Source organism: Battus philenor, unplaced genomic scaffold (assembly GCF_028537555.1).
Source record: "Battus philenor isolate CCGP_79_NKW_IND1 unplaced genomic scaffold, ilBatPhil1.0.hap1 SCAF_26, whole genome shotgun sequence".
NCBI lineage: Eukaryota > Metazoa > Arthropoda > Insecta > Lepidoptera > Papilionidae > Battus > Battus philenor.
Genome location: NW_027181689.1, coordinates 1,781,574 through 1,903,469, shown reverse-complemented (window position 1 = coordinate 1,903,469; position 121,896 = coordinate 1,781,574). Strand labels below are relative to the sequence as shown.

At 33.6% G+C, this 121,896-nt stretch overlaps 1 protein-coding gene and 2 non-coding genes across 3 annotated transcripts; 2 read left to right on the top strand and 1 right to left on the bottom strand.

The window, feature by feature from the left end:
* Window positions 1-428: 428 nt before the first annotated feature.
* Window positions 429-95,401, bottom strand: sv (shaven). The gene is made up of 10 exons (XM_068768506.1): window positions 95,239-95,401; window positions 94,013-94,069; window positions 46,034-46,199; window positions 31,725-31,922; window positions 18,944-19,052; window positions 17,053-17,230; window positions 14,812-14,897; window positions 13,816-13,960; window positions 3,633-3,764; window positions 429-541 (listed from the first exon to the last, which is right to left on the bottom strand). Exons 1-10 carry the CDS (start codon window positions 95,399-95,401, stop codon window positions 429-431), a joined length of 1,347 nt encoding a protein of 448 aa, XP_068624607.1.
* Window positions 95,402-96,388: 987 nt separating this feature from the next.
* TRNAK-UUU (transfer RNA lysine (anticodon UUU)) lies at window positions 96,389-96,461 on the top strand. The gene has a single exon. It is a non-coding gene; the product is annotated as a tRNA-Lys (tRNA).
* A 7,826-nt stretch (window positions 96,462-104,287) lies between these two features.
* TRNAK-UUU (transfer RNA lysine (anticodon UUU)) lies at window positions 104,288-104,360 on the top strand. Its single transcript has one exon. It is a non-coding gene; the product is annotated as a tRNA-Lys (tRNA).
* Window positions 104,361-121,896: the final 17,536 nt, after the last annotated feature.

Here is a 121,896-nt window from a genome sequence, read left to right as displayed (position 1 = left end):
TGCCCTCCATGCTTTCACTCTACATAAATACACGAACAGCAACACTGACTCCACTAGGAAAGCCTCACTTCTACTGCCTCATTCTCCATCTGAGTGTCTAATTCAGAAACCCGAATGCTTTAGTTTTATATAGTTTAAGAACACTTCCACTCCGTGAACTCATTACCGATGAAGCTAGAAATGCCTAAGAGATAACAGCAAATACTTTACAGATACAATACGAAATACAATCACTCACTCGTAAAGCCTTTCTTTAAACACGCAACGCTAAATCAATGACCAAGACAGCTGTCAATGCTAAAAGTCAGTTGCTTCCACTTGACAATCCATTGGAAATTTATTAGTTTGATTCGTGTACAGTGTTCCTCGTTCCTGGTCTGATTTCATGATGATAAGTAAATGAAAAAAAAAACTGGAACATTTCTTACTCACCACTTGGACAGCAGGCCGGTGGCTGCTGAATGAGAGTAGGGTCCCCCGTACGGCGAGTACTGTGAATAAGGTGCCGCGTACGCATATTCGCTTGCCAATGTCGTCGTGCCTATAACATACAATTATATATTACATAAATGATGAAAAGATGAAAACCTTTTTTTAATATCAAATAGATGTACTGTAAAAAATGAAGTCCACTATAAATCTGTTGGCAATATTAGATTCCTTAGTATTCACGACAGCCGGGAATTAAACCAACAACCCTGGATCGTAATAACGATCATTAACCACCGAGCGATCACGGTTATGAGTGTCAACTTCCGTGATGGTTTAATTGCGGGTATGATGTTACTTCTTCTCAAGAAATATCCTCGCGTGAAGAAAATCGTGAAAAATTAGATCGTACTACTTAATTATAAAGACGCGTTCACACTTCACAAATGGATTACTTTAACTCGTGAATGTGAACACAGATTTCTATTTTACCGTAATTTAATATGTCTGTGTTTAAATACGCTAAGAAACAACTATAGTAAAGTCAAAAAATTTTAATAAGAGATTTCATCACCCATAATTTGTCTTTTTGATATATGTATATATGTTATATTTTAACTGCTTAATTGATGTTTGTATCGTATTTAGTTATTCATGTGATATAAGTATTGTAAGTAATCTTTATTAATATTTTAGTACAGATTTCCAATACGTTATGGCTTGCTTTATATATATTTATATATGTCTGAGTGTACGAAAAATAAATTTAAATTAATTTAATACGAAAAAGATCTGCGTTTGGATAGTTATCGTATATCCTACCTATTTTTAATAAAAAAGATAAAAAAAAAGAAATGACAGCCATTTTTAAATTTAGAATCATTAATGACATTGTCAACATGAATATGTCATTAAAACACTTGGTCTATATATACATTATATAGATATATTGAAAAGGATTAAATTTTAATTATTTTAGTACGAAAAAGATCTGTGTCTGTACAGCTATTCTATATCTCATCTTAAAAATGACGCCACCTACTTATAACAAATTAGTTAAAAAAAAAAATAGAAACGACTGCGATTTTTAAATTTAGAATCATTAATGATATTATCTACATGAATATATCATCAGAATGTAATAAAAACAACGCATTAAAATTTCCACATTTAAAACAACGAACGTCGAAACACACGTCGAATGAAATCGACACGCCTTCATACGGCCATTCAAAATTGTCGCGGGACACGCCCCTTGCCTGCCACGCAGAGCGCAACCACTCTCAGCCACCCCGCAGATGACACTTTAATATTTATGGCCGAAATAAGCCTCGGGAACCCGTTTGAAGATGACTCGTTCCCGGGATCACGCCACGGTTCGTTACGTGTCTTAGACAAAGCCCGTATGGCTCCCCCCCACTCGCTAAAATTATTTGCATAGCCCCGAATGACCTATTAAAGATGTCTGCTTCCCCCCATCGCCACCCCGGTAACAATATTGCGGTAGATTAAAGACCGCCGGCTTGAAGCTGTTTCAGAGAGAGGGTACGGGAGACTAATTTATCCCTGGATTATGATGTTTCGTTTAAAAATTCAAGTATGTTTTTTCATAAAGGATATCGCTTTTAATTTGTTATTACTTAGTGATATAAAAAAAATAACCTCTGTATAAAATGATCAATCTATGATATTTCACATTAACCAATATTTTGTTTAGGGTGGGTGATGATAAAATGATGAAGTACTTGGTGTTGAGCTTCTAGGAAAGTAATGAAATATTTCAAATAAAGATAGAATCAAAAGGTTACTATCCTGAATGGTTCGACATATTTTGTTGTAGTTTTAGAACTAGAAGTCTGTACGACTACACTAGTCATGAAAATACAGCCGTGCATACTCAGCAGGCATTTTTAGGCATCTAAAAATCTTATCGATAACTTCAATAATGAATCTCAATTTAAGTTAATATTATAAAAAACATAATTAAAGAATCTTCAAAGTTTTAAAAACAAAATCAAAGAGGGTCCCGCCTGTAACTTAAGCACTATGCCAGACCACTCTAACCAAGATCCAATTTACTCACGATGAGTCTGAACTTAAAATGCCGTAAGGAAAATACTATCCGTGCAAAAATCAATCGTATTGTTAGCTATCAAGTGCTAGAATAGCAAAGTAATATATTAATGGATATGCCGATGTTGAAACAAGATTAGCAAAACATAAGAAAACGAAATTCATCTCAACTTTACCTATGAACTATATGAAATAAAAATAAGTAAATATGAAATTGATTTCATGTTAAATTTATTCGAAATGCTTTATGAACGCTTCTTAATATTTCTTGTCATCGATCTAGCCCAGGGCTTCTTAAACTTTTGTCATTCACGACCCCATTTTTGATTGGAATTTCTTAACGACCCCATACAATTATAAAAGAAAAATAAATTAATATTTTTTATGACTTATTTATTAGGTAACAAATTACATATACATATGAAAATATACAGTTTTATAATTCGTTTTGAAACTTAAAAAAATCTAAAATTAAAAAATTGCACAAAAAATTATAAAATTGTATTTATATTAGGTTTAAAACCTTCAACAAATGCGTGTGTCTATACACTGCAAGTCAATGGTATATATAAATATTTGACATTAAAATCTCTCGACCCCAGAATTTTGCAACGCGACCCCATTTGAGGTCGCGACCCATAGTTTAAGAAGCCCTGATCTAGCCCAATGACGCCCCTGGCTTCCCCAAGAGATATCTATTCGCCACACTTGGCAGGTGGATTGGCGATTGCAGTGTGGTATTATGGTACGCAGAGGATTATATTTCGGTCCAACTAGTAGGAACCTACCAACCGCATTTACTGCCTTTATAACTATGTAAGTTTTGATAAGAAAGCTTTCGTGATAATAATTTAACTTTTTTTTTTTTTGATTTTGTGTAACTTATTCTGCTCCACATGTAGTAGGCAGAAGGTACACAGTGGGTTTCCATCTAGTGGGGAGATAACCCACGTCGCGTCTGCCGGCTTTTTTTCGAATTTCAAGAACCTTTCGGCTTTTAAAACCGTCGGTAACACCAGCTATGCTATGTGCTCTGCCAACTATAACTTTGAACAAGGACTTCTTCGAGCAATATCGATGACTTTTTAAATATAGTAGTGTTTACATAAAAATATGTTCAATAGACTTACCATCGTAGTGCGCGTAAGGAGGGTATGGTGGGGCCGGAGGCTGTAGTACCACCAGCGCTGCAGCATCGGGGCTTGCAGCTGCCGAAGGCGGTTCACCAGCACCACCATTGGAACCCGTTGAATCGTTGGTCGCTGTAGGAAACACACAATGATACTACACTGTGAATAGCGAAAGCAGTACATTCAAATTACTAATTCTATATTTAAATATTTTAGGAGCGTACAGATAATAATATAACGAAATAAAAGCTTCGTAATGTCATCATTAAATCCGAAGGTTGTTTTTTGCAGGACGAAGGCCTCCCCATAGATTTTTTGGACTAATTAAAGCCTCTTCTGATGTACCTTTCTGATAATGATTGTTCTTGGTCATGTTTATGATCAAATCAGTTCAAGATACTATTCTACTATATAATACGATACTATATATATATATATACAGGAATGGGGCTCAATTTGAGGCACAACACAATCTTTAACAACGGAAAATGCTTTATTTTCTTCTTACAAATAATATGACATCTGTCCTTCGCGCACACCTCACCTGACGTACATCCTTTTCCTTCCTTGACAGTCGTAGAGATACCACTCTCGTAAAAATAAATAAGCTATAATGAAATAATGAAGTATAAACTTATATATAAATGATGTAAAATCTTGAAAGAAGTGAATGTACATGTCATTAAAGCAATTATATCCAATCACCTATATAAAATGATGAACCCTGTTTAAAATATGTTACATTAATTAATCTTTCGTTTGGAATACGAAAGGCCAATAACTTCTGGCAGTAAATCAGCAGGTTCAGATAGCAAACAATAAATGTTTTTAACATGTAGTAATTAGAATTTTGAAAACGGTTTTTATACTATACTATCTATATATTGTTTGCCGCATACGCATTTATCAGCAGGCCGGCGGGCGGTGCACTTTGTTGCACGACTACTACTGCATGTGCGGAAGTGGCTAAATATTGGTCCTTTCCTTACTTAGGATGCACTTCCGGAAGGTAACGCCTGATTCCGCGAAATTCTATATTATCATCACGGTATTTATATTCTTAAACAAATGATTTTTGGATAGGGAATCCCCTGCAATAATTGTAAATTTAAAACAAATGCACCTATATCCAATCATTCTGTATGTTCGAAACGATCGATTTAGTATCATAAAATGATTATAATTTATAAGTTCATAAATAAATATTTAAATTTATTACATTGTTCAAAAAAAATTAGTTATTTTTGTTTCAAAAAAGGAACGGAATACGAAACGTGTACAAAATTTTAAAAAAGGAACTATCCGAAAGCGCCATTTTTCCCGCGTACCGCGTATAAATAAATCAATGTGTTCGTGGTAGTTTTTTTTTTCGTGGAGCACTGATCGATAGCACCCATTGCGCGGCGGTCGGTCCGCGCCGCTGTCTCTGCGAGATTTACGCCGGGCATGGATGCGTTGCGACTGCACTTTGTCGTACGATTTAATTGCAACAATACAGACGTACGAAGGCTATGGAAAAATTACTTCTATTCTACAACTACACTTATACAAGATTTATTATTACTAAATCTATTAATGCAATTTGTGTTGTATTAGTACAGTATTTATGACAATACAAATTTTGCCTTGAATTTAAATTTTTATTCTTTAGTATATTTGAATGTGTCATTTAAACGTTTCTATATTTAAAAAAAATTATATCGTGATTACAAATAAATAAATGTATTGACAAATCAATTAAAATATGATATAGATTAAATCATAATTTATTTAACGAAAAATTTCGAAATGTATATATTATTTATTGGAACAATTATGTCGAACATATCATTCTAGCCGTAGTTACTTTTCAGTATGCATCAGTAAACGACTCTATGATGACCTATCTTGTAATTTTTCAGAATTGCAAGTAAAAAGTCTATCAAACTAAACCTAATAAAATACATACTAGAATATTTAAATGAATTTATTTTTCAGAACGAATCAAAAGTAAGAATAAAACGGACTGATAAACGGGTCATCTTCAGGAGCTATATCACACCGATTAATGCCAAACTCAGAGTCCTGAGATCCTGAAGATGCCCTGTGGAGGGGTAAAACACGTGTTGAGTGGTTTGACGGTGGCAGTTGTGTAATTCACATTGTTTGCCGCATACGCATTTATCAGCAGGCTGGCGGGCGGTAAATATTGGTCCTTTTCATACTTAGGATGGACTTCCGCAACGTAACGCCTGATACCATTAAAAATTTCGAATCAAAAATGTCGATGGATCCTGTTTTGGCCTCTACATATCCGGACGTGTTTGGACATTATACGAAAATTTATTTCACGTCCATGGATGTCATCAAAGTGGAATCAACTTTGATGTACAAACCTAATCGTCATCGTAGTTTTGGATTATTTATCTACAGGAGGAGGGGTGTTGGAGATCGCAGTGTAATATTATGGTACTCAGAGAACACAACTGCCTATCCTCTGGAAACTTGTTTGTGGGCAGTGGCAATCAATTCATACGTGTGAATTTTATGAGATGGTATTTTGGGAATTGAACCCGGGATCTACTATCGTAAGCCTCTATATTCTACTATAAGTGACTCAGAGAAATTACGAGATAAATTATTTTTATTACATTGAATATTACTATTATTTTAATCAAATAATTCAATTACAAATGGATATGTAGATTTAAATTTAAATATTTTTTGTTAATAATCACGTCTTAGACATAATGTTAGTAAGTCTAAAATGATATGATATTTCATTAATAAGTCTCCATAGATTTCCTGTTCCGAAACTCATTTCCCACGCGACCCTACGAAGATGTAGAGACGTAACGGATATCACAGCGAATGCAAGGAAGCGACCGCAGCGCTGCGGTCGTGTGGCATGGGAAACGTTGGCGCTCGATCTCTTTGGGAACGTTCCATTGATAAAATAGATCTTTGCTTTCTTCGAATCGAATCGATAATCAAAAGCGGTCATGTACTTTTTATTACAAATATACAAAACGTGCAAGAAGTTGCTATATCATACAATACTCACACATATGGAGAGACATATAGTATTTACGATGACTAAAGCAAAAAGGATCGTATTTCAATCAATTTAGAATCTATTACATGCAATTTTAAAAGCCATGGAGAAATATTTGGTATAAAAAATTTGGTTTTGAAGTGTTTCGGAATCATAAATGTACCAATTCTTGATTGTCGATATAATGACACAGCATGTATCTCAAAGATGTTGCCATTCGATATTGAAAAAACATATGAGTTCTTTCAAAGATAATTTCAAACGGATATTTTAATTATACTGATATAAAAAGGATATTATTAATTCATAAATTGACACATTCGACGAAAAAAATGCAATATTATACCAAACAACCCACGTGATAATTTTCTTGGAAGGAGATCGAAAAGACCCCCTAAGTCCCAGTTTTATGCCGCGACCTAATAGTTATTTACTCTGTGCTAGAAGATTTAATATCTGTAGTTCTTTGTTTATGACATTGTAAATATTTGCTTAGCACTCAAAGTTTAATTCAAGGGTATTATAAAAAAGACCTGATCAGTCTCCTATGACTGATCAGGTCTCATACGCATTATAGGTTTATGTTGAAGGTCAACAACAACAGGATACAATTTCTATGGAAATATTAATGCAGCGAGCGTGTTAGCAAACTCCAACGATTTCTCCTCTAAGTTTTTTTTACTCTTAAAAGAAATTACATGAAAAATATTTTGATGCTTAAATATAATAACACTGTGTGCCAATCCAGATCATTCAATCTAAACCATTGGTGATGTTATTGGTTGAGGAAGATTTGAGATACATGTATATACAAATATTTATTTACCTGCACGTCATTTTGTATATTGAATTATTTCAATAATCATAGCCATAAATAGATGTGTGAGCAGTGGTAGCTCATTGGTACAAATTGAGATTGGCTTTAATTATTGTTTACTATCAATCTCTACAGACTCTGTACCGTTAAAAGTTATTACCCTATCATATTTCAATAGAGTTTCAGAGTGATCACTTTAAACACGGTGATTGGAAATAGTACCGAGCAGTGGTAGCACAGCGGTAGAGAAGTGAAACTTGCGATCATAGGTCGGTTCGATTCCAGGGCTACAATCTTATGTAATTCACACTGATTTTCGTGCATTGATTATATAGGATTACCACTGCTTATAAACAAGATTCCATAGTATTATCCATAGTATTACATAGCAGTATCTTCTGCGTACCATATTACTACGTACGATTATGATATATCCCCCTGTAGAACTTGAAATGACGATGACAATTAAGTTTGTTGAAACCTGAATTCCACTTTGGTAACATCCGCAGACGTGAAATAAATTTTCGTATTATGTTCCAAATACGTCCAAGTCTGTGAAGAGGCTAGAACACATTCTATAGATATTGAGAGATACCTAGGTTGAAACGAGGAAATAGATTATGGTATATCCTCCTGTAGATAACTTAGCTGAAATGACGATGACAATTAAGTTTGTTGAAACCTGAATTCCACTTTGGTAACATCCACAGACGTGAAATAAATTTTCGTATATTGTTCCAAACACGTCCAAGTCTGTGAAGAGGCTAGAACACATTCCATAGATATTGATAGATACCTGGGTTGAAACGAGGAAGTAGATTATGGTATATCCCCCTGTACATAACTTAGCTGAAATGACGATGATAATTAGGATTGTTGAAACCTGAATACTACTTTCATAACATCCACAGACGTGAAATAAATTTTCGTATAATGTCCCAAACACGTCCAAGTCTGTGAAGAGGCTAGAACATATTCCATAGATATTGAGAGATACCTAGGTTGAAACGAGGAAATAGATTATGGTATATCCCCCTGTACATAACTTAGCTGAAATGACGATGATAATTAGGATTGTTGAAACCTGAATACTACTTTCATAACATCCACAGACGTGAAATAAATTTTCGTATAATGTCCCAAACACGTCCAAGTCTGTGAAGAGGCTAGAACATATTCCATAGATATTGAGAGATACCTAGGTTGAAACGAGGAAATAGATTATGGTATATCCCCCTGTAGATAACTTAGATGAAATGACGATGACAATTAGGTTTTGTTGAAACCTGAATTCCACTTTGGTAACATCAACAGACATGAAATAAATTTTCGTATAATGTTCTAACCACGTCCAAGTTTGTGAAGAGGCTAGAACACATTTTATAGATATTGAGAGATACTTGGGTTGAAACGAGGAAGTAGATTATGGTATATCCCCCTGTAGATAACTTAGCTGAAGTGACAATGACAATTAGGTTTGTTGTGACTTGAATACCAGGTTCGATTCCAGGGCTACAATCTTATATAATTCAAACTTCGTGCATTGATTATATAGGATTACCACTGCTTATAATATATATTATAATATCCCTGTAGATAACTTAGCTGCAATGACGAAGACAATTAGGTTTGTTGAGACTTGAATTCCACTTTGGTAACAACAACAGACATGAAATAAATTTTCGTATAATGTTCTAACCACGTCCAAGTTTGTGAAGAGGCTAGAACACATTTTATAGATATTGAGAGATACTTGGGTTGAAACGAGGAAGTAGATTATGGTATATCCCCCTGTAGATAACTTAGCTGAAGTGACAATGACAATTAGGTTTGTTGTGACTTGAATACCAGGTTCGATTCCAGGGCTACAATCTTATATAATTCAAACTTCGTGCATTGATTATATAGGATTACCACTGCTTATAATATATATTATAATATCCCTGTAGATAACTTAGCTGCAATGACGAAGACAATTAGGTTTGTTGAGACTTGAATTCCACTTTGGTAACAACAACAGACATGAAATAAATTTTCGTATAATGTTCTAAACACGTCCAAGTCTGTGAAAAGCCTAGAACACATTCTATAGATATTGATAGAGAAATAAGTTGAAACGAGGAAGTAGATAAAATAGAAAAAAAAATGTATTACGTTGTAACAAGTTGTTCAGAATTGTCACATTGAAAACAAAAGGACGTTCTCAAATCTCAGGAGCGAACACAATCTGTCGGCAAGTGTCGACCGCATCCTGGTCTCACAGTAAGATGAGCGGCGTGTAACTCGATAACCCACCTGACACGAACGCATTCTCTTTACTGGGCCAACGACTTATAGTAACACGCACGTTACTAGTTTCACATATACTTAAATACGATAAACAATAATGACGATAATCAAATTTTACTTAGATTTCTCGACTGATATATATTATTTATTTATTTATTTAAGACAGGCTTTCACACAATGCTTTGATATACATCTTTACTAAATTGACATACCCAAAAGTCGAACTAAACAGCTTTTTGGTGACAGTCGCCAACATTTGGAACGACCTGCCTGGGTCTATTTTTCCTGATGAGTTGAACTCTGGAGCCTTTAAGAGTAGAATGAACAGGTTTCTTTTCGATGGGAGAGTAGCACCTTCGTCTTTGTCTAAACTTTCCATCAGGAATATGCATTATTCCATTACAACTATTTATAAAAATACTCATCGCTAACCTAACCAAAATTTTAATCATCCAACCAATGCTGCTTAGGCCCCTGTTTCAGATATAGCTTAACATTCCCTTTTGACAAGCCTAAATACTTCTAAAGGTTTGAGGCATTGTGTTCCAATAGAACGTATCAAATTTTTTGAAATAAAAAAGAGATCATTTTTTTTAAATTGTAGACTATTTAATTTCATTAAATAGTGCGAAATATAAATATTAAAGCCAAAGAAATTTCTTTACAAATTTTTATATATTTTATATACGAGGGTCAAACTGAAAGTTCTTAGAAAATCAAAAACTAAGCATTCTAGCAAGTTATTAGTTTTATTATAACTTTTCAAAATAGCGTCCATTTACATCAATACATCGCTGCATTCGATGGAACCATTGAGAAAAGCACCTTTCCCACTCGGCCTTAGGGGTCTGTTCGACGGCGTTTTGAAACGCAGCCACTGCTTCTTCGGCGTCCATAAAATGTTTTCCTCAAAGTTTTTCTTTTATTTTCGGGAATAAATAAAAATCGCAGGGTGCGAGGTCGGGGCTATACGGCAGGTGACCCAGTAATTCCACGTCTGAGGTCGCCAAATAGTCGATCGTTTGCCTGGCGGTGTGCGACGAGGCATTGTCGTGATGAAGGAGGATCCTGCTGCGAGGTCGTTTCTCTCGAACTTTTTCCAAGACAAGTAACAAACAGTTGTTAGTGTACCACTCTGCATTAACCGTTTTCTGATCCTCTAAGACAACTGTCGCGTAATGACCTGTCTTTCCGAAGAACGAGGCCACCATCTTTTTTCCAACACTTCGACCTCTCTTCACTTTAGTTGGCAACTCTTCGGAAGGAAACACCCACTGAGCAGACTGTCTTTTGGTTTCCGGATCATAACAGTAAATCCAGCTTTCGTCACCCGTTAGTATGTCGAACACAGCATTTGAGTCACCTCCGTTAAATTTTTGGATCATTTCTCGGCACCAATCAACACGGCGGAGTTTTTGGGCCTCGGTCAAATTATGCGGTATCCAGCGGGCACAAAGCTTCCTGACCGCTAAATGTTCATGGAGGATTTTGTGCACTTGACTCATACCTATGCCTAGACTTGTCCGAATCTGCTGATAGGTCACTCTTTTGTCAGTCTCTATCATACGCCGCACAACACTGATATTGTCTTCAGTCGTCGCTGTAGAAGGCCGTCCCTCACGCAAATCATCGGTGAGATTAGTTCGACCACGTTTGAATTCATTAAACCAGTTGTAAACTGTGGCACGAGATGGGGCTTCATCGTGAAAAGCCAATCGAAGTCTATCATAACTTTCTTGTTGACTTATATGACATCGAAAGTCATAAAAAATCATTGCACGAAAATTTTCTCGGCTTAAATTCATTCTGACGTGCACAGACAATTTTCAATTTGCCGCCAAATCGTAAAATAAATGACAAATGAATGAAATGTATACTCAATATTATTGGTAAAGAGTTCTATTTTCAAAATTTAAACTTATTTTTTTAATATAATGCTTTTAAGTTGCCAGTTCTAAAAACTTTCAGTTTGGCCCTCGTACGCGAGCTACCGCCCGAGCACACATCTGATTCTACCTCAATGTGTATTTTAAGTTCCTCGAATTTTAAAATAAGAAAATCTTTAGTTTTTATGTCTTTCTAAGGTTCTATATAGGATTTTGACCTTCTTGTATCTTCACACTATATAAGTCTTGCTAAAGGCTTGCGGTAACCTTTTGTTTTGTATGTCATTTAGTATCATTTAGCTAGTTTTTTTGAGTTTCCTCAGTGAGTATTTATAACAATAATCACTTTGGAAAGGAAGATTATAGCCAAAAGTGATAAATAGTGTATACGTACTTACATAAAGTGTATATACAATTTAAATGATCCTTACACAACGGCAGCGAAATCACTAATGGCGTCCAAATTCAAAACACTGTTCGAAATTTGAATTCGAAAGTGCAAGAATTGTGAAACAAAAGTACTGTCGCTGTAGTGGCCAGTAATATGAAATCTGAACTTTTCCTACCTATTATTAATGAAATCTACAAACGTGCAACAGAAATACACGTACATAGGCAATAAAAAGAGAAATATATTTCAATAATAAGAGAATACGATTAAATGTAAATTGTTAATGAATTATTAATGTATGTTGAAGAAGCTGAATCAACGGATATAAAGAAAGACAAGTCTTTATATCTAATGGTACAGTTTAGCGTGTGCCACGCAGAACAGCTTAAAGCGCATGACGTGTTTAAAGAGGTTAAACATCTAACCAAAAAATAAAGTCGTTAAACAAAGATTTGTTACGCACTGAAAAACCTTTAACGTTTGGTGTACGTCAAATGTTTTCACAGAATCCCCGGAGGCAGCGGTTGACCTGCTATCTAGTTATACTGTACTACAGGCATATCTTTATTTTGATTTAGAAATATCTTCATTTGTAAATGCTCATTAGAATGTTTTGATGTTTTTAATTATTTTTTGTTATATATAAACTGCCCTCTCCTTCGTGTCTCTCATCTCCATTCAAAGGTTGTCTGGTAGAGATCGCCTCGAGTATAAGACCGCCTCTTGTACTTCTGTATAAATTGTATTTTCATAGTTATTTTGTTACGTTACCTTTTTATAGTGTGCAATAAAGTGTTAATAAACAAATCAAAAATATTCAAATTTTCACATCTATTTCCAATCATACTCTGTAAAGTGATTAATCTGTAATATTTTGTCGGGTGGCCTGGTAGATAATGCCTATAATGTACAACACAACTTATAAAAGAGTAAAAAACATTTAATTAGAATACTCGGAACTAAATGATACTTTATTGTGGCGAAAAAGTTTAGTGATTTGAGTGATTATTGGTATAAAAACCATACAAAAGAACACAGTGTTGCCACAAAACAAAACAAAATCAGAAAATAAAACTTCACAAGCAAAATACTAATCTGCTACATTTACCTCCAGCTACTTTCAATAATGACGATGGTGTTTTTTCGAGACAGTTTTTGAGCTTGTTCCTCTAGAGCAGAAGAGTATACTCTATACTTTCTCTGCATATACATATATTGATTTTTATGCTATACGAGGTAGATAATCAGCTTTTTAAAGATCGCCCGGACACGCTGTGTGCAAGTCTTTGAAGAGATCCTATTTGTAACTTATGGGGGAAGCCTATTTCTAGCAGAAGACGGTGGTGGTCCATCAGATGGTTAACACGTTCACTGCGGGCCCAATTTTGAAGAACTTTCAGCTGGTGCTGAGGTCGAATCAGCCTCAAGCTGAACTTCCTAGTAGTGCGGTTGAGGCCTTTTCTGCCTCATGTTTCAATCATTTTTTTTTTCAATATTGAGTCAATGCTTCGCAGACATAAAGAAAGCTATATTTGTTTTTGTCATATCTCATACGGTTGAGTGTAAACAACCACCGCACTAGAGAGAAAACTCGAGTTTTACGCGCCGCACCAGTGCAAAGTCTACCATGAGGCTGAATCGGCCTCAAGCCGCAGTGAACGTGTTAAAATGATCAAAATCATCATCACGTTTAGCACATTATAGTTCTAGCTTTTTCTTGGTGGGCTTATGTCCAATAGTGGACACACCTTGATGGTGGTACATACCTGAGTGTGGTGTGTAGTGTGGGTGTGCGGCGTGCTCGTAGGGCGCGTCGAACAGCTCGCCGTAGTAGCCGCCCGCGCCGCCTGCGCCGCCCAGCTCAGACAGCAGCTTGTACTCGTCTTTCAGGCTCCATTTAGACGACCACAGCTGAAACCAAAACTGTATTACTGCCCAAATAACGGTCATCTTCTTCAGATTGCTATAACGCTTTTGCGTCCAGTTACTTCTCTAGAACCTGACTATTATTTTGTAAGTCCACCTAGTGGGGTGCTTTCCCACGTGTCTACTATCGCATGGTCACCACTTTGCCACTTAGCCTATTAACTAACTAACTACTTTCTCCTATATAAGGAAATTTGAGCTTGTAACTTTTACTTTTTAATTTTAAGTAGGTTTCATTGTTTAATGGAATCAGGCGTTACCTCCTGGAAGTCCATCCTAAGCAAGAAAAGGACCAATATTTAGCCACTTCCGCACATGCAGTGGTAGTCGTACAATGAAATGCACCGCCCGCCAGCCCGCTGATAAATGCGTATGCGGCAAACAATGCGAATTACACAACTGCCACCGTCAAATCACTCAACACGTTTTTCACACCGATTAGTGCCGTAGTTTATTATTTTGTCTGTATTGTCTTAGCGATCCGCCCTAATAAATTGTCTATCCAATGTGAATGGACGTGTTGCGATACACTTGGCAGTATTTTATTCAATCCAGAAATATAAGGCACCGGCGGTCATCATATTTTAACTTGACAGTCCCTTGGTTGCTTTCGTTCATCTTTGGAACTCTTCACTCTTGATTCGAGGTCGTATATATCTAGAATAGTCTCCTTCATAGCTCTTTGAGGGACTTAAAGACTGTGGACTGAATCGAGAATCCGTGTCTTCAAATTGTCAATCATTTAAACTATGTCGGCCGGTTTTGTTTCTTTTACTATTACAGTTACAATAAAAAAAATATTTAAATTTAGAACTTTAAAAAAGTAAAATACTTACATTGGAATATATTTGATCACCATTGTAATGACTTCGCTGTCTTTTGACATCATCTTCTGAGTGGCTGTTGAAGTCTCGATTTTCATCTGTTGGTAATTTAAATATTTATTTTTAGAACAATACTAAGATCACTTAATTTTATAGGAACTCGAAACAAATTGAACTATCCTAAAACAAATTTGAATATTTGAATATTTAGATTAGAATAGTTCCTAACATAGTATAGCCTTTAACAATTTGAAACGAGATAAAATAAAAAGAGTGTGTCGTAAAAAAGATCACGTTGGCTTTATAAACAACCTCTTGAAACTAGAACTAGTGTGGAATTCTGTTTTCTGTAATTTATGTAAATTATTTTTTAATTAATTCATTAATAATAAAATATTTAATTAATTTTTAATTACTTCTGTAACTCTTCGACAATAATTTTTGATTTGAAGCCAAAATTTTTAAAAAAAAGGCGGCGGCTTTTTTAACTTAAACTTGAATGCATATTTTTGAAAACCTTCAATGTCGTTTTGACGAATGTTTGCGATAATCTGGAGGGCACAATGGCGATGCGATTTTTAAAAAATAAATGAATTTATTTAAAAATTAAAATAATATTACAATTTTACGAAACTGTACTTTGTTTGATAAACGATTTTTATATTGTAGCTAACACTTGTATCCAAATCATTGAAATACTTTAATTTCGTTTGGAAAAATGACTATATAAATTTCGTAAAAAGAATACTATGCTTTTTAATAAAAATATATTTTATCAACAGTTATTATCAAAAGTGAACTTTGTTATTTACAGTAATATATCTTAAACGGTTTATATTTCTTAAATTAGTCTTTAAATAAATATGTATCGATATTATAATTATATAAATTAAAAAAAATATATATATATTTTATCGACACTGAAGTTTGGCAACACTGGCCGGAGCGTAGACTAAGTCATAAACTTTGGCGAGTTAACAAGAGCAAAATTTTACTTGAAATTATAACTTAATATAACATGGCCAGAATTTGCGTCGGGGATTTAATAGCTCTGTAAATCTTACCGGTCACGCTGTGCGAACACAGCCATGCCAAAAGGATAATAGTGTTGTACCAACTGTGTTTCAAATTATATCGATAATATTTTTTTTATTATTGACCTACACAAATTGATTGATAGACGTAAAAACTTTAAAAAGATGATTCAATAGCACATTTTTTCATTTATTTACACTTTATAACACCAAAACTCTACACAAAATCAAAAAGGAAATGTAACAAAATAACATAGATAGTAACTAAAAAGAAAAGATTCACGTAGTGATAGAAAAGGCGGTCTTATCGCTCGTGGCGATCTCTACCAGACAACCTTTGGACGATGATGAGAGACATGAAAGAGAGGGTAGTTTAGGGTGTATATAATAAAAAAACATTGAAATCTACTAGACATTTCAGAGTAATACACACATATATATATATACACATATTTATATTATTTATTGTTTACTATCTGTCCTTGCGGACTATATATTGCCGGAAGTTATCGATCTATCGCATTTTAAACGAAAAAATAAATTAATATAACATATTTCAGAATGATCACTTTACATAGGGCGATTGGTTGAATAAAAATCAACCAGATTAAAATTTTTCATCTGTGATCAATCATCCTATATAATATATGGAGGTTTACAATACCCGGCGATTAATATTGCAAATCGACCTTTGGAAAGAGACAATCGGCTAATTTCGGCTTCGTAGAGCGTTATCTCACATAGGTAGTGTGTGACAAAGATAATACTCTACGAAGATAAAATTAGTCGATTGTCTCTTTCCAAAGGTCGATGCAAAATATTTATCGCCGGATAATGTACTAATTAGACATTTATTTGTTTTGTATTGTAATGTGCTATATCATATTATTTTCTCTATTGATATTGTATAATATTAATTATAATCTGATACGAATTTATTATCTATTAATGCATAATAATTCTGAGTGATCAGATTATACAGGTGATTGAAAAAATCTATTCGATAAGTATCTACGGCATTCTCTTTTCACTGCACAATGATTTTCTTGAATCTCCTAGAGGGTTATAGAATTCAACGTATCATTTAGTATATACATGTCTAGTAAGAAATGCACTGAGAATATAAAGTATCCAGTTTATTACATTTGACTGAAGAATATATAAGTTTCTTTAAATAAACTGAAGCAGTTTTTAATTTAAGAAAAGAATTTCCTCTCACCTTGGTCTTCGTGCCTCTTTCTCTTCAATCCCGTTGTCGCTCCATTATGTAGACCTTCAACCTGTTCAATTCCCAGGATTCCGTTTATGCTGTAGCTACCAGTGTTGGTGACATGCTGCTCCGTGGTGGGAGATAGCACTGCCGTGGTACCCGGTGCATTACCAGCATGCGTTATGACCTGTTAGTAGTGGTTTAATTTAAATTAGTTCCAAAATTGAAATATAACTTCGTTCTTGTCGTAGTCTCAACTACAAGGCAAATCAATGTAAGAGAGAGGCTATACGATGTCTAATATACCCTCAATAAAACAGATCAGTTTTTTATTTGTAAACGTTTCAATTACATATACAATCAAAGGTCTTATACTGCCCGCATTCAGCGATTTCTTGTGACTTTGACTTTGACTTTGACTATACCTCCAGTGCACCAAGTGGGGGGCGTAACTGAACCATGTCTACAGGTTCACGATAACAACTAGATAATTTATGACTACCAACCGCAAAATCAATGTGTCCCACTAACGAAAAATGTAATCAATTTTATGCATTATTGACAAAAAAATTAACTATATTTAAAACGAATACAGAATAGTAATATGCAGCAGTCGCATTAGCAATAAGACATTCCTCAGACCAGTGATTCCCAAAGTGGTCTATATCGAACCCTAGGGGTCTATGACAACCTGCAAGGGGTCTACGTCAGCGAAAAAAAAATTTGGGGGTCCATGAAATGAAAATGGGGGTCCACGATAGTGGATCTCAACATACACTGATAGTACCTATTTACTTACATCATACTATCTTATAATATCAAAATATTTACATTATTTATAAAAGTACCTATGAAGTAAAAAAAATATTATATATGTTTATAAAATTGTGTAAGTTGTAGGATGTTGGTATTCGCTTTGTGGTCGCAATACATTTTGAACTTTTAAAAACCTGAGAGTCGCAGTCTCAGAGCTTCGCTACCTTGCACTGACTTGTTCAATTCGTCACTCTATAAATACGAATGTGGGACAAATACGTTTCGTTCGTAAATTTACAGGAAATTAGTATCAGGTAAGTAGGGGGTCTACCCAACACAGAAAAACATGGCAAGGGGTTTGCGACACAAAAAAGTTTGGGGAACTCTGTCTTAGACGGTTCAATGTTCGTAAAGAAATCGCAAAATTCATTTCTCTTTCTTAAACCTTCACTAAGATTTCTCAAATTAAATCTTACGTTTTCAGTGCTTGTTGAAGCCTCTTCTTCAATTGGCTGTGAATTTAACATTATCTCCTAGATGGTTTCAGACAAATCATTTAGAAATTCAAGCAATTCCTGAATGTCACTTGATTCTATTTATTCCAACCCATCACGTCCTATTCCATTCGCGATTTCTGTTATGTTTGCAGTCAAAGTTTGTACTTGTACAAATTCTACGTTATTTTCCGCAATAATAACAGACCATATTATTATACTTTTTTCATTAGTCCATTTGACGGCATTTACAAAAGCCATTGGGTTGAATACATTATGGAAGCCTTTTATTATTATGTATGTAATTATTGCATTTGCGAATTATGATTTTTTTAGCTTATTACTGTATCTTCTATAAAATCATTTACGTTCTTAGTATTACGTATTACGTCATTTTTAAAATCTAGCAATGGAAGGTTTCTGAACGTTACCTGGGACTCTATTGTAAAAGGCGTATGCACATTGTAAAAACGTATATACATTGTTCATAGAAATCGACTCTTAGTCAGATTTTAATGCAAGCTTATTTTATCGGAATGGCAGGCCTTCAAGTTCTTTTTTGGACGCTCCATAAATAACTCAGTCACACATTTGCTTCTAAGAGTGTTGATCACTAAGAGAGAATATGAGGTAGAGTTAAATTTACTCACAGACACAACACTACCCTGGGCCGAGCTGATCTCTTGCTCCTGCTGTTGTTGTTGTTGCTGTTGATTGTGTGCGTGCTTCGCCTTCTCCGCTGCCTTGTTTCGAACGATCCTGTCAACAAATATTTAGAATCAAAAAACTATTAATCATTTCGTTCAAGTACATTACCGGTTTATTGAAATTGCAAGAAGGTCTCTCTACCCTCGGCGTTTAAACATGGCAGTGCTGTCAATTTATGGCATGGCAGAAATATAGTTGGTGATGGAACCAGTTTACTTTGTGCAATGATAGATCAGCAGCAGATGATTTAGACTTGCGATCGTAGGTCGCGGATTCGATTAATCTTCGGGGTGCGGGTTTATAATTCACATTTTTTGTATTAATTATGCTTAGAAAAAAGTTTCCAGAGGATGAGCAGCAACATCCCCTGCGTACCATAATATCATACTGCGATCGCAAATACGCTTGCCAAGCGTGGCGATTATGGTAGATATCTTTGAAGAAGGTATAAAAGGTTTGCTGTTGCCCATCCTTTGGAAACTTCTTTGTATGCAGTGACAATCTTATATGAATAATACACAAACTGTGAATTATAAAAGATTGTATCACAGTAACCGAAGCTAGTATCAAATCCTCTACCACTAAACTATTACTACCCATTATTTATTACATAATTATTTATTGATATAACTTCATTATATTAGATAAAAAATATATTTATTTAAAGGTCTTTCTTCTACTCATTAAAAGAGAAATACACAGATTTATAATATCTCAAAAATATCGACGATCTTATCACTTAACACAATTTATTATAGACAATTATCACATGGAAATAGAAGAATGATAAGATTTAGGTAGACGAAGTATGCATACAAACCATATATACATTTACTTATATAGTTGATCAGTGATACTTAAAAAAATTCTGATGAGCAAAGTATATGTTCTTTAGTAAACGCAATTAACAATCAAACCAGCGATCGCAAATCTTGGTCCTCACAGCTATGCTACCTCTGTTCAGTGCTAGAGTACTTATTGCGTATGAAATAACCATAATGATAATCGCTCACAGCTTCCGGCCATAGAAACTGGAACGAGGGAGGCATTCATTACTCCGCTACCCTCAAAAAACCTCTCCGAAGGCCATCAATTAGAATCCTGCGGCCGGGTAGATCCCCGAATGAATCAACCGCCACGTGCGGCGACATCTAACGCCAATATACCGGCGGCCGTCGCGATTTGTAACGCTTCCTCTGCGCTTTGTGTTGCGGTGCGGTTAAAAAACCGTCGCGTGTGCGATCCGCCTTAGGGGGAACTTTCCTAATTTGAAAATTAAACAATAAATTCGAATTTCAAAAATATAATTCGATAGCACTTTTTTTTCTTCAACTTTCAACACTATCTAACGCTGTATGACAGTATAAGTCTTCAGACTTTTAGACTGTTTTGTTAAGTATTGGATTTTAATGTAATTTCGAATAATAAGGACATAAAAATTGTTAAAAAATGTTTCTAATCAAAATTCGGTGGATTCACGTCACTTTCAAACAGATATTCGATATATATATGGGTGGCCATGTTCAGAAACGGATGTCTTAGGACTGTTGTTAAAACTGTTACAGTTAATTCGACTAAAACTTTACACAAAACATTGTTGGTGTATTGAAGAAATTGATTTTGTCCAAAAAAGAACGCGGGATCCGAATTTACCAGTGAGAGGAACTAACTACTTGGTTTATAGTACATATATACATATTTATATATGTACAAATAAAAATAATACTTGTCGTCTCTTGTTAATCCTTATTGCCAAAATCACAGACCATTAACAAGCTACGAAGATGGCATCGCTGAATACTTCTTTAAGAAATCGTATGAAGAATGAGTAGATCACACTAATCAAACAAACTGAAATAGCATAGCGGATTGGAAAGTTGAAATGGCAGTGTGTAAGCCACATAGCGCACATAACATATGGACCCACACGTGGGACGTTCATCCAAAAGTTGGACGGAACTTGTTAAACTACTTCCAATCAATCAGCAGGAGGTTTAGCGTAGGTTTTACATTCACATGTCTAGAACAACATGTCGCAACAATCCTGTTCTATATGAAAAAGACTAAAGGAGATCCTATATCTAACAGTGATCATCATACATTTAAATTATGATGATATCTCTAATATAACATATAAAATTCTCGTGTCACGGTGTTCGAACTTGAACTCCTCCGAAACGGCTTGACCGATTTTTACCAAATTTTACAGGCGTATTCAGTATATCTGAGAATCGGCTACTATCTATTTTCCATACCCCTAAGTGATAAGGGTGGTCCCACCCCTAAATTTTATTTTTAATTTTTTAGACAATTTTTTTTTGGTTTTTATTTTATTATGATACAGCATACAAAAATACATATAAACCTAAATTTTCACCCCTCTACGATCAACCCATATCTTACATTTGTTAATTAAAAACTTTAATTTTTTTTGCAAAACAACGTTTGCGGGATCAGCTAGTAATAATATAAGTTTTTCTACACGATAAGAACAAAACATGGTGCAAAAAATATTTACATGTTTAAATACCTATGCTATATTATGACAATGCTATAATTTAAACAAGATACCGTATGATTGCGTAATTTTCGACATAAGGCAAATTAGGTACATCGCCGCTCCGATGATGTCATTATTTTGTTTCGCGGCCATTTTGCCGACGTCGCGGGATGACAGTTCATTTCCCGCCATGATGGATAATGGCGGGCGCCCCGTGAGTTATTGCCAGTATCTCGCGGGTTGACATATGCAAAAATTGTTTTACGAACTTATCAAAAAGGTCAGATTAGAGTCGGGGATCGTAATAGAGTAATAAGTTTTTACGTTGTGAAGGATTTCGGTGATTGATGACTTGTGTGAATACTACATGTTATTATTTAATACAGTGTATGACAAATGAGTATTTACTCTATTATAATTGAAGACTACTGTATTGATATGATATTAATTTTCGATTTACTTTCTGTTGAAATTGTCCGTATACCATTTTTAAATTACAGTTTTGAATAGATAAAGCAACATTTATATATACACGCTTCAGAAATAGAATTCTTAATTCAAATTATTTTCAGACAGCCTGACTAGTGAGGACCACGATTAACCATGTCAAAAGACTACATTTTTTTCTTAAATTATAATACAGTAGTCTCTCAAAATTTCATCAATTATTGTGCGATATATTTTATTCAAAAATCAATTGTTTTATTTAAAATAAACAACAAAAACGATTTCAAAATTGGAACCACATTATAAAATTAAATTGTTTACTATATATCCCTGTATAGTTTGTACTGCCAAAGGTGCCTGTCACATTCAGATAGGAAAAAAAAATAATGTAACATATTTCATTGTTCGTACAGTTCGATTGTAAATAGGTGTAATATTTTTAAAGATATTCAACCGTTCAAGCTTAAACAATATAAACATTAAAAAATATATATATCTCTGCCAATAAATAAATTGGAATAATATTTACCTTTTTTATAACCAGAAGCAACACGTAAATATTTATATAAATTTATTATTCTCTTTTAAATAAAAGCACAACACTGCAACTACATTACAACACACTACGTAATTGAAACTGAACTATGAATGAAGAAAAGAAAATCCCCGAGTTTTGATGACATGGTGCAATTAGAAACAAAAGTGTTGCCATCTTTAAAAAAAAAGTTTTTTTTAACTTTTTAGTCTTTAAAGACTTGAACCCAAAACAATGCAACCTCGAAAATCTAACGACACACAGTAAAAATTTGTGCTTATTAAGCAGCGACGCAACTTCGAAAAAAAAACTGAAAACGAAACGACGCAAAGCGAGGTATTGGTATATATATAATTTATATATAATTTATTCCCATAACTTATATATATTGGACAACGGATAATTCTTAATATAACTAATGCATTTTCTAGGAAGTCTTTTTGCAAATATTAATAGACTTCCGTTTCCCGGCGAAAGGGTACCTAACCCTTATTTGCGACCCTTGTTTATAACGATGTTTCCGACAACAAAAGATTTAGCATTGACCGCTGTTTGGATTAAAGTTATTTTTTATTAAAATCTATGTTCCACAGACATTACCTTTGTTTTTACAATTACCTTTAATATTTCCAATTTATTTGCTTAAATTTTTGCATGTTACAGTATTTAAATACCTCTCTTAATCTATTTTAACGACGCCCTGACAATGTCATATAAAATTAAGTAAATATAAACATTTTCATATTTTTCACCTACATAATACGACCAAGATATGCAGATGATTTTAATTATTATTACTGTAATGTTGCTATCTAAAAAAAATATAATTATATTAAATAATCTATTAAGATCAATTACGTAACTCCGAAAATACACGTTTGAAATGAGCGGGCAAACCACTCGTGCGACCGACGGACTGGTGGAGGCTCGGGTCCCCCCCCCTAGGTAAACCGGCAACATAGCGGAAGGTAGCGGATGCAGGCAGAGAAAGACCGATCTTTGACAGGAGGTGTATACCTTGAACTAAGTGTCTAATAAAAAAAATGACAATTTATAGTCGATATATACACTTATGGAGCGAGTGATGATAGCTCAGCGGCAGAGAAGTTCGTATTGTAGATCGCAGGTTTGATTTCCAAGGTAATTTAATATAATTCACACTTTGCATTAATTATGTGGAATTGCCACTACTCGCAAATAAGTTTCCGGAGGATATGCAGCAGCTTCTTCTACGCACCACAACACCACACAGATCTTCAACCCACGTGCATAGCGTGGCGATGATTATATCTTTAGAGTCTATGGGCTAAAACTATGAATCTTGTCAATATTGATAAGAATGTTAATAAATATCAATAAATGGCGACGTATGTAATGTTGTCACTGAAAATAAAGATTGGCTGAAGGCTTGTTTTAATTTTTTCTGCGCTTAAAAAATAGCAACTTTTTTATAGCTATGTACGATTTTATTTTAAACCTCCATCTATCTGATCGTGTCTCTGAACTACGTAATAAATTTAAAGATATGCATTAAAAAAATATTTTGTTTTTTTTTTTTTTTTTAATTAATATAAAATTTATTTGAATTTCTTTGATTACAATACCAAGGTAATTCTGAGTGTTCAAAAAAGGTTTCGTTTGATTTTTTATAAAGCTACTTGAAATCCTTTACCATCACTCGGAAGGGTCCTTTAAAATTTTTACAATTATAGTTTGTGTACCTCTTAAATATATATAATACTATAAATTAAGCAAGAATTGTACTGAAAAAAAAAACTAAAATTACAATGATTTTAATTCATGATTACGTATCTAGACCTGGTGAAAATAGTGCGCCTGTATGCTAATGAATGTAATATTGAATTTTGTTTGTAACAGGATTCTACAACATAACATAAACACAGGCTTCATCCACACAATTCCAGAAGGAGCAATTGATTGAGGCTTGAATCTAATTGTCCGTCGATTTTAACAATATTTTTCGTCCACATTGTTTGTAGGTTAATGCGCTCCGTTTGCTATGAATATCCGTATCCATATCAGAACCCTAACTGTGGTAATATTTATTTTATATCACTTACTTAATTTTTACTCGTAAAAAACATTATAGTATTTAGAATTAAATTCGCAATTCCTTTTTCAAATTTCAAAATAAAAAACAGATTATAAAACACAAATAAAACATTCAAGACGTATATTTAGTCTGTGCGAACGAATTGAACGAATGACAACAGGAAAAGGAGTCCGTTGACATCTCTCGAGCCCGCGAATGAACCGAAATCTAAATTACCCAATCGGAAGAATTACGGAGTTCTAAGCGGGAGGAAAAAAAAATCAAATGTCAAAACGGGGCTGCCAGAGTTATTGCTCCAATTACCTCTCCCTCGATTAAAAATGTCTTGGCGTTTTGCAACTTGGCGATTTTTTATTCGGAGGGTTTTTTTTTTATTTCATTGCTGCCATTATGGTGTTTTTATGATTATGACACCGTTATGGTGAGTTGGTTCTCTCGAGTCGTTTTACCTTTTTTTTTTTAATGGGTGTTGCTCGCTCGAGTGTTGCTTTTAAACTTTTGTTGCCGGCCTTATATGTATATATTTTAAATTTATAACAATTTGCCTTCGCTTTTTAGAGAGCATTTATAAGTGCGTATAAAAAATATTTGCTTTACAAACAGATATATGAAGCAGTTCACATGTGTGTGTGTATATATAATTTTCGTAACACTGCATTATAATTAAATACCTATGTTTATAACCAAACATTTGAGTTCATATATTAATACGTATTATCTATCGTTTCAGCCCATAGACTCATCCAAAGATATCTATGAGGATATATACCATAATCGCCACGCTTGGTAGGCGGGTTGGCGATTGCAGTGTGGTATTGTGGTAGGGAAAGAACGGTACTACCCATCCTCTGAAAATTTGTTAGTACGCAGTGGAAATCTTAACAAACAAAATCAACAAAATAACAGTTTTCAATGAGAGATTCGTGAGTATCATGTTAAGTATCAAATAGTTTCTTAATATATAACGTCTATGACATTTCGTATTTGTATGTTTGGTATTCTATAGTTACCAAATTCATTTAAATTTGGAAAAATATTATTTTATTTAACTATATTATTTGGGTACCATACTTACGTCTTTCTATATATATATATATATATATATATATATATATATATATATATATATATATATATATGTATATATATATATATGTGTGTATATATATATACATAGCCTGTAAAGTTATAGATTTAGTTTTTATTAATTTTATGTCCCCACAGAGGTTTCATTTCAATAGACTTCTGTATCAACAACTCTAACAATCTTTCGAGTGAAAACTATGGATACAGGCCGCTTTGAATCAGTCCTTTTGAAAAAGAAAAAAGTTAAAGATGATAACTTTAAGAGATGTTACATTAATTTACTTTTTTTCCTATTGGAACGCGACAGGATATCTTCTATATGTGCAAAGTCAATGACTTATGGTATACGTAAATTAAAAAAAAAAACAGTAATTCGAATTTTAAAAATTGCTATATCTGAAACCATATATAGGGTGTACCATACGTTAATTGACAGCAAATATACACCTATAAACAATCGCCATGTATACAATTAAAGACTGAGAAATGCGCTGATGGAGCAGAAACGCAAGAGTCAATTTTAAAGCAATCGTGTGCTCCATTCGAGGGTGATTTCGACCCCTCGGCACGCGGCTGGCACGTGCACTTAATGTACGCTATACTTCCTCCGCGGTCACATGACGACTAAATATAAACCATTTGGAAGATGCAACTTCGTATCAACCGTGCGAACTTGAAAACTAACTTCATATACTTATTAGATTTGTGAGTGAGACTAAACAGAAGGTTCTATCTCTTGTAATTTTATTTAAAATGTCCTTTAAAACAGACTTTACGAGTGGCAGGTCGCAATAAAAATAAACAGAAAGTAACTTTGAATAAGTTTGAAAAAACATTTCGTTCCCTGTTTTTTTGTCTTTAAAATGTGTTGAACTACTTCATTGGATTCACTCGTTTTCGTCATAATAAAAATGAACAATATCTTGTTATATAGTTTTACTAATTTTTTTTAAATGTCGTCAAAACCAGCCAGACTCAAATAGTAATTTCAAATACTTTTTCTCCGACCTATATGACTAAAATTTTACATTTGTGTTATCGTTTTAATTTTAATTTTATATGCTTTATTCTACACCCTAGAAAACATGTTAATAAGTACATAAAAGTTTTAAAAAAATTACAATGGGCGGTCTTATCACACGAGGCAATTTCTTCCAAACAACCATACGGGTAGTATCGTATATATATAAACAACACATACATATATATGTATATAGCATATATACTTATAATAAATAATTATAATACATATAACAGTGTAACATATTTTATAAATATAATAAATATTGTCTCAAGTTTAGCAAAAATAATAAAAAAACGAAAAAATACCACGATCATTGAAATGTGCTACAAAATAATACGAAAACCAGTTTGATACGCAAAATCTTAACTAATTTAAAATTCCCCAAGAGCAACAATTCTGGTATTTGAGACCAATAATTCTGGTTTGTTGTCCTGTACTGGACCTGCTGCATTCCCGAGATGAGTTAGAACGGAATGAGGGTACGAAAGCCTATTGTCTAGAGTTTCACGAACATTTATTTTTGTATATACAAACTCTATAATAATAGTTATACACAGGATGTTCGATTATTGGTGTAAAAGTGTGTGATAATATTCGCTTGCATGTTTAGTTCTACAAGGATATCAATATTTATCAAATATCTATGCGTTTAATTTTATATTACACTTTATCGAAAAAAAAAAACAATCTGTCATATCCTTATCAGAGGATATCGAAGGCTAAATTACTAAACGGTAGCGTATGAGGAAGATAAAAAGGCACACGTTCACAAATTAATAACAGGAGTGCCAACAAGTGGGGAGTTTTATCTTATCTGGCAACACTACGCGTAATTAGACACGCGGACTTTCCGCCGACTTTCGGGGAAGTCCTTTTAATAGTTTATAGATATTGTGGTAAATGATCTGTAAATTATTACCATCATTAGAACATATATATATATATAATTTGTATCACTAGTGTTTTTTTACAATATTTATTTTTTGCTTTAACTAAACGCAGACAGTTGGGAGAGGGTTGCCGCTATTTGATACGGAAAACATACGAGTATATATTAGTGATGATAGTTTTTGTATATGTTATTGAATGTTGAATTCTCTTGTTGAAGCCTTATAGAGTTAATTAAGCTGCTAGTTCCGTGTCGTTTGCCTCGACGTCACATGAGCCATCCTGGGTGGGTCTCATTTTTGGACCACCACTGGGCTGCATTCTATTATCCCACGAATGTGCAGTTCTTATAACAGAATACATTAACAATTGCCTGCCATGGATATCTTTTGCAGCTCTTATAAAGTTTTTAATAATAATTTACTTTATCCATAACAGATTCTCAATTTAAATTTAGTATATTAAAGCACACAGCAGGATCACGCTCTGGATGATCATTTTCAAATTAAGAACTCTTTTGATATCTAAAGCATAGTTTTCATCTTACGTGCAATCACTTTTCTCTTCAACGTATATTAAATCGATTATTTTCATTCTATGCGGTCTGATCTTTTTGTAATGTTGAACACATAGTAGAACCAAACGGTAACTTTTATTGTAATTATATGTACTGATAGTGCATCTAAATAAATAAATAAATAGTTATTAAAAAGTATATTAAGTTTGTAAAAATAAAGACAAAAGATAATTTAGAAACATTCTAAAATCCTTGAGGATATGACAAGGATATCTTCTAGACTGTAATTATTCCTATTTTTATTACTAATAGAATTCACTGCTCCCTGGTAAACGACAAAACTTCATCTATAAGGAATATATTTTTTAAAAACAGGAAGCAAAATAGAACCTACAAGATAGACAAAACGTCGTTAAGAGTTTCAGAAAAGGCTGGATGGCGCTTTCAGTCCTATTAGAAATAGAAGGCCCAATGTCTATTAGTGGACGTTTTACGACTGAAATTATTGTGAAGTGGTCAGATTAGGCAAAAACCGAAAATAATTAAATAAATATGAATTGATTTGAAATTCTTTTAGTACGTGATAAATTGTATGGTTCGTAGCTGCGTAGAACTAACCTCTACGAAGCTTCGTAGATGCTGCTACGAGGCAATATATCAATTGATTGTTTATATATCAATCATATTATCGAGCATGGAATATTAAAAGCAAAACGTTGTATTATCGTCTAGTGTATTATTATATTTCACGGACACTGGCAATAACTCAATGGACGCAAGGCGCGGGATGTCCGGTGCGCGCGTAGCACGTGTCCCGGCTTCCGGTGCCGCCATCTTTGTTCCCCCGCTCACTTCCCGGTTTCCGGGATTCGCTCTCGGCGCAGTCACGCAACCCCTTGACTGTGGGGCCATGAAATATGCAATAATTTAATTGTTATATTTAATATGTTTTATTTTGTTATTGCTTTTTTATGATCAACCGTATTGTCGCATGTGCATTACAACTTCGTCGCACTCAAGTTATATTAGATTTTTTTTATTAAAAACTTTAATAAAAATCAACAGTTACTTATTTCAAGTTTTGTAAACGCATGACTCGGATGTACTTTGAAACTCAAGTATGACCCGAAGAATTATCCAGTGTCAGAGTAAATAGGTACGTACTGACTCTACATGCTTCATTTAAGACCACATCATCGCTTTCCATTGGGCGAGTTGGTGATCAAATGGGGACAAGAAATCTTGAAAAAAAAGACATCTTTTTCATAACTTCCTTAAGGCACGGTGATTATGGAGAAAAAAGCCGAGCTTGTAATGTGGAATGTTTGCGTTTTATTTTTAAAGGATCCCGTTTTAGGGGCTCTCTTACTTCCCCTGTCTTACACACAAAGAAATTATAAAAGTAATATTTTCTTCAAAGAACCAGTCCTGCATTGCATCAAGCGACTTGTCGCTACCCTATTTCTTAGTCCTCCTAGTGGGGAACTTACACACTTCGTATCTGCCTGCTCATATTATTATATATATACATGTACCAAAAAAGTTAATATAAATTTGGTTATATATTTACTATATTTTCAACGGTCACGAATATTGGAAGAATCCAATTTAAAAGTAAGTAATAGCAGTACCAAATAGCAGTAGTAATTCTAAATGACATTCCACAACTTATAAAAAATATCGATATATAAAAATAGTGTTTAATACTATACTATCAGGTCTTTCCAAATAATGTTAAATAGTTAGTTTGTTAACTTTCTATAGTATAACTATATGTATATTTATCTAGGTTGCTTTGTAAAGGGTTAAAAACGATTACAAATATATGATAACCTTATTTACTGTCAACATTATATCAACATCATATATTTAAACAAAATGGGATCTTGGAATCTTCTTATTCGTTGTCCACTGTACGGAACCGTTAAATCTAACTGATAAACTATTTACTTAAATTTATACATGTAGTAACTGTACTTTTTTCTATAGATTATTTCTAGGATAGAAAATAATGACTAACTTATTGTAAGCAGTTAGAAGAAAATTATTGAAGTTACTATTAATGAAAGTGGTTGATTGTAGAACGCTGAAAATTAAAGGTTGTATGTATTTTAAAATCAAATCTAAAAAAATATCCTTCCCTTATAACTAAAGGGTTTGAAGAATAGTTGTAAGACAGATTTTCAGACCTACTTAATGTACATATTAAATTTCACACAAATCGATCAAGCAGTTTCGGGAGAGTATTACAACTAACAGTGTAATACGATATTTTAGGATTAAAAAAAAATAAATAAAAAATTTAGTTAATTTCATTGCGTTATATAGCGGTTTTCATGGCCGCACCCAACTCTTTCCTATACAACCGGATTAATTACGTAAATGTGCACTTTAAGCTATAGAAATAAGGTACGTTTTACAATAACACCTGAGACTTTAACTTAAAGGGCAATAACTGCGCAGATTCTCGGCAGAAACATTTGCCGGTACATCCTCTGCGTATTCATTTTATATAAAGTTGCTTTTTCAAAGTCACTTTAGTTTTTCTCCCTAAATAACCACAAAAATAAGAGTGCAAATATAATAATTGACTTAATACGCAGCGAATATTAATGAACAATATTATATTTAAAAAAACTAGCTGTTACCGTGACTTCGTCCGACTCGAATTTAATAAAAAATACTTAGTTTCTTTTTTTTCAACTCATTTTTCTTTAAATAGCGGAGGTTACTCCTAATTACATCACCTACCTGCCAGTATAAAACTCGTGAAAATCGGTCCAGCCATTTCAGAGATTTAGCTGAACAAACAGACAGACACACGCACATAAATTTTTAAAGTAGATCATTGTAGTATATATAAAATCTATATATTCATAAGCATGTAGTAAAAAGCGTTTATTATAATATTACAAACATACATTTCGATTTTATTTATTTATATACATAAATAAGGAACCTATAAGCCATATATATCAAAGCAGATAGTTCAAACAAAAAAAGAGACACCGTCTGTAAGATATTTTTAAAGCTAAAATAACTTGAAAATATCGGACTACAATTAACAAACAACTTAAGCGATAAAAGCTAAGTGTCACTTTATGTATACAACATATTACTGTGAATAATCCCCTATATATCAGTAAAAGCTATTATCTATAACATGTATAAAACTGCACGATTCAAGATAGTTTAATATATCAATACGTCTTAATGTTTTAACTATCTTATTTTCAATCAAAAGACGCCGACTAGGCATAGATCTTCTTCAAAGATAGCCAAGGTGACCGGTGTTGTGTTGTCCACTTCCAAATCTTAACTATGTCGTTGATCCACCTAGTGGACATACTACCACGTCTACTAGCTCGCAGATACTAGTCGTATTGAAAATGAAATCATGAAACATGGTATACGACTAAAACTTGCGATCATAATGTAGATTGGGTTGCCGCTGCTAATTTTCCAGAAGATAACGACCTGCGAATTGCAGAGAATATGGTATATCCCCCATATATCTTTAATAAAGGTTTATGCCTTGCAGTGGGTTTATATGTGTTGAAAAGATATACTTATAACATATAAGACACAGCCTAGTGTTGTATATAGTATTGTCAATGAATGTGTGTTATATAATGAAAATCGAAATACTTACCTATTGATACTAGATACCGAAGGCACGTTATCCTGGCTGCAGATACCCTCACTCAGGAGCCGGTCTCTGATCTCCCAGGCAAACATCGTGGGGTTCTCCCTCTTGTAGGCTGCGATGGCGTCGACCACAGGCGGTGTGGCTACCTTCGGCTTTGACCCTCCTATGACACCGGCCTTAAAGCTTCCAGTTTCATAATACCTGAAAAGGAACAACTCTTGTTACTTTTTAAATAACAAGTCGACACATATGTATAGTGAAAGTTTAGTTAACAGGATGAAATCCCAAATTCAAAATATCAAAAGTTTTACATGTTATCTTTGTTACATTTATTAATACATTTAAATACATACATTTATCTTAGGTAGACCGATCATTTAGTTCAGGTAGTCGGAAGATGCTAAATTCAGTCAGCTTCAAATGGGTTCAGCTGGAAATCTTTGAAGGCTATTTAAGTAATCATAGTATTTTTATTACGGTTTACACATACTTATTATATTTATATCTATATGTTGGTTACAATGAGAGTGGTAAGAAACGTCCAATTTGAAAATATTAGAGAAACCGTAAAGTAATGTCGCTTTCTTAACTTAAATTCACACGACTACATTTTCACCAAGTTTTTATTTCTAATCAACAATATATTCACCTTCGTTATCAACAACCTTTTGCCGTCTAGTATACAAATCAATGCCGGAGTGGTAAAAATCAATCGGTTTTCTAATGTAGTATAATAAAAATATTTCACATTTCAAAAATTGAGGCTATAGCTATACAGTTTATACGATCTGCATTAAAACCTAAGCAAAATAAATTTGTAAATATTAAACGTAAATGTATGAACGAAGGCACGGAGGCTAATGTCTGTGAAACCATAGACACCTTTAATAAAAAAAAAATATTTTTTGTGAAGGCCTTTGGCCTTGCAACGGGCATTTATGAATTGAAAAAATAAATGAAATATTTGTTACTGTATAAAACGTATGCGAGTTTGTTTTAAAAGAGAAATAAAACAACAATCAAAGACAAAAGGGAGTTGTATGAATTGTTTTTCATTCCCAAAAGTGAAATCAAATCAAGGGGCGACGTATCCGACGATATATCCGAATTTAAATGAAAGGGGTGTCCAGTACTAATCAAATTGTCATAATACTGTACTATTATTTTATTGTACTGGCTGAATTTAATTTTCGACGGCCCTAATGCCGTGTCCCGTGGGACGGCGTGGCCCCGTAGCAAGGGTCGCATTCGATCTGGGAATACTATTTCGATGCAACACCATATGTTTACAATTCCTTGCGAAACTTTGATTTTATTTCAGTGTTTTTGTTCTTAATTTAAAGTCTTTAAAGAGAATATTTGTAGTCAATTGCGAAATGATTTTATCGCAGAGATATAACATAATGGCCGTACCTGGCAGACAGGTTGGCTATCACAGTGTGGTATGGTACCCAGGTGATTGTTTTGTAAGCGGAGACATTCCTGTATAATTAATGCACAAAGTGTGAATTATATATAAGAATTGAATCCGCGACATATAATCTCAAGTCTCACTCCTATGCCGCTAGATTATCACTGCTCTCCTATCCATATATGTTCAACAATTATGTACTATACATAAGGTGATAAAATAAGTTTTTGTTAGACCAAAAATTTAACTTCTTTTTTTGAACTTTGGTCAAAATATAATTAATTCATCTATAACAAGCATTCTTATCTTTTTATTGATCCAACACTAGTTTTTTTACATTATATCCTGTAAGGCTTTGTAATAAAATGTAAAAATATCTTTGAAGAGTATATTCGCTGTCAACTGTGACGAAATCATCTCGCAAGTAAACAGGTGTGAAAAAAGGGTGAATTTAGAGGTTGTTTATTATGCTTTTACATCTTTTCAATCTCCTTCTGTGAAGTGATCAAAGTGAAATATTTATATTTTTTTTCTCAAAAACAAAGAGCAAACAATAATTATTTTTAATATGTAGTAATGCAAATTTTGAAAAGGAGTTTTTACCTATTACATTATGCATTATTTCTAAAACCATTGGCTTTGGTATACCACTTTAAATCTTTAACAACTATTAACAATCAACCTGTATATTATGGGGCGTGTTGAACTGGCAGATGGTTGCCCAAATAGTTCAATACAGATGGCCGCTGGAACCTTAAGGTTTTAGATTCAACATAGTCTGGCAAGAGAAGCGCAGGACATCTATCCACACGTTCAAAAGATCTTGTTAAGATCAGAAGGCAATGGATACAAGCTTTTAGAAATCAATGTGGAGATCTAACTGTACTTCCTACGTGTGTACATCGTACGGTTGAAATACATCACCATTTTAATCATCATAATATTTTATATACGTATACGAAGCTGTACTTCACCAGTTATAGTGACAATATTAAAAATAGCAATAAATATCAAAACTTTATCTATTTATATAAGAATAGCGTTAAATATAAGAATATACATTTAACAATATATTCCTTTTTAATTATTACGTAAAACAAATTTAAAAAAGAACACTAAATAAATGTCTATACAGTGTACAAAACAGTTTTGGAATGAATAGTCAAATTTGCAAATAAATCAGTTTCTTATGAGCATTTATCTGATCATGTTCCGTATGGAATACGCGTCAAAATGTCAGCGAATAGACGCCCAAATAGGCTTCCTCTAAACATTACCACATTGACCTTTCGCTGATCGTATACGACTACTCGTGACCATGACTTAGTCGATCCACTCAGTTCTACTTACGCCTACCAGAACTGGTGTTTCTTTTAGCTTACAGACCTCTATTTTTGTGACCTAAATTTAGATGCAGAAAGCCTTGTATTTGATATGCTAGCCGGCTTAGGCTTTATGCAAAAATTGTAGCTGACAGATCATATCCTAGTAACAACGAAGACGTATGCACGAAGAGGAACTATACCCCCTTAGGTGTAGCGCTTAGGTTAGCGAAGCGAGGACTACTTGAAGGTCAGGAGCTACGGGGGCAGACCCTGAATCTTTTTTTTTTAATGACCCCCGCTATTGGCCTCTCGTACCCCTATTTATGGTGGGACAGGGACTTTATTTGCAATTTAATTTTTCACATGATTTTTTATTTTCTCTCTCTTCTTTCATATTTTACTTTCTCTTTCGGTCTATTATCTATCTTTCATGCTACATTTCTACTTTCTTAAGCTAGCTTGTCTAGCAGTGGACCCTGAATCTTGCTTGCACGCGGCCGCCTATGTCTTGAAGCCAGTGTAATGCGTGTGCGGTGCACCGCGCATTACATGGGCCCGATGTGAGGGAAACAAAGCCTAAATCGAATAGCATCATAACTATAGCACTTCAGATTAAATATAACCAGATCGTGGTCGCGACTCAACAACCCTGAAATCCTAGTTTAAAGTTGAATCACGCCATTATAATTTATCTGATTCGTCTAACTTGGTTTCTTTTAACATCTTGTACATAGATAAAGAACAAGTAAAAGGTTGTCTTTTATTAGTATCTTTTTACATTACGTATGAATACAGTTTTCTGAATAACGTGTGATATTCAAAGTGTAGAGAACAATGTTTTGTCGGTGTCGCGAAGTACCCTCTTAGCGCCATTGACTGAGTGTTTTGGGGCAGGCGGGGATCCCCCGGGAACGGCCCGGACCGAGGCTCGGGATTGCACCGTCTCCCTGATAATAGATTGTACGCACTGCCACTTGTGAGTGCGTAATGTGAAATTTATTAAAGACCCTCTCAGATGTTCGCTTTACAAGTTTTACAACGTATTAATTATGTTTTTTTTTTTTCTGGGGCTTTGTAACATAGGTGTCTTCTTCGATGCCTGCTGTATTTATTATGTTAATATTAAATTAAGTAAACAAAAGGTACATTAAAATCAAATTGAATAAAAAGCCATGTTATTAATTACACGAATATTAAAATGACAAGAATCTTTGGCAATGATATGGCTTGTTTGTTTTGTTTTCATTTAGACCATATCTCGTAAAATGTGTATAAATCTGTATTATTTAACTTTGTTTATAAGATATATTGTTGTGGAGTTTCATTCTGTTTCTTCTCCACAAGCATAACACCTTACGAAGCAGAGTAGAGTCAAAATTAAAATAGATTTAAAAAAAATACAATCAATTTAAGTCCTGTGAAAAGTTCCAATGTTGTTGTTGAATAAATGAATTTTATCTTTATCTTTATATATATTAACACTTATTAGTAAAGTTACTTGGGTAGTGATATGTATATTTACATTCATTATTAGGTGGGCCGGAAAGTAATGTCGTTTCTGTCGACATATTTTGTAGAAAAACCGATTGATTTTTACCACTCCGATATTGATTTGTATAATAGATGGCAAAAGGTTGTTGATAACTAAAGTGTATATTGTTGATTAGAAATAAAAACTTGTTAAAAATGTAGTCTTGTGAATTTAACTTAAGATAGCGACGTTACTTTCCGGTACCCCTAATATAATAAGTATAGACGCAAAGAGAAATACGTGTTATTGGTCATGAACTTCAACACCGGAACGTGATCTATCTCTTCGGATCTTGACGGGCTTATATAAATCAAAAAACTATGGAGAAGGCTTCGCTATGTTTTTCTCTACGAGATGGAAGGAGGAGTAAGGAAATCGGTAGATAAAGTAATGTGGTCGGGTAATAGTAATAGTCCAGCGGGTTACCAATTTGTAGTGGTGGTGAGGAAGCTACATAGTATGCAGAAGAGATGGCTCCTGGAGACTTAGTATTCTGAAGGTTACAGACTGGCAAACTAACCATAGGAGGTCCAGGGTAAACAGATGGTTTGCTAAGGTCTTTGAAAAACTTAAATACAGGTTGTTCCAAACAGTTCTTTTTGGACATCTACGAAAAAGGTTTATGTTTAGTAGTCAATTAAGACTGTAACGTGATGAAGATGACAATACAGTATTAAATTGAAGAAAGAAAGAGTCTACATGTATATAAATATATATATATATGTACATATATATATATATATATATGTATGAGTATTGTAAGCTTAATAAATAAGTACATTCATTTTTTTATTTGCTCTATAACTACAAATTTTCTTTCGATACATTCGATACATTGAAATTCGTTGTTTGAGCGTATATCTATGTCTGGATATACTGTTATCGCCACGCTTGGCAGGCAGGTTGGCGATCACAGTGTGGTATTATGGTACGCAGAGTTGTGCTGTCCAACTTCTGAAATCTTCTTTGTGAATAGTACGCAGTGTGAATTATTTAAGACTATCCCGGGAATCGAGCCTGTGATCAACGATCACAATTCTCACCCTCTGCCGTTGGGATACCATTGCGCAATTATTCTTATTAATGTTTAAAATAGTTAATAAAAATATGAGTATATAAAAACTATTGAAATGTAAAATAGAATTTATTATTTCAGTAAATAAATCTTTTTTATCGGAGAGTAACAATCAAACAATCAAAGAAAAAAGGTCGTATCATAGACACCGCCAACGATCGCTAAGTGCGCAAACCGAAACGCAAACGAGATTACGCAGATACAGACAGTAATTGCACCGGACCGCACTTAAGTTATTTGGCGTGTTAGGGCGGGAGCACACTGTTTGCCGAATTTATTCACAAATGCCATCGAGATAAGTCAATTAAGTAAGTAAGTGTGATCGCACCCTGAATCAGTGGGTGAAAGGGGCAGTCGCTTACACAAGTGTTATCAATTAAATTTAAAATATTTTTTTGTTAAGGAGACACGTTTTATATTATTCACTCTTTATCGCTTCTACGTAGAGTTATGAATTGGAATGACAAGATGACACAGGGAGGTAAACGAGGCCTAATACAATTTAAAAACTAGTACTAATGAATGTAGTTTGGTATATATGTATGGTAACTCATAATAAATATTAAAAATAAACGTAGCGAATAACATTTGTACGCGACGATACTTGTATCGCGAACAAGGGCGCTCATGTTTAGGGGTCCGTGGGGAGAGCCTGACATTATCGTAATGTCGGCCCGCGGAGGGGCCCGTATATGTTTTTTAGGGTTGCCTTAATGCGAATTTTCGAGTCCTTTAAAACATTGATTTACTAGATTAAAATGTTTTTTCATTTATATTTCACAGTACTTTTCAATCTTTAAATATTTGTGGTACGGAACGATGTCCTTAAAGTATATGTTCTAACTCTTTCTAACCTTTATGATGTGGTGTCATCTTATATAATCAAATTAAATATATATTTTAAGAAAAGATGCCGCCTTTTATTTAATTTCGTCTTCTCTCAGTGAAATACACGTAATTAGCGAAACAAAGAGAGTTACCTCTGAGGAGGTGAGGAAGATTATATCCAAGAGTAATCAAAAAAAGTGTATTAACATATACAAAGAGTATTTACAATTTACACGACCATACGCGACGGTAGCGACCTCAACACTGATGACGTTCGAATTCAAATCAACGTTCGATATTTGAATTAGAACGCGCGAAAATGATTGTGTGCCTGCAAGTCTGTGGTCTCCACTTTATCTGGTTTCCATGTCCACCTTAAAACTCTAGCAGCCTATGTGGCCTAATCTTAAAATTTCAACTTTCCTATAGAAAGGTCTATGTCGGTTTCTTCCTTATATATATAAATCTCCTCGTTTTTAATTTTATGTCTTAAAAAACTTGAACATTGCATGTTTATATAAAATTTATATTAAATGTTATATAATACGGATTCACTACTTCGATTTTTTTGATCTGATTTGAGTCCCTTGATTCTCTTTACAAAAGCCACTCTATTGAACTGACTACTCATAAATTGAATTGTTTGTACAAGTGAAATATTACTCACACAACACTATTATTCTAAGATCTATTTCATAACTGCGAATATTTGATATGACATAAAATTAATTGTATACAAAATTATTTTTATAAATTCGTAAAACGTCAAGAGAACAACTAACAACAAACTCTGTGTTGTTATTTTTTTTTTTCAAAAATAGAACAGTTTATTTTAAAATGCATTTATAGTGAACAAACTCAATAAAAATTTGGCGTAAAGTTGAGGGGTTAAACTTAATGAAATATTAGGCGATTTTTTACACTAAACATACTATAATGGGTCAAATGACCCGTTTTTTACTCAGTTATTTTTTTGCGTTTAGAATAGAAATGGTCAATATACTATTTTGTTTAACTATAATAAATTTAATTTGTATGTCGTTCTAATAACTATATTTCATACATTCAAGTAGAAAATGTAAAGTCGAGTCATACGACCCGCTGTGGTAGAAATAAGTGCCTAGTAAGTGTTGATATGATTAGTGTTAAATAATAAATATATTATTATTGTTATTTATATCGACAATAATTTACTTAACGCATTAAAAATAAACTTTTATATTGTATTGTATAACCTATTATGTAAAAGTACATTTCAAATCAATTACGTTCAATTCGTGCGATGAAACGGTAGGGGGAATAACAAGGTTACATCATAAAGCCACTCTAAGCAACCGTAAGCCGCAATAAGCCTCCGTAAGCCGTGTTAACTTGATCAAACAACCGCCTCCCCCGGCACGGGTTATCTAGATCTCCAATATGTCTGATATTCAATACACGGACAAATTGCCGTATGGATTGATGCGATTGATAAATAGATATATATATAGATGTAGTTTTTATACGTATAAATAATTTATATGTTATTTATTTAATTATAAATTTATTGTACTTTTTATAGACGTTAAATGTAAATATTATAACATTACTAGCTGATCCCGCAAACGTTGTTTTGCAAAAAAAAATTAAAGTTTTTAATTAAAAAATGTAAGATAAGGGTTGATCGTAGAGGGGTGAAAATTTAGGTTTGTATGTATTTTTGTATGCTGTATCATAATAAAATAAAAACCAAAAAAATTGTCTAAAAAATTAAAAATAAAACTTAGGGGTGGACCACCCTTATCACTTAGGGGTATGGAAAATAGATAGTAGCTGATTCTCAGACATACTGAATACGCATGTAAAATTTGGTAAAAATCAGTCAAGCCGTTTTGGAGGAGTTCAAGTTCGAACACCGTGACACGAGAATTTTATATACTCGTATTAGATAAAAATACATTTGGCAGGTCTTACATATAACCTTTTGAATGGATTGAAAAAGATTTGTTTTTAAATGAATTATACCGAATGAATAGTTTTAGATGTAAAACCTTTAAACAAGTGAATGAATAGCCTATTTGCTTTCAAATAATATGTGTACATCCTACCAAAAATTCAGTGATTTAAAATTTTTATATTACTACATACCTAAGTTCAATTGTGGAATGATTTACCGCTGAATATAAGACGTGCTAAAATTCGGAAGTTTTAGAATTCTTTTAAAAGTACAAAGACATTTGTATCTTCTTATTGAAAAATGTATATCATTTTTTTATTTCATATGTTTGACAGCTATAGACAAATGTTTTATTTACTCTCTCTCCAGGGCAAAACCGCCAAGATTTGGAACTGCCTGGGTCTATTTTTCCTGACGAGTTGAACTCTGGAGCCTTCAAGAGTAGAGTGAACAGGTTTCTTTTGGACGGGCGTGTACCACCTTCGTCTTCATTTACACTTTCCATCAGGTGAGATGACAAACGCCTATTCCATTACAACTATATAAAAAATTGTATTATTTTTATTATTATTATGTGCGTTAAACTTTGTAATATCTTTTCGCTTTATGCATCTACATTGTGCCTTATTGAAAATATTTAGCCTAAATAATCCAGCCTTTAAAATAAAGTTATAAATATAAAACGAAAATCTCATAGCGTCGAACTGCTAAGAATTCAGTACTTCTTTTTTTGATGAAGATTTTGAGAAGAGAAGAAGATGGACGTCGACTTCAAAGGGCACATCTACCCACGCCAGTTACTTTTACATATACTGTTATAAATATAAATAAAATAAGAATATATGAACGTAAATGAAAGTAGTACAATCCTGTGTCCGTATATAATAATTAGTCCGGTTTTTTTTTTCTGTAAGTGGGCGGGCAGAAAGCGTAACGTCTGGCACTTCCGTTCCGACTGGGAAGTACGTGCGAATTTACACTTTATTACAACATGTATAAGGATTATTTTAGAGTACCGATTTTTATAACAGAGATCTATGTTACCGCCAACTGATACAGAATGTGTTTTAGTGTTAAACATTTGATTAAAATTATATTAATTAAAGATAAAACAACTGTATGTATACGCGGAAAAGTTTTAATTGAGTAGACAAGTAATCATTTTAATTTGTGAATATCTATTTCAACATGTACCTATTAAGTACAAGCGTACTCGATAGATGTTGTCCTGTTTTAACTATGAATAATCAATCCATTATTATCAATATTTCAGCAATAATATTCACTGATTTATATGAGCCTTCCCCATAGATTTAAAATAAGACCTTGTGGTCTCCATCCATTGTATTTATATGACCTTAACAAGGTAAATATAATAATAAATGTTTACAAGTGACCACAATAAACCCGTTTGATTTCATTATAGGCTATTCTGAGATGATTACGCATTTGATGCCCTGTTAGTTCATTTTGATTTCAATTTCTTTCAAATTAGACCCTTTTAGTATTTATCTCATGATGTTTACAGGTGATCATTGCAAATATTTCTAAGTCGATAAATAAATAAAATGAATAAGACGAACTAATAAATAAATAATTAACAAATATTTTCGTACGTAACAGTTGTTTATTGTTGTTATAATTTGTAAATAATGTGATCATTCCATAACATGTTTTTTAATGACTTTTAATATATATTTTTATTGTATTAGGCCAGTAATTTATTACGAACTCTATCGCGATCGCTAAGTTTAATAAGTATAGGCAGACATATATGAAACCGTTGATCGAAGGCTCAAATAAATATAAACTCGATGCAATGTATTTCAACTTGGAGCGTCCATTACCTGCTATCTGTTGAACTAGTGATGGGATAATTTGGGTATTGGCGAATTTGTACAGATATATCTATAAGATTTTGACAAAAAAAGAATATGTTTTTGGATTAAGAAGGTAATGTTTAAATTAAGGATACGTATGTAAAAATTATATAAAAGTAACTCAAAATCATCATAAAAGTCTCTACTATCTGTAGCATATCATCGTCCACTGTTGGGCATAAACCTCCTGCATAGATTTACAAAAGAACTAATCGGAATAGGCCTACATGTAGCGTCTTTAGAAAACTTTAAGAAAGCCGCCTATCCACCTTTAGTATAGACATCTTACACCGTCCGTAGTAAAATATATAAGTATATCTTCAGTATATTCACTCGAGTATTTTTCAATATTTATTTTTATTTATTAGGGCGACCGGAAAGTAACGTCTTTTCTGTTGACATATTTTACAGAAAAAGCGATTGATTTTTACAGCTACGGCATTTATTTGTATATTAAATGGCAAAAGGTTGTTGATAACGAAGGTGAATATATGTTATTAAAATGTAGTTGTGTAAATTAATGTAAATAAGTAAGCGACATTACTATCCGGTCCCTATTTATGTGTGTATATATATATATATATATATATATATATATGTGTGTGTGTGTGTGTGTGTGTGTGTGTGTGTGTGTGTGTGTGTGTGTGTGTGTGTGTGTGTGTGTGTGTATGTGTGTGTGTGTATATCCTAGCCTAATTTCATTGCATATTTTTTCTAAGTCAAAGTTTTTTTTGATGTACGTAGTATGGTATAGTACGCAGAAATTACTGCTGTTCATCCTCTGGAAACTTATATGTAAGCAGTGGCAATCCCATATTAATATAAAAGCGTGAATTATATATAATATTGTATCTCGAGAATCGAACACGGGACCTACGATCGCAAGTTTTAGTCTTCTAGCACTGGGCTACAACAGATCATGATAGCAATAGAAACTGTAAATACGTAATGAGTGTCCCACAGCTCGCGTCCCATCACTAGAGGGTCCAGTTTCAATTTAAACCGGACAAAGGGCAGCACACGTCTGTCGTTATTTCATTCAAATGTATTCGTTTCGTGTTATTTTCTTTTGTTAATAACCGATGTGTTTGTGTCACTCGCTTTATATAAACTTTAGAGATTTGTTATGTTATATACAGTATGATTGTTTATTAGTGTAAAAGTTCTTGAAATCAAAACTAGTTTTTTTTTAATGGGATCCATATTCGTCAGACATTATAGCATCCGTGCCTTTGCTCACGTTTTGCAATCTATTTCCACGACGGCCTTACAATGTCTAGTTTTTAAAAATTACATTTCAAGCGACCACTTCCTCATCCCTACTCCATATTGGCATCCTCAGGTTGTGCGCCAATATCTGTGCGGCGGTTGCCGTATTCACATCGATAAACCTTGTGATCGAATACCGGTCTACCTTTCGGCCCATTTGTAACTTCAAAGTTATTTTATATTTATATATATACATATACATATACATAAACATATATATATATATACTCTGCGTACCATAATACCACACTGCGATCATCAATTCCAAGCGTGGCGATTTTGGTATATCGCTCCATAGATACCTTTGGCGGAGGCATATGCCTTGCAGGAGGCATGTGTCTATGGATTGAAACTACAACGAGAAACCAACATTTACGCTGAATTCTCCTGACGTTGATTTATGGAAAATTACACGTGTCCCATAAATCAACGTCAATATTATTATTTAATATAGGTGTGATTATTTGTAACTTGTTTTTTTTAGATCCGTTTCATTTTTTACGGTAGCTTAATGTATGGTTTGGCCTATTGTAGCCAAATTTTTAAAACTTGGCAATGTTATATAAAACTAAATATATATTAGACCGGAAAGTAATGTCGTTTCTGTCGAAATATTTCACAGAAAAACCGATTGATTTGTTACCGCTCCGGCATTGATTTGTATACTAGTTGGCAAAAGGTTGTTGATAACGAAGGTGAATATATTATTGATTAGAAATAAGCTTGTTAAAAATGTAGCCGTGTGAATTTAACGTAATGCGACATTACTTTCTGGTCCCCCTAATATTATTTTGTACTGTTGGCGTGCCGAAATAAAATTAATAAATATATACATTCATGTTTGTCTAATAAAAATTTCTGTTACAAGTGAAATTCTAAACTGATTATTTATTAAATTCCTTCTTCTATACAGTTTTACGAAAATAATAAATAAATAAATAAATAAACCGGCCCTTAGTTTTTTCTGAAATGACTTAGTGCAATTTTGAAACCAATTACAAGAGCGTTTTAACGAAAAAAGAAACGTTGTTATAGCAATTTGTAGAACATTGATGTGAATTATGTTTGCGCAAAGAAAAATCCGTAGGGTTGTCGAAATCGTTAAAAATAAATTTATTTAACATTTTTTTATTTAAATAAAACTTGACGTATTTTAAAGTTTTGTGTTATTTTATAAAAGATTTTATTAAGAATCGAATTGTGTCATCTTGCGTAATACACTGTATTGGGAGGTTGTAATAGTATCAATGTTTTTTTAAAATATAATATAGTACACACTCTAGCTGTGTTTCCCACAGTGGGGCCCACGCACCACAGGGGGGATTCAAAAATGAACTTGACATGCTTTTAACCATTTCGCTTTAATATAAAAACTATGTACAGTACCCGGCAATAAATATTGCACATCGACTTTTAGAAAGAGACAATCGGCTAGTTTCGGCTTCGTAGAGCACTATCTCTGTTCCATATTGCGAATGTGACGTTTTGTCAGTTAAATTAGCCAATTGTCTCTTTCCAAAGGTCGATGTGCAATATTTATCGCCGGGTATTGTATGTTACACAGGGAGGCGTAAGGATATTAGAAAGGCTTAGGTAGCTTATTGCACAATAAGTTTGGGTAAGACTAATATATAGTGATAGTAAATGTGTGTGGAAATTTTAAAAGTATGAATGTATAGATCATTGGCTGTCAACTAATGGTACACAAAAATCAATGGATTCGAAAATAATAAACAACGTAATGATTATAAAATAAGAAGAAGCATTAAGTAAATTCATATTACCAAAGATTTTGTACGTTCAAAGTTATTGGGATGTTGCCTTTCAATAGAAATAATAATTTAATGCATAAAAATACGATCCGCTTTTAGCAATTTTTCATTTATCTGCGAAAATATTAAAAGCTTATGTGAAGGAAAGATTGATCAAGAAAACATATATAATATAGAAGACATATATTCCTTTTAAATAATCGTATAGATTTTCATATTATAAATAGATGATTTAAAATTTGAAAAAATTGTAAAATTGACACAATTAGAGAAACTATTCAGTTTGTTTTCATGTTATTCTATAGAATTGATATTTCGAACCTAAGGGTATATGGAGAGAATTGGGAGCAGTTACTCTATGTACAAATACATATTTAAATGTTCATTATATCAATGATTATATTTCCAAGGTATGTAGTCTATTCGGAAGAATGAATATTTATTTCATAAAAGTGACAACCCTAGCGCATAGACGAGAACAATAGCAAATGACATAAGTGTGATCGCGAGATCGCAGTGCGGGCACGCGCCCTGCTCGCAGCGCGGAACCGGCGCGCGCGCACTCCTTGTGTGCGTGCGTATAACTGTGCTCTTACTATGAACATTTCAAAATTGGAACACATTTGCTTTTACATAGAGATTTCTTACATGTACGATACTGGCCTCTTCTAGTTACCGTCGACAAGATGCACACGGGATATAAAAGCAAATAAATCTTCGGATAAATATTTTAGAAACATTCTTAATTACTATCTTGGTTTAATTATTACGTTTTATTTTATATTTTTAGTAGTTAGTATTCCTAATACATTAGAGGAATTTATTCTCAACTTTCATTGTCACTTTTAAAAACCTTTGCTCTATAATAATATAGGTTGTTTAACATTTGTTTAATAATCTATACAAATGAATTACGTATGGCAATACCAAGACGTAACGTATTGCCATAGTTCCTATTTTTCTCGTCTAATACTCCTCAGTGCATTAAGAAAAATATCTTCGATGAATGCGTGCTATAAGTTGTGGCAATAAAACGGGAGACTGTTTATCTAAATGGCACGCTCATATTTGCTCAAGAATCCATGAAGAATATACTTAGGATTTCTCTATAACTCAGGAGAGACGTGATCCTTAGATGAACAAAAGTCACCAATAAATTCGTAAAGTAAAAAATATATACATAGTGGGAGCCCATATAGTGGGCATACGTTAGTTAAAGATGTCCAGCAGTGAACATCTTATAGCTGAAACAATGATGATATAACTAGTGAAGTAACATTCTTACCTGGAGAGGATCTTGGACACGCAACCATGTGACACTCGAAGCTGTCGGCTGATATCGCAGGGTCTGACTCCGCTATGAGCAAGTTCCACTATTCTTTGCCGCACCACGTCTGGTAAAGGCCTCCCGTTCACGAATACACCGCCCAGCTGGTTCACACCACCATGACCTGCGAATGAAGCTGTTTTAAGTCCAGCTGTTCTAAGATAGTATCCTTTAAGGTTCGCGAGGACTCCATGGCCTCGTTAATCAACGACAAGGAAGCAAAACCAACCGTTCCTAAAACTATGCAGAATGATTGCGGAAAACGTGATAAAAAGAAACAAAAGTTGAGATTAAATTAATAATTGTAAATAAAAGTGGAAAAATAGGCAATAAAATAAATAAGTAAATAAAATAATACATATAAAAATATATACCTGGAATAGATAAAAAATGTGATAAAGAATAAAAACAAATAAATTGAAATAGTTAAGGAACAATGGATATGAAAGGAAAAGAAAGACGAAATGAAGAAAGAAAGAGCATAAATGAATGAAAGATAATAGAAGGAACGATAAAAGGGCGCGAAAATAAAAATATTACATTAAAAATTATTAAATAGCCTCAAAGTCCCTGTCCCACAATAGATAGAAGTACAACAGGTCAAACATAAAAAGATAGTATCCTGTCAGTTTGAACGGTACTTTGCAATTAATAATACGTAATAATAAAGCCTTTACGTGCTTCATGAGTGTTCTAACATTATTGTTTTTTTTTTTAATGAACTGTCATTGCTGACCGAATGGCTTTTGCAGATTCCGCAGATATGAGCAGGGCGAGAATGCGCTGATACTAAGATCTCTTTTAAAGTAGCGAAGCTCGCAAGCTCCCTTTGAAGCCTTGTCTTCGGCCGCTATATATTACTATTTTACCAGAATGAATAGCCTCCCAGTTCTCAGATCACTTTGGTGAACTAACCTCGTCGATAATACCCGCTGAACTATCCTGCTCAAGGGTGATCGACAGGGCCGAACCTAGTGTTAGTTGTTTAATGGAATCAGGCGTTACCTTGCGGAAGTACATCCTAAGTAAGAAAAGGACCAATATTTAGCCACCTCCGAACATGCTCTAACTCAAGTATCACTCAAGGAGTGGTTTAGCGGTGACAGTTGTGTAATTCGCATTATTTACCGCATACGCATTTATCAGCGGGCTGGCGGGCGGTGCACTTTGTTGCACGACTGCCACTGCATGTGCGGAAGTGGCTAAATATTGGTCCTTTTCTTACTTAGTGTTACTTGGTTACTATTGCCTTGCTAATATCACTATTAGGAGAAAAAAGAAGAGGAAGGAAGTCACGCTTCTATCTAGAATGATCGAGGGTTTACGTCTCCTATTAAAATATTGTTTGTATATTATTTAAGTATGCATATATCTCTTCAGTGCTAGAAATATGAAATCTTTTTTTAATACAGGCTTCCTCCAGTTCTTTTTAAAGATCTTGACAATTGTTCATTCTTTAATTTTACCACGGTTGGAGACTCCTCACTTGTTGTCCAATCTAAAGTCAGAAAGATCAAAATTTCACAGGGTTTTAAAGTAGATTGACCGATAAGGGAGAAAGGGCGGAAGGTCAATATCATTATTATTGAACTTGATTTGATTCATGTAACTATTCCATATGAAAAATATAATATAATTGGGTATTGATTTTCAAAAGCTATATTTATATGAACAGTAGTTTACGTAAGTTATATTTCTAATATATAAAATTCTCGTGTCACGGTGTTCGAACTTGAACTCCTCCGAAATGGCTTGACAGATTTTTACCAAATTTTACATGCGTATTCAGTATGTCTGAGAATCGGCTACTATCTATTTTCCATACCCCTAAGTGATAAGGGTGGTCCACCCCTAAATTTTATTTTTAATTTTTTAGACATTTTTTTTGGTTTTTATTTTATTATGATACAGCATACAAAAAAACATACAAACCTAAATTTTCACCCCTCTACGATCAACCCTTATCTTACACTTGTTAATTAAAAACTTTATTTTTTTTTGCAAAACAACGTTTGCGGGATCAGCTAGTATTGTATAATATAGCAAAAATAGCACATAATTAATGATCCGTGGTGCAAGGCCGTGAACCGGGTATCGAGCGTGCGCCCGGGTGAAACCGGGCGTGCAGGCGCGCAGCCGAGCACGACCGGCCGCGATCGATGCCCGTGCGGCATGTTGACAAAACGTACAATGTAACCGGGTAAGGTTTTTAATACGTATTTTTTAAAACCTCTCAGGACGCAATAGGCTCCATCCACAAAAGGAACTTAAGTCCTGGAGACCTCTCCAAACTCTGTGTTTGGCGCTAATCGGTGTAACATAACTCCTGAAGATCCCCGTGGAGGGGTGAAACACGTGTTTAGTGATTTAACGGTGGCGGAGGTCTGATTCGTATTGTTTGCCGCATACGCATTTATCAGCGGGCTGGCGGGCGGTGCATTTTATTGCACGACTACCACTGCATGTGCGGAAGTGGCTAAATATTCGTCCTTTTCTTACTTGACTTTATATGTAGGAGGTCCATCATGCAAGCCGATGGATCATAGATCACCACGTCTGGTCTTATGCTGCCTGCATATAGTGACTCCCAGTGACCTTGGCTTACCATCAGTCCATCTAGGAGGTCTAAAAACTAAAGGTATATTATAACCGGGTAAGGTTTTTAAATGTATTTGTGTTATAAAATCCATCGCTTCCAGGACCCTTTGAGCTTCGCCACCATAGAGGTTTTAGGCTAGGCGCTTTTTGCGCTCTATCACTTTGAACCAGCGATATCGGCAAATCCATTTACTCAACAGTGATAGTCGGGTCATAAATAAAAAGAACCAATTTTTAAAAACTGTTTTTATTTCTCATTCTGTTTTGGTATAAAATAAGTTTAACTATATTATTTATGTATATTCATTCAAAATACGCTTCCTCTAGAATGTATTGAGAAGACGTAACCCAAATTTCAAGATGGCCACTATAATAAAAATGCCTTATGACTATACCCCGACTATTTTTACAGCTTTCATAGTATAGCAGCGAGATACGAAATCAAAACAAACGCCCGGTTATACCCGGTTGTATCGATTCACCCGGGCAGGCGGGGCGTGACCGATCGATGCAGTCGTCACGCCTCATGCCGCCCCCACCCGGGCGTACCCGGTTCTGGCGTGAAAGTGTTTCTTAAAGGTCTACACAAGATATCCGCGTTATGTTACAACCTTCTATATGAATACCGGTAATATTTAACGGTAAAAGTTATTCCATTTTCGAACGAACATTTACGAGAACAGTAGAGACATCTTTTATTCAGCTAACATAACATTCACAGATAAAAAAGTGCAATTTAAATTTAAAAATAGAAATAAATAATAAATAGTCATTCTCCCAATCACTCTCGTCACATGCCATCTCAAGGTTGATTGGTGATGATGATCTTTAAAGCTTTAACATCTATAACTAATCACTCTGTATAAAGTGATGAGTGAAATATGTTCCATTACACCAATACCTCAATATGTCGTGGTTATGTTCCAAAATAACACGACACAAATTGAAACGCCGTAAAGTGAATTAAGATTTTCTATAGCAAACCATATAAAGATCGAAGATAGGTTACAGAGTCACGAAAATACTACCTTTTAAAAAGAAAATTGAACAAAGTAAACATTTGAAAAACAAAAATAATATAACTCTGCCAATAAATAAATTTAAAAATTTCACTTTTGTGTAACAAGAAACAACACGTAAAAATTTATATAAATTTATTATTCTCTTTTAAAAAAGCACAGCACGACACATTACAATACACTACGTAATTGAAACTGAACTCAAATTCGACAAAATAGCAAATAATAAAATTAGCAAAACAAAGTGAAAATAAAACTGTATTCAAATTGCGTTGTTTTTAGTTAGAAAAGAAATCCCTGAGTTTTAATCGCATGGCGCAATAAGAAACAAAAGTGTTGCGTTTTTTGGAAAAAAAAAAAGAAAAATTCAAAAAAATAAATTAAAGATTCAAACCAAAACAACGCAACCTCGAAAATCTAACGACGCACAGCGAAAATTAGTACTAATTAAGCAGCGACGCAACTTCGAAAAAAACGCAAAACGAAACGACGCAAAGCGAGGTATCCTGGCAAAAGATAACTGTGATGAAATATATAAAAGAGAGAGGAAGATAATGTGATATCTGGAATAGGTGAAGTAAATAAAAAAAATTCCGAAAAAATTATTAAACTAAAAAATATTCCGTACGAGTACTTCCCAAGAAAGGGGTAAAACATAGATCCCCAATATCAGGAGCCTTTAAAAAAACTCCTGGCAGTATAAACTTGAAATGGACAAAAAGTAAACAAATAATTAATTTTAATACATAGTATTTTGAATTTTGAGATTGCTTTTTATTACTGTATTATAATTACGATATTTATTATTTCTGAAACCATTGCTTTTTTATGGTGTACCATACATAACTTGACAGCAATAAGCTATACATTGAATATTTGTCCTGACTATCTGCCTCGCATGATAACAGATAAAATAAATTAATATATATTTCAGAGTGATCACTTACAAAAGTTATTAGAGATACGTGTTAAATCTTTTAACCCTCAACTTGGCAGATATTTTTTTTAATATTATATTAATATTCATACCACTTGACTTTTAAGACCCAAGGATGCCAACAGAAAAAAACTGAACAAGCGTTCGAAAATTAAAAAATTACCTAAACATTCACATACAAATGATTACTTTGCGTTCAAAATTGGTGCCACAATTTTTTTTTAATTCTGATGTATCTCTACAGATACATTATCAAGAAAAGGGTTAAGATTTTTGTTGACTATTTCAAAGATTTTATACCAATATCGAATCATCCTGTATTTTCAATCATTTCAATTTCAAATAAAGCTGCTAGTTATAAACACTTCCTAATCTATTAAGACTCCATAATCAAAAACAATCGTTTTTTTTTAATATCACGTGTCAAATTTTCAGTTAAATTTTATAAACATTTTACGATAAAAATACTCAAAAAGAATACTTTTATAATCAATAAATGTGACTTTAATAGACGGTATACTTTTAAGAAAATTTAACATTTAAATTTAAACTTTCTTTTGAGACACCCCTTGACTTTGTATTCTGGTGTAATTGGTAGTAGAGTTGATTCATGTCGCTGTATGCACACCTTTCTTAACCACAAACGTATTTATTTCATATCAGTTCACTTAATTTATTAATTGCTCACTTAATTAAATAACATACATACGTAACCACTTGTGGTGTAAGTTGTTTTAATTTTAAACATATCTTAACCTTTAATTACGTATTAAAACTTTATTAAAATCTTCTTTCTTTTTTATCAAATATTCACAGCCATTATTACAAATTAATAACACATGCTAACATTCTTTAAATTCAGACCACAGAGTCCAGAACTGGTGGCAGCTGCAGCCTAATGATTCTCGAAGATCACGGAACAGCGATCCCAGATTGGGAAGTCCACAGATGGACTGAGGTCATTGTTAAAATCTTCGGATGACGCTGAATGTAGACAGCATCCATAGGTTTATGTCCAGATTACTGTAGGGTGATATTATTAATATTCATTTAATTTTTTTTATTAAAATTGTGCTTAGATAAAGATAAAAAATACGTATTTTCAACATTGGAACTTTTAAAAAAACTTATTGATCTTCTACTTTAATTTAGATTTTTTTAATCAATTTTTTTTTGACTTTGCTTCTTAAGGTGTTATAATTGTGCAGAAGAAGGAGGAATAAACTCCACAGTAACATCTTATAATAAAGTTTAACATACATTTATACATATACACTTTATCAGATATAGCCTAAATGAAATCAAAATAATCAGGCGACATCACTGTCTAGGATTCTTGTCATTTATATATTTTCTTTTATTGAATAATATGCATTTTCCGACAACTCATTTTTAATATGAATTTTGTTAATGGTAGTCCAATAATATTTTGATGTACATAACAACACTGCGTCTTCTAAATATAAAACCATACATTTTTATCGACGTAAATTAAAAAATACATAATGATAGATAAAAACAGAAGAGGTGACAATGTTCCATTTTTAAATTTCATGATCTATTATTTCTACATTTAAAAAGAATAACGGAATAGATTTTTCTTTCATTCTTCATTTGTGCCTTTATATAGCATCATGCAAATTAAGACAAAGTGACTTCGTATTATAATTTGTTCATACTATATTATTTTTCCATCACTTAACTCTTAATAGCCTGATTTACGGAAATTATTTTTTTTAATATTACTGTATTTGCTTGAGGAATTAGATCATAGTTCCCCAAACTTTTTTGTGTCTTAGACCCCTTGCCATGTTTTTCCGTGTTGGGTGGTCTATCCACTCCACTATCGTGGACCCCCATTTTCATTTCATGGACCCCCAAATTTTTTTTCGCTGACGTAGACCCCTTGCAGGTTGTCATAGACCCTTAGCGGTCGATATAGACTACTTTGGGAATCACTGGTCTAGATGAAGGGAAAAATAGATTTTTTTTTAATTTCGTTGGAAAGAATATTATACAACAGTAAAATTCGTACAACCAACCTATAATAAAATTAATAATAATGTGAACATTCGGTTTAAAAGATTGGTATCAAAATTGAAACTCTACTATTAAGGGTTTTATGACGTAAATATACTTGAGGCAATTAATAAATATTTAGACTATATCTTTATGGATCTATTGTAATCACTCGTATGTCGAATTTAGAATTATTTATAAATTTTTAAAGCATTTGTTTCCGGATACACGACGAGGAAGTCCTTACTCTCCCATAGGACAGTGCTAGCTATAACTAAAGCGCGCAGTTACATTGTAATTAAGTATAATGGTCGACAAGATGGCGGGCCGGAAGTCGGGAGAGCGAGAATCCTCCGCTGCCACTTCGCAGGTGCCGACGCCATAGTGTTTCCCCTGTTCAGTGTAACGACCCTTTTATAGTGACTTACGTAAATAACTTTTTAATTATTTTAATTCGTTATACACCTTTTTACATCTAAAATTAAAACTGTAAACTTTTCCAATATAAGTATATGGTTTAGGTTATATTTCAATTAGTTAAATATAATCTTGTAACAATTTTTACAATAAGAATTAAAGCTAAAAGATATCTAAAATTTTATCAAAAGGAAATATAAGGGAAAGGTCTTATTTAAAATCTCTGGAAGAAGCATATGTGCAAGCGTTCTTTTTATTACATACTCGTTTCATAACTGTAAGTAAAGTTTACAATGTCTGGCATTATCACTACAATCCATCACTTCCAACAACCTCTATATGGATGGTAAAAAAGATAGCAAAAAAACTATACAACTATATGCATATTTAATCAAATTTAACTACTATGTTCTTACGCCAAAAATATTTAAATATAATTAACATATTCATGTAGAAATATATAGAATAAAAATTGCAAATATGAAAATAGATTGAAAAATACATGTATAATCTATATATAAAGCATAAAAGAGCAATGTTTAATCTGTGGTCGCAAATTTAAAAGTTAAAAAGCTATGGCCGACTTCAATTTGTATCGGAGGGGAGCTCGCGTCCGGTCGAGTTTCCTCTTTGACGGAATTTTGAATTGAGAACGCTGAGCGGCCGCCGCCCGCTGACGTTCGAAACTCAATTTCAATCTGTACATTTGAATATAGAACGTCCATTATGCTTCCGCATGCGTTTATATTTTTTTTTATTATAGCTTACAGGAAGTGTTTCGTCCAATGTTATATGAGATCACGTATGACCTTTCGTATTACTTGTAGGATTATTGCTATGTTAACATATACATATATGTTTTATGCACAAATCAACAAGAATAATGGACTTGTTTTATTACAGCTCCCATTTCTGTTATCTCTGAATTGTAATGGAATAAATTTAAATAGTATGTCAAAAGAAACGATGTAGAACTCCTGGAGATATGCTATGGCGTCATCTTGATAGGATTTGTTTCTATTTTTAAGAACAACAAAACGTGTCAACGATAGAAGTCACTGTCTCCTGAGAAACAAATATACTTAAAGACTATATGATCTAGATCAGTGATTCCCAAAGTGGTCTATATCGACCCCTAGGGGTCTATGACACCCTGCAAGGGGTCTACGTCAAAAAATTTTGAGAGTTCATGAAATGAAAATGGGGGTCCACGATAGTGGATGTCAACACATACATTGATAGTACCTATTTACTTACATCATACTATCTTATAATATCAAAACATTTACATTATTTATAAAAGTACCTGAAGTAAAAAATTTGTTTATTTAATGTTACGTATATTTTATATACCAGATACAAAATTTTATTTTGAGTAGTTTTAATTTAATTTCAATTAATAAATGTATAAATTAACATGTTTTTTACTTTAACTTTTTAACACTATACTTCACTACAGTTAGAAATTTACAGGAAATCAATATCAGGTAAGTAGGGGGTCTATCCAACACGGAAAAACATGGCAAGGGGTCTACGACACAAAAAAGTTTGGGGAACTCCGATCTAAATACTGAAATAAATTCCTAGTGTTAATTAGACGCCTTCTGCTTTACATAGGCTTTCTCCATAAATTTGCCTCCAGCATATTTCAACTACCTCCTTTTTTTCAAGTGGATCCTTTGCAAGGTATGTGCCTCTACCAAGAATCGCGACGATGACCTGCACTGCCTGCATTAAGCGACTATGTCGGTCCACTTATGGACTTACATAGTGTTCACCGGCACGTGGTCGACGTTTGAGAAACTTTTGGCACCAACGTCCTTCACAAAGACATCTTTTCACCTCTTGAGTAGACCTGATATGCTTCTGCCGATCTGTATTTTTCACTCCAGGAATATAACACCCCATGGCCCCATTCTTTATATCTTCAATTTTAACTGGGATACTTTGATCGATTTCATTTTTCTAGGAATTTTCTTGTGGAAAAGAGTGAGAAAAGAGTGAATGAGAGGTCACATAATAACATATTAATATAGGGTCTATAGGTTCACAGTAAAGCTATTAGTTGCTTTAAAGATATGGAGTAACAATTTGTCAAAATGGTTAAGCCATTGTAAATTTTTCCAGATGGAATTTATTTTATAACATGTTCGTCTCGATACGAGATCAACGAATGTATAAATACAGTGTATAAATGTAGAGATATTGTGGAATGTATTCATAGAGTATGAATACATTCCACAATATCTCTACATGCACTCTACACGCACACATGAGTACGGCTCACGCACACTCGCACGCCGTCATGCGTGGCCGCCCTCCCCTGTGCTGTGGGGCCGGCCGCAGTGTGCAGGTATTGCGGCTGCGTGGATTCCTTCGCACGGAATTACAGCTGGAATTTTTATATCCCAAACACAGAGATATAAAATTGAATTTTAAATAAAAAGTATTTTTTCAACTCTCAAATCCGGCCCTGCGCGATGACGTCATTTTAGTACAATAATTTTTTTGTCGTAATTATGGTCAGATTTTGTAGAAAAAGAGGTTTTTATCTAAATAGAACACCGCAATTTATAAAAAAAATATATTTTATTGTACTAAGAGAAAATTTTGTTTAACCCTTTTCTTGATAATGTATCTGTAGAGATACAACAGAATTTAAAAAAATAGTGCCATCTATTTTGAACGCAAAGTAATCATTTGTTTGTGAATGTTTAGGGAATTTCTTAATTTTCGAACGCTTGTTCAGTTTTTTCTGTTGGCATACTTGGGTCTTTAAAGTCAAGTGGTATGAATATTAATGTAATATTTAATAAAAAAATTAAAATATAAAAAAAAATTGCCAAGTTGAGGGTTAAGGCGACTGAAAATAATACAACTATAGATATATAAGCAAAAGACAAGTCTGATTCTTGATTTAATTATCGTTTAGTTAAGAGTAATAGAGAGATAATACAATAGTGAATAAATCGAATAAACATGCATTTAAAAATGTTTTTACAACGTAAATGAAAAAGGTTTTCGATCATATCTGATCGTTTTAGTGTCCTAACTTGTATTGTAATTAAGTCAAAAAGTTAACTCTGTTAAAATATCTTAGCATATATCGGCATAAATGTTAAATTTCCAGCTGTTGAATAAGTAGCTTTGTCTTAGAGATTAGATATAATTTCTTCGGATTTTTGATCCTAAATCAATGTTATTTTTTCACGTTTTCTTTTACCGTTTTATTAACATATATTGATTTAATTAACTCTTTATTATAAGTCAAGAAACAACAATTAAACGTTCGAAACGTCAGTATTCCTTTGCTGTTTTCGTTTAAAATCAAATCATCATGAATTGTCACGGCAATATATGAAATTCATTGGAATGTCAGTGGCGCCATCTGTCGAAAATTGATCATAATTTAGACACTGTAGGCACAAGTTTTCTAAATATTATCACGGGAACAAATGCACAGTTTACGGTTGAAAAATGTACATACAGACAAACATTCCGTTTTATATTTATATATAGACAAGCTCTTTCCCGCTAGCTTTGCCTTTTTCAGGTGTTACTTCATAAAACCATCCTTGATAATTTTTAACACGTTAAAAATATACTGTTCAAGTTTTGGAAAGCCTATTTTTTAATTTGTACGATCTCTCACCTCACAGGGACAAGATTTTTTTAAATCAGTCCTTAGCGGATTTACACTAAGCAAAACTAATGTTCGTAATAAATTATAAATTTCAAAAGTTTATGGTTTAAGAGATCTCGTGATGAGTCAACACATAAGAGCAAATATATGTTTATGTAAATATATATATATATATATATAGAAAGAGAGAGAGAAAGAGAGAGAGAGAGAGAGGGAGAGAGAGAGATGATGGACAATCTAATTCCTGATATAGAAAAGTAATTGTAATAAAGGGCCGTGGCTAAATTGAGTACAATCATCATTTTCTTAATTCGTACAACAACAGATAAAATATAAATTAAAAAAATATCGTATAATTTAACACTTGTTGCTGTGTTCAAATGTTCATACAACTCATAAGACTCTAACGAATTATCGAAATAAAAATCGATAACGCATTAGTTACATCACTTTTTAAATCAGTCGACAACATCCGGCGAAGCTGGTTTCCGGTGGGGAGAAGAGCTTCGCTGCGTAAAGCTGTGCAATGTTATTCACAATTGTTTTCTGAATTCTTTCAAACCTAATGTTTTAGCTTTATAACGTTAACCGTGTACGCAGGGGCGGCTTAACCTATAGTGCAAGGCGCCGCCGTCTCCGGGGGCCCCGCGGCGCTCCCGGAGACAGCTAAGAGCATCGTCTTCGACCATCATGCTCGCTTAATTTCGCAACAGAGATGTGCTACAGGTATAAAAACAATGAGTGTTATTCTGCCGTCATAAGAAGAAAAGGCGTAAACAACACCATACTGCATACAGCCATGAATGCACAGACCGCGGCCCGCCGATCGAATACTGGTGGCTCGCCAACAGCAAAAATAATACTCTCGTACATTCGAAAAATATTGAATTCTATTCCAGAATAAAACCAAAAAAAAATAATTACTATACTTCTGGCGGCCGGCCCGCCATCAGTTCATGATTTGCCCGAGTGGCCCCTAGTCTTAGTAAATCTGTGCAACGATGCTGTAAGCTATACCTACTTATAACATAGCTTGTTGGAATATGAAAAAATTTTCTGGTTACGACGGCAAAGTTAGTAATTATAGCCGGGGGGGGGGGGGTCAGGCCAAGGGGCGCCATGGTTTCACTGCACACGAGCTAGAGCCGCCCCTGCGTGTACGTTGCTATCCCATGCTATAAGCTATTAGCTCTAGTGCTTGCCCATGATCGGTGTAATGTATAATATCATACCTAAAGACACGTTGTCTATATTTAGACAGTCAAACTAGGTAAATCTCAACATAAAAGTACCATGGATAATAAAAGACTTAGAAGTAAGTTAAAAAGGGTCAAGTAATATCCTAAACTAATCATGAATAAAGAAAAATTGGTTTAGTAGATAAGAAAAGATCATAAAATAGCTGTAGCTGTATAAAAATAAAAATATGAATAATTGCGTCAAAACTGTGATAATGTAACAAACTGTGATAATGTAACAAACTGTGATAATGTAACAAACTGTGGTAATGTAACAAACTATGATAATGTAACAAACTGTGATAATTTAACGAACTGTGGTAATGTAACAAACTGTGATAATGTAACAAACTGTGATAGTATGACAAACTGTAATAATGTAACAAACTGTGATAGTGTAACTAACTGTGATAGTGTAAAAAACTGTGGTCTAGAAACGAAAATGAGGGTAGAAAGATGATGCACGGGAAACGATTTGAACGCGAAGAAAGGTTGATATTGTTAAGGATGAAAGAAGAAAGTGAAATAAAAGAATATAATAAATAGAAAAATTTACCCTAGTTGTAAGATCCCTGTTCCACACACGACAGAGAAAAAAGAGAGATCCCCAAAAAGGGGGCTATTTAAGAAATAAAAAAACATCAAGAAAGAGATTAATAGTAGAATCCAACTAGACTCGGCGGTCTTTCCACACAAATGTTTTTTTTTTAGCTTTGGATTGGACTTTGTCTACTCACCTAATGGCATTAGCAGATTCCTCAAGTTCAAGGAGGCAGGATATAGAAGGCGTTTAGCGCAAGACTTCTATTATAGTAGAGAACGGTCGACTCGGGTCATCAGATACTACTATTTCAAAGGATTAAGATTATGCTGAGCTCTTTTCGGCTGACGTTTCATAGAGTGACTAAACTCCAGGGCCCCCATTAGTGGAACTCTACTTGGGTTGTTACTCGTCGTCTCTCAGTGCTATACGACGATCTACAATCAATGTGTTACCAGATAACTTAAACACACACACACACACTTAACATTGTCTCTCATTTTTGGCCTCGTTGGAAAGCTCTTAGTCACTAAGTAAACCATAAGGCTATGCTCGGGATTTAAGCACCATAAATGAAGATATACGTGGATAAAAGAAGGTATAGCTCAGTGGATTAGCAAGTTGAAATACCATAATCGCCACAATTGGCAGACGGGTTGGCGATCGCAGTGTGGTATTATGGTACGCAGAGAACGCTGCTGCTTATCCTGTGGAAACTTGTTTGTGAGCAATGGCAATCCTATATAGTACATAGTATCCCGGGAATCGAATCCAAGATCACTCCACCACAAGGCTAACACTGTTCACTATAAATGATTTGGACTGAAAAATGTGAAAAAAAAATTGTTTAACGTTTCATTTTTAATAGAATTAACGGTCTACCGACACAAATTACACTTCAATAAGTGTACAATTATTTGTCAAATTAATGAAATAGATGATTTTAAAAAGCACAAACATTGTGATGGTAAAATTGCAAGACTTATCGAGATTGATAGAAGGCGATGCGTGAATATGAAGGAAGAAAAAAGGAAACTGTAATCGACGAGAGAGAAGGAGAGAGAGTGAGTATTAAAAGAAAAAAAATGAAATAATTATTTGTAATTTAATTTCCCTGTCCTAAAACATGATAAGAGGAACGAGGAACACTCTAAAAGGGTAGCAAGTTAAAAAAAAATTGTTGTAATGAACTAAATACAGTTCTTAATCTGCCATAAAAGATCGTCCTGATAGATAATCTATAGGAAGAAAATGGAAACATACATAGATAGACCTATGTAATATATAACAGTTTAATAATTGTCGAATGCTTTAAATATAAAATATTAATTTGAAATAAAAGTCATCCATACAAAACCAACAATGGATGCGTCAGAATTTAAAAAAAAAAAAAAAACAAGATGGCTTATAACAATGGCGTCGGACGGGCATCCGGTTTGAACATGGTAATGCCGTTTCCTCTGTCAGAGTGCCGTTCGCAATGATTGCAGGTAATCGAAATATTTCATATTGAGTTCTTCTATTGCTTTATTGTTTTATATCTCGTATGATGAACAGGTTCCCTGCAGGATATACCCTCAATTTTAACAATATTACATATAAATACAAAGCAGTTAAAAATACACGACAAATTTTGATTTCAATGACACTTACAATTATAGAGACCTTTTTATCTCTCGCGGGAAATCCTATATGGGATACACTTCCACTATGGATGAAAGGATTATGAATTCTACAGGCTAAAACCCCAAGATCTTGTCCGATGCCTTTTGTTAAAACTACGGGAAGGCTTTCGCATAGTACTGTAGTTAAAACGGCGGACGCCTACAGCCTTAACTTAATATATAGCTGTATTATCTCACTCGTTATGATAACATGGATATTTTTTTAATAAAATTTCGCAAAACATTGGACTACTATTTACAAAATTCAAAACGGATATCCAGCATAAATTGACGAAATAGACTTATCATTCAATAAACATATATCTAAATGATAAGAATCCTTGACAGTGATGTCGTCTAATTATTTAGATTTCATTTAGGTTATATCTAATAAACTGTATATGTATAAATCTGTATAAAACTTTATTAAAAGGTGTTTAGTTGTGGAGTTTCTTCTTGTTTGTTCTCCACATTATTGGACCTTGCGAAAAGAAGAACCAAAATTTAAATAGATGTAAAAAATAAATAAACAATGAGATAACGACCAATAAGAGTTCTGTTAAAGTTCCATGTTAAATAAACGTATTTTTATCTTTATCTAATGCAGTCTTAAAGTATTAACATATGTATTATTGTGGAGTTTTTTCTCCATAACTATAATACCTTTGCGAAATATGGTAGAGTCAAAAATAAGATTGTTAAAAAAAACAGGGTGAAGATATAAAAAATGGGGTGAATTTATAGCTCATTTTGTTTCAAATCAAAAAAAAATCATTGGCATAAATAATACGATCTATAATATCTATTATAGAGTGATAACATAATACAGGGTGACGGAAAATATGTGCAATAAATAGCTTTAAAATTCTTTGCTCACAAATAAGATATGTTCACCTTTGAAGATTTTATGTGAAATCCAATAGACTGTACACGATATGTTTTTAAAATAACGATAGTGCCAATGTAGGTTTATTTTTAAATTCAAGGACCCTTCCGCTCAGGTGAAGCTGTAAGTCTTCGGACTAACAGCACCTATATTAATAGAGAATAAGAGAGATTTGTTTAAAATATGTCTTAGAGCACAACAGTGGAAGTATAAAAAAATTAACCAACTAATTTCACATTTAAATGTAATGAAAAAAAAAACAGTGCGGAGTATTTAATTCAAGTAAAACCAGACCCCATTAAAACAAATGATTTACGTACGATCGCGATCAATGTGAATACGACTTCCTCTCACATTTTCATAATAAAAATTCTGAGTCATCACATTACAATCGGTATAACACAATACACACACATACGCACCTGAATATACCTACGCCATAAGACACCGCGCCTCGATGTGAATGACATTAGCATTACAATGATTTTTAACATCACTTCACGTTATCTACGCCCGTATGCTTTACAGAATAAGCACCATATTCCACTGTATAAAACACAAGGAAATATAACTCCGTAACACGAGACAAATTGCCAACGCACACATTGATACTCATATATCACCGCTCGCACACGCACAGGGTAAATAATACGAACGCACACACGCGTAGATGCATCGCGATTGGACGACGCTTGTTGCGCCAGCGCATACATCACGATGGTCATTTTAAAACGAGTTTAACTTGTAATAGCTGAGATTTTAGAAAGGTGGTCGGCGCAGGTCGTTTCGAAACTAACACTGGCCCGTTGCGTCGCTCGTTATGTGTTGGTTTATGTAAGCAACACGTTTGATCATGCCGATCAAGCTATCAGAATAATTAATCTAGGTAAAGATATATACGTAGAATTTTAATATTTCCCTTCGCTCGATCCCTCGCGGATCGCTCGTGCACGATGGCTATTGGGACCAAAAGGTTCTCTACCAAGAGCTGGTAGACGGTGGGTAGAGTTTCCATTAAGTGGACCCAAAACAGTTACTTCGTGGGTAGTAACTAGATGCGAGCAGCGCAGGTCCAGTAACCGTGACTATCTTTAAGAGAGGCCAGAGGATAGCAATGGGCATCCATCAGCTGAAAAGAGAAATGTATATACTAACACTAGCTGATCTCGCAAACGTTGTTTTGCTATATGTTATTTAACAAACAAAAAATAATGGTTTATCGTAGAGGGTTAAAATTTAAGGTTGTATGTATTTTTGTATGATGTAACATAAAAAAAATTGTCTAAAAAATAAAAAAAATATAGGGGTGGACAACCCTTAACATTTAGGGCATGGTTGCACAGACTTATTAAGACTAGGGGCCACTCGGGCAAATCATGAACTGATGGCGGGCCGGCCGCCAGAAGTATAGGTAATTAAATTTTTTTGGTTTTATTCTGGAATAGAATTTAATATATTTAGAATGTACGAGAGTATTATTTTTGCTGTCGGCGGGCCACCAGTATTCGACCGACGATGATTTAGGGGGATGAAAAATTGATGTTGCCCGATTCTCCGCCCTGGCTGATATGCGCGCTGAGATTCACGAAAATCGATCGAGCCGTTTCGGAGGAGTTCAATCACGCACACCGTGACACGAGAATTTTATATACTAAATTGTAATTCAGATGTGGTTTTTCATCGGACAAATGACAGTGCAAGCTGAGGTTCTCTTGTGGGGTCCCTTGAACCTAATTACTTAAATGTATCTAAGAACTTAGAGGCCTTCCAATTCTGTTAAATAGAAGCATATAGCGGCCTGGGCCCAAGCTCTCCCGGGAGGCACTATGTTAGTAAAAGATTTTTAGGTTAAGCGCAACCTCTGTTTCGAATCTACGGAATCTGCAAATGCGATTTTGGGCAGCAGAGATAGTCTAGTAAAGAAAGGTGATTGAAATTCAAAATATCTTTCTTAGATATTTACATGCACTTTTAAATTGTGAAATATTTTTAACATTTAAATTATATGAGATTAGATATTTATTTATATTTAGATATAAATAATAATTTGATATATTGAACAAAATATCAGTACATATTATCAATTGGAAAGGTGTGGGAAAGGCATATGTCCACTAGTGGCGTTTCACGGCTGGAATAATGATTTATTAAACCTAAACGATAACGAGTGTATAAAGTATGTACATATACTTATTATCTGCTAATTGAAAAAACAATTACGTATTTCATAATGCAAGAATACGTATCATACATTCAAATTATCAATCATCCTGTACGTGTATCCTTTGTTAAAATTATGATATCTTCGCACGTAATTAGGATGTTGCCTTTTTAACAGGCACATTTATTGGCGCTTATACTGTTGCCAGCTGATTAAGTTAGCCGCTATTATAAAATCACTTATAGCGGTAAATGTTTCGAAACTATATTACAATTGTTAATCATGTTCCCTTTAACAACATTGTTAATATCTCGGAAAATCAATATAAAGATAGCTCATACAGGAATTACCTATTCGAATAAAATATATCATATTAGTATATCACTCCGAATAGTGAAATAGAACTTAGATAACAAAGTAATTATTGCGTGAAAGAATTTTTTATGGCCCCCGCTATTGAGGGCCTCTTGTACCCCTAACTTTATGGGATCAGGGACTTTATAATTATTTTTTTTTCAGTCTTTTCTTTAATTATCACTCTCTTTCACGCGTAACAATATCTTTCATTCTTTAGTTTTGTCCTTCACAGTATCTTTCGTTTTGCTCTGTTATATCTTCGTTCTTTCCTCGCCTTTCTTCCATCGTCTTTTTACTCTAAGGTAGGCGTAGCTAGGTACTAGGTATTTATTTTTATTCTTTAATTTAATCTTACATTTATTTTATCTTTATTTACACATTTATTTTACTTTCTTAATTCTTTATTACACATTTCTTTTTCTATTTCTTATTATTAGTTAACAATTTATTTTGTGCAGAGTTTATTAAGTACCTTTCGTGAAAGAAAGAATTAGAAGGTCCGGAGAGGAACCAATGTCACCGAAACTCGAAGAATTCCTCGTCTAAAATGGCAGCGAGCGAGGAACATCGCTGGTGAAACCAATGGCCGTAAGGTTCTCGACGACATAGTTAAAATAACGCAGACCCGGTCATCTTCTCGGCGACTCTGAGGCGGACGATGGTTCGACGTGGTCTCGAACCATCGTGATAGCACCACGAAGGTTTCGGTGGTAGTGTATACACGCATACCCCGGGACGTTCTATCGAAAAATAGCACGGCGCGAGGGAAGACCGCGTGGCGATCCCTGACCGGGAGATACCGCGGTCCCCCGTTTAGTGCAGAGGGCGACCACCGGGGGGGGGGGGGTTTAGTGAGTAGGAATCCCACAAAACCCTGTCCTCCCCCCAGAGGCAGGGCATCTTGAATACCGGAAGATTTTCCCCACCGAAAAAAAAAGACCCGGGCATCTTAGCAATCTTTGGAAAAAAAAACCTATGTCTTATATTATGCGTCTATTGGCGGAAAAGATGAACAAGATCCTACACGTTTAAGATCATTAATAAGGTTTTACCATTAAACATTATATATAACAGTGTAGCTGGCTCATGTAGCCTAATTCCGCAATCAAATTTAGTTAAAAACCTGTTTATATATCCAATAGTGTACTTGGTCACACGTATCAGAGGAACAGGCATAAAAAAAATACGCAGACGCTTTTTTTCTCATTTTTTATGTTCTTATATATTCTTCGAATAAGCCCATGGCTAAGCATCGATATTATGTATGTTTGAATATATATATATATATATATATATATACATATGTATATATTTATATGTATATATATATACATAGTACAATGATACTATGAAAAAAAAAGGTCGTGAATACATATGTCAGGTCAAGAATGTTGATACTATGAAAAATCTTACAAATATCTAGATATTTACTTTTCAAAATAGCTATTTTATTATTTCATGTTATAAATTTTATAACATTTCATTATCATTATTTCAGCCTTTGACGTCCACTAGTAGACATCGGCTTTCCCAATAGATTAATCAATCTATATTAATACGGTCATCTGTTCGTCAACATTGTAGATGATTTTCAATGCTTGACGGTACAATGTCTTCACTACAGATGTCATTCCATTCTGCACGCTATATGTTCCTTATTTTTTGGTATCTGAAGGGAAAATCTTCTCAATCTTTTGGATGGACACATGATACCTTGTCCTCTTGGAGATGGACTGGGTTATATGGGATTCTTATCCACTGAAATCTTCTTTGTAGTCGTCTTCTCTGGATCTCCTATGAAACTCGTAGCTGCTCCTCAGTGCTGTATTAAGCCAGATCCTGGTGGAAGTCCTTGCTATTCTACTCGGGTTCAAATTGAGTGGAAGATGAAGGCTCCGACTTTTTGTCAGGACACATTCAACCTCTTATTACGCGTATGGGATACGCGTAATAAGAGGTTGAATGTGTCCTATCTACTGCCATTTCATACTGTCAATCAGCATGGTTACTTTAGATATTTATTTGGTCTTTGGATTTGAATCTAGAAATCCATAGTAAAATACAGAGTATAGCCGTCTCGTCTAAATCTAGAGTAATAACACGTTTCGATTTCTGATCGTAAAAAACATTTAACGGATCTTTTACTTATTTAATGTTAACACCTCATTAATTTCAACAAAAGTTAATTATTTAAACGGGAAAAGGATATCTCGATCCTGTCTCGGATAATCGAAAAAAATTGCTGCTATGATTGCAGGACAATTCAATTTTGTTATTCGTCATTATTCTAGTTATTGCTGCGTATCGATGTAGAGTTGTTATAAATTGAAACGTAATAATTACAAAACTGAATTGCGTTAAAATATTTACATTCATAATGAAATATACATTTAATATCTATATTAATATGTTTTTTTTTTAAATAAAAAGTAAATTAAAAGTCGAATTTGAGTTCGACAAAATGTGTTTTCTTCAATTATTGGACTGACACTGTATAAGTTGTCCCATAAATCAACGTCAGCAGAATTGGTTTTGTTGACTCATTTACATGATCGACATTACAATGTATATAACATTTTTAAAAGGCGATTGTTTTAGATAGATTAATAAATAGAACAGGTGGTAGCTTAGTATTTATATGTTTAAATAAATGATTCAAAAGTGCGTGTAAATGGGAGGCCCGAATAAAGATATTTCGAATTCAGATGTAAATGTTTAGCGTGGTGCCTCTCAAAGTTGTCTCTGTCGTCTGAGCGCAGTGTTACCTCTCGACGGACGTGAGGCTCGACCGGTCGTCTCTGTCCCACCAATCGCAGACCACCTCTCGCCCTCCGGCACTCTCGGAGCTCCGCCATTCGCCTCCTCCCGCCTACCTCGGATCCCCTCCGTCGCGATTGGCTCACGAAATTTTTTGGGTGTTTTATGAAATCACTGACGCAGATGTGCGAAGACTTTACGATGTACTTTATAGTGGGATGATTGCGAGCGGTTTTTATGTTTGCGCCCGTATGATAACCTCGTTACGGGCCAAACTCTTGTTTTTGCATAATGGCCAATTTATTCCGACCGGAGACGATGTTAGACCTAAATATAATAATATCTCTTTACATATACAACAGGGGCGGCCGAGATAGTTCGAGACATTTTATTAAAATGCACATTCTTCCTCGTTTATGGCCAAATCTTTCACCACGCAGGCCGTTCGATTGTGGAATGATTTACCGCTGAATATAAGACGTGCTAACTCGCTACCTATTTTCAAGAAATTAGTTAAGAACCATTTACTAGACCTATAATTATCTATCCCTTAATTAATTTCTTTTTCTTCTTGTTTCTTTCTGAAGCAAGTGCGATCGAACTAATACTGATCGAAGTTTATAGTTATTATATTTATAATATGTATTAAACCTTATTTATTATAAGTATATATGATATATATGTATGTATGTCTATGAATGTTTATGTTCATTTGTTCGTGAATATGTATTTTTTGTACACGTAAACTACCCTTTATTAGTACTTTTACCTTTTCCATACTATGGTTGTCTGTAAGAGATTGCCTCGTGTGATAAGACCGCCCATTGTACTTTTCTGTATATTATTGTAAAACTTATTACATCTATCTTAACGTGTACAATAAAAAATATTAAATTAAAAAAATTGTAACATATCTCTAACCGTAACTAAAACAGGAATATTAAAAGATATATTCAAAACATAATTCTTTAATATTTGACCAGACGCATTGGCAGCACTTCAGTAATATATATTTTTTAAATACGACACTAAAATGAAAAGAGAACCCCGGTACTTTTCTCCAGGACTTTATATATAATCCCTGGTATATAAAATCGATGGATACAGGCAGCGCAAGGCAGATCATTGTGACCATCTTTGGAAGAGGTATATGCCTTGCTGTGACCGTCCAACGGCTGACGTGGTGATTATAATGGTGATGAACTATACAATATACTATAATATGTAATAGAACTATAGAATATATAACTAAGCTAGTATTATTAATGATTACAGTTGTGTAATTGAGTAGTAGCACAGCGATAGAGGATTGAATCGCGACCGTACGTCGCAGATTACAGAGATTCGATTCTCAGTATACAATCTCATATAATTCATACTTTGTGCATTAATTATAAAGGATTGAAAGAAAAGTAATTATTGTTTATTATCTGTTCATGCAGACTTTATACTGCCAGAAGATATTAGTCCATTGCATTTCAAAAGAAAAATAAAATGATGTTACGTATTTCATAGAGATCAAACTTTAGTTCAAAATCGACACGAAATTAGCTAACAAAAATTAAAATTAAATTGTAATTAATTTTTATATTATTTAAATATAGAAATACAGAATAATGCAGATATTATTTATAAATATAATTACATTAACTTATATTTAAGCTTAATATCTTTGTATATTAACTTACATGTGTAGTATTCCATCATATTTTGATTATATCTGTAGGCGGCTGAGAGGTCAACTCCTCCGCCGGCCCTCAGGCCGAAGAGGGCCGCGAAGGTCGCCTTGCTTTGGCCCTCCAGCTTGTCGAACTTATTTAACACTTCACAACACTTCACAGATTCATTTAAATATATATTTCTACATACACTTAACCACTAAAAGTCACAGTCATTCCGTAGAAGCTAAATCAATACGACGCCATTTTGAAAATGTCAAAAAAATGCCGCGAAATCAAATGTCACCGCATACAAACTGTTTTTATTAAAATAACGTTTCTAGAAACATCTTTCATATTTCTTTAGAGTTATAAATTATAAATTCATGTATCGTGTGCACTTTGATGTTATGAAAGCTGAGATATGGTAGATATTAAAATATTAATTGTACAAATCATAAAAAAACTCGATTGCGTTATGTGATTTATATCATAGAATGTTCTAGATTTCGTTACTATTATTTTTATTACATTAAAGTTACTGCAACGTTTTTATAGACAGATTACGCTTGTTTTTATATATACATTGTTAATTGTATAATGTATAAGTGTATATATATATATATATGTGAACGCGTTGTAAATCCGCTTAATTTTGGGAAATTTATTATTTCAGCATAACCTATAAATACAGGTTGATTGTTTAAATGTAGAAAAACTGTAATGTTAAGCTTGTATAGTTCATTTGTTAGCATGAGGCTGTAATCATTTACACCCATTATAATTTTAAAGATACTCTGAAATATTTAGTATTTCTGAAACCTTTGATTTATGTAGGGTGTACCATACTTTGAAATGAGATATATTTTCAACATTTAACTTTTACACCTACATTCCCTGTGTATTTTGTAAACATCTGATTTTCAAACAGTAAATATTGAATGTAAACGAATGTAAATAAGTTATTTATTTGTAATTTTAAATATCGATGCACCGACGGTATAAAATAGAACGTTGTCGCGTGAACCACCGAAACAAATAGATCCGAAACTATGTTGAATATTATAATTAAGCAACGAAATATTTATGTTTATATATATAATTCAATTCCACCTCTGACTACAATACGAGAGATATTTCGTCTCACAATATCTCTTTCTATCTTCAGCCAAAAGACGACAAGTCATAGGCTGCCCCTTTTAAATCACAGACCCTTCCGCTCCGTGAATTCATCTCAGATGAAGCTGTAAAAGCCTTCGGGCTAACAGCACGTACTTCTACAGAGAATAAGCAAGGCTGTTACTAAACTTCGCCACTATGACAGGTCTGGCGCTACACGTATCCTGTCATCTGTCTACCTGGTGGGGGATTTTACCACACGGCGTCACTGGCTGCTTATCGCCACTCGAGAACCGCAACTGCCACCGGTTGCATGAGCGATATGCCCGTTCACTGCCACTTCGGATGAGCTATTCATCGAGATATGATCTTCGTTCTTCTGCGGAACTTCTAGCATAGACTTTTTATGTCATCAATACACATTAGTCAAAATGTTCTCCTATGATACCTATATGAATTGCATATAAATTCGCAGAATAAACCTTATTTAAACAAATCATTTTTGTAATACTTGGTTTTCGATACGTATGTCTGGCCAAAAGTTTTTTTTAAATTTCTTAGAGTCAAGTCAAGTCTTTCGTTTTAACACTCAATCTTTACCGGAATCTGTTAATTGCGTCCGTTTCGAATGCTCCTCTGTTTGAGATAAACAAGTGATTGCAATGCACTAATGATTTCCTAGCAAAAGAAAGAAAAAAAATAACACAGGCGTGCACCGTAAAAGCGGGCGTTAAATCATGTCGTCTTTCGCTCGTTGTAAAACCGATTCGTTTGGATTAATTTCGCCGGTTTTTGGACGATTTTCCGGTGTTTGAGCACCGGTTTTCCGGTTGGACAGAGGCAGGTGTCCATAAGTCCCTATTTCTCACGAGAATAGACACTTTTAATCGCTAGGTGCTTTTATAATGAGGAAGCTTGGAATATTATGCTCTGTCACACTCGAGTGTTTAATTGTTTTAGCCAATTAGAGCTACGCGATAACGGTGTTTATCGTCTGTCTACAGACAAAAATAGAGTTTGACTTAAAACAATATATAATAATAATTCCAAATTCAAAAAATAACTTAAAGTATTCTATTAAGTTTAAACATTACATTCTTTCCGGTTGAAGTATATATTACTGTTTTAAATTTAAATATATAATTAAAAATAATTAAAATTCTGATTAAAATATATACACGCTTACATAAAAATATAGTTCGTTATTTACATATGTATATACATATACAATATTTGTTAAAACTTTTGTGTGTACTAAAATATTTTTTATTGTGTCATATATACGTATAACAAAGATTCAAATTAATTTCTAATAAACCTAAACTTCATGTTTATTTTATTTTATTTATATATATACACCTTATTGTACACTTTGTATATATATACACTTTAATAATTGTGTCTGTTTCTCTATATTAGATACATCTAAAATCCATCAAATTCCATCGCCGTGAAAATAATAACATAAATATTTATGTTTATATCGAAACTGCCTTTTCGTTCAGATTTCTAATTACATATATAACACAGTAAGGCATAAAGGGTATTTTTAGTTTAATATAAAAATACAGCGTTGAGGTATTTATTTCTATTTATTCATATTGTTGTAACAGTATGGAATATTGTAAGCTACTTGTATTGGATTGGTAACACCAAGAGGCAGTGTGAAGGCTACATAGGTCGCAGAACAGGTGGCAGTTGGGATCTTAAGAAGGAGTTAAGAATGAGAAAGCCTTAAGTAAGAAGTGGAGTGAACTGATGATTGTAGTGACATTCAACTTAAAGGTGGACTTACGATATTGTTGAGGAAGTTTCTGATGAAGACCTATGCGCAGCAATGAACATCTTACGGTTGAAATGACAAATATATAATATATGTTTGTATATCTAAGGTACTTATTCCAGGTGAGTGCTAGCGGTAGAAAACTGAAACTTGCGATCGTAGTCGAGGCTGGCTATATTCTAATGTTGATGCGTGCTGTTAGCCGTTTTGGCTTTTACAGTTTTAACCGAGGGTTACGCATTTGTTATTCAGGATTGACACTGCTCACAAACATGTTTTCAGTTAGGTAGCAGTGTCCTCTGCGTACCATAATACCACACTGCAATCGCCAACCTGTCTGCCAAGCATGGCGATTATGTTATATCTTCAATAGATAGATATCTTTATGTTCATATCTTGCATTGCTATGAATAATTACATTTGCATAAAAACAGTATATATCTAACATATTATAGTTTTTAGTTATGCTATATTCGAAATATAGATTTAAAATCATAAAAAAAATACATTAAGTTGTTATTTATGAACGTAAATATTTAATTTATATTTATTACTCAGTTAATTAAAAACGTTAATTGGTAATTTATTTAAATTATAACCAGAGGTGAGTTACTTATATTATTAAACGTGTTTAATAATAAAGATATTATCTTAAATTTAAATATATATATATATATATATATATATATATAATAAGTTTATTAGAACAGAAAAAGGTTTTTTTAATGATAATAAATGACAGAAATAAATTTTCCTACAACAGCATTGATTGAGATTGTAAATAACATATGACTATAATAAAAAAATTCCAGGTTTGCTTTGGGCTTTTTGGAACACTGTTAGTTTTAATCTGAATGAACTATATACTTATATGATTCTTTATATGACGTAGGGTCAGCATAAATGAGAGGTTACTCACATTATATGTAAGATATATATACCGGCACAAAGATAAATAAAGTAGGATTTGGTACGGCACAGGTTATTGGACACAATTCACATCACTAGATATACCGAATGTATTTTCGCAACGTCACTAATCGATAGAATTGGTACGTGTTTATCGTCCGCCGCTCGGTCCGGTACAGATGAGGCGACGCCGATTTTGAGGTATATTTTACGGTTGGCTCGACAAAGCCGATGGCTTGTGACAAGAGGATCGGTTTTCCGATACCTTAGACGCTGACTTCGTGGGATTGTCCGCGACTTTGGTTATTTTTTTTAAAACGCTTTTTAGCACTGCTATATATAACATAGAGCTGTAAATTACACTCACATTTTTTTAACTTAAAAAAATATTTTTAACAGATTATATCGTAATCGCCAGTTCATAGTATCCGCTTCTTACTTAAGGCAGCTGCCATCTGTTCTGCGACCTATGTAGCCTTCACACTGCCTTTTCAAGTTACCAAATCAATACAAGTCGCTTACAATATTCTATACGTTTACAACAATATGAATAAATACATCGACGCTGTATTTATATAAAACTAGAATTACTCTTTTGTTTACTCTCCGCATATTTCGTGTATTTTGTAGAGCTTATGGTTACAAGTGAAACTAAGATGCTGTATGTAATATTTATTAAGTGAGCAAGGAAAAAAGGATTCAATGTTTGTAGTGGATCCTTTTCAAATGACTGCGCGCTAGCTTTAAGTTGAAGTACGCCATTATAGGAAAACTTATTCTCAATGTAGTTTCTTTCAAGTTGAGTTCTTCCTACATTCTTCTCATATCGCACATAAATGATTCTAAATTGGTAGTAAAACACTAAAGAAATAAATGAAATGAATCCGCAAATTCAATTCGTAATTCGCAGTTTTAAGCGACTACGCTTATACTTTTATAAGTCTAATAGTTATAGAGTTGATATCACCTATATTTTTATGTGAAAATGTATGTAATATCAGCTCTGTTTAAAATTATGTTACGACATAAGAAGGCGGTCCGTATCTAATAAACTCCGCCTATATTAAGGAAGATTTTTAGGTTTGAAATTCAAAAATATACTAACCACCATATTTTAATTTAGTTGAATTAAAATTCTCTTTTAATTAAGTAATCTTCAGGCTTAAATAAAGTACCAAGCCCTCTTGGAAGTTTTATTTATTATTATTGTTAGAAATCTATATTCCACAGATAATAGCGTCCGTGCCTTTGTTTTTACATTTACGTTTAATATTTGTGAACTATTTTTTTTCTTACGTTTTTGCATGTGACAGTGTTTATTTAGTCTCTTATCTATTTACTAACTTAAATCGTGATATATTTAAAACTAAGTGAAAGGCAACTGATTATTATGACTTGTTTTTTTAATTCATTGGTATCTTGTTTTTTGATGTAATTGGTGTTGTGCTGCTGGCCGGTCCAGGCTTTGTACAGCTTCATCGAAATTGAGCCCGTGGAAACAGAGGTCCGCGGACTAAAAATTTTACGCTGGGGATCGTACCTCAGTTACGATGAAGGCATTTACACGCGGAGAACTATAACCGTGTAGGTGAGTTCTTGTTTGTTTATAATGGCATCCTGACAATGTACAGATTATAAAATTACTTTTCGTGTAACCACTTCCTCATCCCTACTCCATATCGCCATCCTCAGTTTGTGCGCCAGTATCTGTGCGCCGGTTGCCGTATACGCTATATAATGAACCTTGCGATCGCCCTTTTGGAGTAGCTTGATAAGTTACCCACTAAAACCTTCTCCGTGGTCACAAACCCTCAAGTGTGTTGCTATTTAAAACATGTAGAACTTTGTTTACTCTACTCTATTACCGTTGTTTTTCTTTTTTTTTTTCAATCGCTGAAACTAGTGGAAGTTTAGATCTTATTTATAGTTGGAATATACAGATGGTGGATATTCAAAAGGCGCTTCTGATTGATTTCATCATGTCTCCTCTGACCTCATAGGACCTCACAGTACAGGGTGTTTATTTCCATTGTATTTTTTCTTAGATTTATTCCTTCATACTCATTTTTATTCCTTCTCAATGTCTTTCATTTCATACATAGCCTTCCCCTCAGAGCTCTACAATTTATTTATTCTTGTATATTTTCTTATAACATATATTGCACTTGTAGGTTTTATTCGTCACGCCTTATGACTATGTCAGTTTCTGATACATTCAGCTTCATAGCTCTCTGGGTACGGGTCGCTTACGACGGGTGTCATAAAAAGGCGCAAGCCATTTGACGTCTTGCATGACACCACCATTTACATTGGTCAAAGACCTTAGTCTTCAGATATTTCGATTGTTATATATTTGTCTTTTCTTTTCTTTTTTATGTTTCCTGAATTATTTCCATAAATACGCAGAATAAATCGATGTAAAAAAAAAATTTATTTATGCCTCAATTCAGTTTTATTCGTTTTCAGACATTCTCTTATTTTGGACGAGTATATTCATGCATTTTCTAGAACATTGAAACGTGTAGTATTAAAATAAATATTAGGTGGACTGGAATGTAATGTCGATTTCTTTAGTTACTCACACGACTACATTTGAACAAGTATTTATTTATAGTCAACAATATATACCTTCGTTATCAACAACCTTTTGTCATCTAGTATAAAAATCAATGTCGGTTTTTCTAATGTAAAATATGTCGACAGAAATGACATTACTTTGTGGTCCCCCTAATATATCGGAAAGTCGCCATTTCAGTTTTAGGAGGTCTATTGCTGGGCATAGACTTCTCGTTATATCTCGTAGATTCGATTGGAACGAATATGAAACGGCTTACGCTTATACTAGTCGGACCTGGTCTTCACTATAGAACCTTAACCCTTAAATGCATGACTTTTATTTATACTTTTTTAAAAAAAAATTATCTTGCAGATAAGTACATTAAAATGCAGGGCAAAAAAATTGTATGTAATATTTTTTAAACTTACTTTTTAAAAATAACCTTATGTTGCATATATACAACACTATGCATTTACTCCCTCATTTTACGTTTAAGTGGTATGTTGCAGTTTTACATCATTATGCATTTAAGGGTTAAAGTCAAAACGGCTATCATGCGCCCTATGTGCCCTATGCAATACCTTTTAATTGTGGCAATGTTGCCTGTCAGTTTCATTTGTTAACATCGTATCGTATTCGTAATTCAAACTCGTATTAGATATATAGAATGAAATTAAATAACTTAAACATAAGTTAGAGCGTATAATTAGCAATGTATAAATAGTAATTGATAATAAGTAATCTAGGAAAAAAAAGCAGGAAGAAATATAAAAGTTTTCATTGGTCGATCTAACAGATAAACAAAAATAATAGAGTAGAATACAGGCATAAATGGTAAAAAAATATTTAGACTATATAAAAACTCTGACATTTGGCGACTTTCAGGTGGTTTAATTTTAAAAATAATAAATTTAAGAAATCGCATACATCTCCATGATACTATAAAATAACGTGTTTTTTATATATGTCATATATAATTCGCATAACTTTTTTTTTCTTTTAAGAGGCAAAGGAATTTAAGCATTTAATGCCGCTTACGAATAATAATTTACTTATTTATATTATTTTGAATTTTTAGATTGAACTACTCTATTGTAATATCCTTCAATTTAAACGCACCTCTATCTGTAAGTCATGTAAAATGGAGGTGTAGAAGCTTCGAATTTCAAATGTGAAATAATTAATTATTGACAGTTATATAAATTAATTCATATTTGGAATTCAATGACAGACTAGTATCCCAAACCTAGGTCTGCGTGGACCGTCGGCCGAATCTAAAATCTTGGTAAACTCGCGTTGTAATACCAGAAGACCATAGAAAAATTGTAAAACAAAGTAAGATATTAATTGTAAACAAAATAATAAATGAAAATAGAAATTTTGTATAATTAAAGAAAAAAAATAAAATTGGATAGCTAAGGAATGAGGTGACGGAAAAAAGAAATCGGAAAAGATGTAAATGTAATTAAAGAGTAAGACAGACGAAATGTGGAAAGTAAGAAAAACAATGAAAGAACTTAAGACAAATGGATGTAGAGTGCGGAAACAGAATAAGATGTGAAATATTTATTAAATTAAAAGAAATGACCATATCCTTTTAGGGTCTAGGGCAGTGATTCCCAAAGTGGTCTATATCGACCCTTAGGGCTCTATGGCAACCTGCAAGGGGTCTACGTCAGCGAAAAAAAAATTGGGGGTCCATGAAATGAAAATGGGGGTCCACGATAGTGGATCTCAACACATACACGGATAGTACCTATTTACTTACATCATACTATCTTATAATATCAAAACATTTACATTATTTATAAAAGTACCTATGTAGTAAAAAATATATTATATATATTTAAAAAATGGTGTAAGTTGTAGGATGTAGGTATTCGCTTTGTGGTCGCAATACATTCTGAACTTGTAAAAACCTGAGAGTCGCAGTCTCAGAGCTTAGGTAAGTAGGGGGTCTACTCAACACGGAAAAACATGGCAAGGGGTCTACGACACAAAAAAAGTTTGGGGAACTCTTGTCTAGGGTAACGAAAGGTCCCTAATAGCGGGGGCTATAAAAAAATACCGGGAGACCTCTAGCTCCTAAGAGGTCTTAGATTTAAAAAAGGTCTTATATTATTCAAGTAGGTTGCATGCGTTTTTGAATTGTCGATTATTTCAACATTATAAGCAATAACCATTGGAACGTTGATCCGTTGAAAGGAGCCGGAAAGAGACACGAGAGACAACTGTCTCTGTTATCATGGCCAGTAAATAACTAAGATATAAATAACCAATGAAACACAGTACGAACACAGTAGAATTATATAACATTGACAAGTTCACACGGACAACTCGCCTCCGTCACCCGACACCGGGGACATGATTTTAAAATAGTATTAGATTTACATGCAGTATTAATTTACTTGCGAGATAAAACCTACCGCCATGAAACAACGGAGGGATTAAATCGATTACACACATACGAATCGATTCACACGTAACTCGTGTGATAATTTAAAAATAAAAAAATCACTGGCCGGTTACATATATCATTTTAAAAAATATATATATTAGTGGGACCAGAAAGTAATGTCATTTCTGTCGACACATTTTGCATTAGAAAAACCGACATTGATTTTTATACTAGATGGCAAAAGGTTGTTGATAACGAAGGTGAATATATCGTTGAGTATAAATAAAAACTTGTTCAAATGTAGTCGTGTGAGTACATTTGAAAGCGACATTATATTCCGGTAGTATATGTTAAATTCACACGACTGCATTTTTAACAAGTTTTTATTTCTAATCAACTATATTTACCTTCGTTATCAATAACTTTTTGTCATGTAGTATACAAATCAATGCCGGAGCGGTAACAAATCAATCGGTTTTTCTGTAAAACATGTCGACAGAAACGACATTACCTTCCACTACATAATTTAATTTTGAAAGTAAAAATAGTATAACATAAATATATAAGAAATTAATACGTAAGATATAAAGTGAAATATAAATATACAAGGTATATCATCGTGCTAAATGCTATTTATTAGACTAACAGATGGCAAGTGCGTGTAATTATGACATTAAAATTAATATCAACATACAACAATCATAAGAGGTAGAGTTTAGTAATTTGATATAGTAAATAGGAGAGAAAGAAACAGAAACGACATTACTTTTCGCTCTCTTTCATATATAAGTATATTTACACGAAATTTTTTTCATTATATTTGCGGTATTTTTTTTTAGATTATACACGGTAATTACTTACAAATGTATTATAAAGGCTTTAAAAAGGATAATACACACTTCATTTATCCCCAGAAAGGTTTGGAGTTTTTACACCTATATCCTTATATAAAATACCTTTCTGAAATATGATACTTTATTTAGTTAATAATAAATAAATAAATGAACATGTTTATTTATTTATTATAAAAAGTCTACAAGGAGAAATAGAAAACGATAATTATATTTAATATGCAGTATTCTGAATTTTGAAAATTCTTTTTCTTAATATACTATTAAATATAAATAAATCATTGATTTTCGGATAACATATATCATACATTAGTTGATAACAAATGAATGTATATTGAATATATATTGAAATAGATAAATCACATCAAAATTTGATTACTTGAATTTTGTTGCGCACTAAAATCACTACACGAAATGGAAAAAATACTTTTTTTTCGAAACCAACTGTTGTGAACTTCAAAAAATATAATTATATCACTACACTATTTTTAAATGTTTTTAAACACGACACCATTGTTGAAATTATTTATTGGACAGTAAATAAATATAAAGATGGCTGTGCGAATTGGACGCAGATAGCTCGCGCGGCGTTCGGTTTTGGCGCGAACTGAGAAACTCCCGCTTCTGCCACGCACCCCTAGCGCCACGTGCCAGCCGCGTTCGGATATCTTCCCGGAGGATAATTTTTTTTTAATATATTTTCATACACATTTTATTTGTTCATCTATAAACTATTCAGTATAGTATCAAATCCATATACATATACATGGCGCATTTGCTATCTTTTATTGATTTTTTGTATACTTATATATCTATTATATATTACTTACAAAGTTTACTGAATCTAGCAAATTTTCATTGTATGAGTTTATTATAATGTAATGTTTATATTTATATGCATACAATCATCAAGCTTTGTTCATTTCTTATAATAAAACTTGGAGAAAGGGGTTTTTTCAACATAAATGTTCTTTATTCCATTAAAATAAGCAAATACTCAGTGACGAGTAACAAGAATCACACTGTATTATACTTATTTACTAATAAAGTTATTGCATTTACACATAGTAAATGCAATAACTTTATTGAGAAAATTTATTTTCGTTGATAAATTTATTTTGCTACTTATATATGTTTTTACGTATTCATTATATGCACACTACTTAATACTTAATTATTTTTTGATTTCAATGCATTATATCTATTAACACACCTATTTGATAACATATGTTCTCCTAGCTGTGACTGTAATTGTTTGCTCTAATAGATTTATAATTCTCAAAAATGTTCCTCAGAATGGAACAGGGTAAGACAGTTTAGGTAGACAAACATCTGGCGGTCTGTTCCCAAATATCTCGTATGCGTCTTGTCAATCGGATTCTTTTTTCAGAAGCTGATTAGAATTTACGCGACCAGTATGACAAGTTTAGTCATTTATTCCCAAATATGGTGTGCGTTTACCGATTACTTTAAGCTGTGTGAAAGTACAGTATTTTTCATGCCTACTATATAATAAGTATTATGCTAAATACATGTCTTTATAATATTAATCTATTGCACACAAGTAAACTTAAAAAGCAGACATAACAATATGCAGTTTAAAAGTAACATCTTAGTTTGCTCACACTTCAAAGAATATCATCACATAATGTACGTTTTTTAAAATTTCACAAATGGTGCTAATATGATATCAGAGACTATATACCTAAAACTAAAAATAGTGAAAGAGAAAAATGAGTCCAGTCACAGGGTTAAACATACTTTACGTACATTATGTTGTAAAGTAAAAAAACCAACATAACTAGTATCCAGTTATAGTTTTTATTGAATAGAATAATAAATAATTTAAAAGCCAATTTTTTTATTTAATTTAATTTACAGATAAAAATATTTAGATATTTCATCAGATTTGTATAATTTGAATATTATAGCTAGCAAAAAGCTTGTTTACAGATAAAATATATATAAATAAATAAAATAAAAAATAAATATTCAAGCAAATTTAAGGCGAGTATCCGAACGTGCAAGATAGTCCCGCCCCCTTTCAATTTTTGTCATCTCCCGTCTCCCTCTCTCGGCACCTTACGGTATTCGGAGTTGGCATTAGCTCGCCAGCATTATCCAATGATAACAGAAACATCTTCAGCTAAAATTATATGTGTTAAGTATATAGTTATATATGTACTACTGCATACATACAGTATATATTTACAGTCATGTTGACTAAGCTTATATACTTTTAAATGTTTTTATGAATTAAATCTATCTGTGTTACTGTAAAAGCTATTGTATATTTACAGTAAGGATATTGCATATTCTAATAGATCTAAAGTCGCTTCCTTAATTGAAAAAACTCCATTAAATGCAATTTGTTTATATGCTGATCTTTAAATTTGAAGGTAACAAATTTTATTTCAGGCTTGCTCTAGATATAAACTCAGATAATGTCAGATTTTCCGTCTTTTATGTCAAAAGCCTAAAGCCTCTTACATTCCAAAAACATATCTTAGAATCAAAAACATCTATATCAGGGATGATCAACACGCGGCCCGTTAAAAATGTTCCTGCGGCCCGCCAAGCATTTCTAAAATTGAATTTAATTTATCGAACTTCTCTAGTCAATGTATTGTTATAAAATTAATTATAATAAAATGGTGATAAATGATAAACTGAGACAATTAATAATAACCACCGATCGAAACAATAACGCACAATTAGAAAGCTGCGTAAGTAATATATATATATATTTTTGCAAAAACGGCTGCCAAATTTCTCATTAAAATTTTCAAGTACATTCATTTTTTCGTTCTTATCATGTTTATTTTTAATTCTGCCTTAAAACTTGTATATTTTCTTACTCTAATGTTAAAAATAAAGTCTTGTAAATTATAAATAAGTGTTCCATTACATACGATCCGATAAAAAAAAATTAAACTTAAATTTGCCTATTGATAAAAAGGTTGCTCACCCCTGATATAAACAGTAAGTAGTAAGTTTCTTAAGTTCACGGAACCTTGCGCTGAACTAAGCTCCGATGAAGCTGTAAAAGCCCTCGGGCTTACAGCGACATCATCAACAGAGAATAAATAAGTTCTTATTCTAATATTTATTAAAAAATAAGTTTTTTAAAATATAAGTCTTACATTAGGTGAAGCTCGCGAAAAAAATTAAAACTTAAATTGACTCGTTTATTAAAAAGGTTGCTGGCCCCTGATTTATCTTTGTTTTGTAAGAAAATCTGTCCTATAGCTGCTTTTGATTCTTGATACCTCATGTATCTTTATATAAATGTATGTGGCTCCATTCAAATAATTCTCTCAATATTTATAGATACACTTTAAGAACTGTCTTAATTGTATTAACATATAATATATGTGCATCATTAATAACATCTATATATACAGAGTTTATTAATTGATACAGCATATACATATATATACACTTGACAAATATTGAACGATACACGAATTGAGATTAAGATGTGACTACATAAACTGTGAACCTAAGAACAAAACTAATACACAAATATATTTAATTTTATTATAAAAGGCATCATTACGTCTATACCCAACAGTGGGCGTATTTCAAATGAAACATTAATTAAGAAAATACATTATTTTATATATAAAAGTTTTTATTTAGTTTTGTACTTACATCAGGATGCATAGATAGATAACATTTTATTTTTACGCTCTTTATGCACAAAGACTTGTTAGTGAAGTACTTAAATAAGTATATTATATATAAAAAGAGGTTGTAAAGATCAATCACATTCAAACAATCATAACATATAATTAAAGTTATAATATATGTTGACTAATACTACGAAAATGTTGAATCAATGGTAGAAACGCGCTAGAAACCTAAATTGTTTCGATCTGAATTAAAGAGCAGTTCAAGTTAAGATATATTGTAATGTTTTATGCAGATTTAATAGTTATTTTGCAAATTCTTTACACGGAGCCAACTGTATTTCTTTTCTTTTAAAACTGGCTCCCGCTTTCGATGGCCTCTCTCTCCCATATCATATTTATCAGACAGGTAAGTACAATCTAATTATAATATATGACATCCTCAATTGATATACTTATTTACTTTCACAGTTAAATATTTTTTTTATTATTTACATGGGTTACGTATTTTTTTTTCAGCTATTTTTTAATTCTCACCTGACCTGTACTGTTTTCACCTTTATTACTCAATTATCGCTCTGCAACATTTGAAAAACGCAGGCCTGTATTCGTCAGTCTTGTTTGCATTGGACATGATGCCAATTCAGATCAGCTTGGCCAGACTGGATTTAACCCGAGACACTAGGACCCCTAGCCTGTCTTCGTCACTAATTAGTGAGGCGATGCTCTCACTTACCTTTTTCCAGCAGGGGCTCGGAATAGCATCCTAATGCGGGATATTTGGCCACCAGGTGCACCACGGTCTGGTCCAAGCCGGTTCGCAGAAGCGCGAGGGACTCACTTAATCTCAACCTGTGAAGGTACTCCGAGAATCCCCCGTGCCTATTTGGTAAGTTATTGGGACAGCGATTTTTTGACCGATTTGGAAGCAAAGTTTGTACTAAGCGAAAGGATACTTTGTGTTTAAGTAGGGTGATCATCTGGCAGATGTCCTTAACTTGACAGTTATTACTAAAATGGTGGAAGGAACGATGAAGCAGCCCACGAACAGAAATCCTAGAGGACTGGACAAACAGGCGGTACAGTACTCTAACATTCCTGACGGTGCATGTGCTTTCAAGGCATGAATGCTTTAGCAAGTACCTGTGTCACATAGGCAGGAAACCATTAACCATATGCCACCATTGTGGTAGCGAAGAGGACTCAGCTCAGCACACGCTTAAGGAATGTACAGCGAGGGAAGAGCTGCGCCGAGAAATCGCCGACACCGTGGGAAATGACCTCTCGTTACCAGGCTTTGTTAAGGCAATAGTACAGAACGAGCAGTCATGAATAGCCGGTTTAACCTTCTGCGAAGTTGCGATGTCGCAGAAGGAGGCTGCCGAGAGAGAGAGAGAGAGAGAGAAAGAACGTCTGAGCTCCCCATCCACATCGGAGACCTGGACGTCGGATGGTATTATACCGCACCTTTCTTCAACCCCCTTAGCATGGCCTTGGCGACGGAATCGAGGTGATCCGCTGCAAGTAAGGAATTGAGGCACTGGGTCATCCCCGTTGAAACTGCGGTAGTATGCGAAAGCATTCCCGTAGTTTCAACAAAAGGAGTTCAAGAAGACCGTGGGCTTTTAGCCGGAGGACTCCGGCATAACCCTTTCGTTGCCCCCGAAGCGGAGGGGTATCCCATGCAGGATTTCCTCACGAATATAAAAAGGGCGATCATCTAATTGTAAAACAAAAATAAATTAAAATATAAATTGTCTAAAGTCTACAGTTATCGTGGTCGTATTGTATCTCTACACTATTCAGCCGCAGGTTATGGAATCCAACTCACCGCATGTCACGCGCTATTAGGGCAGTGCTTTGTTAATAGCCACTAATTAATTTGTTACTCGTAACAGAAAGTCATTTGTTACCAGCTATGCTTTGATATACAGTCACATATGTACGTAAATACACATTGTTCTAGAGAGGCGATCATAAGTTGGTATACCCCCACTAGGAGAATAGGAAATAGTTTAGGTCACGTGAAGTATCTGGATACGGGCAGTGGAAGACCTTCGATCGTGAAGATAATGGGCGGGGGGAGGGGGAGAAAGGAACGGTTGCATTCTTCAGGTGCTTTTCACTGAAATTCATGATTTATCTATTTTATTAATTTACTGTCTCACCTGACATACATTGATTGTATAGATGAATAGAAAAAAAGTTAAATAAAAAGAAGAATGGTATTTAACTACGAACTGTATTTAATATACGTACTACTACTAGTGGTATTTAATATACGTTAAAAATCTGTTATGTGTAATGTAAATTTGTGATCAGGGAATGTAGACTCACTTATTCTAATTCTTCTCTGTAGTACTGTCAGCCTGAAGGCTTTTACAGCTTCATCAGCTCTTAGTTCACGGAGCGGAAGGGTCCGTGAACATAAAAACTTTAAAAAAAGCTGGTAGGGCGCATACCAGTTGCAGGAAGACGTTCGCATGTACCAAACCGCTCTACCAGAGTAGAGCTATGTAGTGTTGATGTTGTGTATGCGGCTTGAGACGGCAGCCTGGACCACAGGCGAGCTTAGAATGGATCCGGATCCAAACTGGGTTCGTCCACGCTGTTCGCGGTTAGGGAACAGGCGGCCGCTCTCTAAAAACGGGTGTTGTGGTGTAGGGAGTAATGTTTGGTTCTGTTGTGTGTAACCCAGAGACCGTTAGATGTCGCAGGTGCAGTGGTTGCTTAATTTAGATGGAAGAAAGAAGATGTATGGAAGAAGATTTGCAAATAAAGAAAGATAGAACACGAAAAAGAAATAAAAGAGGCATAAAAGATATTGTGAAGGAAGAAGTATGTAAATAAAATTAAAAAAAAACCCGAATAAATCATTTCCTTCCTCACACGTGGTAGACGGAACTAGAGTTCCAGAAAAACAAGGTCCATAAAAATCATAAAGAAAATTTACAATTAATTTTAATTATTATTTTGCAAAAAAAAAACAATTAATCCTAAATTCTCACCATTATACTATCAAACTATATTTTTTAATAGTAATATTAAAACTTGACACGCTTACAATAAGCTATTTATTATTTAAAACATATAAATAAATGATACAGTAAAACATACATTTGATGTATTAACCTATAAAAATGCTTTAAACAAATTCTAGACACAAACATAATAACTATTAAAACAACTAAACCAGAATTTAAAAATAGAACAAGAAATCTTAGAAGCCAATTAAAACCAATCCGCCATTTTGATTTAGCAATCAGCCAACGATCTTTGTTTCGTAAATAAAATAAAAGCATCTAGTGTATTTAAAAAGTTGTAAAAACAGCACCATAACGACATATGCGATAAGTATATTATTGCAAAATGTATCTTATTATGATAGCTGTAGTGATTACTTTAAAATACATTCTCTCTCAAAACAATTGGATTTCTTTACTGAATATAAGTCAAAGTAACCTTTTGTATAGTCCACATATTCAAATATGAAATTTAAATTTAACAATTTCATTAAAAATGATGCTTTTAATTAAAAAGAGTGTAAAATAAATTCAGAAAAATTTAAGAATTTTATGCATAAAAAATTTTTCGGTTAAAATTTATTTAAATTTAGAAACGACGTAATATTTTCCTTGTTCGTTTTTGAGTGGTTTCAAATACGAAATCTTGTCATCGTCACTATTGATATTCAATTTTATATCTTATCAGTTACATTTAGAGCTCAATATAAACTAAAATGATCATTGATTGAAGTTCAAAAGTTATAATTGACTAATTAGTCAGAAAATTAATAATCGATCAAATATAGATGTTACTTTTAAGTGTTAAGGTTTATAATGCATAAGCCGTTACAATGTTTTAAATCCGTTCTTAATTCAAATTGCGCGTCCAATTCGGCCTCATTGGCGGTTGAGCTGTCAAATTTAAACTTAGGCGGTTCTGATGGACTATAACTGAGAAACATATTCCTATCTCTATCACTCCCGTGTATTATTAACTTAAATACTTTTTTAAAACAATAAAGGTTATTCGTCATCTTAATTTTACTTAAAATGTCATTTAAATGTTGTCTTATATTTTCTGCGAACACTTCTTAAATTATTATTTAAATTTATAGATAATAATAGTAATACAAATGTGACGTCATTCTTTATTAAGATGAGTATTCACTAGGGCGATGCGTTACTAATAACCTGATGATACACTAGTGTGGTTAAGTAATATTTTTTTAAATTTGGAAGCAGTCAAACTAAGTCACTACTTTTAACTCTATAGTATATTGATGACTATAGTCATATGTACATATATAACCTTAGGAATCCTTTTGAAACATTAACAGCCTTATAGAATAACTTAAGTTATTTATATTAGAGTTTTGTGTGAGAAAAACTAGACTCTACTGCGATAGAGTACGACAGTTATAACTGTGAATTTCCTCTATAACCTATTTAAGGATATAGGGCTGTCAAAAATAATCTTATTTCTGGAACAGGTTTCTGAAGCAGCGTTGGTAGAGTCAGTTTAAAAAAGGATATTGTGTAGTATTTCTTATTTTTATATTTCTTATTCGTATTTATGTAACACCGTGTATACATTTACATAAGTTTCTTTGTATAGATGTATGTGTGTATAGTAAAGTATGTATTTGTATGTATGTACACCCTTAACCGCCCTTCATGTCTTTCATCACCATCCAAAGGTTGTATGGTAGAGATCGCCTCGAGCAATAAGACTGTCTCTTGTACCATGTGAATTGCACTCTGTGTTTGCACTAATCGGTGTAACATAACTTCTGAAGATGCCCCGTGGAGGGGTGAAACACGTGTTGAGTAATTTGGCGGTGGCAGTTGTGTGATTCGCATTGTTTGCCGCATGCATTTATCAGCGGGCTGGCGGGCGGTGCACTTTGTTGCACGACTACCATTGCTTGTGCGGAAGTGACTAAATATTGGTCCTTTTCTAACTTAGGATGGACTTCCGCAAGGTAACGCCTGATTTCATTAAATACCATGTGAATTGATTTTTTTCCCTCTATGGTGTACAAAAAAGTGTAAATGAATAAATAAATAAATACGTATCAGCGAAACAAAGGTGATAAGAAAAGATGGTACAGGTCAATAATCCTCTCTAGTATTGTGGTAATGACACGTGTGGGCCTTCGCACGGGCGCAAGCTCCCAAGGATGTGGCTGTGGTCAAGGTATTCGTTACATCTACCGGTGGGGGGTGTAAAACTTAAAGGCACAAAGTAAGACTCAAGTTATTCATAATACTATCCACTTTAAACGTATTAGTATTATATAGTGACCTTTTGTTCAATAGATAAATTCTAGAAAATTCCAATTTCATAGTAACTTGATTCAAATTGATCAGCGGTTATGACTGAGACGAATTTGAAGGTCGCAGGTTTAATCCCTGGGGATACAATTATATAATTCACACTGTGTGCCTTATTTATATATGATTTCCACTGCTCACAGACAGGTTACCAGATAAAAAGAGGTGTTGTCCTCTGCGTATCATAATACCACATTGCAATCGCCAAAAAATCTACCAAGTGTGGTATATGGTATAACGCTCTTGCAATTGGTCTCTATAGACTGAAAAGAAAAGAAAAAGATCTGAAAAGAACTCACTACAAACCGGACTAATTTCTTATTATTAATATATTTTAATTATAGTAATTTATTATGAATATTTAATAACATTTTAATTCTATTATTTCTATACTCATTATTGATTGATGCAGTATGTTAAAAAAGATTATTAACTCTTCCAGTGTCTTTATGGACAATATGGCTATTTAATGGAATCAGGCGTTACCTTGAGGAAGTCCATCCTAAGTAAGAAAAGGACCAATATTTAGCCACTTCCGCACATGCAGTGGTAGTCGTGCAACAAAGTGCAGCCGCCAGCCCGCTGATGAATGCGTATGCGGAAAACAATGCGAATCACACAACTGCCACCGTCAAATCACTCAACACGTGTTTCACCCCTCCACTGGGCATCTTCAGGAGTTATGTTACGCCGATTAATGCCTCTAGCGTCATTAATCGGTGTAACATAATCATTAATCTCTGTGTTTGGCATCATACAACCTATGTTTATTTATTTAAATTTAATGTTGTGAGTAATATGAAAGTATTAAAAAGAAAGAACTAAAACAAAAAATAGTTGGCTAACAAGCATTAACTGGACAGTTTTGGTATGATTCTGAGCTGTGACAAGCTATAAGAGATCGGTAGCAGCTATACAATAAAACAAAAGCCATTGACATGTTTCTAGAAGGTTCTTCAAGTGCAAAATAAATACACACCGCGATATAATAGCATAAAATCTAATTTAATATTAATATACTCATAAAAATGACGAGTCATTGATATCAATGATTTTAAATTTCGAGCCTCGGTATACATCGTGTGTAAGCTGCAACCAAAGCGTCCGGATTCGTGAAGGCACGAAGACGTCGTGACGTCATGTCCGGTTTTTTGCTCGGGTTTCGCTTTCGACGCGCGTCAAAAACCGGATCGACGGTCGACAGCGGAGTTCACATAGTAATTCAATGAAAGAACACTTTTAATAAACCTGAATTACGTTATTACTTCTTAATATATATATATATATATACATATATATATATTTCACTTGTATGTATGTAAGTATGTAGTCTGCGTCATCATGTATTCATTTTCTAGGTGCTGAAGACAATAATGCGTCTTAAAAATTGTTCACACACCTTTTAAAAGTACTTTGGTCACATTATCCGAAAGAAAGACAAGAGATCAACACACTCAGGAATTTGTGTGTTCTCCCAAAAAGAAAAAAAATGCCGAGAAATTGTGCAACGAGTGAATGCAAAAGAATATCTCTGCATATGTTTGTCCAGGAATTGAACCCGTAGCACTCTACACGAGACGCCCCGCCACCGAGCCGGTGGGCACCTAAAAAGAGTAGTCAGAGAGTAAGCAAAAAAACGTTAACAGCTTACCATTTCACTTTTATGTTACAGTCCGTATTGCGGATTAAGACTTTTCTTTAAATGTCCGAAGTGGAATTTTTTTTTAAATATTTCGTAAATAAATATTTAAAATCTTAATACAAATTTTATGTAAATATCTCAATTTTATAAACATATTTATTTTTTCACATTTTTTTTATTTTACAACTAGCTTTTGCTCAAGACTTCATTCGCATTGATTTCAACAAAAAAATAGTTCTCTTAATTTTAGTTTTACATTTAAGAATTTTTCTAAAATAAAATTAGCCTTAGTTACTCCTTATATCAGCTACCTGCCTGTATAAGACACGTCGAAATCGGTCCAGCCATTTCAGATATTAGCCGGAACAAACAGATAGACAAAATTTTATAAAAATGTAATTTTAATACGTATCGTATAAATAATCATAGATGTGCAAAAAGCGGTTATTTTAATATTACATACAGACACTACAATTTTATTTATTTGTATAGTAGATCAGTGTTTGGAGTATTTCTGTAACATTTCAATAATGGTCAATAATGTTTGCAATAGATCTACCAAGGTGACTACAGGGTAATAAAGAATAAATATCATGTACTAATGATTGTTGAATAGTTTTGTCTATTTAGCACATAAAAAGAAGATTTACCTCGGCAATTCTAGGATAATAGAGGATTTAGTTATTGAAATAATGTTTAGAATCAAACATGAGGAAGTCCTAGCACCAACCGGAATTTTAAATACCGGACATTGTTAAGGCGTCGTAGGGATTTATAAAAAAAATAAATAAGACTTTAATTAATTGAATTCAACTTAATTTAAAATGTTTTGCGATTTAAGTCAGAAATCAATTTAAGAGATAAACACTGTAATATGCTAAAACGTGAGCAAAAATGTTTTCGTAAATATTAAAAGTAAATGTAAAAACATAGGCACGGACGCTGATGTCTGTGAAATAGATCCTAATAAAAAAATTACATTTATATGTTAGACTGTATATATCTAGGTGACTAAAGTAGATAGAGTTTAGTAATGTTTAGTATAAGAGATCTACTCTTGACTCAAGTGTAACAAGCAGAGATATTAGAAAGGTGTCTACACAGTGATGTATGCCATCCAAGATTCATAAGGAGATATTAAAGCCATGTATGTATCTATAAGATACCAATCCAAAATATATAAATGTACATTACATCACAAAGGTAAGGAAAAAAAATATAGTTATACTATCATAGTATGAAATTGTAATATATAGTAGTCAAAATATATATTTAATTAAAAAAATATTTGAATTTAATATGTCAAATATTATTATTACATACAATAATCACAGTAATTTAACTTAAGAATACAAAAACCGAAAATACATATTGTAATAATAAATATACACACATATGAAGATATTTTTTAATTTTTCCTAAGGTCATGGTGTCCGTGTATATGTTAGTTTTTCTTTTGTTTTAATGGCTCTATTTTTGGGACCTCTAGTACCTACCATGGGTGAACAGGGACAATATTTTCTTAATAATTTATAAATATAATTTTAGTTTTCTCGCACTTTCTATATCCGTCTCAACATCTTTCACTAGTTCCTCTTTTATCTACCACATTCTCTTTCATTACTTTCATTCATCGCCTCTCATTCTTCGACATTTGTCCAGAAACTGTTTTACAATTTTGTATATGTGTATAGTAATATATGTATATGTATGTATGTACATCCTAAACTTCTCTCTCCTTCTTGTCTCTCATCTTCATTCAAAGGTTATCTGGTAGAGATCGTCTAGAGCGATAAGACCGGCTCTTGATTCTCTATATGTTTCTTTTTCATTTTAGTTATTATCTATGGTGTACAATAAAGTGTAAATAAATAAATTCATTTTATTTTATCTTTCTGAGCATTATGGTAAGAGTAACATTTTTATACACTCTATTTTTTGTGTTACACACGTTGTGTTATATACACGCATACGCACACATGTGTTACAAACACACAAATGTGTTACATAGACACAAACACACACTGTATGTTTGTGTGTCATGTAACACATTTGTCTGGCTGGTCTTTAGGTGTTTTAATTACATATGGGCTCAGGTGAGTGATCTAATTTGGTAAAAAGTACACATACACTGCAATGTGTTCAACGTACGTTTGTATGCGACATCTCCGTTCATTGTAAATGCCAGTTGCGCCCGCGCCGGTCGAGTAGCCGGGCGAGTGAATGGAGCATTTTTTGTGCGAGTGCACTTGCCTAAATCGCTGTGAAATTAGTCTGGCAACGGCCTGCGACTTGTTCGGTTTTGTTTTGTAAGAGGCGCGGTCGCAGTTGCAGCGGGGAGTAATGTAATCTAACTTCATAATGTCACATATAAATAAATAAAAGAAAACCCTAGGCCGAGACTTTTTGAGGCCCCCCCCCCCCGTGTTTTGTTGTCGTGCGGAAACTAAATTTGAGCAAACAGTAACTGTCAAAAAAAAAACAGGAAATTAAAAACGAATGAAAAATATGTAAATTCATATTATTTAAAACCTAAGGATATATATAGGACTTTGCTTGAATTTAGGATAATCTAAAATATACCACCACCTAGGTTCATTGAAGACAAAGCTATGTGATGACATGAGCGATATATTCCTGTTTATCTGAACCTTAAAGGATGTGGCTAGATCATCAGCTACATTATTTTTAGGTTCTGGAGTGAAAACCATGGATTGACAAGTTGAACCTTGTTAAGTTTCTCATAATATTTTGGCTGCATGCCGCTTTCTTGATGTCCTTTTGAACATAAACATACTGGGACTGTGTCAAGTGATCATCCAAGTGCTGAAATAATGATGGTGAATGAAGAGTGTCTGTCGTAACATAATTCCTTTTAAGCTTTATATACAAGTCTTCACTTTACATGTAATGGATTTTTACCTAGTTCCAAAAAAATTTTATCGCTTTCTAGTCCGCCTTTGACCACCAACTCCTGATGGAAAGCGACGATGTGGTAGAAAACGAAGCACAAAGACTCAGTAAGTATATGTTCACTCTGACTTTGAAGAGACCAGGGCTGTATTACTCAGAAAATAGGGAATCTGATAGATAGTTTCTTACTCAGGCTGTGCGGATCAGAAACGTAGAATCGAAACCCATGGTACGCCACCAAGGAAACTCCACCGTGTAAGAAGGTAGCAGGCCGATTTTCTACTGATCTTATAGAGACGTGGTGGGTGGTGATGGTGGGATTAGGTCAAGTTTGATGAACATTCTCCAAATTAATCCTGCAATAACTTGACAGATTTGCTATTCGCCGGCGGTGTTCAAGTCTAAGAAGTTTCTTAAAAAACTAACTCATTATCACTTATAACTCTAACAGCACTTAGTTCTACCAAATCAAGAGCTTTAAGCTGATTATTTAGCAGTGCCATTCTAAAGGTGGCAGTTATATTGCACACACAACCGGAACTGTGTTTGATATAGAAAAAGCAACTGTTCCGGTTTAAAATACCGCATGACTTTGGTTGAAAATACCGCAAGACAGGTTTTTCATCAGCTTATTTAGCCATATGCTTATGGTAGTTTCCATAGCTAAGCATCAGGGTCGGAGTCAGCCCAAGGATCTGTAGTCACTCGTAATCTTCTAAAAAAGAATTTACCAAAATGAAAGATCAATTGTATTTGAAGTATTACTTGCATTTATATAGAGTTATTGTGATTCTTCTAGAAGAATTAAATCTGTAAATCCTTGACCTAACCAGGTTTCAAATCATTTAACTTAATTTTTGTTTGAGTGAAAAAACTTTGTACGTTGCCCGCTAGAAGTAGGGCCACACCTTAACCAAAAGCTATAAGTGTGGTCACAGATAAGGCGGCAACTTTTCCGATTCATTCAAAATGGAAGCGTGCAAGTGATTTGTCGGCCACGGCGTACTATAGAGCTGGGATAGTGTCGAGTGGTGAAATTATTCCATTTAACTTTTTAAACAAACTCCCACACTGAGTTAACTTTCGATCTTATACAGGATGATTCGTTTTAAGTATAAATGCTTTGAAATAGTAAACACATAGCTTATTTAATGTCAATTAATGTAATACTACACATTATAATTAATTATTATTTACTATCTATCCCTGCAGACCTTGTACTGCCTGTAGTTGGCTTATTGCCTATCATATTCAAGTAGAAATAAACATGAAAAGAATATATAACATATTGCGCAATGATAATTTTATATAGGTACATTAGAAATAAGTGTAAAATCTTTTAAGATATTACCAATAACCTTGTGGATTATTTGCACTATTGTCATCTATATAGAAACTAGTTTTATCATATATCTCTATCTTATCTCTAGAACAGTGATTCCCAAAGTGGTCTATATCGACCCCTAGGGATCTACGTCAGCAAAAAAAATTTAGGAGTCCATGAAATGAAAACGGGGGTCCACGATAGTGGATCTCCACACATACACTGATAGTACCTATTTACTTACATCATACTGTCTTATAATATCAAAACAATTACATTATTTATAAAAGCACCTATGAAGTAAAAAAATTATTATATATGATTATAAAATTATGTAAGTTGTAGGATGTTGGTATTCGCTTTGTGGTCGCAATACATTTTGAACTTGTAAAAACCTGAGAGTCGCAGTCTCAGAGCTTCGCTACCTTGCACTGACTTGTTCAATTCGTCACTCTATAAATTTGAATGCGGAACAAACAAATAAATTTACAGGAAATCAATATCAGGTAAGTAGGGGGTCTACCCAACACCGAAAAACAAGGCAAGGGGTCTACGACACAAAGAAGTTTGGGGAACTCTGCTCTAGAATAAGGAATATAAAGTCATGTGTATATATTGCCTAGAGCATGTGATATCTAAATCTAAAGATTTACAACATCAGGGCTGTCACTAATGTTGGCAGCCCTGAAAAGTTTATTTTTTATGTGTGTAAAAATCGATAATAGTTAAATTAGACGTTGTAAACGTACAGACAAACTGCGAGCAGAGGCCGTTACTGATTTTATATAACGCTGTTATGCAATTTTTGTTTTTACTTGTTGTACGTGATGGAAAGTTCCAGAATGATTGTTGTTTTCTCCGCGTCTGTGACTTGACTTGTCTGTTTGTTATAATAAAGTAACTAGCTTACCGTCAATATGCCTGAGTTATATAAATATATCTACAATACAAGTCCTAGACGTCCTAGAACCTACATCCCTTTGCAACATATTAGTTTGAAGGCTATATAGGCAATGGTTATAATTTTACTTTTAAACTAACTTGTATACCTTGGAACACTACTTCGCACTTATGTTATAAATAGGTAATATAAAATAACATTTTAAAGGTCTATGAAAGAGAAGCATCTGTACAAAACTGCGAGGATAAGGATCTCTTAAAATATTCGCATTTTAATATTATGTTGTCCTTCTAAAACATATTTTTTTTAGGTTACGTCAAAAAAAATTAAAAGCCCTCCTTTATTCATGAGATATATGTTTGTATATGTGATATATCTAATAACACATCCTACACACGATCGCTTATTCCTTATTACGTTCATAATGTTCAAATTTGTATTTTAAAGCATTTTATGTATGTTAATATGTTGACTAAGTAATTTAAATCTAAATATATGTATTATAAATATATAAACATATATATGTCACGACATTTACACACCGGCCTATTGATACTGTACCTATGTTAATTGGTAGAGAATGCAATTGTATATTTGACAATAAGTCCGCCATTATAAAATGTTTAAGAAATATAAATAAATAAATATATATATTATCATAAAATATGACTTACCATCGCCGCTCTGTCCGCTGCTGTGGGCGTGGTACTGCTCATCTGTGAAGTCATACTCTATGTTAGGTCAGTCACATCTGTCCTCGACACATATATATAATATGAGAAAGAGTCATACTTCTTCTGTACTTTCCTTTCTCACACAGACATAACTGTTTTATAATAATTTCCGTTCAATGCTCATGACATTTAACTTACGCTTTTTAACATTAGGTAAGTTCTTAATAAATTCAATAATAATAATTTGAAAACAAGATCCCATCTTATACATAGCAGGATAGTACGACAAACCTCAAGAACGAGGCCATAAAATACATATGTAAATAAAACGAATTTTTAATTTAAATGAAAATTATGACAATCAATATTAATTTTCATTATCATAATTTTCTTAATATTATTGAAACAGTGAATATATGGTTCAATCAACCGGTATAATAAAACTAATAAATCAATAAATAAATAACTATGAATAGATCCTAAAACTTTAATTTGTAGTAACAGGTGGCGCAAAAGTAATGTGATAATACGAACACGCCTTATTTTTAACAAATAGCGCCAAATGATACTGTACTTTGATATTTATATTATATATATACAGGGAATTAGTTATCAATAAGCAATAGATACAACGTGAATTTCATCGTCGTGCTTGAAGCGGTCGAAAAATTAAGCATTTGGACTTGCGCCTTGTACAGAATTGGTCCACTAGAGACATCGCCTTGACAGCTAACATTGCAGAATATATGTTATCGCCAATATGGTACCATATGTTTTGCGAGCAACGACTTAAAATGCTGTAAAACGAACGCAAATATACAACAACTCGGGGTGAGGCCACTTGAACGATATAATTTTTTACAAATTAATATTATCTGTATTATAATTTTGTCAAAATGGCGGTTCTATTTTATAACTTACGTTACGTATTTTGAATTTTAAATCTGCTACAGATTAGATTCGAGCAGTGGTAGCCCAGCGGTGGGGGACTGAGACTTAATATATTAGGTCGCGGGTTCAATTCCCTAGATACAATTTGGATGAACGGCAGCAATTTCTGCTTACTTTTATACCACATTGTGATCGCGAACAGGCCTTCCAAGCATCAGGATTATGGTGTTTCCCCCCATAGATACATTTGGGTGAGATATATGCCTCCTTAGTAAAACTAAGTTATCGAAATTCTGGATTTATGTTTTGTTGAAAATATATATAAAGTCACACACCTCCATTCCGATGTTCGTTGCCGATCATCTCCTGACCCTGCAATGTAGGAGCGTGGATCAGGACCTTCTGCTGTGGACTGTGCGGGTCCAGACCTTCAACCTCCAGGAGCGGCGCGTGCGGTTCGTAACCGTGGACGACGAGGGAGGGAGCGTGGATATCCATCGCGTATGCCCCTACAGCATCACTCTTGAACGGCTCAATTTTTGCTTTTGACTTTACTCTTTTTAAAAAAAAAAAAAACTGTCGCCCAGTAAAGTGTGGAAAATTAAAAAAAAATTAAAATCTCTGTTTACGTAATAAACTTGGCACGTTAATAAAGAGAATTATGTTTGGAGTATTTTTTGTTTTATTAATAAATGTTATCGGAAAGTTTACGTATAGTCTTATTTGTAACACTTTACTGTCACATCGTAATCACTGCGATGATATCACGTCACCGTATTTTCTTGCGCATCTTCAATCTTAGCTTGAACATTTTTGGTTATCTGCAACAAAAGTAAACATTACAACGTATACTTGTACACTTATTATAAAAAGTATTGAAAATAAATAGCAGTTGCAACTCAGGGGTGGAGGACGGAGACTTTTGATTGTAGATCGCGTGTTCGACTCCGTGGATACAATCTTATATAATTCACACACTGTACATTAATCATATAGGATTACTACTGCTTACAAACATGTTTACAGAGGATGGGAAGCAACGCTCTGCGTACCAGAATACCACACAGAAAGATAGACAATAGACCGAAAGAGAAAGTAAAATATGAAAGAAGAGAGAGAAAATAAAAAATCATGTGAAAAATTAAATTGCAAATAAAGTCCCTGTCCCACCATAAATAGGGGTACGAGAGGCCCCCAATAGCGGGGGTCATTAAAAAAAAATACCACACAGCCATCGCCAACTTGCTTGCCAAGTGTGGCGATTATTGTACATCACCCCGTAGATATCTTTGGGGAAGGCTTTTGTCTTTCAGTGGGTGTCTAAGAGCTGAAACGATTGCAAAATAAACATATAACATAACAGTATAAGCTATGTTTAAAATCAAGTTCCTTCAAATATTTGCTTCAAAACTTAAATGATTTTTGGTCTATCTTAATGCAAGTATATGAAATGTTATATGTTGCAGTTTAGTATGCTTCAACACAGCCCGGATAGCTCAGTCGGTAGAGCATTGGACTTTTAATCCAAGGGTCCAGGGTTCAAGTCCCTGTTCGGGCGAATTCTGTTTTGTTACATGTTGTCTCTAGCTGAAATATCGTTGTGTTGGAAGTTACAATCATTGAATAACATTATTTATGGTGTCAAAGCTGTTATCGTATTTTTATGAAACACATTATTATATCTTTCATATATAAATATATATATATATATATATATATATGAATATTATATTTCAAACTAGATCTGTTCATTTTCGGTAGATGCTAACTAGGTTATGTAATAAGTCTCATTTTTAGTTTTACATTCACTCAACAGTTCGTTTCATTCAATTCATTCAGGTGGACATTCCTCATCATCATAAAGGCTCTCACTCCACCAAACACTCAGCTATATGGCGACGCTTTAAGCAGTGTGGGCACCAGACCCGACCGGAGCATGATTATTCAAACTATATTTAAAGTACCAACATTTTCACTAAATCGAACTTATAACCAATAGATCGAATGCCAGCGGCTATATCTGCTGTGCTGTGGGTGACACCGTGCAAGGAAGGCATTGTATGAAATGCAGTACATTAGAATATGAGAACAAAGCCCGTCCTGTGGGAACCAGTGAAGGTGCGACAAGCTTTGTTACATGAAGTTAAAAAGCTTCGAAATATAAAGTCAACAAGCTTTCACATAACGATTACTAACAAAAATATTTTTTCTTTCTAGTATACTACAAGACTACTAGTGATCCATATATACAGCGAGATTCTTTATAGCTTTAAAAAGGTTAATTTTCAGCTTATCTGATGTCAATTAACATATGATACATCCTATCTAAAAATTTCAGAAATAATAGTTAATTTTCAAAATTATTATTAATACATTTTAAAATTAATATTTGTTTACTATATGTCCCTACAGACTTGCTGTCAGAAGTGATTGGTTCGTCGCATTTAAAATCAAAATATAATTTATTCGAATAGATCTTCAAGCATTTTCAAATCGCATTGTTGTCCCTAAAGAAAGCTACCACCACGGAAGGCAGTTCTGCTGATGCCGGCGAGAAACTCAACAGTTACTCTTTACTAATATATTATTTATATGTTTTATAAATACGCGACAATAATTAGCTTTCTGAGTGAGCATCAACATTTAATTCCACGCATTAACATCAGTACAGTGTTCTCGGATGCAATAATATACTTTTTTAAATAGTAGTTTTAAATCTATCGTGTACCTAGTACAATAAATTACATTTTAAAATTAAAAATAAATCAATTTAATATATTTCAGAGTGATGATTTTATACAGGATGATTGTAGAGACGATATTATTAAGGTAAGTCGCCGGATGTAGGTTGTTTTCAGGCGCTATTGGAAGTATATAGGAGATATCCAAGCCCAGAAGTGGACGACATATAGTCGAAATGATTATAAAAAGTATGACATAGTAATTGATCATGGTCTGAGATTTTGTGCTAGTAACAAATTTCTAGATTAGTTTTTATTTATACAGGTTGAAAATAAAGATACCTCCTCCATTGTTTTAGTGAATCTTGAACGCAGACGAGACAATGGAACGCGCGGTACATCGCGGAGTTTATTTTAAATAAATACTCTCGCATTTTATTTGCAAAACGGAAGCCCGCTTTGATTTATCTGCGTTTATTCTGTAACCCGTGTTTATATACAAATTAACGGGTTTGTTTAAACGTACTTATTTAATTTTCAGAAATACATTTGTAGAGATTTTACTTAAACGAATATATATTATTATTTAAGAAAAGGACCAATATTTAGCCACTTCCGCACATGCAGTGGTAGTCGTGCAACAAAGTGCACAGCCCGCCAGCACGCTGATAAATGCATATGCGGCAAACAATGCGAATTACACAACCGCCACTGTCAAATCACTCAACACGTGTTTCGCCCCTCCACGGGGCATCTTCAGGAGTTATGTTACACCGATTAGTGCCAAACACAGAGTGTAGGTGTGAAGGTAGTGTGGCTAAATATTGGTCCTTTTCTTACTTAGGATGGACTTCCGCAAGGTAACGCCTCCTTCCATTAAATGTATTATTATATTAAAAAGTTTTAATATATACTAGGTGGTACGACGACATAGTAAAAGTGAATTTGCTAGATTCTTGGAGCGCAGAAATAGTTAGCGATTTTTGGGGGGAGTGCCTTGATGATGATATTGTTCGCAGTGTGGTGAGGAGTGTGATACTCAGAGGACACTGCTGCCCATCCTCGGGAAACTTTCTTGTGAACAGTGGCAATCCTATTCATGCACATAGTGTGAATCAGGAGTGGCTTAACCTATAGTGGGGATGTGGGGGCGCTGCGCTCTATGACACAGCTAAGAGCATCTTCTTGGATCATCATGGTACAACAATGATATGACAATGATATGATGAAAAAATGTAAAATAAAAATATAAATCAAAAAATGTAAAAAGAAAAAGGGAGGAATGATAGACGAACAGAGCAAAAGGGTAAGAAAGAAGAAATGTGGTATAAAAGAATGGAATGAAAGATCATGTGAAGAATGGAAGCAGAGAACGGAAATTAAAAAAAAAAACTTAGTGAAAAAAAAATGCCCAAAAAAGACCCTGTCCCACCACAAGATAGGGGTACGAGAAGCCCCCATTAGCGGGGGTCAAAAAAAAATAAAATAAAAAAACAATAATATGACAGAAGCGGCCAGCCAGCGCGGTAGCACCAGTTATAACTTACAATTCACTTAATACTACTTTACTTAGTTATTACTTACAGCCTACTTATAAAATAGCTTGTTGGAATATGAAAAAACCATTGCATGATATAGGCATTCAAAGATATTTGTGGGATATACCATACAAGGGTGGTTTAACCTATAATTCAGGGTGTGCAATGCACACAGGCGCTGCAGCAACAGAGATGTGCTACAGGCATAAAAACAATGACTGTCATTCTGCCGTCATAAGAAGAAAGGTCGTAACTAATACCAAACTAAGCTATACCTTCTTATAAAATAGCTTGTTGGAATATAAAAAAACTTTCTTGTTACGACGGCAAAGTTAATAGTTATAGCCGCAGGAAGGGGGGCAAGCCTAGGGGGCGCCAAGGTTACATTGCTACACGAGCTAGAGTCGCCTCTGGTGTGAATAGTATTACAAGTAAAAAATAAAAAGGAAAGTTATTCCTTTTGTTGCTAACGTTATATACGTAATTGATTTTTATATATATTACTATTTCACCTTTTTCAAGCAAACACTTCATGTCAATGAGATGAAGATAAAGATGAAGATTTCCTCTCATGCTGCAAGAAAATAATTAAAAAAGTTATACAAAAAAATAAAAATTTAAATAGACAATTAGAAAAAAGGTGATATAATGTAACTCAAATGTGATATAAAGTGTCATAAAAATGTAAATGAAAGAAAAAAGATAAAATGTAACAAGTAATGAGGGAGGAATGAAAGGACTCAGAACAAAAGTGAAAAAAAGCAGAATTGTGGCATAAAAGAATAGAATGAAAGATTATGTGAACAATGAAAGTAGAGAATGAAAATAAAAAATTATGTGAAAAAAATTAAATTGCCAATAAAGACCCTGTCCCACCTAAGATAGGGGTACGAGAGGCCCCCAATATCGGGGGCTAAAAAAAATGAGATGAAGATGCTTAGATGGTCGGGTGGCGTCACTAGAATGGACAGAATACGGAACGAAATATCAGAGGTTCGTTTAAGGTAGCTCCGATCCCCAGCAAATTACAGGAAAATAGATTGCGATGGTATGGCCGCATTCAACGAAAACCAGATGACCACGTGGTAAAAACTGCCTTAAGCCTCCCAGAATTCCCAAGAGGGAGAGGGCGTCCAAAAGCTACGTGGTGGTCTAATATCGGAAGGGAACTGGAAACACTTCAACTTGATGCAGAGACAACCCAGGATAGAGTGGCCTGGCGCAAATTGATAAGGAGACCAGACCCCAAATACAGGGAAAAGGGAAGTAAGAAGAAGATTACTATTTCGATTATATAGACAGAGTTTTTGTGAAGAAATTTATTAATGAATATATGTGTTATGTTAGGCGAAAAGTTCAATCATCCTTCGAACGAAATGACCCGCGATTAACGTCAATGCCCAACTCAACACACGCAGCGACGACGCGCGCCCCACAAGGCTATGGGAACGCTTTGGCAACACAATAGCGCGTGACGCACATGGGATCACGCGATGAGATATATCGCGAGATATTCTCTTTAATATTAAATTTTTTTTATTTTCACTGTGACTTATTCGTATCATACTGTATCTATTTGCTTTAATATATTAATGTTGCGGCAAATTTTAAATAAATACAACAATTTTTTTTATATATTATCCCGTAGTTATGCACAGGTTCGTTAGGTTTTAAGTGACGGTTCGTAAAAGCCTACTTTTATTGCAACTAATCTGTATTGAGATTTGTGAAACCTTACAGGCTAATGTGCTGTGAATTCTGCCTTCAAGAGGTATATTTATGATGTGAAAAACTTAAATAGAGTCAGTCTTCGTAAGGATATAGAATGTGTGGATCCGTAGTTAAATGCGTATTTAAAAGAGGAATTCAAAATATTTCTTTACAATTTTATTTAGAATATATTTAAATTAAAATCAGCATTAAAAGATCGGTTCATGAGTGGTGACCACGATCCGGTATACACGTGGATAGATCTATATTTGGACCGACGATATATTGAAGGTCAGGGTCATAGGAGTCAGGTCATGCGGGCAGCTGAAGACCGGACATCGTGATGATCTTCGGTGGATGTATATACCCTGCAATTCGCGTCTATCGACTAACATTATAATGGTAATTTACTAAATTTTTTAATTTATCTTCGGATCTATCTCAACGTATCTAGACCGTGTACGTCATGAGTTCACACGCCTCGTCCACGTATCCGGCGATGACTATCTCATCAGTTCTTGACATCATATTGCTTACCTCCATAAATGACTAATTATGGGAAATTAATTACTAAGAAAACATTTTTTTTAATTTTTTTTTTGGTTATCGTATAACAAAGAAATTTTTTTTTGAGGTATAGAAATAAAACAAGATTTGAAAGAGTTAAGGTATGAGGAAAAGAAAGAAAGGTCGAATGAAAGGAAAATGGATGAAAGGTAAAAGAACTGTAGACAGAAAGATAGTGAAAGAATGAAAGATCATATGAGGAACGACTGAAGAGCGTGATATAAAAATATTATATGAAAATAATATTTAAAATAAATAAAAGTCCCTAAGCCACATATAAGTTAAGGGTACAAGAGGTCCCTAAAAGCGGTGGTCATAATGTTAATATTTACGTTTGTAAATCAGTACTAAATGTTTGGGTTGTTTGGGTCTAATTATTTGGGTTTCAAAATTACCTTTTTTGGACTTCACTCCTAACGCTTTTGAACGTATGTGCTAAGTATTTATTTTATTTATTTATTTCTAAACCTTACTTATCATTTAGAATCAATTATAGTTATAAAAACTACAATCAAACAGAAATCTCTTAATATCATACAGAGTGCTTAATTCTAGATTTAAAAGTTTAAAAAGGATAAATGTTTATGACATATGTCAGTAAAAATCGTTTACACTTATTTACAATTACCATGTATAAGCTGACAACTCCAAAATATTTTTTTTTAAATTGGAATTGTTACATTCCAATTTAAAAAAAAAAAACGTTTGCCTGTAAAGTCTACGTAAACAGATAGTAAACAATAATTAACTTTAATATGTATTAATTTATTATTTCTGAAACAATTGAATTTTAAAATAACGGGTACTATAGCGATATATTCACCTTCAAAGCTTTTACATCAATCATCCTGTATACAAATGTTCTTGATTAGTAAAAATTATATCATTGTGATATAAATTCAAAAAAAAATCTTTTGCTAAACAAAATACAGAGTGAAATTAAACAGCTGTCTCTTTCTGTCAATTATTTGACATAAATCAATGAACATTATATTCGCTATTATATAAGTAATCAACCTGTATGTGCACAGAAAGCAATAATTTTGTACCGATCTGTTAACATAGGCTCAGATTTTTGGTTCACTTTATCTAATATAGTTCTAAAGTAGTTTCTTCATGTTAAAGTCTATTCATATGACGGCTTACAATATTCAGATAATAGAATTATTTTTAAAAATGTACTCGTTATATATGTACAAAGATATATATTTAAATCTGTATTACATCTCTTTCTCACACAATAAAAAAGTATAAATAAGTCAAATTGGGGTGAGAAGGTTGTTGTGGCAATCAAAATCGGTGACACTTGTCTATTAAAAAAAAACCTAACGATGTAATGACGTGAGAAAGTCAACGCGCATCATAGGTACATAATTACACTCACATCAAAGCCTTTTTTTTACTTAAAACACAAGACAAAAGGCTTTTTCAAAATATCGACTGTAATCGCTAGATTATGAACCCGAATCTGATTTTAAAATAGATATAGGTGTAAAAATCTTAAAACTTTATCAATAAAGGAGCTATATAGTTAATTTTTAAAACTTTTATTCCTATATTTAATCAACCTGTATGTCATTAAATTCGATTAGATGCAAGTTTTTATCGATTTGGTTACTTCTGTCAAAGAAATGTTATGCAGTGTAAAAAAACTAGGTATATACTTACACTCTTTAGTATTTACATCAATAATCAAACATCCTGTGTAATACCTTTATGAATCTATGGAAATACGTCATCTATATTTGCTGAATTGCAAGCATAAACAATGTTACTTAAAGAGATTTAAGTTTATATCAAATTTAAATTAAGTACTTTCCTTTGGCTAACGATGTACGTTTACCAATGTTTTTTGTTTCTTTTTTTTATGGCCCCCGCTATTTGGAGCCTCTCGTACCCCCTATCTAGTTTGGGACAGGGACTTTATTTACACATAATTTTTTCAGAGTTTTACGACACTCACTTTCATACTTCTCAATTTCTTTTATTCTTTCCTTTTATCCTTCACAATATCTTGCAATTTTTGTTCTTTCATTCCTTCTTGCTTTCATCGCCTTCCTTTCTTCATCTTTTTACTCTTAGATGGCTAGGTACATTTTTATTTCAATGATTGATTGACACGACATATAGACATACGGATCCTAGTCGTGGTCACTAAGGACAGGCCACAAAGGCTGAAGATCACAGAGAGCAATGGAGAGATCTATGATCGAAGTATCCCTTCAAGATCCAATCAGAAATGAGATTCGCAATACAACCACTATCACCGGCAAAGCACGAAGAATTGCTCATCTGAAGTGATAGAGAGATTTCCACATTGCTCTTGCAATCGATAGCTGTCGGGGCTAAAGGCTCGCGCGGGTAGGTATAAAATAGACCTATTATTTTGATACAATTAAAAATCTGCATGTGTAGTTATGGTAGACATAATTATATAGACGATATATATGTATATATTTATATATATATATATATATATATATAAATATCTACAAGGATTTCTTAATATGCTGCAATAACCCGCAAGAACCAAAAGCAAACTCAGGTTTTGAACAAAAGGTTTGTTTTTGATAAAAAGGTAAAGTGAAATTGTCATTTAAAACCGACAAGGGTCACGTCTAATTGAATCGTCTATTAATTTATTTAATTTACAACTTTAAATCTTCCATATTTTGAATTATTAGCCAAGGAATAGCTGGTATATAACTGTGTTTTTATTCTACATTAATGAATAGCGTGCAATATAAGTCGGAATGAAAGCAGTCAAAAAGATAATAAATCAACTAATTTCTATATATTTATTACTAAAACCAAAAAAAAAACATTGTATAATAATGAATTTTATTAAATTTAGTAATTTATTTATTATTTTGGTATATATATCCGAAGCCCGGATAGCTCAGTCGGTAGAGCATTGGACTTTTAATCCAAGGGTCCAGGGTTCAAGTCCCTGTTCGGGCGGTAATAATTTTTTGTTTTTTTACTTTTAGTATTTTTTGGTAATTCTGTAAAATTTTTGCTCAATTTTTAAAAGTATAATTATTTAATGTATAATATTAATAATACACAATTTGTTTTTCTAATGTTTCGTCATAAATTTGTATAATAGAATTTCATTAACTTATTTTTTTATTTAGTATGTTTTACTTCGAGGAAATCGTGTATTTAAAATAAATTTATGTAAAAATATTAGTGTTACTTTTTTATTACGATATATAAAAACTCTTTGACTCTGGTAAATAACTGGAATAAAAAAAAACAAAGAACTATTCACCCGCGCCTTATCAAGTTTAAAGTCAAGATGGCGGCCGATGAAGACTCGTAAAATGGCGGCGATTCTCACACGGACGAGGCGCGGCGACTTTGAACCGAAGGTACATTGTCTCAGCCGAATTGTTAGACAAAAGCGAGTTTAATTATTATTAGGGTAACCACAATACTGGCTTGAGATAATAATTATTGTGAGAATTGTATTTATTATATAAAAAATATTAGGTCCCAAAACAAAAGCGAATGAAGTAACAAATCCGTTTAGTTTTTTATTAGTAATAAGATTTAAATTTTAATTGACTCATTATTAATTAGTAAAATATAAATTTAATCCTTCGAAGTAGACTAAGATTTTACAATAACTTCATGTAAACATAATCATACTATTAAAATATAATTTGTTGTTAGAATTTGACTCGTTTGACAGTTCGCGTGCTACAAATTCATATTACAGTTTAATGTAATTAAAATCTGCATTATTCAGTATTATTATTCCATCTCAAAATTTATTTATTTATTTCATGTTTAATCAATCTATTGCTGTAAATTTGTACACTATTTTTTATGTCGCAATTTGAAATAAAGTAAGTTAGCTAATTTTTGAATTAGATTCAATTCTATTTATATCTTTTACGACTTAACTGTTCCAAGTCTAAAGATAATATGAATTTAAACGTATATTAAACAATCTCTTTCTCTAAGAAGAGATAACTTGAGTTTTAATTCAGTATTATTTTTTTTTGAAAACGAACATATTAATTTAAAAAAAATATAATTAAAGTTTTAGATTATTAATATATAAAAAACAGATGCCCTTACATTAAATTATATACCTTTTTCGTATATCTTTATTCTGAATATCAATAAAATATGTGATATTCTATTCAGCAGTTAATGTTATAATAATAAAAACGTTTGTTATTTGTGACGCCAATTATAAATAAATAGACTATAATATATTGAAATATAATATACACATAATATTTATTAAATTAAATGTTACATGTTTGATCACAAGTTTTTAGTATTATCCTAGATTATATAATCACATGGTGACTCTACAATTTAAAAACAAAGCCAAAACAGGTCTGAACTTGTCCTCGTCACAACACAATTATTAAACACCTCGATTTTGATATGAACATAATTTAATTAAGTCAAAACTTTGCTTATAAATTTTTAATAGTTTCTTTGAATTTGATCTTTATTTTTAACAAGATAAATAAAATGAGTATAAGATATATTATGTATTATATTAGATACAGCGACAGTAGTGCGATTTTCAAATACATTTGTGAGTGATGTCCTCATATCCACTGGTTAGATGGTCTTAGGAACTGTTCAAGTGAAGGCTCGACTCTCCTCTCTGTACTTAAGTTGCATTGCTAAACAGGTATTATCGACAAGTGACAGCCTAAGTAGAGTTCCTCTCTTGGGGGTCCTTGAGCCTAGGGCCTTCATAGAGGGTCAGAAACTAAGCAAAGTCGCTACCTTACCAAAGGCTTCCCAGGAACATCTTGATCGTTGCAACCTTAAAAGAGGTTTTAGTCTAAGCTTTTTCTGTTCTTTGTCATGATTACAATTGCATGATGGGTTAGTTTACAATTAAATTTTGTTATAAATTTTATCCACAAATTTTTACGCTCAAATGTTGTCTGAGTCTTTGTACCCAAAAATAACTTAATTGTCATTACTCAATAGCTACAATTGTAGAAATTACAAGGTCAAATTAGACTTATCTACCTGGAAAAACATTTTTTAACGTAAATATTCACTAATTAAATTGTTAATTTTATTGTTTTGTATCGACGAATCCGGTCTCTAACAGCCTCGCTTGTGTGTAGGGCGACCATGATATTTATAGTTTTACGGACGTAAATATTTTAAAATACGATAATTATAATTAAATGTATTATTGACTCACAATCAGTTATTTGGTTAACACTAAAAATATAAATTTCTTTAATCATTTCTATAAGAAATTAATCACTTTTACTTTGTTATAATAACTGGGTAGTGATGAATCCAATACGCCTAGATCAGTGATTCCCAAAGTGGTCTATATCGACCCTTAGGGGTCTATGACAACCTGCAAGGGGTCTACGTCAACGAAAAAAAATTTGGGGGGTCCATGAAATGAAAATGGGGGTCCACGATAGTGGATTGCTCGAGTATTCGCTTTGTGGATTGTTACGTATATTTTACATAACAGATACAATATTTTATTTTGAGTAGTTTCAATTTAAATTCAGTTAAAAAATGTTTAAATTAACATGTGTTTTTACTTTAAGTTTTTAACACTAAACTTCACTACAGTTAGAATTTTACAGGAAATCAATATCAGGTAAGTAGGGGGTCTACCCAACACGGAAAAACATGGCAAGGGGTCTACGACACAAAAAAGTTTGGGGAACTCTGGCCTTGACGTAGAGTATATAGGAGCTATCTACAAGGGCAAGAGAAGAAAACGCGGCCACAACATGCAAACAACACATGTAGACTGACATTTTTCCGCAATGTAAACTCATTCTTACCTCGTTATCAATGTCCCATAATATGAATTGTGTTTTCTAATATCAACAGTGTTCGGTAAATAAAGTTTCGGTACAAATATACAGTATATAAGTAAAATGAGGTTAAAGAAAGAGAGGGATTATGGTAAGAAGAAATAAGAGATATCTAAGCAGAAGTTGGCTAAAGAGACTGTTTCTAACCAGAAACCAATTAGCTTTTTTTGCAAAATAGCCTCGATGTAAATAGACAATAGAATTTCTACAACTCGAATCGGTTTAAAAATAACCGAGTTTCGGGTAAAACCACCCCAATTACCAATGGTGCGTGACATCGTTCCGATGGTAAAAAGAGAAATGAGTTATTTTGTAAACAATAGCAATTTTATGGTAGATTTCCCTCAATGACCCCTGCGCAAGCGACGATCGGCTGCGATCTATAATTTAGGGCACTTCCTCGTCACCCTCGCAGCGTTTGATATAGTCACAAGCATTTATAAAATTGCAATATTTTTTTTTGTTATATTAATATTTTTATTTACACATTAGGCAGAAAAATCAAGGTAAGTAATGTAGTTAAAAATAATTCGAAATGACAATGTGCGGGACACATCACCCGTGCTGATGGCAGTTGGGTGATGAAAGGTTCTTAAATGGTAACCAGGAGCCGGTGAACACAGTGTGGATGGAAGCGACGCGAAATTGGTTATAGTGACGTTCTTTGGAAAAGGTCTATGCCTTACAGTGGGCGCCTATCAGCTGACGTAAAGACATACTGAAATATTAGCTGTTTAAAATGAAAGCTTAATGCTGCGCAGTAAGCTGATAAAGTCGGAGGTCAGTTCTGGAACTCCTCTATCTGAATATATAGCCTTCCAGCCGTCAAGTAGGAGTCATAATTGTAGTAAAGATGGAACGAAATTCTGAGCCAATATAAAAAATAATGAATTACAATGAAAAGTATGAATGGTGGCGTTTCCTTCGTGCCTTTGATTTCATTTCTGCACGTTACTTCATGTTTATATATTCGTAAATATACAATGTGATTATTATAACAGGCATATTTGAGGTGTATCAAGAAGTTTTAAAGCTGCAGACGATAGTAATAGGTTGCTATTTTAGGTTCAGGAAGACAGAAACACAATATTTGTAATATATTACTATTTATTTTTTTAGAGCACCTATCACAGGAGTGGTTTCAATAAGAACAAAATGTCGGTAAAGCAGCACTACGAGAGGCACGCTAGCGCCATCTAGTAGGCTACTTAAGAAACTGTGATAAAACAGTTCTATGTATTTACCAAAAATCTTTTAAAACTATATCCTATCATCATTCATAAAGTGAACACTTTGAAATACATTAAGGATTTTAATTTCTGGCAGTATAGTCTGCATGGACAGAAAGCACACAATATTTCAGTTTATTATTTCTGAAATTATTGAAATTTGGATAGGGTTTATCATACATTGACAGCAAATGAACTAATTCACACTTTTAAATCTTTTATATTTATAACCAATCTTTCTGTATATCTAGTTCCCTAGTACAATATATATGTAAATCAAATATATATGTAAAATTTAAAAATAATCAACAGTCTCCATGGAACCGGAAATAGCAAATAAAATAACAATTACTCATTTCCATTCCCCTTGTAATTGTCATTCAAATTGCTCGCAACCCTGAATTCCGATGGTCATGCGCACCCCCATACCGTTCGACGGTGACCACCTGATACGTGACGTTGAATAGGGCGTTTAAGTAAATGCGCATTCGTAAGTGATTTCTAATTGGAAAAAAATTTCACCCTAATTTATTTAGCTACTAACTGTTTAGTAATTAAAAACTAATTTAAAACGTTTTTTGTTTTTATCTTTAATATATTTTTACAATGTTAGATAAATATATTAGTCTTACGGATGTATCGAATGAAAGTGAAATGACGTATGACTAGACTAGACTTTGAGTAGTCTTACAATGTTTTATATATATATATATATATATATATATATATATATATGCGTCATTTTCATCGTATATGTCGATAGACTCCCGTTGTACGATTTAGTCCTTCCTCAAAGATCGACACGATGTCCTGTCTTGTTTTACCCACTATAGCATTTTCCTGCGACTTTCACTATGTGTTATTTGGCCTCGTTTTCATGGGCTTCTCATACAGCGGCTCTCAGTATCGGTAAATATTTTGTATATCAATATGAGAAAAATATAAATAAAATTGCTTATGATTGGAAGTTGAATATTATAAGAAATAGCTGAATATTATCAAAAATAATCAACGTATAGTTCTGTTTAAAGGCACCTATAATCGTATTATTGTAAAACCATGTAAATGACCCCGAAAAGAGTACTTCACTTGATTGTATATTCACGTATTTATAATGAACTTGACTCGTTGAATAAGTCTTATCTATAGCACCTACTATGGGCGCGTATAACCTACAAATGGCGTTCGCAATTCACACGGTTGTTCACACGCTTCAGTGTTGAGGTCGGAAAGCATAAGTTAATATTATGTCACGCTGACAGCGAAAGGAAAATACAGCCTTTACTTTCGTTAATTTTCGACACTTTGAACTATTTATCACGATCGATGTTTTTGTGTGAAATTGTAGTACTGGATCCAGTCTTATACACAGTGTCTGGCGGTGGATTTATATTTTTATACCTAAATAAAAATTGTTACATTTAATATATAGTTTAAATTTGAGCATTAAATGATAGAAAAGAGATGCGGATTTAATTTATTAAAGATTTTAGTAATCAAATATCTTTAGTAAAGTTGTATACACTGTTCAAAACGGAACCTTACGGTAAACTTGGTTAAATGATTTCAATTTTATTTTATCATTGTTTATAAAACAAAAACTGGTTAGAAAAGTATTATAATTATTATTATTAATTATTATTATTAATGGAATCAGGCGTTACTTCGCGGAAGTCCATCCTAAGTAAGAAAAGGACCAATATTTAGCCACTTCCGCACATGCAGTGGTAGTCGTGTAATGAAATGCACCGCCCGTCAGCCCGCTGATAAATGCGTATGCGGCAAACAATGCGAATCACACAACCGCCACCACCAAATCACTCAACACGTGTTTCACCCCTCCACGGGGCATCTTCAGGAGCTATGATACACCGATTAGTGTGATTTCTTACTGGTTAGAAAACCTTTTTCAGTGTAAATAATTATTAAGATCACAGATTTGTACGAGTAGTCATTCAAGGGGGAACGAGGCGGCAGACGTGGTATGGTTGGGCCGCCCACTAGATGGTCCGACGACATAGGTAAAGCCGTAAGTTGGTAATCGTGACGATCTTTACGGGGTGCCCATGTTTTGCAGAGAGCCTCTTGGCTGATATGATGGTAATTATGGACACAGCTTTCGATTTTATTGCTTTATTTATATTTGCGAATGATTTTATTGCGAGAATGTCATGTAACATGTGTAGAAATCTCGCAACTTTGTTTTAAACTAAAATAAGTCAATATAGGAGACTTCGGTTTGAATAAATTTTCTATTGAATTTTGCTCTTTCAGTATTCTTCTTTTGGTGTATGCATATGATCACAATTAATTAATATTTCTTTGAAGAAGAAGGTACTTTCTATGGTTTAATGAAGCCGCTGAGTGAGTTAGATAGTGTACAAATGGCCAGTATTCGTTTTTTTTTAAAGTGATCGTGGTCAATATAAATAATATCATAAACAACCATAGCCAAGTTGTCTGTGAACACAGACGTATTATGTGTACATGAATGAGCGTTATTTCCATTGGAATTAAAAATGTAAATATACAGATAAAGCAAATGAAATTCAACTTATTTTAATGAACGGAGGTATGTATAGGTAGGCTATCTGCTAGGAAATTAGTATTTACCTCTTTCGACTATAACCTCGGTTCTCCTAGATAATTGAATTAAATATTTTGATATATATATATATTTATATATATATATATATATATATATTTATGTGGAAAAGGTATTACATACATTTGAATAAATAAAAGTAGCTACAAAATATCTTATTTTAGACGCCAAGGAAGTAATGTTATATTTAATAAATAAAAAAATTAAAGAAAAACATACCCCCCTTCCCTAATTTGGAAGTCCTCTCGCTCTCCCCTGTCATATTAATGGGACAGAGTATCATAATCTGATTTATAATATCTAACATCACTAATTAAAATACTTTTTACTTTCACAGTTAAACAAATTTTTGTATATTTACATGAGTTTTTGTTTTGTTTATTACAACTTTATTTATTTCACTTAGAGTTTTCTTTCCTATTCCTTTAATTTCATACACGACCTGTACTATTGTCAACTTTATTCCTCAATTATCTTTCTGCAATATTTGAGGAACCTGCGTTCCTCAAATATTCTTGTCTTCGTCGCTGATCACAGAGGCAATGCTCTCACCAATCTTGTTCTAGGGGAAGATTGTAATCGTATTGAATTCGTCATGATGCGGGACAGTTGGATACCAGGTGCACCACGGTCTGATCCTCCACCAGCTCACAGAAGCACGAGGGACTTTCCTTGAGCTTAAACCTGTGAAGGTACTTCAAGAATCCTACGTGCTCCGGAAGCATCTGGGTCAAGACCGTGTTCAGCTTGATGGTACGGAGCGCGCGGTAAGTCGATATGGCGTCCGGGAAGAATTTCCGCTTTTTAAAAATATTTCCACTCCACTAACACTCCGCAAACATATGCGTTCGTTATGAGCTCTTCTTATACCGGGGCACATTTGGAAACTTTGTAGCTTTAAGACAAATTGGTTGATGATTTTGTAGATGGACTCTCTTGAAATTCTTCTATTGATTCTTTGAAAATTACAATGTATATCTGTTTAGCTGGATGTTAATCAATACGCGTGTATTCCTCTATCGTTAACCATTTCCGGTTCATAAGGAAGATGTAACACTATTCAATTCATTAAATTCTTTAGCTATTATTAATTTTGCTCAGCAATTATTCCATCAATTGTCGGCATTTTTTTTTCTATTCAACCATTGTATTACAATCAGGTAATTAAATACAGAGGTCAATGAACGCTATAACAACGTTCCTGATAATACGCTAGCACTGTAGGCGTCTGATTCAGGTATTAGATTTGACCTTGAAATACTTGTTTTTATATCAGTGAAGAGACGGTATTTCCTTTTGCTACAAGTACACTCCTTACAGAAAGGTTGTACGTAGAAATTTTAAATGAAAATTCTAAGTATAATTTAAACATTGAAGGTCCAAGCTAAGACATCTGGGATAGTCTTCGAACTTGATTACCAAAGAGATCTAAGAATAAGTTGTGTTATTTGAATAACTTCTTGCAACTTAAGTTTCAGGAGATAAATGAGGCTTCATGATTTGGTTACAATAGGAGGTAATCTCTTGTCACACACGTTATGCTTGGTTTCGGAAGTTGACGCTGTTAGCCTGGAGGCTTTTACAGCTTCATCGGAAACGAGTTCACGGATCGGAAGGGTCTGTGAACGTAAAAACAAAACAGAAGCTAGACAGATGCATTCCAGTTGTAAGATGACGTTTGCACGTAGTAAACCGCTCTACCTGAGTAGATCTGTGTAGTGTTGATGTTGTATATAAGCGGATTGCTACGGCAGCGTGGACCATTGGCGAGCCAAGGATGGATCCGGATTCAATCTCGGTTCGTCCACTCTGTTAGGAAGCGGGCAGTTGCTCCCTAAGAATGAGTGTTATGGTGTGATGAGCTATGCGGAGTATCGCAGTTGAAGTGGTTGCTGGTGCTGTGTGATTAGCGCATGAGGTGTTGTGAGTGTCTGCAGCGGGTGTGGTGTGATGCGTGTTCACTGGGAACTTTGTGATTGTCGTGAGGAACACGTATTTGGGATGTCTCTTGGCTTTTACTGAGGTACAAGGAGAGTTGCGAGAAGCACTCGCTATGAGAGTGTTTAGGTGAAAGAAGCTGACTCATACTAAGTCTCTGAGCAAGTAAAGATATCTTGGAGTGTTGGGAGTTTGAGATAGCTATGGGGATCTGCATTACACTGATATTACTCTACCCTAGTCGCTAACACAAGTTGTACCAGAATGGCAGAAGTAAAAGATATGTTCCTAAAAAAATTTATATCCAAAAGGGTTGAAATTAAGTGGATTGAAGATTTGAGATTTGTCTGTTTCTTCTGTAATTCTCCCAAAACATTTTGTGAATTGATCTAAAACATTCTAGAATATACGATGTCACATAAAAAAGCTCGAGTTTACCTATAGATCAGTAGAGTATGCTGGGAGTTTCGCTGCGAGATTGAGTCAGACTACCGATGTTGTTCGAAGAATTGCTTGTCTGAAGTAACAGTAACGACTATTGCTCGTAAAATCGAGGGGTGTTGGGGCTGAAAGTTTCCTGAGTGGCAACCATGAGCCGGTAGACGAGGAGAGGTAAGGATCTCATTAAGTCGCTGGATGCAGCAGCGCAGGACCTGTCATCCTGACAATTTTTGGTCATTAACACGTTCACTGCGGGCCCAATTTTAAAGAACTTTCAGCTGGTGCGGCTGAGGTCGAATCAGCCTCAAGCTGAACTTCCTAGTAGTGCGGTTGAGGCCTTTTCTGCCTCATGTTTCAATAATTTTTTTTACAATATTGAGTCAATGCTTCGCAGACATAAAGAAAGCTATATTTGTCTTTGTCATACCTCATACGGTTGAGTGTAAACAGCCGCTGCACTAGAGAGAAAACACGAGTTTTACGCGCCGCACCAGTGCAAAGTCTGCCATGAGGCTGAATCGACCTCAAGCCGCAGTGAACGTGTTAATAAAAATATTTTTTTTCTATTTGATTGTTTCAGAACTGAGGTATGAGATGCTCACTTAAAGGCTAGGGCTTGACCGGTTTTGCACTGCATCTAGGATCCTCCCGCGTCTACGAATACGTCCACATTGGGCATTTGAAATTGTAAAATAAAACTTATAACGAGTCCATTATGGAAATAAGTTCCGCACATGTCGAAGGGCTTGAACTACGATTTCTCCCTTATCAAAAAAAAATAAACAGGTTGAACGTTAAAGGGAGCGACTGGTCTAAGGTCATTAATCCCACCTGCGGCTAAGGGCGGCACCTGACGTAACGGAATCTCCCGCGCACGCGCCGCTCCCTGCGATCCCGCCTTTATTTCGCTAGGGTTGTCACCTAACTGACCTTAGATAAACCGTTAAAAAGACATTTTAACAATAATCTTAACACATATATATTGGTTACACATAAACGCTTTAAAAGAGTGAATATAGGTCATTAGTCAATATATTTTTTAATTTCATATATAGTTCCAATCATATATTATATCACTCTAGAATATTGTCTGATATATAGTAAACAACAATTTATATATGTAATAATACGAATTTTAAAAACGTTTTTTCTTACTATATTTATTATTTCTGAAACCATTCATTTTTGCATAAGGTATATCCTACATTAAATGACAGTAAATAAGGTATTTGTTACATATATATACGAAATATCCAATTGGTATGTGATGAAATTTTTAAATCAGATTAAAAGTGTTAATCCGTTTGGATTTGTTGAGAGTTCTCACATTAGAACGCATAAGAAATACTCGTACTTTTAACTTCAAGGATGTCATCATAGAACATCTCAATTTGATTCTAGTGACATAAAATTGGTACCTCCTGACATTGTTGATAAAGATTCGAATGTTGTAGTATCAGCGTCTCAACAGTGGGAATCTTATCTATATCAAAGAGACTTCTGTACGAAACCGGCACAAGGCCACTAACGAATTGCCCAATCTAATTAACTACTCGAGTATTCCATTGTTGAAGCATTTAGATGACAGATATGTAAAATGCGAACAGTTCTCACATAAATTCACCACCTGTTTCACGAAATACGTTAGCGCAGTTCCCGCCTATTTAAATTTATTTAAATTTCGAACCACGCCAACCCTACGCTAGATATCGCTATAGCTTTAATCGCGGCTATTAGCTTCGAAGTTTTTTTTTATTTTATCTGTGCTATTCTGTCATAGACGAAGGTTTGCGGTTTGAGAGTCATTTATGTTTTCGATTGTGATGTGTCACTGGGCCGTTGTTTTTTTTATCTTTTCAACGGTGGCAGCTTTCAATGTTTTAACGAACTTTTTGAATAAAAAAAATATAATCGAACGCATAGGGATGTCATTTAATTTCACACACATTCTTTATTTAAACTATCTTTTTTACAAAACAATTAAAGTTTCTCATTCGCGGATTAAAAATCTCTTTATTCGCAGATTTAAGTACATATATAATAATAAAAGGATTCCAATGGGTATCCGACTGAATATCCTTTGTAAATGCCGTCAAATGGACTAATAAAAAAGTTATGTTAAAATATTTAATTGAATCAGGCGTTACCTCGCGAAAGTCCATCCTAAGAAAAGGACCAATATTTAGCCACTTCCGCACATGCATTGGTAGTCGTGCAATAGAAATGCACCGCCCGCCAGCCCGCTGATAAATGCGTATGCGGCAAACAATGCGAATCATGCAACCGCCACCAGCAAATTACTCAACACGTGTTTCACCCCTCCACGGGGCATCTTCAGGAGTTATGTTACACTGATTAGTACCAAACACAGAGTCGAGAAGTTATGTTAAAATGTCAAATTCACAGCCTATTGCAGACTAGGCTTCAACGAACACTTGCAATACGACTGCTGCGTGTCAGTCGGAATTGAAGGAGCTTTTAAAAACTGCCAAATAAGAGAAAAACACAAAATTCTCAGAACCTTTATCTAAGCCTTAAGTTAGTTAACCAGAAACGTCAAGAACTTAACCCTTAATAGCCTAGAGTTTTAATTTTGATACCAATCTCTTAAACTGAATGTTCACATTACTATTAGTTTTTTTTATAGGTTGGCTGTACGTATTTTACTGTTGTATAATATTCTTCCCAGCGAATTTAAAAAAAAAAAATCTATTTTTCCCTTCATCTAGACCCCCAAGCAAACACAGTAATATTAAAAAAAAATCACTTTCGTATATCAGGCTACTAAGGGTCATGGATTTTGTTTATTTTGTCATCCAAGAAGGTATCCATACGGAACATATGATAACCATTCCATATTCACGGTGTCTGTATTCGCGGCATATTTATGGAACATATACCCCGCGAATAAACAACTTTAACTCTACATATATAACGGCAAATTTAAAGTGGAAGTCATATTCTACCACTTAACCGTTTTGGTAGAAAAAAGATAGAATAAGGTAAGTGAATTAAGAAGATATTATAAAAGAAAACAAAAGAAAAATATATATGCCCAGAAATCGTAGTAAATTTAAGAAAAATAGTGAATCCATCAGTGATATTTTGGGAACAAAAATAAACTTGCTGTTCCTGTTACTAGGTTCCATAATGTAGCTTATTCATTCGTAGGTCAATCTATACGATTTTATAACAAAGTACCAAACGACGCGATAAATTTATCACTTATCAAATAACTGCAACATACCACTGCATACAACAGTGTATAGTAAATACATAGTGTTGTATATCTGCAACATAAAGTTTTTTATTAATTAAGTAATAAAAATATTATTTTTTTTTCTATTTTTCCCGCCATTGTAGTGTAATCTACAAGATATATATCTAGTCTTATTTTAAGATTAAGATATATGTTTAGAAGTTTAAATAAAAGTCATGCATTTAAGGGTTAAGTAATTTATTAAGCCAAAAGGCTATGCCAAAAAGCATATTACTCTATTTCAGACTATGTTGCGATTTACTATCGCAAGTTACTCTTTATGGCTAGGCCTAATAATTCGTAAAAATGTAATTATATTTTCTGGCTTTACGTATCAGAAAAAAATACCTTAAAATATATTAGATTGTTACTATGATCCTTTGAAAGTGAGATTACTATAGCATAGATATAAACTATACATATAAATAAAATTAGAGTGTCTGCTTGTATTATTAAAATATACAATTTCATGTATATGAATATATATACGGAACATGTACCAAAATAACATTTAAAAAAAATTATGTTTCTCTGTCTGTTTGTTGCGGTTTATCTCTGAAATGGCTGGGCCGATTTAGACATGACTTATACTGGCAAGTAGCTAATGCAATAAGGAGTAACAAAGGCTGCTTTTATATAAAAAAATATAAAAGAAAAATAAACTAGACATTTTTTTGCTAAGTTCCATGCGGACTTAGTCGCACACACTGCTAGTATTTATTATTGATCAACAACAAAATGAATTTAATGTTATTGTTTTTAATAGCCAATAGAAACGAGATTTGACACAAACACACATCGCATATATATATGCATATATATATTTTAACTATTCATTATATGTAACTTTTTGGAACATATATCTAGGTATGATTTAAATAACAAATTGATTAATTTTTAACGTCGTAGTCAGACGCTGGTAGCTGGCCGATTCAACTTTAAAGTTTTTTGTCCAACAGTGGGCTAACGGTGAAAAAAATGATGGTAATGCAAATGGAATTGAGCCTAATTTTTAAGTTAAACATAAACGAAATATTTTACTTAAAATGTACATATCATGGATATTATTTTCAGCTTAAAAATAGTTAAAAATAGCACCGATAAAAAGCTATTAATTAAACGATTAAATGCTATATTATTACTTTTATAGCTTAGCATATGACGATAAAGGGCGCGAATCGATTAGCTTTTAAAAAAAAAGCGCACGCCGCGGTCTTGTCTACGGACCCGCGTGGACAGCTGGCGGCCCACGTGCTGGGCCCACGTGATTTTTTGCCCGGCAAAATGTCAGACGAGGTCGCTACCGACCGTTGACCCATGGGTCATTGTCTCACGCTGTTATAAACTCTATATGCTCTGCGACATGATGCGAAAATAAAAAAAATCGTATGAACCAGTTCCTTAACTGAAGAAAAGTATACAGAATGATAGGTAAAAAAAGTGGTAAATGTAAAGTTCATTTTTCAGCAAAAATCTTAAAGGCTTTATCATTTTATCTGTATATAGTATCACTTTGAAACTCCATTAAAATGTAAAATGTCAAAACCTTCGGACTTTTTCAAAACCTGCATAAACGAATAGTATACTATAACTATTTTTAATAATAATTCGACTTTTAAAAAACGCTTTTTCCTATCAACATGTCATTACCTTAACTGTTTGATTGTAATATACGAAAAAAAAATTGTTTAATTTTTTATCATTGTTAGTCGAACTTTGTCTTTTAATTTTTTATGGAGTCAATATCATTTTATTGTATATTGACAAGTTTCTGAACATTTAATATTTCTATTGATGCAACTTCATGAGAGAAATTCAATTTCTTTTTTCAACCTATCCACGCTCACTGCAAGGCATAAGGCCTATTCCTAAGATTGCTTCGACGACTGGTACTGCACTGCCCGTATTTAGGGAATTCCCGCGACATTCGTATTACGGATGACCAAGTATATCATAGTAAATTATAAAGATTTGTTCACAATGACCAGATAAAGTAAACCATACAAAAATTACGTAGGCGACTATCAACTAATGTCTCTTTATGTATGTATGATTTGTCTGTATGTACACGTTAACTACCATTTATTTATCTATCTGCTGTTTCCATACTATGGTTGACTGGAAGAAATTGTCTCGTATGATAAGACCCACCATTGTACTTTTTATTTATTATTATGTATATATTTACTGTCATACAATAAACAGTATTAAATTAAACCTAGTTTGTCTGTCCATGTGTAGAACGTTCGTATGCTGTTCCATTTTGCGTGTCTCTGTTCTATTTATTTATTTATTTACTTTATTGGAGATACACAGTAACAAAAGGCAGTAAGAAAGTACAAACTTAGAAGCTTAGAAATGTAAGATTAATTACAGTTGTTACCTTATAACTATCTCACTGAGAACATATAATGATTTATAGTCAAACAATGAAAAAACAAATAAAAATAAAGACATTACTTAGCAGGGATCAAAGACTATGGTTTATACATTATGTTTGTTTATATATTTATATTATATCTATATTATGGTTTAAATTCTAGAACCATAAAGCCCCTGCAACATCATGTTGAGCTATGAGATCTGACTTCTGCTACTTCAACATACCATTTCGCAAGGCTATGTATTTTCGCTCCTCGGACCTTCACATTCGTATGTATGTCAAATAGTTTATTTATAAATCGCCTTAACAAAGTTCGTATTGATGACACGTAAGAGGTCAACATTCTCCCTGACCCTTAGCGACAGGTGCCACTGTCTTGACCGTTACATCCACCGACCCCTCAACCCTTAGGAAAAAAACACTCCCCCTGCGATCATCTGTTAACCTAACACGTGTTATTACAGCCAATATAAACTTTACTATTTACAGAATAAGTAGCATTATTGTTTAAAAATGTATTTGTTACTATACCATTTTAAGAGTGACAATCATTATCGTGTAAACTAGTTCTTTTAACTTAGTGATTCAAAAGTTTAACATACGATAGTGTATCGCCCGTTCGATTCCAACTAAACGAATGTAATGAAAAATAACGGTTATAATATGTCACTATATAATGCATTAAAATGTACAATTATGTCTTTTTTTTTAGACCCCCAGTATTGGGGGCCACTTGTATCCCTATTTATGGTGGGACAGGGACTTTATTTGCAATTTATTTTTTTCACATAGTTTTTTATTTTCTTTCTCTTCTTTCGTACTTTATTGTCTCTTTCGGTCTATTATCTATCTTTCATGCTACAGTTCTTCTATCTCTCTTTTGCTCTGTGTACAATTATGTCACTAGTATTCAAAATATGCGAAGTGATTTTTTTAATATACATGGAGAAATTTTTAAGTTTGTTGAAGGATGCTGAAATGGCCGATTAAGGAATAATATTCAATATGCATGCAATATGCAAGTAGAGCATGAGTGTTCAACTTTTTTATAATTATAAATTGTTTAATTTGTAGCCTATGACAGAAGCTCTAACAGCTACACAGGGCTAATAGAGTCCATATCAAACAAGTCTATAGGAGTTAAGAAAATAGTGACTCAACTCAATTTTAAGATGAAGATACAGTGAACAGGTCACACTAGTATGAAGACAAGACCACAGTCCGGCAAATTCTTAAAAGTCAGAAAAGAAGTCGTAAGAAGAATCCACAGAAAGGAGTCCAGTCGATCGAGAAATGTAGGATCGAAATCTATAGACATGTGACATGGAGAAATTGTAACATTATAAAAACCAAAACTCCTTTTAAAGGATCCTTAGGATTTTAAAAAATAAACCTCAAACACATTAATCAGAAAAACACCCTGTTACTATATCATAGTCTCATTTTTGACAGCGTAATTGATAAATACAGCGATAGTTTTAAAATTGTCCTTAACACATATATTCAGTATACAGGGTGATTGGTTATAGGTGTAACAACTTTTAAGGGAGGAATATATAACTCATTTTTCAGCAAAAAGTTTTAAAACTTTCACATCTATTCATAATCACCCTGTTTAAGGCTATCACTTTAAAATATGTCACATTTTTTTCTATTTAAATGGGACAAGCCATTAGCTTCTGGCAGTACAAAAGTAAGAGAAACAGATAGTAAAAGATATTTAATTTTAATATGTATGTTTTTTAAAAACATGTTTACTCATCTGGCTGCATGTTCTGAGAACCATGGCCATTTCAATACAAAAAAAAACTAACACAGTGACGTTCAATTTTCCCGCCAAATCGCACTTTCCGTTGTAACCGTCGGGTAGCACTTTCCGTATCATTGTCATCGCCCGGAAATGACCTCACCCCGTGTAATTGGGCGACCGTAACACGTGCCGATGCATTTGAATATCGAATAAGAAAAAAAAAGGAACGATCGTTTAAACGCCGGCATGTGTTAGATGCCAGTGTTACTTTTAAACGGATGCACCCGATATGAAATTACGTTTGCTTTGTACTTTTTTATGTTATCAATTATTTAGGCATTAAATAAATATACGTTAAACTATTTAAAAGTGAAGTCATTATGGTAAGATATTTGGGCGCTGTTAAAGGTCACAGTCGTTTTGGTTCTGTCTCTTTTAATCTGGTGATGCTGTTCCGGTGCGTAATAAAGCCTTCAACTTTAATACTATGTATATCGGTTTAACCCTTCAACCTTGGTTACCTATAATAAGGCGAAGTTATTTATCCTCTGTCTATCTTAGCAATGAGTCAGCAATGAGAAGTGGTCTCGTGTTGCTGCGGTGCAGCGAGGATGCTGGGGGATGTACAGCATCCTCACGGAATGTGTCTTGGCACAGTATTGAGAGGCAGCTACAAGTTTCATAGGAGGTCTGGCTGTCCAACCAAAGGTACAGTCGTCCAACGAAAGAGTTTTAATTATTAGGAATCCCACATAATACCATCCTTCCTCCAGAGAGCAGTGTATCTTGTGTTCATTGTTTTAGTCATGCTTGCTTGGTGTCGGCTGAATTTGATGCTGATAGTCCGAAGGCTTTTACAGCTTCAACGGAACTGAGTTCACTGAGCGAAAGAGTCAGTGAAATTTAAATAAAATGAAGCTGAACAGTTGTAGTTGTACGATTACGTTCGCACATAAACCGCTCTACCCGAGTAGAGCTGTGTAGTATTAATGTTGTGTATGCGGCTTGTGACGGCAGAGTGGACCACGGATGAGCTTAGAATGGATCTGGATCCA

Bases quoted from the DNA above. Each gene is read 5' to 3' on its own strand.
- sv (XM_068768506.1), bottom strand. From the start codon at position 95,401: ATGGATATCCACGCTCCCTCCCTCGTCGTCCACGGTTACGAACCGCAC. The intron at 19,053-31,724 runs GTAAGTATTTCG...ATTTGTTGACAG, and splicing joins TCGGTATCTAGTATCAATAG to GATCGTTCGAAACAAGGCAG. The intron at 542-3,632 runs GTAAGTCTATTG...TGTATGTTATAG, and splicing joins TCCTTACGCGCACTACGATG to GCACGACGACATTGGCAAGC.